Here is a 144,179-nt window from a genome sequence, read left to right as displayed (position 1 = left end):
TCATGATCTTCTGGGCTCCTCCAATGGCTTAGGTGACTTCTCCAGCTCTGCCCTTTGTAGCACATGCCTTGTCTTCTAGGCTCCAGCTGCCTGCTCTTCCCAGTGCTGCTGCTGTTCTTGGTGGTTATCTCATGGTACTGGCATCTACAAGGACTGCTTTCTTCTGCTGCAACTATACTGCTTGTTTACAAATAGCCTCTCATAGACTCTTTTTCTTGTGCTAAGCCTCAACTTCTCTGCATGACTCCTTCAGTCCTCAGCCTTCAACTGTCATAACACAATCACACCTTCTCGGAGCGTGTGCGCGCGCGCACACACACACTCACACACACACACACACACACACACACACACACACACACACCACCCTACCTTTAAATCTTCAATCCAGGTCCTTTTCTCTTCTAAAAGGACCCGTATGAATCTTTTCTAAGCAAATTTAACTTTCTTGGGTGGTGGAAGAGATGCTCGGTGCCCCTGTCCCACCCACCTATACTTGTTTTTCCCTCTCCTCTGGTTTTGGGTATCAGATGCCCTTGTGGGGCAGTGAATCAGAAAAATACCCCTTAGTCACTCAGCTTTCTGTAGATGTGATCAAAATACCCAAGAGAACAATGTAGAGGGGAAGAATTATTTGGCCAATGCATTTAGAGGTTCTATTCACAGTTATTTGGTTCTGTTGAATCTAGACATTCAGCGAGTTAGAACATAACAGAGGCGAGGGCATGTTTAATACAAGACAAATTTTCCCCTTAAATATTCTTGACCCATGGTTGGCCGAATCCACAGATGCTGATCCCAAGGATACAACAACACCAGTTTCTTGTTGACTGTGACATTTGATCCTGTTCTTCAAAGACTGTGAGAAAAAGCCCTTTGCTCATACTGTATAATGAGTGCCCTAGGAACGTGGGTGCTATGCATAAGGCATACTTATTAGTATGTCCATCTGTGTCCCCACACTAGAGCACAGGCAATGCTTTGGCCTGGCTCACAGGCTAAAACCCAGGCAGGGTTTTGCCTATTATGTTGACTTGCTTTGAGAAGTTGAGGAATGGAGGGACTACAAGGGAAAGTGAACATTAGAAATTTTGGTGAAGCTGAGCTGTGGGGATCATGTCCCTCCTCTAGGTTTGTAAATATCCAGAGCAGCCCACACACTCTCTTATGAAAACACCTCTTGAAAAATCATGCCAGCTTTGGAACTGCAGGACAGAATGGCTTTTAATATGGCTGGGCAGCAACGTAAGGTTCCTGATTGCCCGTTTTTCAAGGGCAATTGCAAAGCCCAGCAGCTGCACTGTGCCCAAGTTCACTGGGCATATTTTATTGCAAGGGAAGATGCCCGTGACCATTGTTGTAAAGATATGGCAAACCTAGTATAGAATTCTACAGGAGGTTCAGTTCATGCTCTTCTTACCAAAATGTTCAGATGGGACAGTCAGGACCTCAGTCCTTATACTTCAGGGACCATCAACCTTATCAATATGTGCTGAGGCTTCAGTGTAAGGGGAATGTACTCACTCCAGATATTTTAATTATTAGCATTATTTTTGAATAGCTTATACTTTGGGATAATTTATTTTATATTGGAATAAAAGCCTATGTAGGTATTAATGTTATATACTAGCAAATCATTTTAGAAATACCATTTATCTGTACTTTTGCGCATCTAGAATTTTATGAAATGAGACTCAAAGAACCTTAACTTGACTCAGAAAATTGGACTTTAGCATCTAACCAAGAGTTCACAAAACTTAGAGGGAGACAAATACAAATTCCAAATTAAATTGCTGATGAATCTGTAGAAATGCACGGGTTTTATTCTGGCTCTGAAATCAGGTCTTTAACCATGATATAGGGCCTGCATACATGAATACATCTCATCTCAGAAATCAGCACCAAGTTCAGAAGCTGGAAGGATCGATGCTGTTGGAAATGAGATGTCATAAATCACCTGTGATCAGATAGTTAATGCAAATCCTGGCTCAGGCTGGAAAGGTCTTGAGTGAGCAGTTTTAGCATGAAGCCACCAGCAAAAAACCGCACTCCTTCCTCTCAGGGCAAAGCAGCCCTGTGTTTATGCTTGGGAGCTGGTACTTAGGAAGCAAGTCTGCTAATGGTCATGTCCATGTTCACATTGCAGGACCACAAAGAGGTTTTCTTTCAAGCAGATAGAGCAACAACAACAATGGTGCTGTCAGGTCCTGGATGAGCAGCTGGATTCATCAATGATTTGCCTTGGGAAGCAGTTAGGGTGTCTAAAAGCCTAGAGCAAAGTTCAGGAAGATTCAATGTAGATATCACAAATTTGTTAGAAAGATTTTGTGCAATACTCCTGCCTAAGTATACAGCCCTTAAACACAGCAAGCTTTGGAACGCATGAGGTATTCTTTATTTGTGAATTCAACCATAATGTCTGTTCTGGTCAGTACCTCAAAATTATATCTTTTTACATAGCTTTTCAGGTTAAAGGCAGCCATAATTCTTGGGGTATTTCATGAAAAGTATGATGACACAGGTTTCAGCAAAAGCATGGAAACAAAATAAATAATTCCGGGAAGCATATTTCAGAACATATATTGAGAGATAATTAATCAAAAGCATGGTAACTTCTAGTACTAGTAAAGATTAAATTCCACTATAGGTAAGAGAAAAGCTGCACTTGGCTGTGGCTTTAGAAGGCTAAGTCCGCAATGTCTCATGTGTTGCCTACTAGAGGGACTTGGCATGTCCGCAGCTCAGTGAGTGTCAATAACACACGTTGCTTCTCCCTTGTGGCTCTGCTGTCCCATGAGTTTTGGTGGCTTCTTAGATTCTGATGTTTATATTCACATCCCAGAAAGCAGAAACAAGGAAATGAGAAGAAAAGAAAAGAAAAGAAAAGAAAGGGGAAAAAAAAGAGGCATCATCTCAGAGGCTCTTCATATATACTTGGTCTTAAACTCATTACCTTGAGCTTTGTCATGTGACTGCACTGAGAAGTCCGTATGGCTGGAAAAATCCAATATTTTAGATGGCTCAGCTAAAAATGGAAGATAAATAACAAAATAAAGATAAAAGAAAAGAAACCAAGCCCAAAAACCCTTTTGGGTTTGGAACCTGTGACTTTTCACCTTGGAGGCAAGTTCTCTCACTGTGTTTCATGAGTTGCCCTGCAACAGGGGACTTTCACTAAGGAGAAGGGGAGCAGAGGCTGCTCCTTTCAACTGTCTCTTCCCCTGTTCCGTGGAAAATACAGTCTGCTTCATGGGGCCACATATCTGAGGAGTATTGACAGACAGTGACAGAAAATAGGTGTTTCTGTTTTACAGTAACCAAAGGAGGCATTACTATGTTTTCTTTATAGAAACCTGAAGTTGAGAGACATGAAGCACCTGTTCTGAGATCACACAGTAAGGGCTAGAGATAGAACTGGAAGGGGGCTCTGTCTGACTCGCAGCAAAGCAATTCTTTCCCTTCCTCCTCTCCCAGCAAGCAGTTAGTGTGGGCAGGTGGGAAGGGCTGGCAGGAAAGTTCTTCACTGGCCACATAGCTGGGAGGCCATCCAGTGTCTGCATGTGTTTGCCATGTGGATTGCTTTTTATAGGGAATGATGCCTATTGTCTATGCAATGGTCTTATCTGGCTTCTGGCAGGTCAGGCCCAGATCTAGTCCATGGACCAGGTCTAGTAGTTAGGCTTTTACCTCATCCTAGGATGCCAAGGACCACAACAATAAGGGATTTTCCAAATAAAAAGACAGGGGATTTTTTTTTTTCTATTTTGTTTTGTTTTTGAAAAGTGGTTAATCTTCTAGGCTCTGGTTTTGATACCCACTGTAGCTTTGCTCTTCCCTTCAATATATTTCTGTGAGACTTATTTTTTATACTGTTTCCATAGAGAAGTGATGGCAAAAAGACTTCCTTAATTTTACCGAACTTTATTTTGCTGAAATCTAGGATGGAGTTCATTAGAAAGAATCTAGAAAAATCCCAAACACACTCCCATGAAACAGTGGTAAAACATCAGAGTTTTAGACAGAAACATATCCTTGTGCACGATTCTTGATCAAAGCACTACCACGTCTCTGCAGAACAGTAGCAAAGCCCTGAAGCAGGCTTCTGAATATGGGGAATGGTGGTTGTTTGTTTGCTTGATAGTACCTTTTGTCCAGAAGGGTCATTTAACCTGTGTTAGAAACGTATAATGTCATGAGGCTTCAGAATGTCAAAGAATAGGGTCAGAGCTAAGTGCAAGGTTCACGTGAAAGAACACGAGCTTTGGGTTATAGACTTGGGTTGTTGGACAGCTAAGTCTGTCATATCCTGCTCTGTGACCTAAGCTTGTTTTTTAAGCATCAGCTTCAAATAAAAACATCTAGTACTATTTTTGTAGAGATTTCAGATGTCTAGGTATGTGTGTGAATGTCCTAAAATATCTACTCCATTTATAGTATCAAGTACCATGGTTGTAATGGTATAGAACAGACAGAAAGCAGTGATTCTGTGAAAGACACTCATTGGTTCTGTTAGGCATTTTATACCAGTTGTCTATTGCTATGTAACAAACTACCTTAACCTTAATCCTTGATGCTAGGATTGTGGAATCTGGGTAGGGCGAAGCAAGGATGGCTTATGTGTGGTGTATGCTAGGAGCTTGGCTGGCTCAGACGTGGCATAATTCGCATGATAACATTTCTTTTGTGAGGACTGGAAAGCTAAAGGCTGGTCAGGTGCCCTTCCCTGTGCACATGGACTATCCCACAGAATGAGACCTTATATAGAAAAAACTCAAAAAAACCAAAAACAAGATCATGCCAGGCTCTCTCTCTCTCTCTTTCTCTCTACCCCCTTTCTCCTTTCTTCCCTCCCTCCCTCCCTCCCTCCCTCCCTCCCTCCCTCCCTCCCTTCCTCCCTCCCTCCATCCCTCTCTTCCTACCCTCTCTTTGTGTGTTTATCTCTATCTGTCTTTGTCTCTGTTTCTCTCCTTTTTCTTTTTGAGACAGATTTCTCTGTCTGACCTAGAACTCACTCTGTAAACCAGAGCGACTCAAAGATCAGTCTAACCTCTCTCTCCCAAGTGCACAGGCTTCTTGTAAATTGAGTGTCTAGACCTGGAATCATTTCTGCTGCCCTCTGCTGGCCAGGGAAAGTCTCATCTCGCCTAGGTTAAGAAGAAACAAGGCCTTTTGGTGGGAGAAGAGTTTGTGGCCATCGTTTATCTGTGACAACCATGAAACCAAGTTAACTACCTGTCCCGTCTGTATCTTGAACACCATCAATGAGTGCAGGAAATCATAGGAAGAGGTGATGCTGCATCCATTAGAACAGAAATAGGTTCACTGACAGTCCAGAAACAGTTCTGGGGCACAGGGATTCAATGGAACACTCTAAGGTACTATATGAAAGCATGATGAATGTTGAGGCTGTCATGGACAGAGACCTGGAGAAGCAATTTAAAAGCAAGTGCTTGAGACAGTGATAATATACTTTAGTGGTAGACCTTTCTTGTATTTCTACCCTTTTCACATAACAATGCACACTGTTCTATCCATCTCTACCTCCTGGAGAGAATGGGCTCTTCTTTAGTATCAGTACTCATTCTTCCCGAGTACCAGCCTCCCTTGATGCCTCCTATGGCCATGTTAGGCATCCATGAGTTTGCAGGGGTGGAGAATGAATTTTGATTTGTATAAGCATGCTGTGTGCAAACATGTACAAACAGGGAGTGTGCGAGTTTATGACTGTGCAGGTGTGTATCTAGAGCATTTGAATGAAGGCAAGTGTATGGTAATAGACACATAAAGGATTCAGGGGTGAGGGGGAAATCAGCGCAACATGGTGAAGATCCACCAGCACTTGGAACCTTTCTGCTTTAGCTCCTTTGCTGCTGTGCTTGGTGGCATGTTACAGTCTTTTTGAGTGATTGCCATAAAGGAGAGCATCTGACCAAGTCAAGATTGGCCAAACCAGAAGAATAAGGGATCATATTGTGGGGAATGGAGACACTGACAGTTCAACAACAGGAGTTTCATTGAATTAAGGTGGAGCCAGGAACTCAGCCTTCTCACCTCCTTACTCTTGGCAAGAAGCAGTGGGCACGTTTGAGTACATACCCTCATAGTCTGGGAACTGCCATTTCCCTTCTGGTACTTTCAAGAGTGACTCCTTCCCTGTAGAGGGAGGAGCGGATACTAAAATCTGGTTCCCAAATTGGTTCTTGATTTGGTCAATAAAGAAGGCAGAAGCTAATTGTTGGGTGAAGGGTAAAGATGGGACTTCCAGGTCATAGGAGGAAATGAGGACTCAAGAGAAGAGAAAGAAGCTTTTGTAGCATGCCCGGGAACAAGAAGAAACCAGCAGTCATGTAAGATATTTGGGAAATTTGAACAAGCAGCTTCTGCCACTGGTGGAGGCTGGCTGATATAGACTAGCTGATAGGTTAGCTGATAAGTTTAGGACAGGAGATTCTGTGCTCAGAAATTGTGCTATCTGACAAATACTAAATTAATCAAGCTGTCCAGTGTTTTCATTCTGTGACACTAAGGTGGGCAGAGAAAGAAAGAAGCCAAGAGGGGTTGGTAGAGCACACACAGAAGCTCCTGGCTCACCCCAGACCCCTGGTTGGGGGTTGGTCATGATTGACTGTGAGCTAAGCCAGGAGCTAAGCCAGAGCACGGGCTGCAGCTGGAGTAAAGGAGAAAGCATGGCTTTTAAAATTATATCCAACACTTTCCAAGTTCAGACACCAACCCAACTCTTCCATTTTCTAAGTGACTAACTTGCCCTTGCAGATCTCAGAGCTTGAGAGAGTGCAAGCATTTGAATTCATCTCTTTTCTCTTTCCCTCCTACTTTCTTGCTTCCCTTTCTATCTTTGCCAACACTTCCATAAACAGGATGGGCTTTTTTTGTCTCTGCTACCTGAAAAATTAATTTTTTCTTCCTTTTTAAGGTCTATTTATATGTATTCATTTTTAAATTGGTGCTGATTGGTTGTCCTTCACTGAAGCAAACAGTGAAAAAGAATTCACTGGACATTTTCAAATATGCACCTTGTTTAGGTAGGAAGATGAGGGTGGAGAGGTAATCTTATACATAGTTGTCTAAAAGTAAGTTTTTTTTCACATATAGTAAGCATATAATTGTGCCAACTATTTTTCTAAAGGCTACATTCAAGTCACTCACATTATACAGGTGAGAATACCAGTCTAGGACAGTGGTGGCATTGTATAAGGAACTAATGGATCCAGGCTGAAAGACCGAATTTTGTCACTGTGTGATGTAAGTATATCAGGTGTCATTACCCAGATAACAGCATTATTTGCCTTCCGTCTCTTAGCTTCTGGCTTTTTATGTGCATCAGCTCGTGTAGGGTTCAGCACCAACATTGTTAGTACTATCCAGGAGTCTCCAGGATGCTATCTGCCTGTGAGCAGTGCTGGGAGAGTGCCAATAAAGCCTCTTACGTTCTAGCCTACATCTTGATGGCTAATTTGCTACAGAAACATTTATATAGTGGAGTAAAGCCAAACTACTATTAGCAAAGTGTGCTCCTTTCTTCTGTAGATTACCACAATCACTCCATGAAATTGTAACAGTCATTACTATTAGCAATCCACCTCTCAGACCCAGATATAATAAATGAGAAAACCCAGCACTTCAGCGGGGTAATTTGCCTGGGAAACCACAGCTAGGAGAAAGAAAAAAAGTACAACTGGATTGAATAGAGCTGAAAGCACAGTTGGCTACACACACTTCTTTTATTTCTGGAAGCGCTCTTACACTTGATGCTATGGGTGTTCAGAAGCTTAGTTCTTATTTTTTTTGTCACCAAAATCACCACCATTGCCACTACTACCCATGTGATCTGTAAGATGAGGAAAACCACCCTTTTCTAAATAGCCTTTTCTTCAAAGAGAAAAGCATTAGAAAATATTTACAAATGAGTATGAAAAGGACAAACAAGAATATGCTGATTCAGCCACAGGTTTGCCAAGAGGAAAAGATATTATTTGTAGATGATTTATAAATTAACAGATGACTAGAAATGGTTAAATTTCATTGCCGAAACAAGGCATCAGCACTGAAATAAGCTCAAGGAAAATAGGAGGTGCTTAAAGTTTGTGAAGTAGGAAAAAAGGGGTTCAATTAAGCCAAAAAGTGACCCTTAAAAGAGTAAACTGAAAGTCCCCTGTCTGTTCCGTGTGTGTGTGCTAGGAAGGGTCTAAATTAAAGTCTAAAATCCAGTTCCAAATGTACAAGATTATATTACATCACTGTACCTCTCAGAGTACAGTTACATCTTACAAAGAAGTTGAATTCCCCAGTGCTGAAGTGGGAGGTCCTCTAAGAAAAGTGATTAGTTCCTTAGGCTGGGTCACTGGATTGCAGTTTTAAGTATGGACAATATTGAAATTACTTTATGCTCTTCTGTTTTATTGAGATGTTGGCTCTGGAGCTGGATATGGCCTCCGCCACTCTAAACTCAAGTATGTTTATTTAAAAATCTCTATTCTATGTCAGGTGAGTCAATTAATTTTGTTATCTTCTGTTAAAAGAATATCTCCCAACTAAAAGTTTTGTCACCAGTCAAAAATGTAGTTGGATGATACAATGTTTCCCTGGGGGTAACTCTCAAGGACTGGCTTAACACCAAGTGCCTTTAATTATTTAGTTACATCCGTCTAGATTAAATAAATGGTTGTGAATAAAATGCAAAACTGCATCTTCATGTGTTTGTGTACAATAATGTACTTCATTCTCACAGCCAAACTTTAAGTCACCTCGGTGGCACTGATTTTAAAGGTACAAAGGGGTCATGGAGAACAGCTACGTTTTAGCACGTATGGCAGGACTGGACTTCCTGAAGGGAAGCCAGGGAGAGGCTACTGATGAAAATGCCACCCACTTGCAATAAGTGATCCCAGAAGTTTTGGAGACGCCAGTGCCAAATTATGGCCATCAAGAACAGTCACAATTAGATGGAGTCAACTGGAGACTAGGGGACTCCAGTTGAAGACTGCTGGGACATGGGCTTAAGCCAAAAAGTAAGTCTTTATTAGCTGTCCAGTTACTACACTGGGTGTTTGGGATCCCAGTGTAGTCCTAAGCCTTTCTCAGGGTGAGTTTTTTTTTTTTTTTTTTTTCTTGCACAAAATCCATGTCCTGGGTTGACATACTTCAGTTAACAAGAATAGCCAGAAGCAGAACGACAGATGCCAAAAAGCCAAAAAGCAAGGTGAGTACATTTTGAGACTTCTTATTACTATGGATTTTTAATGGATCAGGCATTTGTTTTAGTTTTGTCAAGTGGTGTTGTCTACATGCTGAGTTTTACAGATTGAACAGTACATCTACCATGGACTCAGTTGTGCTATCGTTTCAGGGCCTACTAAGTTTTGAGTCCCTGTTACAAGACAAGCTATACATGTTGCAGGGGCTATACATGTCAGAAAAGTGACCAGGCTCCTTAGGGAGCACAAATAATTGTAATACTAGGAAAAGGATCCCAGATTATGATTGTGCCAAGGTCTGTTTCTTCCTTCTTGAGTGATATAACAGGGCCCCCAGACCTTCTCAGGCCCTCACACCTTAACATAACTGCTTCCATGATGGAAGTAGCATTTAGGCTATAAAACTTAGCATGTAGACAATACCACCAACCAAAATGAAACCAAAAAGCTAAAGACAGTTAGTGCCATAGCTATGAGTACTAAACACTAAAACCAGCATCTGGGCTAAACAATTAGATACCATGGCCCAAGAATGAGTGGAAACTGTGATCCAAATGTGAGTGGTTTACGCTGGTCCCTGTGTGAGTGGGTGCTATGATCCAAGCATGAGGGGCTGCCCACTACCCAGGGCCGAATCTTTGGCAGCATGGAATCTTGTTGTCAAGCAGAATTTGAACTTTGGACTTTAAGAACTGACACCATTTGTCTTGTGATTCACTCTTGAGTGTACACTTCCTTGAGTTTTCTAAGGGATCAAATGGAACTATACATTAAAAACCTGATATAAAATACCAGCTATGGAAGAAGCACTCGATAAATGCAACCTTTTGTTATTGTCGCTGACAGACTCAACAAAGGTTTTTCTTTTCTTTGTGTAGTTTACAATGAGGAGTCTCTTGAACTAGCAATTTAAGTGGGTATCAGGCAATAGATACTGTAATTATGGAAATTCATGCTTGCAAGATCCACCATGAATGGATGAATTCACTTGACTGCCTATGAAACTAAATCCAGTACAGCCGATTCAGTTCAATTGTAAAATTTCGTTTATGGTATAACATGTCACAATGTATCCACATGAGCAGTTGGGCTGCCGACACCTCCCATTTTATAGAACAGTAGGTCGAGACTGAGAAAAGCTCAGTTACTTCCCTGAGATTTTTCCGTTAATGAGAGGGGCAAGTGGCATTTATAACAAGATTTGTGTGATTTCAAAGTTCAAATACTAACCACACCTCCACCCCAACTAGTGTTTCAACATGCTGCACCAACATGTTTTCTTTGCTTCTGGCTTCAGTTTTCAAGCTTGCGATGTTGTGTGATTTCTTTCAAAAAGACTAGACTAATAGGCTCGCAAGAGAGAGTGTAAAGTGTAGACGGCTGGCATTACCTATCCCATTCTTTGTCTGGATTAGTACTGGAGTAGCTGAGTCAAACTGAGTATGTGTTTGCTGAAAGAATATGCAAATCTGTCATAAACCATGACACCTCTGGTGTAGTTGGGGTGTATTTTCATTTAATATGAGGATAATAATTTTTCATGTTAATTTGTAGTTGTGGTTAATTTGTGGGTTGATTTTTGTTGTTTCCAGTAGGAATTAGTGTTTACAATGCTTTTAACATTGGGTGAAATTAACTTCAGAGAAAGCCATTACATTCACGAAGACAGTGCTTGCCAAAGTGTCTATCTAAAGTGAGGTGATATTTCATCAACATTGCTGATGAAGTGGATTAGAACATGCTACCCCAAAATATGCTGTTAAAAGCTGATGGAAATCAACAGATGCACAACGAGGGTTTTGAGCATCCCTTGTCTACGAAGAGCTAAAATTTTGAAGACATAAATACTGCAATAAATTCCCTCTCCAGAAGTTTTATGGCTACGAAGGCTATTTTTGGTTTTGAACTTGACTAAATATGAAACGAACTAGAACTCAAGTGGTTGAACACACCTTTGAGTAAATTTCCTTAATTAAATAATTTGAAGTGGGATGACCTATCTTTAATCTGAGCTACACCTTTGGGTGGCACCCTATATAAAAGGCATGGAAGAAAAATCGTTTTGCTCTCTAATTGCTTGCCTGAACTTTTGCTGGCAAGTCCATTGCTTTTCTGGCGTTAGAGCCTACTTCTATGGGATTCCAGAGTGTGAGGAAGACCAGCTCAGACATACGGCCTCATGGCCTAAATAACTTCTAGATTCTAGGACCTTCTGCTGGTAAACAGACATTGTTGGACAAGCTGGACCACAGCTTGTAAGCCATTTTAATGAATAAATAAATCAATCAATCAAAGTAAATCAAATGAAATAAATCTAATGAATAAATATAAAATAACTCATTCTAATAAATATATTCATTATATAATTTCTGCTCTTCCAGAGAACACAGAGAAGATAGAAGTTTAGCATCAAACAGGTTTGCATAGGAAGATTACTTAATAATCTTTCTTTCCCATGACTCTTCATGCCTTTTCCGATATATGGCTCCTAGCCACACTTCCTTTGCTTCATCATTTCCCATGTTTATCACATTTGTTGAAGTGGTTTCTAACACTCTTGTCCTGCTTACTTGTTTTGGTGGTTTTACTTCATTTCTTTGAGGTTCCCCATATGTATTTGAAAGGACCCTTTCTCCTATGAGTCTGTCTCTTGGCATTCTGATTTTCAGGGGGTCCTACCCACAAGCATAAGAGGACACAGAACAGAAGAAACTTTTAAAGCAGCTATGGGTCTATTACCATAATGTCACTAAACCCGATGAGTTAAGATTAGGAAATGCAGACCATGAAAGTATGTTTAACAGAACATACTTTATTTTATGATCTCATTTAATTTATGTTACTTATAATCAATTTGGATTTGTCCTGATACCAGATTCTCATCCTGAACTTCTTTCTTTCCTTCTCTTTTCTCCCCCTTCTCTTTCTTTTTGTTTCTTTTTTTCCTGTTCTTTTTTCTTTTCTTTCCTTTCCTTTTTACTTTCCTTTGTTTTCTTCCTTCCTTCCTTCCTTTCTTTCTTCCCTTTCCTTTCTTTTCTTTTCTTTCATTCCTTCCTTTCTTCCTTCTTTCTTTGTTTCCTTTCTTTCTTTTCTTTTCTTCCTTCCTTCCTTCCTTTCCTTCTTGAGACAAAATCTTGCTGTGTAGTTCCACATAATCTCTCTGCCTTAGCTCTCTTCTTTCTCTTCCTCCTACTTGTCCATCCTCCTCCTCCTCCTCTTCTATTACTAATTGTGTGTGGAAAGAAGTAAGAGGCTCCATGAAACCACATAAGCCAGTTCTGAGATTTTTCCCAAGATAGATTTAACAGCTCCAGCTTCTTCATTGTTTATCAAAATACAAAAGAAAAAGAGTAGAGGTCGTCTTTTGATGGCAAATCAGACCCTTGCAGGTGGAGGGAGAAAGCTACTTCACACATGGAGATGGGGGCACTCCACGATGTGGATCTGTAATGGACTGAACCTCCCACTTGCATGCACTCCTGCTGGTGAGACTCAAGCCTCCAGCCAGCGCCTCCAAGTGGGTCCCAGTGTAAGCTGGGTATGCAGGGTGCCATTGGGCCTGGCCATACACCAAGTACAAGCCAGTCCCTTCAGTCCACAATGGCTCCAGCCCACCCCTAGGTGACCTTGTGAGCACAAGTACAAGCCCAGTGCTATGGAATGCAGGTGACCCAAAGACAGGCGAGTCACAGAGCCTCTACTGTGACCATGCAGCGGTTCATCACACCTTCTCTTCGGTTCCCACAGGGAAACAGGTGATCTGATAACTAGCATTCAGGCCATTAACTGCAAAACCTACACTAGGCATAGTCTCTGTTCTGTGTGTTCAAGTGTTCTTTATTTCAAGTCCTGTATTTAAAACTATTTATAAACAATGCACCCTGTTAGGTTAAAAACCAACCATCAAACTGATACCAACACCAAGTCTACAGTCAACCACCAAACTGATACCAACACCAAGTCTACAAATTCCTTCTCAGTCCTGACATTGAGTTGATTCTCTTTTTTACAGTAAAAACACTCAATAATATTGCCTAGGAGTACCAGAAACTGCCTCAGTGAAAACAAACTATTTACATTAAATAAAAACCTGGCTGCAGGCTGCTTCTGCACATGGACAGCACAGGGCGATGCACACTGACCAAGCCATGGAGACAGCTTCTGGCACTCAGGACCACAGAGTCGCACGTTCGCCACACAAGAGGAAAGCCGAGGGCAGAGGAGAGGGGGAAGTAGGGGTCTGGTTCACTTCCGGTTCCGGAGCTGATTAGACAGTCCTTCATAGACCCGGTCCCCGCTGGTGGCACAGGTAGCCTGAATGTACCAGTTCCTGTGGCGTGGAGAGTTCGGCCACATTCATGGCATTGGGGTGGTCCTGCTTGTTGGCAAACACCAAGAGAATGGCATCTCGGAGCTCATCTTCAGCTAGCATCCTCATGAGCTCTTCACAGGCCTCGTTCACACGTTTTCTGTCATTGCTGTCCACTACAAAGATCAAAGCCTTGGGTGTTCTGAAAGTAGAGGTGCCACAGTGGCTGGATCTTGTCCTTGCCGCCCACATTCCACATGAGAATGCGCATCTTTTTTTTTCTTTCCTCCCCTCCCTCTCTCTCTCTCTCTCTCTCTCTCTCTCTCTCTCTCTCTGTCTCTCTGTCTCTCTGTCTCTGTCTCTCTGTCTCTGTCTCTCTGTCTCTGTCTCTGTCTCTGTCTCTGTCTCTGTCTCTCTCTCTCTCTCTCTTTCTTTCTTTCTTTCAAAAGGCCCTTGAAGAGGTTTGCAAAGATATTCCCCATGCTTGTGGACTGGTGGAAGCGACACTAGCCAGAAACCTCCACGGTGGCTGCTCCCAGCCAGGCGTTGGTTTCGCTCCCACAAGATGGCGGCACTGACAGCTTCCTTTGCTCCCTTCTTGATGAGCATGTGGCACCATGTAGAGTTTCCCTTCTCTTTTCTGGTTTGAGTTATTCTCCCCTCCCCTTACTGTGATGACAGAGAACCTTTCGATTCTGCCTCCTTTAAGTCTTTAAACTGCCATCTTAGATAATGCTCAAAAGTATTTTTTTTCTTGTTCTGCATTCATCTTGTCCCCACTTGTTTTGTTCTGCCCATGAACAACAAGCCAAGGCTGGAGATCCTGCTTGGTATCGGTGAGTGCTTCTGTACCAAACTGTTCTTCTTACCGAAGGCTTGGCGGTGCTTTACCTCAATGCGTCAGTCACCTTTTCATAGCTTTGACAGTGTGAAAGAAATCATCTCTATCACTGCTAACGATGATTGTCAAGTTGATACTCTATAATCACCCTGAAGATAAATCTCTGGTTATGTTCGTGAGAGAGCATTCACGATTGAGTTCACTGAGATGGAAGGACTCACCCAAATTGTGGACAGCCACTTTTCATTTACTGGAGTCCTGGAAACTGAGTACCAGTGTGCATCTTCCTTTCTTCCTGACTGTAGATGTAACAAGCTGCCTCAGGCTCTTGACACCATGATTTCTTCACTATGGACTGTATTCTTACCTTGTAAGCACAACGAGCTGAGAGGGGGGAGGGGGAGAGAGAAAAAGGGGGAGAGGGGGAGAGGGGGAGAGGGGGAGAGAGAGGGAGAGAGGGAGAGAGGGAGAGAGGGAGAGGGAGAGAGGGAGGGGGAGAGGGAGAGAGGAAGGGGGTGGGGGAGAGGGAGAGAGATTGGGAACAAGACACAACTCAACCATTTACTTCTTGTGTCTAGGCTCTATCTCATAATAACCAATTCAATTATGGACTCCTGAACCTTGCAATCAAGAAAGTGGTTAGTCTATTGCTTTTATTGTATTTCATAGACCAGGAAGAAGTCACAAATTCAGCAGTTGCTGTGGTACAGAAATTATGCATGGGTATGTCAGCCACAGTTTGCTTTCTGGTCTCCAGGGATTAGCACATCTCCCAAATGCAAATGTCACAGTCTTCCTTTTGGTTGTTTTGATTTCTATGGCTTCAGTTACCTACAATAAACCACTGATATTAAATGGAAAATTTCAAGGATAAATAATTTATGTGCTTCAAAGTGCTCCGTGTCTTGTAACGAGAAGAGTGACAAAATCCTGTACCATCTTAACCCCATCTCACCAGGGATATCAATTATCCCCTTTCCAAGTGTTTCATCGTACATGTGTTCCTGCCTATTAGCCACTTAATGCACATGTCTGTTGTCATGGAACCACTGTGCTCCTAGTTTTGTGACCCTTTTTCTACTTAATAATGGCACAAACCTTACAGTAGAGACAGAGCAGTTCCATTACAGTGTATTGTTACAGTGCTTGTGATTTATTAATTGATTTGCCAACTTCCTTTTGTGTTTAATTCACAAATTAGACTTTATTGTAATTCTCTGTGTATAGAAAACACATAATATATATGAAGTCAATATTATCTAGAGTTTGAGATGACCACTAGAAATTTTCAGTGTATTCCATATGAATAAAAGGGAACTGGTATAAATTGATTCCATAGTATGATTCCTACAGTTTCATTATACATCCACTTTAAGTCTCCACCTATGTATGTCTCTACCTCGACAGAGTTGGTCCTATGCTTTAAGCCATAGGTGACAACTGTTACAAACAAATTTGTACAGAACTGGGTTTCCTTAGTTGCCCATGAAGACAGCTTTGGAACATCCTCTAAACCCACTCCTATTGAAGTGCACTGAGCAGTTTATTCCACTCTGCACACATGAAGTTGCTCTCTTCTTTTGATTGCTCAGCTCTGGTTCAGACACCATATGCTTGAAAGTGGCTGTGATAACTGGACCTTCTCCCCCATCTCTCTTCCATCACTGACATCTCTCTTCTCTCCCCAATTTCTATCCCTTTCTTAGCCACAAACATTACATTTGTGTCCACATTTGTGGACTCCTTTCCGAATCTCTCTGTTGCTATTTAAATCTCTCTTCACCTCTTCCACATTTCCTGGCCCCACTTTTAATATTCATTCAGCGCAATCAATGATCCTCCCTGGTACCCATATTCTTGGAACTCAGAGTTTGCAAGTGCCAATCAAAGACATTTTTTCCTCTTGCATTGTCCTCCTTTATGGCCATGTACTAAATTCACATATTATTGAATGAATTAATAAGTAACATAATTTTTTTTCTGGACAATTTTATCCCCTTAAGTCTACACTTTAAAATTACTTGTTTTGCCTTTGGTCCCAAACTGAAAGATTATTTTTTACATTTTGATTAGTTTATTTCATTTTATATTTATTTATTTTTATTGGATATATTTTATTTACATTTCAAATGTTAACCCCTAACGGAAATGAGGTGGAATTACAGGGTTGTTTGACTTGCATTTCCCTGATGACTAGAGATGCTGAGCATTTCTTTAGATGCTTCTGGGCCATTCAGTATTCCACAGTTGAGAATTTTTGTTTAGCTCTGTACCCTACTTTTTAAAATAGGATTGTTTGATTCTCTGGAGTCTAACTTCTTCGGTTTGTATATATTGGATATTAGCCCTCAATCAGATGTAGAATAGGTAAAGATCTTTTCCCAATCTGTTGGCTGCCATTTTGTCTTCTTATCTTTTTTTTTCTTCATATATATAGCATTTACTATTTTTTTCTTAAACAACTTTATTTTAAAAAACAGAGATAAATGTAGAGATTTTAAAAGCATTTTTGCATAAAAGTATATGAATACATTTTTTGTCAGTACTTGATATTTTTAAAGGTTTGATAGTATGCCTTGAAATCTTACTAGTTACAATGAGCATAAAGTACATGTAAAACAAGATGTAACCTGGAAATAGTCAAAGTTTTCTTGGTGTGTAATGATTAAGCATACTGATTTTTCATTTTTTTTGACCTTTGTTTTTTCTTGAACTTTATATAGTCTGTGAGTTGTTTTTCGGGTGTTCAGAGCTTTCTGGTGTTAGTATCCAATTATCAGTGACTGCATATTATGTCTGTTCTTTTGTGACTGGGTTACCTCACTCAGGATGATAGTCTACAAAAGAAAGTCAGTAAAAAAATGTTAGTTAACTGAAAAACTAAACTTTTATTGTATCATTTAAAGCTTTTACACAACAGGATTCAGTCAGAAATGGGGACTGAGAAGGATACATCATGATATCTTAACCTGATCATACCACATGCCTATCTCTGTACCACTACCATGCAGTTTTTGACATAATTACCTTGTAATATAGCTTGAGGTCAGGGATGGTGATTTCTGCAGATGTTTTCTTGTTGTTGAGGATGAATTTAGCTATTCTAGGTTTTTTGTTATTGCATATGAAATTGCACATTGCTCTTTCCAACTCTATGAAGAATTGGGTTAAAATTTTGATGGGGATTGCATTGAATCTTTAGATTACTTTTGGCAAGATGGCCATTTTTACAATGTTGATTTTTCCAATCCATGAGCGTGGGAGATATTTCTATTTTCTGAGATCTTCCTCGATTTTCTTCTTCAGAGATTTAAAGTTCTTGTCATACAGGTCCTTCACTTGCTTAGTTAGAGTCACACCAAGGTATTTCATATGGTTTGTGACTATTGTTAAGGGTATCTTTTCCCTAATTTCTTCCTCCACATGTTTGTCCTTTGAATATAGGAAGGCTACTGATTTGTTTGAGTTAATTTTATATCCAACCACTTTGCTGAACTTGTTTATCAGCTGTAGAAGTTCTCTGGTGGAATTTGTGGGGTCACTTAAGTACACTATCATGTCATCTGCAAATAGTGATGTTTTTACTTCTTCCTTTCCAATTTCTATCGCTTTGATTTCCTTTTGCTGTCTGATTGCTCCAGACAGGACTTCCGGTACTGTGTTGAATAGGTAGGGGGAGAGTGGTCAGTCTTTTCTAGTCCCCAATTTTAGTGAGATTGCTTCAAGTTTCTCACTGTTAAGTTACATGTTGGCTATTGGTTTGCTGTATATTGCTTTTATTATGTTTAGCTATAGGTCTTGGACTCCTGTTCTTTCCAAACCTTTTAACATGAAGCAGTGTTGAATTTTGTCAAATGCTCTCTCAGCTTCTAGTGAGATGATCATGTGGTTTTTTACTTTGAGTTTGTTTATATTGTGGATTACTTTGATGGATTTCCATATATTAAACCATCCCTGCATCCCAGGGATGAAGCCTACTTGGTCATGGTGAATGATCGTTTTGATGTGTTCTTGAATTCGGTTTGCAAGGATTTTGTTGAGTATTTTTGCATCAATGTTCATAAGTGAGATTAGTCTGAAGTCCTCTTTTTTTGTATGGTCTTTGTGTGGTTTAGGAATGAGGGTTATTGTGGCCTGGAAAAATGAGTTAGGTAGTGTTCCATCTGACTCTATTTCATGGAACAGTTTGTAGAGTATTGGTATTAGGTTGTCAATAAATGTCTGGTAGAATTCTGAACTGAACTCATCTGGACCTGGGCTTTTTTGGTTGGGAGGCTTTTGATGACTGCTTCTATATCTTTAGGTGTTATGGGATTAGTTAGATGGTTTACCTGGTCCTGCTTTAACTTTGGTATCTTGTATCTGTCTAGGAGTTTATCCATTTTCTCAAGATTTTCCTGCTTTTGTGAGTATAGGCTTTTGTAGCATGATCTGATGATTTCTTGAATTTCCTCAGTTTCACTTGTTATGTCTCCACTTTCCTTTCTGATTTTATTAATTTGGAGAACCTCTCTTTGCCCTCTAGTTAGTCTGGCTAAGTATTTACCAATCTTGTTAATTTTCTCAAAGAACCAGCTCTTGGTTTTGTTGATTCTTTGAAAGGTTCTTTTTGTCTCTATTTGGTCAATTTCTGCTCTGAGTTTGATTATTTCTTGCCGTCTACTCCTCTTGGGTGTATCTGCTTCATTTTGCTCTAGAGCTTTCAACTGTGCTGTCAAGTTGCTAGTGTATGCTCTCTCCAGTTTCTTTTTGGAAGCACTCAGAGCTATGAGTTTTCCTCTCAGTACTGCTTTCATTGCATCCCATAGGTTTGGGTATGTCATGTTTTTATTTTCATTAAATTCTAGAAAATCCTTAATTTTTTCCTTTATTTCTTCTTTGACCAAGCTATCATTTAATAGGGCATTGTTTAGCTTCTATGTATATATGGGGTTTTGTTGTCTTTGTTGTTATTAAAGTCCAGCCTTAGGCCATGGTGATCTGATAGAATGCATGGGAGTATTTCAATCTTCTTATATCAATTGAGGCTTGTTCTGTGACTGATTATATAGTCAATTTTGGAGAAGGTGGTGTGAGGTGCTGAAAAGAAGGTATATTCTTTTGTTTTAAGATGAATTGTTCTGTAGATGTCTATTTATTCCAATATGTACATAATCTCTGCTAGTTTCACTGCATCCTTGTTCAGTTTCTCTTCTCATGATCTGTCCATTGATGAGAGTGGGGTGTTGATATCTCTCACTATTATTGTTTGGGGCACAATGTATTTTTTGTGCTTTAGTAGGGTTTCTTTTATGAATATGGGTGCTTTTGCATTTGGAACATATATGTTAAGGATTGAAAGTGCTTCCTGATAAATTTTCTGTGTAATGAGTAAAAAGTGTCCTTCCTCACCATTTTTTGATAAGTTTTGGTTGCTTTATTTGATACTAGAATGACTACTCCAGCTTGTTTCTTGGAGCCGTTTGCTTGGAAGGTTTTCTTCCCCAACCTTCTACTCTGAGATGGTGTCTGTCTTTGTCTCTGAGATGAGTTTCCTATATGTAGCAAAATGCTGGATTCTGTTTATGTATCCAGTCTGTTAGGCTATGTCTTTTAATTGGGGAATTGAGTCCATTTATGCTAACAGATATTAAGTAATAGCGGTTGCTGTTTCCTGCTAATTTTGCTTTTAGAGGTAGAATTGTGCCTGCATGTCTTTCTTCTTTTGGTTTTCTTGCTTAGGAGTTTTCTTGTTTTTACTAGGATGTATTTTCACTTCTTGTATTGCGTTTTCCATCTATAATTCATTGTAATTCTGGATTTGTGTTCAGGTATTGTATAAATTTAATTTTTTCCTGGAATATCTTGGTCTCTCTATCTATGGTGATAGAGAGTTTTGCTGCGTATAGCAGCCTGAGCTGACACTTGTGTTCTTTTAGGGTCTGCATGATGTCTGCCCATGATCTTCTAGCCTTCATAGTCTCTGATGAGAAGTCAGCTGTACTTGTAATTGGTCTGCCTTTATATGTTACATGACCTTTTTCCCTTCCTGCTTTTAGTATTCTTTCTTTGCTTTGGACACTTGGCGTTTTGACTATTATGTGTTGGGAAGAATTTCTCTTCTCGTCCAACCTATTTGGAGTTCTGTAGGATTCTTTTATGCTCATGGTCATCTTATTCTTAAGGGTAGGAATGTTTTCTTCTATGATTTTGTTGAAAATATTTACTGTGCCTCTTAGTTGATATTCTTCACCCTTTTCTATTTCTCTTATCCTTAGGTTTGGTTTTCTCATTGTGTCCTGGATCTCCTGCCCATTTTTTGCTTTGGAGTTTTTTGGATTTTTCATCTTCTCTGACTGTTTTGTCTATGTTTTCAATGTTGTCTTCGGCCTCTGAGATTCTCTTTTCCATCTCTTGTAATCTGTTGGAGATGCTTGCATCTGTGACTCCTGATTTTTTTTTTTTAGGATTTCTACCTCCAGGGTTTTCTCTTTTAGTGTTTTCTTTATTGTTTTCATATCCATTTTCATTTCCTTCTTAAATTTCTTCATCTTTTTGTTTCTGTTTTCCTCTAGTTCTTTGATTTCTTTGAGTGTTTTTTGTGTTTCCTCTTTAAAAGCTTCTATTTCATTATGGTTTTCCTTCTGTCCTTCTTTAAGTAAGTTATTCAGGTTCTTCTCAAAGATCAGTATTACCATTTTGAGGTATGATTTCATTTCTGAGTCTTCTTTCTCTGGTGTGTTTCACATTCTGCTACTTGCTGTGATGGGAGAGCTGGGTTCTAATGTTGCCAGGTTGTCTTGTTTTCCATTTGTGTAAGTTCTTTTGCTTTCCTCTTGCCATCTTGTTGTCTGTGATTATATGTGTTCTTGTTGTTAGTGATTGCTTCTCTTCTCCCATGTTCCTGGCCTGTGTCCCTGGATCTCTGCTGTTCCATGTGGCAAATGGCTTGAGCCTTTGGTCTGCATGCAAGGGCCTTCTGCGAGGACATGGAGGGAGTTCCTATTCCAAGGTTCCACTCCTCTGAAACAATGGGGTGCTGAGCTTTCTGCTTGCTCAGCCCAGACCTCTCTGTGCCCTGGCCACTCACAGTGCAGTCTCATCTGGCCTGGGTCCCTGGATCTCCACTGTTCCAGGTGGGAAATGGTTTGAGCGTTTTGTCTGGACACCCGGACACCGAGTCCCTAAGGCAGAGTTCCTCCTTCCCTGGGTCAACAGGAGGGCCATGCCTTCTTTGTGCTAGGCCTAGCTCTCTCTGCGTCTTGTCTACTCACAGTGCATTCTTGTCAGACCTGTGTCCCTGGATCTCCACTGTGGCCCCATTTTGTTTACTTAACAGTGTTTTTAGCCTTAAAAAAACTTTGCAATTTGATGAGGTCCCATTTGTCGATTCTTGATCTTAGAGCATATGCCATTTAGGTGTTCTCCTCAGGAAATTTCCCCAGCACCTATGTGTTCTAATGTCTTGCTTTAATCTGCAGTCATTATTTGTCTTTTGTTACTAATATTTTTATTTTAATTAATTTATTTACTTTACATCTGATCACAGTTCTCCCTTTCTCCTCTCCTCCCAGATCCTCTCTTTCACCTCCCCAGCCGCCAACCCACCAGTCCTCCCTTTGTCTTCAGGTGGACATTGACCTACCTTGCCATATCAAGTTGCAGTATGTATGGGTGTATCTTCTCCTTTTGAGGGCAAAGAAGGCAGCCTGGTTAAGGGAAAAGAATCTAAAACCAGCCAATGGAGTCAGAGACAGCCCCTGCTCCCTGCTGTTAGGAGTCCCACATAAAGATGGAGCTGCCCATCTGATAAATATATGCAGAAGTCCTAGGTTCATTTTGTGCATGCTCTCTGGTTGACAGTTCAGTTTTTGTGAGCCCCTATAGGCCCAGCTTAGTTGATCCTGTAGGATTTTTTGTTGTGTCCTTGACCCCTCTGGATCCTTCAATCCTTCTTCCCAGTTGTCCGAAGAACTTCCCAAGCTCTGTCTAATGTTTGGCTGTGGGTTTCTGCATCTATGTTCATCAAGTGCTGGATGAAGTCTCCCTGATGACAGCTATGTATTCATTATTTAAATGATCTTCTGTTTCTATATGATGACTGTGTAAATGCATATATACATAAAAAACCCCCCTTGGAACTCAATTTACATGTCAGCACACATGTTATATATGTATCTAAATGTGGATGCCTAAATTTATGCCCCTTATTTTTATTTGGGTGTCCAAGAGAGCTCTCAAACCTATCCCTATCCGTTCCTACAATGCCTCCAATAACTCTGTATCTTGAATGTTCACTCTGCTCTGATGGTTTTACAATCTACCATATTGTCTCTTATTTCTAGACCTTTCAACACATCCTTCTTCCTGTTTACATGAGTGCTAATTGCTCTGTTTAAAATTCAGGTAAGGAAGCACTACCTCTGGTGTGTCTGTCTGGGTTGAGTGCTTACATTACTTTCTAGCAGAATGTTGTGCAAACATTCGTATCAAGCTCATAGTCACAGCATCTGATTTGCTTGTCTCTGGTCCCCCAGATTAAGTAAATGTCTTAATGAAGCTAAATCAGCTCATTCACTCATTATTTTCCACGTTCTTTCAAAGTACTCACTATGTAACAGGTATTTACCATACTCATTTAAATGAAGGAACGGTGCTTATAAAACATTTTAAAACCCACTTTATGAAGATGTTTCAAACCAGCTGTGGAGGTATCTGTCTGTAATCTCAGTACTGGGGAGGATGAGGCAGTAAGGTCTCAGCTTTGAGAGCAGACTGAGCTACACCATGAGATTCTGTTTCAAAATAATAATAATAACAATAACAATAATAATAAAAATAAAAATTTAAGCATTTCAATATGGTGATTCTATTTTAGTAAGCTTAATTTAACCAGGATATTCCTTTATGGGAATTAAAAAATACAGTTATTTGTTGACGTCTGCAAGTATGTGTTGTTTTTTTTTTTTGTTTGTTTTTTTTGTTTTTTTTTTAGTTTTCCCTTTCCTGTGGCAATCTTCTCTAAGCTTTAATATGATGTGGAAAGAAGAAATAAAATACCTAACAGACAGCATGGATTGTTAGTAATTTGGTTATACCTGGGTAGCAGGGAAGGGTTATTTGTAATGTCCACCCTGCCTTATTTTTTTTCAAACACTAGCAACCAGATTACCAAGTAGAATAATTGCTGTGCTTCCTCTGGCCCCTGGAGTAACTGAGAGGGGAAAGCACAGGTTTTCAGACCTTATCTTCTCATCCCCAATTCTATTAATTTCAAATGTGGGCTTTGCTGTCCTCCAGATGGCAGCTTCAGTGAGCACTGTAGATCATACATCTTCGACCATGCACCTCAGCACCAGCAGCTACCCAAGGCACTGGTGAAGGGCATTCATTTACAGGAAAACATATTTCATTTAGGACTCAAGTGCAATAGCTCCGAGCGTATTTTTAACCCACAGAGAAGGCTGGGTGATTATATAGAGGAGAACTGAGACTTTTCAGTTGAAGGAATGTTGAAGTGACAGAAACAGAAATCACATCTGTATGAAAGAGGAAGTGGAAACTGGTTCTTTCCTGTGCTCCTTCTTCAAATCTCAATCGTCCTGTGTCCAGAGACTGTATCGCCTGGGTCTCCAGAGTCACTGTTTCCTGAGAAAAGACTACATACAAAGGAAAGATTAAATTAATCCCAAACCAAGTTTATTCTTTGTAAGCTAAAGTTCTCAGGTCAGTCAGGAACATATTAAAAAATACTCTCTTCTACATATTTGTATATGCCTCAGAAGATTGGAAATATGATTCTATCAAATTACTTAGATAAGTTGAAAGGTATTCACCTTGGCAGAGCCAATTTTAGTGGTTGTATCAGTCAGATAGAGTGATAGTCCCCCAACTCAGTGCTGAATGCAAGCATGTACTTCTCACTGGATTCAGACAGCTAGTGAAGGGGAGGGAGAAGGAGTTTACATTTCTCTGGGGTGCAGACTGATACTCAATTCTCCACCCATAATTCTCGACCAGGGATAAGGAAACATAGACTATCATACCTGACTGCTCAAGCTCTTGCAGGGATGCAGGGAGTGTCAGTTCCACTTACTACTGGCTTCTCACTGGTCCATGTCTGTCAGTTTGGCAACATCCTTGGTCACCATGGAAATGCAAATCAAAACAACCCTTAGATTCCACTTCACACCAGTCAGAATGGCTAAGATAAAAAACTCTGGTGAGAGCAGATGCTGGTGAGGATGTGAAGAAATAGGAACACGCCTCCATTGTTGGTGGGATTGCAAGCTGGTACAACCACTCTGGAAATCAGTCTGAAAGTTCTTCAGGAAATTGGACATAGTACTACCTGAAGACCCAGTTATTCCACTCCTGGTCATAGTACTAGCTGAAGACCCAGCTATTCCACTTCTGGGCATATACCCGAAAGGTCTTTCTTTCTTTCTTTCTTTCTTTCTTTCTTTCTTTCTTTCTTTCTTTCTTCCTTTCTTTCTTTCTTTCTTTCTTTCTTTCTTTCTTTCTTTCTTTCTTTCTAAGATTTATTTATTATATATTAAGTACACTGTAGCTGTCTTCAGATACACTAGAAGAGGGCATCAGATCCCATTACAGATGGTTATGAGCCACCACGTGGTTGCTGGGAATTGAACTCAGGACCTCTGGAAGAGCAGTCAGTGCTCTTAACCGCTGAGCCATCTCTCCAGCCCCCAAAAGTCCTTTCAACATATAACAAAGACACATGCTCAACCATGTTCATAGCTGCCTTATTTATAAAAGCCAGAATTTTGAAAGAACCCAGATTTCCTTCAACAGAGTAATGGATACAGAGATTGTGGTACATTTACACAATAGAGTACTACTCAACTATTAGAAACAATGACTTTATGATATTCCTAGGCAAATGGATAGAACTAAAACTTATCATCCTGATTGAGGTAACCCAGTGACAAAAGAACACTCAGGGTATGCACTCACTGATAGGCAGATACTAGCCTGAAACAGCTCTGAATACCCAAGAAACAAGTCACAGGCCTTATGAAGCTCACAAAGAAGGAAGGACAGAATGTGGATGCCTCAGTCTTTCTTAGAAGGGAACAAAACACTCGTGGGAGGAAATACAAGGTTAAATAGAGGAGCAGGGATTGAAAGAAAGATCAATCAAAGACTGCCTCACCTGGGGATCCACTCCATATGTAGCCACCAAACCCGAGCAGTATTGCTGATGCCAAGAAGTGCTTGTGGGATGGAATCAGATATGGATGCATCCTCAGAAACTGCCAGACTCATGCAGATACAGCTGAAGATACTTGCAGCCAAACTTCGGACTAAACAGGGGAACCCCAATGAAGGAGCTAGAGAAAGGACTGAAGGAGCTGAAAGGGTTTGTGACCCCATGGGAAGAACAACATTATCAACCATGCAAACCCTCCACAACTCCCATGGCTCACCAACCATTGAGCACACATGGAGAAACCCATGGCTGCAGATGCATATGTAGTAGAGGACAACAATGGGTGAAGAGGCCTTTGGTCCAGTGTAGGCATGTTTTCCCAGTGTGGGCAAATCAGGTGGAGAATGTGATTGGGAGAGGGAGCACCTTCATGGAATCAAGTGGAGGCAGAGGTGGCATGGGAGCGGGGAAGGGGATAACTTTTGAAATGTAAATACAGAGAATATTCAATAAAATAGTTAGAAAAGTGTAAGTGCACAATTGAGAGACGGATTAGGACAATGTATAATAACATGTGGGCTAGGTTGATAAAAACGGGTAGATTACTCTGGAAACTGTGTGTGTGTGTGTGTGTGTGTGTGTGTGTGTGCTGTCAGAGAATATAAATAAGCTAATAGGAGGTAGAGGATGTTCTGTTTTGCTAAGGTAAAAGAAGGGGAGGCTAATGGGGTAGAGAAGTGTGGTAGGTTTACATTAGATAAGAATCTGAATTCAAATCAGTTTGAGTGTGTGATTTTCTCTAGCACTGGTTATTTGTGTGAGAGAAGGCTCAGAGTATATACAAGAACCAGATTTAATTTAGAATTGTTTGTTCCAGATGACTAGTCGATTGAGAGATTCAAAGATGGACTATGCAAGGGAGTGAGGAAAGGAAGGATATAAATTTAAGCTGAGTGAGTACGGGAAGTCATTAGGCACAGTGGAATGGATCAGGCAGGGCATGGAAAATCTTAGCAGTTTAAGGGATTCTGAGATTTGAGGTACTGTGGTTTTATGAATAGGTCACACCTCTCTTTCCCCCCCACTATTTCCAAAGTTCATGTTTGGGATCAGAGGGATGGGACTTGCCATGGCCTACTGCACTTCCTAAACCCCTTTCTGACTTTATTTTTCTCATCAGTACTTATCATACATTAACTATATGAAGTATATATTAGACCGTATCTTCTATTATATACACTAGGAGTGTGAAAATATCTTCATACACCACTTACAGGAAACATCTCAGATCCCAAGATGTTAAAGATAGGATATTAAAATAACTATAGGCTATTAACTGTAGGGAGCATATAAATAAATACCATATATACTGTTACACTTGTTAACACTGACCTTAATAAGTAGGAATATGAATAATTTTAATTTATTAACAACAAAATTCACTATTGTCAAACCCATTTTAATAATTTTTGTATGGTGAGAAATGCCTGGCATGTAACAATTGGTTTAAACAGTGAAGATTCACAAAAACTATGAAATACCTTGGTGTGACTCTAACTAAGCAAGTGAAGGACCTGTATGACAAGAATTTCACACCTCTAAAGGAGGAAATCGAGGAAGATCTCAGAAAATGAAAAGATCTCCCATGCTCATATATTGGAAGGATCAACATTGTAAAAATGGCCATTCTACCAAAAGCAATCTACAGATTCAATGCAATCCCCATCAAAATTCCAACCCAGTTCTTCATTGAGTTGGAAAGATCTATGTGCAATTTCATCTGGAATAACAAAAGACCTAGAATAGTGAAATCCATCCTCAACAACAAGAAAACATCTGCAGGAATCACTATCCCTGACCTCAAGCTATATTACAAGGCAATTGTGCTGAAAACTGCATGGTACAGGTACAGAAATAGGCACATAGATCAATGGAATAGAATAGAAGATCCAGAAATGAGCCCTCACGTATATGGTCACCTGATTTTTGACAAAGGAGCGATAAACATTCAATGGAAAAAGGACAGCCTATTCAACAAATGGTGTTGGTCCAACTGGCACTCAGCATGCAAAAGAATGAAAATAGACCCTTTCTTATCTCTTTGTACAAAGCTCAAGTGTAAGTGGATCAAAGATCTCCACATTAAACCAGATACACTGAAACTATTAGATGAGAAAGTAGGGGAAACCTTAGAACAAATAGGCACAGGAGAAAATTTTCTGAACAAAACACCAATGGCTCAAGCTCTAAGGTCAAAGATTAACAAATGGGACTTAATGAGATTGCAAAGTTTCTGTAAGGCTAAAGACATTGTCAAGAAAAAAAAAAAAAAAAAAAAAAAAAAAAAAAAACGGCAGCCAACAATGGGAAAAGATCTTTACCAACTCCACATCAGATAGAGGCCTAATATCCAAGGTATACAAAGAACTCAAAAAGCTAGACACCAGAAAGTCAAACAGCCCTATTAAAAAATGGGGTACAGAGCTAAACAAAATGTTCTCAATTGAGGAATATCGAATGGCTGAGAAACATCTAAGGAAGTGCTAGACATTCTTAGCCATCAGGGAAATGCAAATCAAAACAACCCTGAGATTCCACCTCACACCAGTCAGATTGGTCAAGATCCAAAACTCAGATGACAGCAGATACTGGTGAGGTTGCAGAGAGAGGGGAACACTTCTCCAACTGTTGGTGGGGTTGTAAACTGATACAATCACTCTGGAAATCAGTCTGGCGATTCCTCAGAAAATTGGACATAGTACTACCTGAAGATCCAGCTATTCCACTTCTGGGCTTATACCCTAGAGACACTGCAATATACAACAAAGATACATGCACCACAATGTTCATAGCAGCTCTTATAATAGCCAGAAGCTGTAAAGAACCCAGATGTCCTTCAGTAGATCAATGGATACAAAAATTGTGGTACATTTACACAATGTAGTACTACTCAGCCATCAGAAACAATGACTTAACCAAATTCTTAAGAAAATGGTTGCATCTAGAGAATATTATCCTGAGTGAGATAACCCAGTCTCAAAAGAACAGACATAATGTGCAGTCACTGATAGTGGGATGCTAACCCCAGAAGCTCGGGCTCCCCCAGAAACAACTCACAGACTGTGTGAAGTTCAAGAAAAAAACAAAACAAAACAAAACAAAAAAAAGTCATGCTCAATCCTTACACACCAAGAACACATTGACAAATTCCGGGTTACACTCTGTATTACATTGCTCATTGTAAAAAAAAAATTGTATTGATTGATATTTTCTACAACATTCTTTTCTTTCTGTTAAACTCTCTAAAATGTTTTTCTAAAGTCTTGGACAACCAGGGGACTATTTCCTGCCAATTTTTCACTGACTTATTTACCATGTGGAAAGAGTTTGGTTAAATTCTGTATATTAGAAACACTGTGCTTCTCCTTTAGATGTTTTGGTGTACTAATGTTTTTTCTAGGAAACCCCCTTGTGGTTTTTATTGTTTCTATGTGCCCTTTCACCAATAAAAGATGGTCTAAAAAAAAAGTGAAAAGAAAGAAACCTTGCCTTTACAAAAAAGAGATCTGACTAGGTTTAGTTTTAGTAAATGCTCCAATCTGGTGTCACGAGTTGTTGGATTATTTGAGTTCTGGCTTGTCTGTGATTATCTCTAGCTGCTATAGTTTAAACTTTGACACACTTTTAATTTTTAACTTCTTTTGAGCTAATAATGTATGTTCAAGTATGGGATAAAGCAGTTAATTTTGTGGTGTTTTGTATGTAGTATGTTAGAGTGAATAGTTATTTCTATAATTTACTTTCAATGGGTTCAGCAAAATATTAAACATTTGTGTACATATGTGGACACATGTACTTGCCTGAATTACAGAACATGGTAAATCAATCATTTTAGACCAGTGGTTCTCAACCTTTGTGGGAGTGTCAAATTACCCCTTTACAAGGGTCACATTTCAGATATACTACATAGCAGATATTTACATTACAAATGACAATAGTAGCAAAATTGCAGTTATGAAGTATCAATAATAATAATTTTTATGGTTGTGGGTCACCACAACATGAAGAACTGTATTAAAGGGCCATAGTATTAGGAAGGTTCAGAACCTCTGGTTTAGACTCACTGGTATTTTGTATTATTCCTCCAAATGTTCTACAAATTTGAATGTGGTTCATTATAAAGCCAGTATAATGTTTTTACTTCTGTGTTGTTTCTTTGACATTTATATTTGAAAATAAAATGTCATTATGAACCTAAAAAAAAAAAAAAAGAAAAAAAAGAAAAATAGAAAACAAAACAAAACAAAACAAAACAAAAAAGTCATGCTCAGTCCTTCCACACCAAGAAAATGTTGACTAATTCTGGGTTACATCCTGTTTTACATGTACTTTTTGCTCATTGTAACTAGTTAGACCTTAATGTAGAGTATCAAACCTTAAAAAAAAAAAAAAAAAAAAGAAAAAAAAAAGCCAAGCACTGACACAATTGTATTTGTATACATGTATGCAAAAATGTTTAAAAATTTTTTTCTTTTACCTTTGTTTTTTAAAATAAAGTTAAAAAAAAAGAGTGAAGATATAGTTCATGTAAGCTCTTAAAGGTTATCCCTGTCCCTGGTCAGATCCCTTTCTTTCTCTTTGTTTCCTGCCTGGCAGGTGACAAGCCACCCTGTTCTGTCACATGCTTCCTGCCACACCCAACTCAAACCCAGAAATAAAGCAGTCAAGTGACCAAGGGCTGAAATCTTTAAAACTGTGAGCCAGAAGAAAAATCCTTCTTCTGCAAACCATTTGTCTGGGGGTAATTCATTACAGCTACAAAAATGTGGAATGTAAGTATAGGGTTAGAGGGAGTGAACAGCAAATGCTTCAGTTGATACTGAGTAGCACATTGGGTGTGATGTGGGGTTGTCTGGTGCTGTGAGTGTTCTGGGTGCAGTACTCAGCAAGAATAAATGAGTTTGGGATCTGCACACGACATCAAGGATAATATTTACCCCATTCCAGGCTCCGTGGTAGGATGCATGGCTGTGAGAAACACCAGCCCTCAAGGGTCATAAGTAGGAGGTTGTTTTCAAAGAGTGAAAGTTTAGTAAAGCATGAAAGTAAAAGAAACTTTTAGAAAAAAAGATTATTGAAAAGAGATTTCTCTTTCCCTGACAACACCATGTAGGTGTGGCTGTATAGGCCACAAAGAACAGATTTCTAGGACAAAATTAGGGGTTGGCAGAGTTTTTTTTTTTTTTTTTTTTCAATTTTATTGGATATTCTCTGTATTTACATTTCCAATGTTATACCCTTCCCCCCTACTTCCCTCCCTACTCCCCGTCAACTTGTTTCCTTTAAGGTACTCCCTCTCCCAATCACCCTCTCCATCTCAGTGCCTTGGCTGTTGATGGTGTTGTTCTTCCCATGAGGGTGCAAACCCTTCAGCTCTTTCAGTCCTTCCTCTAGCTCTTTCATTGGGGTTCCTGTGTTCAGTCTGATGTTTAGCTGCAAGCATCCTCATCTGTATCTGTATGACTCTGGGAGAGCTTCTCAGGAGACATCCATGTCTAGTTCCTGCCAGTAAACTCTTATTGGTGTCAGCAATAGAGCAGAGTTTTGAGAAGGAGAAAACCCGGGCACAAGGAATGAGGGAACCTTGATATTCCAGAGCCTCATTCTGGAACACACACTCTCCATCATTCTTAATTTCTCTGGAAGAGAAAGAAACTGATATATAAGAGTTTTAGAAGTTTGTCCCATCACAGGGAACATCTTATAACTGATGTTAAATCACCAATCCACTGGCAGAAAGGATTGGTTCTTGGAGTATTGTGAGCTCAAGAGAGTGCTCACAAGTGAGGGTTTATAATTACAGGTTGGTGTCACCAAAATGAAATCTTATAAAAAGAGAAAAGAAAGTTTATTTACCGAGAAAGCAATAGGACCTCAAAATTTATTAATTACATACAACCGAAAATATGACTGTCATAGAGTAAGCTTGGCCTAGGGAGCGGAACTATTTAGAGGTGTGGCCTTGTTGGAGTAGGTGTGTCACTGTAGGTGTGGGCTTTAAGACTCTGTATTAACTCTCTGGAAGCCAGTATTCTAGCAGCCTTCAGATGAAGATGTAAAACTCTCAGCTCCTCCTGCACCATGCCTGCCTAGATGCTGCCATGCTCCTGCCTTGATGATAATAGACTGAACCTCTGAACCTGTAAGCCAGTTTCAATTAAATATTGTCCTTATAAGAATCGATTGGGTCATGGTGTTTGTTCCCAGTGGTAAAAACTTAACTAAGACACTCTCCCCCTGTGTATTTGTGTATATATGTGCTAATATCATCATCATCATCATCATCATCATCATCATCATCATCATCATCATCATCCTCACCACCACCATTGTCATCATCATCCTATACAGTTCAGCTACAATAAGTGATTAGCAAGACGCTGGGATCTAACTGTCTCCACTCAATCAGCACCAATGTTACCGGGCTAATGTTGATGTAGGTGGTCTTTATGTGGATGCTGGGAAATCATCCTCCCAGCCCTTTCATGGACTTAAAAACATGCTACTTGAAGAACTTTATGATGTGGGGTATTCTTAGTCCTGTTCACATAGATGAGGATGCTGGTGGTCAGAGAAGAAGGACTTGTTACTTAAAACATATAGAGTTTCTATCATACCAAGCAATGACATTTGTGGGTGCTGTTTACAGTGGGATAGCTGTGTTCAACTCTGCAGCATGTAGAGGCCATGTGAATCTTACAGGTATCTACTATGGGAAGATGACTTAGTTTCAAACAGAGTCCTTGGACAAGCCTGAGAATCCATTTATTGCTTGCAAGATGGCAATTTTGAAGGGAAGTGTGCCCCTTATTTTGCTTTATTTTTATATACTAAATGAAAACATTTTAATGCTTTATTTCACATTCTTCTATTTATATTATTGTTCACTGATCACCATGTTTGGAAAGGCCATCTCTTAAGAAGACTTCCATTTCTACAGAGAAATTAGTTCAAGGATGTCTGCAAAGGGCATAGGCCACTTACTTCGAGTAATTCTTTTCATTTAAATATTTTCTCTAAAAAAAAAAAAAACCTTCTCAGACTCTTCTTAATGACACTCAGTAAACTTTTTGCAGCTCCTTCTCACAGCATACAATTCAACTTCTTCAAAGTTGACATGTATATGGAAAGTTTTAATCATATTGGTGAATTATATGCAGACACAGTATTTGCTTTGGTTTTGCAAAGCATTCAAGGAGACAGGAAAGAGAGTGGTTATTTATTACAATCCTGATGTAGTTTCTACTTTAGCCTTCTGTCCTTGTTGGCTGCACCTTCGCCCACTTCTCAGTGCAACTCCACAGGGGGCTGTTTGGCTCCTTGAACAATCTGCCCATCAAACCAGAAACCAGGAGCCAGAGCCTGAGTCCAGAGCTGTCCAGAAGATGTCTCTATTTCAGAATTCTTTAGCAGATGATTCATTCCGCCATGAGTAGCTGCTCCACTAGAGCATATACTTCAGATAGTGAAACAGCACCGACCCTTAGCTCTGTGAACTGAAAGCTGAATCTTCCGGCTGCTTCCCTCTAGATATATAGTAATATTATATTCACACGACACTGGTTTCATTACTGCCAAGTGATACAGCTCGGCATAGGACTGAGAGGCTCTCTCTAGTCTCTGTTCCTGCTAGGACATTTTGCCTATTGTTTAAAAATGCTTAGACAAATGCCCCCAGGTATCTAGAGCACACGATGAAGGCTGTACGAGCAGGCGGGTGGCCAGAACTAACTGAAGACAAATCTTACCTCAAACGCCTCCAAAGAAGAGGGAGAAAATACAAGAGTTTGAAGGTAGAGAGTGGGGCTATGAAACAGCATCCTTTTGGGCATGGCAAGGATGTTGTGACCATGAACATCCAGCAGCTGTCATCACCAGCACTGGGCCTGGATGACTGGTACCATTTACAGTCATTCACAGACAGGAGAAGATGTCACAAGGCTTTAGTCCTTTTTGTTGAACTACTGGACACCGGGGGATTCAGGAAGAGGGAACATCATTCTTTAGTTGTGTACTTATAGGTGAGCCCACAAGACCTTCAATGCATAGTAAAAAAAACCCACAGGCACAAAAACAGGTCTGGTTAAATTAAACGAAGCATAATACAACACAAGAAGATATTACGATGGGAAGGGAATTAGTAGGGAGGTACAGGAGTACCTAGGGGTGGGAGCGGGGTAAGAGATGATAGGGATGGGTGTAATTAAAATATGTTCTGTGTGTATATTAAATCATCAAGAAACAAATTTAATTAATAGGTGATGAATTGGGGTAAAATGCACCTGTAACCAACTATTTCCACTTAGTGTGTACAGAACCATTCAGTGATGCTTTTCTTTTTGACACACAAATACACATATGACATTGCTTCAATCAGCACACAAAACAGTTATTAACCCTAAAGATATTTGCATGACACATTGCAGCCCAGCAGTTGCCTCCATCTCTAGTCCCACAAGAACTGGTCTCCTTTCTGTCTTTACAGGTTAATTAGCATTTTCTAGAAATGTATATGAGTGGGACCACCCAGTGTGCAATTTTCTGTATCTGGCTTCTTTCATGCAGGACAATGATGGGATAGCATATGTATTCTTCCTTATGTTTCTCCTCTTCTGTCTTGATGTCGTTTAAATGCATTTTTCAGAATTTTGTTTGTATCTCTCTCCTGGATTTTACACACTATATCTATATCCCTAGATATTAGATCCTTCCACATTATCAGCTTGCTGCTTCTCACTTCCAAAGCCTCATTTTGTGTAAGTGTGTGCTTGTGTGTGTGTGTGTGTGTGTGTGTTTTGTTATTCTTACTGGAGCTGGAACTAGAAAGCAATTTTTTGGCTGGCTCAGCCTCGGCCAATAGAGGTCACTAGAGGGTTGCGGTCTGTAGCAAAGGCAAGGACCTCTTTTACTGTCTCTTGGGATCTTTCCACTGTGTGGCTGCCAGCATAACAGCATGCCAAAGGTTTGGAGGCCCTCAGCCCGGAGAATGTTTCTGCCAAGAATCTTTCCCTGCTGCCTAGCACAGGCCCTCTGGTGCCCTAGTAGGCCACATCCTGTGCATCGGCTGTAGCTAGCTTGCATACCTTGGTGAGTTTCTTAGCCCTTCAGCACTGTTCTCCACAGACCACTGTACTGCACATATGTCAGCAGATTTCTTTGCTTCTGGAAGGCTGTGTGTTCCTATGGTGGTCACAGTGCCTCAAATGAGGTCTTAATCTCAGCCTCAGAGGGAAAAGGGCTTTTCTGAGTTCTTACCAACCTCTTGTGTGATCTTGCCCAGCCTTAGAGATAATCACCACTTCCTGAGATTTCTATGCCTTAAAGCCCACCTCTAGGCATTTACAAAGTTAAAACACATTTTATTAATTATTAACTTTTAAAATTACATTTCTTGGTTTAGATAACTCGTATCTACCATTTGTCTAGACCTTGATTGACATAGCTATTTACAGAAAATGTAGTATTCGCAGAGCCTGAAACCACCCATTTTTCTATTATGCTCGTCACGTGTGTTGTCTTCATCCCAAGAAGGCAACCTTGCATCTATTTAATTGAAGGGCCAATTTACATTTATTTGTACATTTCCTGGAGTCTCTCCATGCCCCAGTTTCCCCCAGCCCCACTTCCTTTAAGTCTACAGATGGTTCCTTAGCATATCTTAGCATATAGATATGTTTTTTCCAATACCCCTAGATGTTTATTTGTTATGTGTACTTGACTCAATGCTGCCTTCTTCCCTGAGGGATATTTTTATGAGGTATAGAACTCTGGGTTGCTGTGGCCTGTGGTTTTGGACAGGAGGTTTTAAGCCATATGAGGGTTGATGAGATGGCTCAGCTGGTAAAGGAGCTTTCTGTCAAGCAGGAGAATTTGAATTAAATCCATGAAATCTAAAGGATAGAAGGAGAAAACTGACCGCCACAAGTTGTCCTCACTTCCATAAAAGTGCACACACACTAATACGTGTGCACACAAAATGAACAAATGAATATTTTTAGCAGTTTTATTATTATGCACCACACAACTATATTCTTTTAGCATCTTTTTTAAAATAGAAGGGTTTTTCCTTCTAAGAAGTGTGTGTATTTATTAATAGACCTGTATTTGAGTAAGATAGGAAGAATGCTCATTGTAAGTGATGCCAGTCACCATGACTTGTATTCATGCTGTCTCCTCCTATCCTGTTTCTAAAGTAGACTTAGATTTTCTCACAAGTCCATTGACTCTGCTTATATCCTTTCTCAGTTTTTTTTATGTCAACAATACTGTTGTCATAACATTTCCAAATAGGACACTTCCTTTATCTTTATGGTCATCGACTCTTTTTATTTTTATTTATTTTGATATTAAGCTCATCTAAAAGATTAGTATTTTTCTGATACATATTAGGTTTTATTTCTATCATTTCTATTTGGTTCTTTTTGCGTTTTCTATTATTTCATTGAGAGACCATTATCTTCACTTTGTTAAATGTTATTGTTGTTATTTGATAACTTTATTAGCTCTTATTATAACCTAAACAGACCTCCAATAATTGAGTAAGAGTGAATCCTATAGGTAAGCTCTCCAAATTACTTGCTGTTTGAGTCTTGCTTGGGTTATTTCTGATTGACCAGTGTGTCCTCGTCCACCCTGTTTAATGGAGACCTCCTGCTTTCTCTATTTCTTCTTCTTCTCTCTTTTTCTTCATCCCTAACCATGACCCCATCCTGGTAACTGAAGCCCTACCTACCTCTCTTCTCCCAGCAATTGGCTGTCAGCCTTGCTTATTTAACAAGCCAGAGAAGATTGTTGAGCAAAGGTTTTACATCATTTGTTGTATGTGAGAATGTGCTTTTCTGGGTTGCAACCAGATCTTGGGGGCCAGTATTTAGCATTTGAATACATAGTAGCACCAGACCAACCCCAACAATTGGGTGTAGTTATAATAGCTGGGCTCAAGTTCCAAATTCTGTCCTGTCTCTTTAAAGTGAAATATTCACAGTTGGTTCTGCTATTTGTGGCCCCAAAGCATTAGTAAGTGGGCAGAGCTCTACAGTAACGTGGGGTGTTTTTTTTTTTTTTTTTAGTGCTCCTTCAATCTACCTTCAATCTACAGTGGATATGAAGGCATTATCTCCTCCTTTTCCTCTTTGAAAAGGGAAATGACAGTTTTTTTTTTTTTTTTTTTAAACTAGACACTGGATACCATGGACAGAGCCACAAAGGTAGAGAACTCCCCCGGTACCAATCCCATCTTGCAAATTTCACCTTCCTCGTGAATTCTGGCACTTTCTGTTCTCTCGGCAGAGACTTCAGTTAGAATTTTAATAGGGACAAAGTTTATATTAGTCATTTTACAGAGGTTCAGTCTGAGAAGAAATTATGCCCCCTTTCAAAGTCAGGTTCTCTTATCCACTATTTTTCATTATTTGGGTGAAGGGTATGAATCTCAGTCCATAAAAACAGTTGGCTGGGAACCTGAGTCTATCTGCTATAATTCAATTTTATTTGAACAGGGTGCTTCCAACCTTGGGCTTGTTTTGCAGTCCAGGGTTACGTGACACACCATAAACTTTGATCCAAAATGAACCACTATGGAGTCATCTTTTGTTCCTGCATATGTGGCCCTATAAAATCATTTGGCTTTCTGCTGGTTATAAATGCATTAATATGGCTATCTAACTCCCAGATGCTGAGACAGAAAGCTGAAAGCCATTTCATTTCTAGGGTCTCAAGAGACTGGTGATACTATGGAGAGGAAGACATCTCCCCCTTCTTTTTTAAAACCTCAGATCTCTTTCTTTCCATGTATTTCTCTAAGTGGAGCTTCCTTGGTTTAGGCTTGAACAAAATTTTCCTTCAAGTTTCTTAGTGAGTCATTATTGTTTTCCTGCAATGTCCAAGGTTTTTTGAAGAAATTAGGCTTCTGGACCATCATAACCAGAAAGATATATAAGTTACTTTTGTTTCTACCAGTTCAAATGTTTCCCTTGAGGCTATGAGTTCAGAGCTGGCCAATAGGAGGAGAGAGGGCAGGCAAAGAGAAAATATGAGAAGGGAAACAAATCCCATAGCTTGATATTGTACACTGTGATTCAGAGAAGAAAATATTTTATTCATCTCCAGGTCCCTAGTATGTATCTTCATTTCTGGCACCTGGATATTTTTTAATAAATGATTATTAAATGAATGAGTGAATACATGTTTCCAGTTGACTGGATCTGCAGGAATCGCAGAGGTTGGCTGGCTCTAGCTCAGCTCAGCAAACATTCATAACAATAACACAGGAAAATCTCATGACTTACAATGTTTGTCCTTTGAGCTAGAAAATAGGGATAATGATTCTGATGTCATGGTGTTGTCCAGTGACTAAATGGCAGTATGCCCACTCTGTGAAGACATTTCTAATTGGAATGTTTTACTGCTAGTGTTATGAATGTTTGCTGAGCTGAGCTAGAGCCTGCCAACCTCTGTGATTCCTGCAGATCAAGTCAACTGAAAACATGTATTCATCTCCCCTTTTTCCCATAGAAAGTGTACACTTTCAATATATTTTTGATGCTCTCCAAATTATTTATCATGCTGATGACAGACTTTATATTAGTTTTCTTGATGGTCATTGGATGCTGAGAATCAATTTTGGATTAGATTCTTTGCAGTATGAAATGACTAGCCAGCCCTGGGAAAGTGATAATATTGTTCCTCATCTTTAAGGCAAACATTGGGTATTTGAATACTTTACATAGAATTGAAACTGAGTACTAGTCACAGAATGCATTAATATACACATGGCAAGTACTTTTTGAGTGTGTATAGTAAACTATTTTTGTATTGAAGGACTCTAGGGGCTTTCAACAGCCTCACACCCACCCACCTCAGGTCAAGGCTAGGCCAAGTTTTATTTTCCATCCACAGTTCTTGGGAGGAGCAGGAACAATCTTGAAAAGTCATACCTGACCATCTTGTCTCAGATAGAGTTTGAATGCCTGTCATAATCTGCCCATGCTTGATAGCCAATAGGTTCAAAGATCAATATGCTTAATCAATAAGTTTAAACTGTAACCTTGCTGATGTAACCTGTACCCATAAAAAGTATGAAAACTGCTTGTTATAGCCATTTAGAGTCACTTTCTAGTCACTTGCCATAAGGGGCTTATTGAAGGTTGACCTCAATGTGCTGGAAAATAAACCTCTTGCATTTGCATCAAACTCCATTCTCACGTGTCACTTGGGGGGGGGGTCTCCCAATAGTTAAGACTCATTTTGAGTCTTACATTATAATAATTTGTATAAAGTGAATAAACCTCTGTTGAACCTTTTGTAAATTGGGTGTCTTAGTCAATCTTTAATTTTAGAAGAGACATTATGACCATGACAACTCTTATGTAAGAAAACGTAATTGATGTTCTTTGCATATGGAAAGACTATCACTCACTTTTTAGCAAATTTGGCTACAGGAAGGACTAGCTGTTACCTAAGCCTTGATATCAAGTCACCTTGCCAGGTAAGTTGATGGACCTAGAAAAAACTATATTGAAGCAACTTAGACCCTGGAAGACAAACACTGAATGTCTTCTTTTATTTGAGGTTCATAGGTCCAAATCTTCAGATATAAATGTAGCTATAGACCCTCATCAAAAAAGCTTTCTTTGTAAGAAATGAAGACCATCACTAAGAATCACAGCTGGAAGCAATGCAGAGATCAAGGGATCATAATATGTACTCACTGGTTTTGTGTCAACTTGACACAAGCTGGAGTTATCACAGAGAAAGGAGCCTCAGTTGAGGAAATGCCTCCATGAGATCCAGCTGTAAGACATTTTCTCAACTAGTGATCAAAGGGGGGGAGGGCCTGGCCATTGTGTGTGGTGCCATCCCTGGGCTGGTAGCCTTGGGTTCTATAAGAAAGCAAGGTGAGCAAGCCAGGGGAAGCAAGCCAGTAAGCCACATCCCTCCATGGCCTCTGCGTCAGCTCCTGCTTCCTCACCTGCTTGAGTTCCAGTCCTGACTTCCTTTGGCGATGTACAGCAATGTGGAAGTGTAAGCTGAATAAACCCTTTCCTCCCTAACTTGCTTCCTGGTCATGATGTTTGTGCAAGAATAGAAACCCTGACTGACTAAGACATGATGCATCTACACCACAGGTCCTGTATCTATGGCTCAGGGAACATCTGGGAAGAAGATGTGGAAATGTCATAAGAGCCAGACTACCATGAAGTCTGCTGTGAAACAGTTTCTTATAGAAATGGTTATTGAAAATACTAGAACAGGGACAATACCAATAGTCATGCTAACACAAAGGAGGAAAACATCACAGGGCCTCACAGCCGGACAAACAACTATGGGCAACTAATGACTTCTGAGACAGGCAGAATTTACCTATCTCAAGAATGGGCCTCTAGCCGGTTTTTCAACACACGGTGGTCATTCTGAAACCATATACATAGAACAACAAAACAGGTTCAGAGATTGCATTTATATGTGTGTATACTTATACATACACATGTATTTAACAACAATAATAAGAGGCTATCCATTTGAAAATGAAGGACATGGAAGGAGTTGGAAGGAAGCAATTTGAGAGGAGATGGAGGGAGGAAAGGGAAGGGGGTATAATACATTTGGACAGTGGTACTTACTTTGAGACTTTCCTAAATGAGACACTGAGACTCAGATCAATGCAAAAGCAAGAAGTTTATTTTCCAGTGTGTTGGGATCGACCCTCAATCAGTCCCTCAAAGCAAGTGACTAGAAGTCAACCTCAAGTGGCTATTATAAGAAGTTTTTATAGTTTTTAGGGTCACTGGTTCCATCAGAAAGGTTACAATTCAAACTTATTGGCTAAGCATATTGACCTTTAAATCTATTGGCTAGCAAACATCAGTCAGTACATTCTGAGAATTTTCTACTCAAGAATGTTTCTGAGCAGAGAATAAAACTCAGCCTAGCATTGACCTGAGACAGGTGGGTGTAAGGCTGGAAAAAGCCCCCAGAGTCCTTCAGGGGAGTGTGATGTAATCATGTTTTAATTAAAATGCATAGTAAACTTGTACTTCAGTACACATACTCTGTCTCAGGTTCAACTAGGGAAGCAAAGCTAAGAGGAGAAATTCAGAGATGGGTGGACAACTTGTGAATTCTATATGAAGTCTATAAAAGGGTTGACATCAGATATGAGTGTTATCAGGAAAGTTTCAGAGGAAGCCCTAGGTCACAATGGTTTCTCCATGGAGTGATGGGGCAGGGGAGGGTGGTAGACAGTAGAGTATGAGGGAAAGTTGTATTGGGAGTTTCCATATTCACACCATAAACATCAAGATCCGTAAAAGAAAGCTGCTGAAAAGTAGAACCTTGGCTTCATGAAGATGCCTAACCTTTGGGCAAAGGTTTTGGTCAATAAAGAACTTTATTTGATTAATTTGTGTAAAACCTATGTCGATTGCTGTGGTAAACAGGAAGTTTGTATTTTTTTAGTTAATTTTTTGTTAGATATGCTCTGTATTTATATTTGAAATGTAATCTCCTTTCCCCCACCTCTATCCCATCTTCCATCCTCCGTAAACTTGTCATCACAAAAGTGCACTCCCTCCTAGTCACCCTGTCCACCCCAATGTCCTGGAATTCCCCTACATTGGGAAAACATGCCCTCCCTGGACCAAAGGCCTCTTCTCACATTGTTGCCAGATGGTGCTATCTTCAGCTACATATGCAACTGTATCAACAGGCCTCTCAGTGTATGCTCAATGGTTGGTGTTTTAATCCATGAGAGTTGTAGAGGGTTTAGTTGGTTGATAATGTTGTTCTTCCCATGAGGTTATAACCCTTTCAGCTCCTTCAGTAATTTCTTTAGCATCTTCATTGGGGTCCCCGTGTTCAGTCTGATGCTCTGCTGTATCAGCATGACTCTGGTAGAGACCCTGAAGAGGCATCTCTCTCTCTGGTTCCTGTCAGTAGGTACTTCTTGGCATTAGCAATAGTGCTTGGGTTTGGTGGCTACATATCCCCAGGTAAGTTTCTGATTGATCTTTCCTTCAATCCCTGCTCCTCTATTTGACTTTGTTTTTTCTCCCTTGAGTGTTTTGTTCTCCCTTCTAAGAAGGACTGAGGCCTCCACAGTCTGGCATTTCTTTTTTTTGAACTTCATAATGTCTGTTAATTGTTTCTTAGGTATCGGGTATTCAGAGCTTTCTGGGTCTAGTATCTGCTTCTCAGTGAGTGCATACCATGTGTGTTATTTTGTGACTGGGTTACCTCACTCAGGATAATATTCTCTAGTTCTATCTATTTGCCTGGGAATTTTATAAAGTCATTGTTTCTAATAGTTGAGTAGTACTCCATTGTATAAATGTACCACACTTTCTGTATCCATTCATCTGTTGATGGACATCTGTGTTCTTTCCAGCTTCTGGCTAGTATAAATAAGGCTGCTATGAACTTGGTGGAGCATGTGTCCTTCTTATATGTTGGAGCATCTTTGGGGTATATGTCTAGAAGGGGAATAGTTGGGCCTTCAGGTAATACTATGTCCAATTTTCTGAAGAACTGCCAGACTGATTTCCAGAGTGTTTGTACCAGATTACAACCCTGAAAGCAATGGAGAAGTGTTTATCTTTCTCTGCATCCTTGCCAGCTTCTGCTGTCATCTGAGTTTTAAATCTTAGACATTCTGACTGATCTGAGATGGAATCTCAGGGTTGTTTGGATTTGCATTTCCCTGATGGCTAAGGATGTTTAGTATTTCTTTAGGTGCTTCTCGGCCATTTGGTATTTCTCAGTTGAGAATTTTTGTTCAGCTATGTACCTTATTTTTTAAAATTAGGATTGTTTAATTCTCTGGAGTCTAATTTCTTGAGTTCTTTGTATTGGATATAAGCCATCTGTCAGATGTGGAATTGGTAGAATTTCTTTCCCAGTCTGTTGGTGCTGTTTTGTCTTCTTGACAGTGTCCTTAGCCTTCCAGAAAATTTGCAATTTCATGAGGTCCCATTTGTCAATTCTTAATCTTAGAGCATAGGCCATTGATGTTCTGTTTAGGAAAAATTTCCCTCTGCCTATGTGTTCTAAGGTATTCCCCACTTTCTCTTCTAATAGTTTCAGTATACCTGGTTTTATGTGGAGGTCTTTGATCCACTTGGACTTGAGCTTTATACAGGAGATAAGAAAAGATTGATTTGCATTCTTTTGCATGCTGACTGCCTTTTGAACCAACACCATTTGATGAAGAGGCTGTCTTTTTTCATTAAATGCTTTTATCTTCTTTGTCAAAGATCAAGTGACTATAGGTGTGAGGGTTCATTTCTGGGTCTTCAATTCTGTTCCATTGATCTTCCTGCCTATCTCTGTACCAATACCATGAAGTTTTAAACACAATTGCTTTGTATTATAGTTTGGCATCAGAGATGATGATTCCTGAAGACATTTTGTTGTTTTTGTTGAGAATAGATTTTGCTATTCTAGGTTTTTTGTTATTCCAGATAAATTTGTAAATTACTCTTTCCAACTCTAGGAAGAATTTACATGGAATTTTAATGGGGATTGCACTAAATCTGTAGATTGCTTTTGGTAAGATGGCCATTTTTAAAATGTTGATCCTTCCAGTCCATTAGCATGGGAGATCTTTCCATCTTTTGAAATCTTCAATTTTTTTCTTCAGAGATTTGAAGTTCTTGTCATACAGATTTTTCACTTGCTTAGTTAGGGTCACACCAAGGTATTTCATATTGTTTGTGATTATTGTGAAGGGTATATTCTTCCAGATTTCTTTCTGAGCATGTTTATCATTTGACTAGAGGAAGGCTACTGATTTGTTTGAGTTAATTTTATAACCAGCCACTTTGCTGAACTTGTTTATCAGTTGTAAAAGTTCTCTGGTAGAGTTTTTGGGGTCACTTACATACACTATCATGTCATCTGCAAACAGTGATGTTTTTACTTCTTACTTTCCAATTTGTATCCCTTTGATTTCCTTTTGCTGTCTGTTTGTGCAGGCCAGGTGTTTCAGTACTATGTTGAATAGGGGGAGAGTGGGCATTTTATGCATTCTAGTCCCAGACCTCTCTGTGCCTTGGCTACTGGCTACTGGCAGTGCGGTCTCCCCAGGCCTGTGTCCCTGGATCTCTGCTGTTCCCAGTAGCTTGGTGTTTGTTGAATGATTATTTTCTTCCTCTTCCTAGGGTGTAGTTTTCCTCCTTGTGTTGGATTTTCCTATCTATTTTCCTTTGTTTGGCTGGATATGTGTACAGATATTCTATAAATTTGGATTTGTCCTGGAATATCTTGTTCTCTCCATGTTTGGTAAGTAAGGGTTTTGCTGGATATAATAACCTGGACTGGCATTTGTATTATCTTAGTGTCCATGTTACATCTGTCCAGGATATTTTAGCTTTTATAGTCTCTGCTGAGAAATCTGGTGTATTTCAGATTGGTCTGCCTTTATATGTTACCTCTCCTTTTTCTCTTATTGCTTTTAGAATTTTTTCTTTGTTTTGGAATTCAGTTTTTTAACTATTATGTGCCAAGAAACATTTCTTTTCTTGTCCAATCTATTTGGAGTTCTGTAGGCTTGTTGTACTTTCATGGCCATCTTATTCTTAAGGGTAGGTAAGTTTTCTTCTTTGTTGAAGATATTTACTGGGCCTTTTAGTTGAGAGTCTTTGCCCTCTTTTCTACCTGTTATCCATAGGTTTGGTCTTCTCATTGTTTTCTGAATATCCTGGTTGTTTTGGGTTTTTGATTTTTGCATTTTCTCTGACTGTTGTGTCAATGATTTCTATGTTTTCTTCTGCCCCCGAGATTCTCTCTTTCATCTCTTGTAGTCTGTTGGTTTTGCTTGCATCTATGACTCCTGATTTCTTTCTTAGCTTCTCTATCTCCAGGGTTGTTTTTTTTTTTTTTTTTTTTTTGGTGGTTTCTTAATAGTTTCTATTTCTGTTTCCAATTCCTTCACCTCCTTAGTTGTGTTTTCTTGTAGTTTTTTGAGTGATTTTTGTGTTTCCACTTTAAGGGCTTCTGTTTGTTTACCTGTGTTCTCCTAGGTCTCCTATAATTTTTAAGGGAGTTATTCATGTGCTTCTTGAAGATCTCCATTATGATCATGAAGTATGATTTTTAAGTGTAAATCTTGTTTTTCTGGTATGTTGGTTACTTCCACTATTTGCTGTGGTGGGAGAGCTGGGTTCTGATGTTGCCAGGTTGTCTTGGTTTTTATTGCTTGGGTTCTTGTGCTTTCCTCTTGCCATCTTGTTTTTTGTGATTATAGGTGATCTTGCTGTCTCCGACTGGAGCTTGTTTCTTCTGTGTTTTTGAGGGCCCATGGGCTCCAGAAGGAGATTGCTCCTGGGTGTTCTGCTCTCTGTGTGCAGGCAGTGAGTTCTGATGGCAGTGACTCAGGTCTGTTTGTGTGAGCTCAGTTGGAAGATCACTTGTGAGGCTGTTCTGGGTGTTCAGCCTTCTGCGGGCAGATCCTGAATCATGACTGTGTTGACCCAGTTCTCTCTTGTGCACTACAGTGGGAGAGCTCTTATGAGGTTGTAGTGGGAGTTCAGAAGTCTGTGTCCAGGTCCTGAGTCTTGATGGGAGTCACAAAGCCCTCTCTCTGGGCCAGAAAGGACCCAAACCCAGAGATCACCACTATATTTGTGCTCCAAGAGTTCCCAACATTCTCTGCCTGGATAGTCGGTGGGTGTGTATGGCAGACTCACTGTGGCCTCAGGTAGGAGAGCGCTTGTGAGGCTATTCTGGGAGCTCAGCAGTCTGTGCAGGTCTTGAGTCCTCATGGTGGTCCCCCGGCCCTTTCTCTGGGGTGGAAAAAGTAAAGTTTATATTTCAAATGTAGCTTTCCAAAGTATTTTTAAATGTTTTTCCTCCCTTCCTCCTCCCTCCCCTTCACACATGTGCTTTTACATACCCCAATACAGACTTTTTCAAGCAAGAATTCCCTGTAAATTATATAAAATTGATTTTGAAGGTACAGTTTGATGTCCAAAGTTGGGTTTTCTTCAGAAAATTATTTGACTTTTCTGAGCTCTAGTCACGTTATCGGCAAAAGTAAAATGATATTACTGTGATTGTGAGCATGAAAAATGAGAGCCGTTGTGTTCAGGTTTAGAATAGTAGTTGTGATTTCAGTAGCTGTTATCTATTTATTGTTATCTTATGAAATTGGAAATATTGGTAGCTGGCTCTTTGTAAGGTCAGTAATGGGTGCTCATGAGTAAATTTGCTGAGATAAGTACACTTAAATTCAATGATAAGAGATTGAGGGAGGGGGAGTGGAAATCTGAGTTTGGCTTTATGGGGAGACTCAGAGAACCTAATGAGAAGGCAAAGTTCTCAGTGTGAACAAGAAGCACAGCCTGGCTTTCTTGTGCAGAAAGCCCAGCATCTTGTCTCCAATATGGGCTCAGAGTGCACCATGGAGGCTCACACCTGAAGATGAGTGTCTGAGGCCTTAGCAGGAGGTGTGGGGGTTCTGAAGAGACTTGCCACAAAACTTGGTGTTGAGTCCTTGGGACAGCAGTGGATGTTCTCTTGCCTATCATCAAGTCTAGGTATGGCTTGTGGTTTCACTGTGCTAAAACTAGCCAGCAAAACCCAACTCTAACCAGTACCAGCATTCTTAATAAGAATGGTATCTACTGAGTTTAAAAGTTTACTATACACTTCTTTCACAAACATCTCATGAGGAAACCACATTATTTCCATCTCTTCAGATGAGAACATTAAGTACCAAGAAATTGCTTTGAAAGGTAATATGTTAATATGAGAGATGGTTAAATCTTTGCCTTCCATGGAGCTTCTAAAAGTTGGAAGAACACATGCGAGATAAATAGATAGATAGCTAGATAGAGCAGAACAGTGGGATTCTACAAAACAACTTCTGTCTGGCAGAGGGCAGGAGAATGCAGATGGAAAGAAAGAAAACTATGAACAGAGCTGTGTATGGAAGCAGGTGTTCTTCTCTGCACACATTGAACATAGGGACTAGTCGATGGAGTAGCAGAGCCAGGGTAACTGCTGCAGACTCAGTTGCTGACACTTATTTGCTGGAAGCCATTCTGGCCTTTAAACAACAGACTTTTCACTGTCTACCCTCTATGTGGCCCTTCTGTGCAGTCATGCCAGCTCACCTTCACATTCTAGGGATGAGCCCATTACCTCCAGGGCTGAAGAATTTAGTTTGGTTGGAATTACCAAGAGGAGCCTGAATAAGTTTGCACACTCAAAGTTCAAAATAAGTCTTATGAACTATTGTGGCTTCTCCTTTGTTTATAGGTTAGCCCTTGATATCTTAGGTTCCTACGTCTTCAGATTCAAGCAAACATAGTCCACAGATATTTAAATGTGCTAAAGACATACATATATGCTCTAATTATTGTTCCTCAAACAATATAGCTTAACAATTTGTTATGTCATTGAAAAATGTAAATATATGCATCATAAATAATTTAGAGGGTGTTTAAAATAGGCCAAGGCTGTGTAGAGATTATTTGCAAATTCTATGCCATGTTACACGAGCAACTGTGCATCCCTGGGTTTTAATATCCCAGGGGGCTCTGGAGCCAACCCACCATGGATATTGAGGGACAGTTTAATTTAGAGAGGAATTGAGCATATTGCTGCTCAGTCCATTTTTATTTGGATTGTAGATTTTCTGCTTGTATTTTGCTATGCCTGTCACAAGCCTTATTTAGCTTCAATGTGTGTGTGTGTATGTGTGTGTGTGTGTGTGTGTGTGTGTGTGTGTGTTTAATATGAGCTTTCCTTGCACAAAAGAGAGATAGAAGGTAGAAAGAAACCTCAGAACTCTCACAGAACTTTTCAATGATTAGATAAGAGGAAAGGTCCCTGAGATTTCCATTTCAATCAAGTTTCCCATTAACTAAGAGATTGAGTTATTCCCTAGTTTAAGCTCTTGAAGACAGCAGCAGGTTGATGTGTTATGAGTAACAATAAGCAATTAGTCCTATGACAATAGAGAATATTCACCCATTCTTAATGTCAATATCTTGTAGGGTTCGAGAGACAAGAAGGTAAAAACAACCTTAAGCTATAACTGAGTTTCCACAGAAAGAGTCTAGAGTCATGAAAGTTTTATTATGACCAGTTAAGACAATGTCCAACAGGAATGAGACAGCTTTTCCTTTGGGCACTGAAATGTTTTTGCTGAAACTGCCTTGAGTCTTTCAGAGGATGGTAGTTGAACCCAAACCCAATGTTTGACTGGTGGCATAGGGACTCAGCTTTTCCTGGGTTTTGTCAAAATTATTGCTAATTTTCTGGGGGGGGGGGGAGGCCTGAATTAGGCTAAAATGGCCAGTCTAAATTATAGTGGAATGTTCTAATTGTCAGTGGAGTTGAGAGAAGCAAGTCTGAATTGCAAGATTATGTAAGCTATTTGGAGCCAGGCACAGATTAGGCATGGGGTGTTACATTGTGAATCTTCAGCAAGGTAGTGTGGCTTTTGAGACATTCAGCTCTTTTAGGTTTTTTTGTTTGGAAGAATAGGGGTTCTAGAGATCTTTCCTGATGTTGGGCATAGAAATATCAACATACATATATACATACACATACACATATTAAGATATTTTTTTGTTTAGAGTTATGTACCATCTCCCAAATTTCTCATTTTATGTATCCCAATATTCTGAAATTCCCAATGTGTCTCAGATGGGAAATAATTCTGATTCTAGGTACTTCACATAAAAGGTAACCATCCATTGGAGACTGATGGGCCTACATAAGGAAGGGAAAGAGATTTGTCGGGAGGTGGATGTTGGCCCAGGTGGGAGGTTTAGAAGCAATTTAACTGCTTTGTGTGAAGGGTAAGAGCCAACAGAATACATTGTATGTATGTATAAATTATCCAAAGAAGAAATTTAATGAACAAACCAGCTTGCCTATTTGTTTTTTGGTCTATTAGATAGACCAAAGTCAGAATCAAAAGGCACCTGACCTATGGTGTTTGGCCATTAACTATCCTGGGCAGATGCAATGTGTTAGCAGTTCAAAGATGAATGGAATGTTAACAATCATGGTGACTTTGATTTGTTTATTTCTTACCATCTGCTGTGCTCTGGACACACACTGTGGTCTTTCATCTCCCCTAAACCTTTGTGTTACTATTATGAATATTTTCCTATCTTAAAGAAACTCAGACTCAAAAATGTTTCTTTGCCAAGGCTAAGATGCTTGTACATGGAAGAAGGCCTTGTGCTGAACATTGTGACACTGAAGGCTGACTGGACAGCTATGGTGCAACTGAAGATTGCTTATGGACTGCAATCCCATGACTCTATAAGCTATAGATTCTAGGATGCATGACTTAAATAGAATCTTCAGACAGAAGAATTTATCACCTTTATTTGTTGCCAAAATGCTGACTCACAGCTAAGTTTTTGGGTCATCTTCCTGGGCAGAAATGATCATCCTCATGTGAGGTCGCCTACTTTCTCAGAGGCAGCATGAATTCTCCAACAGGTCAGGCCAAATAGTAGGCTCCTGTCTTAGTCTTGGTCAACCAATGAGATATTCTAGCCCACGGTGGGCGAAGGTCTCCATTACTTCTCACTGTAGCCTTGCTTTTTCCTATAGTTTGCTTTACCCTCTCTTCATGAAGGGTGCTATCTAGACCCAAAAGGTCTCTCCTAGATCTCCAGAGTGAAGATGTGACCCAAACTTTTTCTTGGGGAGGAGAAAATTGAACTAAAAAATATATTTTGATAAGAGGCATGGCATTGGTAACCCAAGAGAGGACAAGGACTAGAAGGAAGGATAGACAAATGAAAGCTACTTGTGTTCATTAGATATAATTGTACGTGACCCACTGCCTTTTCAAATGTGCTTGTTTAAATGTGCATATCTCACTAAAACATGGAGCTCCCTAACTAGGCTAGACCTCTTTCTGTCCCCTAGTGTGGTGATTACAATAGCGTATGAACTTGCCTAGAATTCTTACCTAGGTACTGGGGAGCAGAGTCAGTTTTTTCTGTTTATGCAACAAGCACTTTCCTAGAAGAGCTACTTTGTCAGCCTCAGCCTTCTAAAATTAAAAACAAAGTAATCAATTCAATTAAAAGATAAGTATTATACATATTTACTGGCAGAAGGGAGAGGGAAAAGAGAGGATGTTGAAGAGAACTGTTGCTGCTGTGGACCATTTGTCTCTTGATTTTTTTTTTTTCTTTTTTAGTCCCCATGATTCAGAAATCTCAAGTATATGTGCCTCCTTCTGCTTGGAATCAGAAGTGTTCTGAAACCTAAAGTCCTTGTTCTACAAGCTATAGCTGGTTAGTCTCTCATTTTCCTTAGGTAGGAAAATTTCTTGGCTAGTTGCCCTTCAAGAGATAGATGGAGGATGCAGGAATCCAGTGAAATATGGGACTCTCAGGAAATGAATAACCATGCCACCTTTCAGAGATTTATTGCATGCATGTCCCAGAGTCACTGCTCCTCCTAAAGGAAGAAAGCTCTGGGCAATAGTCATAAAGTGAGATTTTTTTCCCCTCCCTGTATCCTTCCAGTTTCTGGAGAGTCATCGACAATTAAGGTCAGCAGTATCCATGGGGATTTATTCATGTGATCTCTGTGCTGGGTAGCCTTGAGGATATAGAAACCCAGGGATGCTTTTTGGATGGCTTCTATGAGAATGTTACCTTCTCTAGTAGGGAGGTGCATGGACAAATCTGCTGTGTTTTTTTTCCCCAGATTAAACTAAAATCTCATTGGAACAAATCACCCCTGCTTTTGCCCCTATTCACATCAGTGCTGCACTAACAGATTGTCTACGTATCTCCCTCTGTCCAATTACAGCAGCATCCTATAGTTCTCTCTGCCTTCTTCGTTGTCCTCCTCTGCATGTAGGTCTCCATCTGCTTCCACAGCATCTTCCTCAACCATGGATATATTACATACATGCTCTTGCTTTAAGCCTTTTAGTCATTTCCTATCTGTTCAGAACCAAATTGTTTAATCAGGGCATAGAGGAACCTTTGGGATCTCTGGCTACATCTTTTAAGCACTGTCACTAGTTACTTTTTTCTATGCTGTTACTATGTCAATCACATCCCCCCTCCCTGAACACCGCCTGCTCTTATGCTTCTGGGCCTTTGTGAAGGTTAGAAAGTCCTAAGAGCATTCAGTTTAAATTACTGCCTCTGAGGAACTTAAAACTTTCCCCCATGTAACCTAGAGGAGTCTTTGCACGTTAGGGTTATTTACACATATCACTCTTTACATATACGAGTTATTGGAGGGTATGGGGAAAAGAGACTCTAAATTCAGCTATTCCCAGGACCACACTATGGTCTATTCAGGCCAAAAAGCTACTATTTTTGTCCTAGAACCATGCCATCACTGCTGTCATCCATCTCTACTGAATGGGCACCAGTGCCCTCCTCCTACATGTAACTCAAACTTTAATCTAGGTTGTGTATGGATGCATTTGATTGGTAGAAACAAAGCCACAGGCCTATATTCCAAATACAAGGAGAGCGAAACCATTTATCATTTTGATTCTGTGTTGAGACAGCAGCATTCAAAGTGTGGGCATCTATCAAAATGTTGTGAAGGTTTTTAAAACATGAGGAATCATGATTGACAGCTCCAGTAACTCTCTCTGTTCAAAATTATTGCATCTTTCTTTGTTATCTTTCTACAGTTATGAAGGTATTCATCCAGAAAAACTTAGGTACTAGATAAAAAATGGTGCTCATGTCCCTTAGCAGCACACACAGTGGAATGGTTGTTCAGCTACCTCATTGCCTGGCTGACTGTTGGCTGCCACTGTCTAGCCTTATAATATTACAATTCATACCAACCATATAAAAATGATTGGAAGCATGTTTTTTTTTTTTTTTTGCAGCATTTTTATCATTTCTGTACCAATATAACTCAGGACATTTTAAATCAAAGGTTCTAGGGTTGGAACAGTCTGAACATTTACAATTTCCCTCTCTCTCTCTCTCTCTCTCTCTCTCTCTCTCTCTTTCTTATCTTATCTTCCTTCCTTTCTCTCTCTTCTTTCTCTTCCTCTTCCCCTCTCCTCCTCCTCCTTCCTCTCCTCCTCCTTCCTCTCCTCCTCCTCCTCTTCCTCCTCCTCCTCTCCCTTCTCCTCCTCTTCCTACTCTTCCTCCTTCTCCTTTTCTTTATTGAATAGTCTATGTATTTACATTTCAAATGTTATCTGCTTTCCCTCCACTCCCATCCTTGCTCCCCCTCCCATTGCTTCCATGAAGGTGATCGCTCTCCCAATCACCCACTACCCCCTTAGTGCCTTGGAATTCCCCTACACTGGGAAAACAAGCCTTCACTGGATCAAAGCCCTCTTCTCCCATTAATGCCAGACAATGCCATCCTCTGCCACATATGCAACTGGAGCCATGGGTCTCTCCATGTGTACTCATTGTTTGGTGTTTTAGACCCTGGGAGCTGTGGAGGGATTGGTTGGTTAATAAAGTTGTTCTGTGCACTTTCTTCTTAGGTAATGAATTCCTGTTAAAATTATATTGTTCTCATTCTATATGCATGGAGTTCTCGCCCAGTGCCTTGCAGGTCAATCTTCCTTTGATGATCTCGCTGTGAGAGTTTTCTTTTTAAATGTTGGCCTTGTCAACTGGGTAAGGTGGTAATTGAGTCTAAAAAATTGCATCCAGTCTGTTTGCTCTGGAAAGCATTAAACCAAAGTTTTAAAACTTAAGTTACAAGGTATTAGATATTAAATACCATTTCAAGGTGAGCTTCTGTGGGAAATATAGATTATTCGCTTGTGTTCAATGGTTCTTTATATACCATGGGCTACCATAAGCAAAAGTGGGGCTTTAGCAAATGATGGGATTGGGGCAAGGCTTACCTTTAGTGCTCTGTGCCCTCTTGTCATTCCTGCCTTTTTGTTTGTAGTGCCTTTTTTTCCCTTAAAGTATCACCATACCTTTATTCATTTAATGTCCAGAGCTATCATGGGTGGTTTATTATCTCTCAGTAGTACTGAGGGTTGATGGTTGGCAACTACTGCCTCAGGGCCCAAACTGCTGTAGCCTGTGTTTGTAGATAAAGTTTTATTTGCAGTGTAGCTATATCCATTCATTATATATTGCCTATGGTGTCTTCTGTATGTTGTCTTATGGCTATGAGGGCATAGGTTTGCAGGGCATGACCTGCAAAGTCTAAGGTATTTATTATATGCCCTTTCAAGAAAAATTTATTTGGTCCTTTTCTAAACCTCTATGGCATAGGTATTCTGTGAAATTTTTTATGTGTGTCAGGACTTTAAATCAGGTTGTCTGATACAGGCTGTATTCTATTAAACATATGAAACTCATAAAAAGTAGGTGTCTCTAATTACAGTGTTCCTTTGTTTCTCTTAAATCCATTCTGCTGACCAAGAGGATCATATGTAGAGTTTCTAGAACACAGGGACTTTAGCTTTGTGGTCTTGGAGTGTAGAACATAGAGTATTAAATGGAAAGGTAGTGGGTAATTTGTGTTTTTAACATATACTTTCTGGGCCTTGGTGCCAGGCATGGCTTTTCAGCTACTAATAGCCTAGTGTTCCATTTACCAACTTTCAGAGTAAAAAGGTATTATGGTTATTTCCTATAGCAAACTAAGCTGCTTAAAACAAAAGTTTCTCAAGTATATATTGCTTTTTAATGTTTAAAGTTTTATTATATTGTGTGCATGAATGTTTTGCTCAACTGGACGTCAGTGCAACACACATGTGCTTGGTACTTATGGAGGTCAGAAGATGATGTCAAATCTCCTAGAATCTGAGTAATGGACACTGGTGCATTGCCATGTAGGTACTGAGAATCAAACCCAGACCCTCTGCAAAAACAACAAGTGCTCTTAATCACCAAGTCATCTCTCCAGCTCATTTGTTTTGGTTTTAAAGTTAATAATTTTGGTTAAAACAATTCTTCTATTTTATGTAGTGTTCTGAAAGTAACATCTTGGTCACTGTTTTGTGAATGATCTAGATGGTAAAAGGTGGTTTCATATAAATAGTTGTTGCCTTGGCAGGTATGGCTAGAAAGCTGGGTTTACTGGAGGCTTCCAGACAGAGCATCTACACAGTTTTTGCTTTAGGGAAACCTCAGAGTAGTCAGGAATTTTATATGGCTCTTTAAGATTCTCAGAATCCCAAGAGAAAAGAAAGTGAAATCCAAGAAGATTTGGTGCTGCCCTGTAGATATGCATTTGGAGTTGGGCAGCCCATGGTCACTCACTTTACCATTTGACGAGTTGTAGATCTCTGTAATAGTCTCTGTTGCAAGAAGAAGCTTCATTGATGATAGGTGAGAGCTACACTTATCTGTGGACATAAGGATATATATTTAAATACAGTTAGAAATTATATTGACATAGTGAAATGGCACTAGTAGATTGCCCTCTAGGATCTATTAGTAGCCAGGCATGAAAAGTTGGCTAGATTTATAGTACTAGTCATTAATATTTTCCCACTGAGTGGTTCCTATGTATAATTAGACATCTTTTGGTTACCCATAACATAAATATAAGTAACCAAAAAGCAAACCAAAACAAACCAACCAACAACAACAACAACAACAAAACCAACACAAAACAAAACCCACTGTGCTATTAAAGAAAAAAAGAACTAACAACTTTTTAAATATTGAACATTTTATTCTGTACTTTTTGATTGATGTGTTCATAAACCTACTTAGGTTCAAGGGAAGGGATAAAGAATCTACTTCTCAATGGGAGACATCATAATGAATTCATGAACATTCTTAATTTACCACAAGATAGATTTTAAAATGTATAAAATTTCCACAAACAATTATAAGTAGAGTGTGTTACTGAAGCTGGGGAAGGAAAGAACCAACTCTACTTAGAGGGAAGAGTTTGTCAGACATTTAAGAAGGAAGAATGTAAAGTCTAGGTGGGTCAAAAGAGTTGGTCATGTTTAGTGGATCAGAAGTGGGTTATATTAGAGGGGGAAATATGAGAGGACAGTAGGAGAGGAAAATTACAGTGATATTGCTGTAGTGAAGATTTGCTGAAGGTGAAGGAGATGCTGGCAGAACCACTCACAAGTTCTGAAGCTTTGGCCTCCCTTTATTTCAACATGAAGACCACATGAGGGAAGGTAAACACCATTCTGTAGGCAGGGGTAAGATAAATGAGGTATCTAAGGACAAAAGAGAAAATTCAGAAAAATTATTTCCAATTAATTAATTATTTTTGTACATGTGTGTAATGTGTATGGGAGTGTGCATGCCACAGTGTGCTTATGGAGTTCAGAGGACATTATAGAGTTGATTTTCTCTCATGTTTATGTGGGTTCTATGAATCAAACGCTGGTTGTTGGGTTTATGTGGCAAAACCTTTTATACACTGTGCCTCTTCAAAACCACAGATTTTTAAAACTAAAAAGATTAATCATGTACGTGTTGAGAATGTGTGTGTGTGGGGGTGGAGGAGAGAGAGAGAGAAGGAGAGAGAGAGAGAGAGAGAGAGAGAGAGAGAGAGAGAGAGAGAGAGAGAGAGAGAGAACAACTTGATAGAGTTGGTCTTCTTTACTTTGTGGGTTCTGGGTATTAAATTTAGATGGTCAGATCTGGTGCCAGAGCAATCTGTACCCAGATCCCACCGGGAGGGAGCAAGTCTCACAGGAGCACTGACACATCTGAGGACACAGTGGAGACCACCAAGTCTGCTCAAATTCCTGGTCCAAGAGGAACATGCCTGGAGCACTCAGGACACAGGAGACGAGGAACAGTCTGGGTCAGGAGCCTTCTGGGTTCTGTCTGTGCCCTGTGTTAACTCTGTGATACAATTATCTCTACCTAGACTCTGCTGGGAAAGAACCGGCTCCCCAGTAGTGCTGACACACATGCTAATAGGAGGGTCAAACTGATGTCAGAATCAGCAAGACCAGCTAACACCAGAGATAAGAAGTGGGCAAGATATAAGTCCAAGAACCTGAGCAACAGAAACCAAAGCCACGAGCATCATCTGAACCCAGTTCCCCACCACAGCAAGTCTTGGATACCGAACACACCAGAAAAACAAGATTCTGATTTAAGATCACAACTCATGACAATGCTAGGGGACTTTAGGAAAGTCATAAATAACTCCCTTAAAGAATATAAGACACCCAGCTCTCATCAATGTACAGATCATGGAAGCAGAAACTGAACAGAGACACAATGAAACTAACAAAAGTTATCAACCAATGGGTTTAACAAATATTGATAGAATATTTCATCCTAAAACAAAAGAATATACCCTCTTCTCAGCACCTCACGGTACCTTTTTCAAAATTGACTATATAAGTGGCCACAAAACAGGCCTCAACAGATACAAGAAAATGGAAGTAATTCATGTATCAGATCATCATGAACTAAGGCTGGTCTTCAATAACAACAATAACAACAACAACAAAAATCAAAAAGCAAAAGGCTCACATACACATGGAAGCTGAACATTGCTCTACTCAATGATAGCTTGGTTAAGAAAAAAATAAAGAAATAAATAGAAGACTTTTTAGAATTTAACTAAAATGAAGGCACAGCATACCCAAACTTATGGGATGCGATGAAAGCAGTACTAAGAGGAAAGCTCATAGCTCTGAGTGCCTTCAAAAAGAAACTGGAGAGTGCATGCACTAACAGCTTGACAGCACACCTGAAAGCTCAAGAACAAAAAGAAGCAGATACACTGAAAAGGAGTAGAAGGCAGGAAATAATAAAACTCAGAGCTTTAATCAATCAAATAGAAACCAAAAGAACTATACAAAGAATCAGATACACCAGGAGCTGGTCCTTTGAGAAAAGAAACAAGATTGATAAACCCTTAGACAGACAAACTAGAGGGCTCAGAGAGAGTATCCAAATTAGCAAAATCAAAAATAAAGAAGGGGTGACATAACAACAGAAACTGACAAAATTTAAGAAGTCATCATATCCTACTACAAAAGCCTATACCCAACAAAACTGGAAAATCTAGAGGAAATGAACAATTTTCTAGATAGTTACCAGGTGCCAAAGTTAAATTAGGATCAGATAAACCATCTAAGCAGCACCATAACCCCTAAAGAAATAGAAGCAGTCATCAAAAGCCTCCCAACCAAAAATCCCAGGACCAGATGGGTTTAATACAGAATTCTATCAGACCTTTATAGAAGACCTAATACCAATACTCTCCAAACTATTCCACAAAATAGAAACAGAGGGAACACTGCCCAACGTATTCTTCAAAGCCACAGTTATGTTTATACATAAACCACTAAGACCCAGCAAAAAACAAAAAAACAAACAAACTGCAGACTAATTGTCTTTATGAATATCAAAGCAAAAAGACTCCATAAAATTCTTGCAAATGGAATCCAAGAACACATCAAAATGATCATCCATTATAATCAAGTAGGCTTCATACCAGGGCTGCAGGGATGGTTCAATATACATCAAATACAGAAATAAATCAAAGTAATCTATAGAAACAAACTCAAAGAAAATGAAAAACCACATGATCATCTCATAAGATGCTGAGAAACATTTCACAAAATTCAACACCCCTTCATGTTAAAAATCTTGGAAAGATCAGAAATTCAAAGCCCATACCTAAACATTTTACAAGCCATATAAAACAAACCAGTAGCCAACATCAATCTAAAAAGAAAGAAACTTGAAGCAATCCCACTAAAATCAGGGCCTAGAAAAGAATGACCACTCTCTTTTCTACTTATTCAATATAGTAATCAAAGTCCTAGCTAGAGCTATTAGATAACAAAAGAAGGTAAAAAGGATACATATTGTAAATAAGTCAGAGATCACTATTTGCAGATGATATGATAATATACTTAAGTGACCCCAAAATTTCAACAGAGAACTCCTACACCTGATAAACAACTTCAGCAAAGTAGCTAGATATAAAACTAACACAAATCCATAGCCTTCCTCTACTCAAAGGATAAACAGGCTGAGAAAAAAATTAGAGAATCAACACCCTTCACAATAGTCACAAAGAATATAAATGCCTTGGTGTGACCCTAACCAAGCAAGCGAAGGATCTGTATGACAAGAACTTCAAATCTCTGAAGAAGAAAATTGAAAAAGACCTCAGAAGGTGGAAAGATCTCCCATGCTCATATATTGGAAGGATCAACACAGTAAAAATAGCTGTCTTGCCTAAGGCAATATACAGATTCAACACAATCTCTATCAAAATTTTCACTCAATTCTTCATAGAGTTAGAATGAACAGTTTTCAAATTTATTTGAAATAATAAAAAACCCAGGATAGAAAAATTATTCTCAACAATAAAAAATAAATCTGGGAAAATCACCATCCATGACCTCAAGCTGTATTACAGAGCAATTGTATAAAAACTGGATGGTACTGGTACAGAGACAGGCATGTAGATCAATGGAATAGATTCTAAGATCCAGGAATGAACTCACATATCTATGGTCACTTGATCTTTGATAAAGAAGCTAAAACCATCCAGTAGAAAAAGATAATATCTTCCACAAATGATACTGGTTCAGTTGATAATCAGCATATAGAAGAATATGACTATCCATTCTTGTCACCCTTTCCAAAGCTTAAGCCAAAGTGGACCAAACACCTACACATAGACCCAGATATACTTAAACTAATAGAAGAGAAATTTGGGAAGAGCCTTGAACAAATGGGCACTGGGGAAATTTTCCTAAACAAAATATTAATGGCTCATGCTCTATGAACAAGAATTGAAAATGGAACCTCATATAATTGCAAAGCTTTTTTTAAAGCAAAGGGCACTGTCATTGGGATAAAATGATGACCAATGGGGTGGGAAAAGATCTTTGCCAATTATACATCTCATAGACAGCTAATATCTAATATATAGAAAGAACTCAAGAAGTTAGACTCTAGAGAATTAAATAACCCTATTAAAAATGGGGTACAGAGCTAGAGAAAGGATTCTCAACTGAGGGAGTACAGAATAGCTGAGAAGTACCTAAAGAAATCTTCAACATAGTTCAAGGAAATGCAATCAAAACAATCCTGTGACTCCACCCCACAGCAGTCAGACTTGCTAAGATAAAAAATTCAAGTGACAGTAGATGCTGGTGAAGATGTGGAGAAAGAGGAACACTCCTTCATTGTTGGTGGTATTGCAACCTGGTACAACTGCTCTAGAAATCAGTCTGGTGGTTCCTCAGAAAACTGGACATAGTACTACCCGAGAACTCATCTGTATCACTCCTGGGCATATACCCATAAGATGTTCTAGCATACAACAAGGACACAGCTTCTCTATATTTATAGCAGCCTTATTTATATCAGGCAAAAGCTGGAAAGAACCGAGACGTCATTCTGCAGAGGAATGGATACAGAAAATGTGGTACATTTACACAATGGAGTACTACTCAGCTATTAAAAACAATGAGTTCATGAAATTCTTAGGCACATGGATGGATCTAGAAAATATCATCCTGAGTGGGGTAACCCAGTCACAAAAAGCACCCATAGTATGAACTCACTGAGAAGTTGATATTAGCCCCAAAGCTCAGAATACCTCTTATACAATTCACAGACCACACGAAGCTCAAGAAGAAGGATGACCAAATTGGAGAAGCTTCAGTCCTTCTTAGAGGGGGAGCAAAAATATTATCAGGAGGAAATGTGAAGACAAAATTTGGAGCAGAGACTGAAGGAAAAGCCATGCAGAGACTGAGCCATCAGAGGATCCAGTCCATATACAGCCACCAAACTCAGAAAATATTGCTGATGCCAAGAAGTACATTCTGACAGGAGCCAGATATAGCTATCTCCTGAGATGCTCTGCCAGAGCATGACAGAGGCAGATGCTTGAAGCCAACCACTGAACTAAAAATTGGGTCCTTGATGGAAGAGTTAGAGAAAGAACTGAAGGAGTTGAAGTGGTTTGCATCCCCATAAGAACAACAAAACCAAATGACCAGAGCTTCCAGGGATTAAACCATCGTCCAAAATGGACACATGTATGGACCTATGACTCTAGGTGCACAGAGGATGGCCTTGCTTGGCATCAATGGGAATAGAAGCCCTTGGTTCTGCCAAGGCTTGATGTCCCAGTATAGTGCTATATCAGGGTGGGGAGGAGGGAGGGATGGGTAGTTGAACATCCTCATAGAACCCCAGGGGAGATGGGATGGCATATGGAATATGAAGGGAAAGCTGGGAAAGGGAGATAACATTTGAAATGTAAATAAAATACATCTCATAAAAAACCTTTAGATTATTATGCTGGGCATTGAGCACTGTATACTTATTGAAACAACTGTGTTAGCAATGTAGAGAGGATGGAAGGGAGATGAATGTCTAAAGGCCCAGCTATAAAACTCAAAAACATTCTCTCTGGAAGAAAGCAAATTAGTCTTGAACAAGTAGCAATTGATGACAGAAAATACAGTGCTTAATAATAATCAGAACTGATTTAACTTGGTCACCATGTGGTAAAATTAGGCATTAAGCATAAGGGTATGAGAAAATAAGTTTGAATGATCTAGTGTGAAGAATTTATGCATTCCTTAGTGTGTTTGTTTTTCATCATGACTCTCTGTTCCTGATTTGTCTTCTCATAGTTCCTCAGGAACACAGGTCTACTTTGATATTTATCAGAAATTTATTTTCACCATTATGAACTATAGACATTTTCTAGATTTAAAAACTAAATTTCTTCCAAATCAAAAAAAAAAAAAAAATCAAGTTATTCTGTTGGTTTAAGCTATGCTGAGTATCATCTGCTGGATACTCATCTCCTACAATTTATTGACTATGAATTTATGAATATTGGATTGTGGCCCTATTTTGAGTAGTAAACCATGATTAGGAATTGGGAGGAAAGGGTAAGTTAGTGACTGCATTTTCAGAAATAACAATGAGATGTCTCTCTCTCTCTCTCTCTCTCTCTCTCTCTCTCTCTCTCTCTCTCTCTCTGTGTGTGTGTGTGTGTGTGTGTGTTGTGTTGTATTGTATGAGTGTACATGAACAAGTTTGTATGTGTGAAGAGGAAACTGCTCATAGGTGACAATAAGAGGAGGATGCTAGGTGTCTTCCTCTATTGTATTCTTCATTAGTTCCTTGAGAAAAGGACTAGAGTATGTCATCTTACCTAGACTGACTGATCACTAGTGTCTAGTATCTACCTGTTCTTCAGTGCTGGGGTGTTGGTCTTCCAGCCACATATGCCCATGCCTAGATTTTTAAAAATATGGGTGCTGGAGATCTGAATGGAGGTTTTCATGATTGTGCAGCATCTTTATACTCTGACCTGACTTTCTAGCTCTGTAGACATTGTAAATGTGGCTATTTCTTTAGAAGAGAGTAAGATTTTGACTTCTGACAATGAATATGTACTGAAATTGATACAAGTAGAATTTATCCACTTTCTTCTCTCATTCTGCACTCCAACTTATGTTAAAATTTCTCAAAATATAGCATTTGGCTTTCAGAATGCAGTGGAAGAACAGCAGAAGCCAAGAATGAAAATATGGAATGAGTCTATTGAGATAATTTTCCTATGATTCATGTTCTTTAATAACAAGATATGAAGGAACACAAAGAAGTGATCTTTATAGAAACAGAAAGTGATGGTAGAAAGAAAGTGTTGGAAAGAATAAAGACACTTATTGGAGGACAATGATAAAGTTAGCAAGAAGAATACAGCATTAGAATTTAGGCATCAAAATCAGATGAAGAGAATCCATGATGTTGCTATGGACAAGAGTCTTACAGTAATACAAAAGAATAAAATCTTTTCTTAGAGAAGTCAGGAACTCCTGTGGTTATGTTCTTCCTGTAGATAGTATGATAAAACTCAGCCACCTTTGTAGACAGTCTACTTGTCGAGAACACTGGTAACATTAGATTGGTTAAGAGGACACACAGGAAACCAAGCCTCATAAGTCAACTAAAATGCAGCAGGATAATAAAGCTACATTATCCATGAGATAGAGAAAGGACCCAGAGAAGATTGAATTAGGGACCCAGAGGAAGCAAAGAGCCATTGACTTGAAAGTAGGTGAAGCAGTATGTAGACATTAACATGGCCCTTTACCCTCTGTCATAAAAATGTACCATACAGTTTACTCTAAAATATGAAGTAGAACTGAACAAAGAACATGCTTCCCTGAAGATATATCTGGATCATATGGAAATCACCCAGGAATTTTATCTAAGAAAGCATAGGAACCATTTAGAGAAAGAATGAGGATGTGTGATGGTTTGTATATGCTCGGCCCAGGGAGTGAAACTATTAGAAGTTGTTGCCCTGTTGAAGTAGGTGTGTCACTGTGGGTGTGGGCTATAAGACACTCATGCTAGCTTCCTGGAAGTCAGTATTCTGCTAGCAGCCTTCATATGAAGATGTAGAATTCTCAGGGCTTCCTGTACCATGCCTGCCTGGATGCTGTCATTTTCCTGCCTTATGGATAATAGACTGAACTCCTGAACCTTTAAGACAGCTCCAATTAAATGTTGTCATTTATAAGACTTGCATTGGTTATGGTGTCTGTTCACAGTAGTAAAATTGTAACTAAGACAGGGTGGATGGGTGGGGTTCTGAGACAAGGAAAGAGAGAAGGGGGGAACACAGGATATGTGATGGAATATATGTCATTATGGTCTTCATGTCTTTATGGGTGATTGATACAGGACAAAATAAAGGAGGGGATTCCTAATCACTTGAAGCCAGACTCCCTTTCTAGAATTTAGATCTGTATTTAGTATAGATATAAAGGAGAGAGTGGTAGAGGGTGGTTCACAAGGGTTTTAGGGAGAGGCTGGTGCAGAAAAATTTTTCTCAAGTCAGATGGGAACAAGAATGCAAATTAAGTTCCCTCTCCTGCCCCTCAAAGTCATCTTAAGTTATTCTGAGGACAATGTTGGGAAAAGGACATCTTTGAAGAAAACCCTGAACAACACTTTTTTAAAAAGATAGATAAAGCAAATTCAATTTGTTGAGATGTTTCTGCTGTGCTCAGAGATAAATCACATCATTGTACTTTATCAGCAGATTGTTGGGCAGTTTAACAGCTAAAATCTGAAAGCAAACTGGAAGGGGTCTCTGGTGTCTGAAGAATACATTGTTTACTGTGGGATGCTGAAGAGTGTAAGCAGGTCTGGGCAGAGATAAACAAAGTGATGATGTAATTTTCAGCAGCTTGATAGTGAATTTTCAGAAGGCTGGAAGGAGAGTAGGTGGGCAGACAGCAGTTGGTATGGGGGGGTGTCTCTTTTTGAGTGGAAGCAGTGTAGAATGTAAGTGCCTACATACAAAGGAACTCAAAACTACTGTAGTATTTAGGGTTTCTTTTGCAGAAATAAAATATCCAAACCAAGAGGCAAGCTGGGGAGTGTCTTAGTTAGGGTTTCGTGAACAGACACCAAGATCAAGGCAACTCTTATAAGGACAACATTTAGTTAGGGCTGGCTTACAGGTTCAGCAGTTCACTCCATTATCATCAAGGCAGCATGCAGAGAGGCATGGCATGGAGGAGCTGAGAATTCCACATCCTCACCTGAAGGCTGCTAGGAGAAGACTAGCTTCCAGACAGCTAGAAAGGAAGATTTAAAGCTCACACCCACAATGACACACTTCCTCCAACAAAGCCACACCCACTCCAACAAGATCACAACTCTTTTTTTTTTCAGTCTCAGCATGCTTTTTAAATTTTTAAATTTGATACTCTGTATTTACATTGAGATGTCATTTCTTAACCCCTCCCTACTCCCATGCCCTCTCCCCTTCCATATTCCTTCACAAAGGTGCACTCTCTCCTAATGACCCTCTCTACTCCATTGCTTTGGCATTCCCTATATTGGAAAAACATGCCCTCCCTGGAACAAAAGCCACTTCTTACATTGATGTCAGACAGTGCTATCTTCAGCTACATATGCAACTAGATGAATAGGTCTCTCAAAGTGTGCATAGAGGTTTGTGTTTTACTCCATGGGAGTTTTGGAGGGTTTGGTTGGTTGATAATGTTGTTCTTCCCATGAGATTGCAACCCTTTCAGGTCCTTGGGTTTTTTTTTTTTTTTTTAGCAACCTCACTGGGGTCCTCGAGTTCAGTCTGATGGTTAGCTGCAAGCATGCTCAGCTGTATCTATATGACTCTAAAATAGTCCCTGAGAAGGCATCTCTATCTGGTTTCTGCCAGTAAGTACTTCTTGGGATCAGCTATAGTGCTTAGATTTGGTGACAGCATATGTGGTGGATGCTAGGGTGAGGTGGATTCTGAGTGATCTTTTCTTCAATCCCTGTTGCTCTATTTGACCTTGCATTTCTTCCCATGAGAGTTTTGTTCTCCCTTCTAAGAAGGACTGAGGAATCTCCAGTTTGGCCTTCCTTCTTTCTGAGTTTCATAATGTCTGTGAATTGTTTCTTAGGCATTGGGTATTCAGAGCTTTCTATGGCTAGTATCTGCTATCAGTGAGTGCATAACATGTGTGTTCTTTTGTGACTGGGTTACCTCACTCAGGATGATAGTCTCTAGTTCCATCCATTTGTCTATGAATTTCATGAAGTCATTGTTTCTAATAACTGAACAGTACTCCATTGTGTACATGTACCACACTTTCTGTATCCATTCATCTGTTGATGGACATCTAGTTTATTTCCAGATTTTGGCTATTATAAATAAGGCTGATATAAACATGGTGAAGCACGTGTCCTTGTTATATATTGGATCATCTTTGGGGTATATGCCCAGAAGTGGAATAGCTGGTTTTTCAAGGAGAACTATGTCCAGTTTTCTGAGGAATTGCCAGACTGATTTCCAGAGTGGTTGTACCAGCTTACAACCCCACCAACAGTGAAGTGTTCCTCTTTCTGCACATCCTCACCAGCATCTGCTGTCACCTGAGTTTTTTATCTTAGCCATTCTAACTGGTATGAGGTAGAATCTCAGGGTTGTTTTGCTTTGCATTTCCCTGATGACTAGGGATATTGAACATTTCTTTAGGTGCTTCTCAGCCATTCTATATTCCTCAGATCAGAATTTGTTGTTTAGCTCTGTACTCCATTTTTAATAGGATTATTTGATTTTTTATAGTCTAGCTTCCTGAGTTATTTGTGTATATTGGATTTGAGCACTCTATCAGATGTAGAATTGATAAAGATCCTTTCCCAATCTGTTGGATGCCATTTTGTCTTCTTAACAGTGTCTTAGTCTTTGCAATTTCATGAGGTCCCATTTGTCGATTCTTAATCGTAGAGCATAAGCCATTGGTGTTCTGTTCATGAAACTTTCCCCAGTACCTAAGTGTTCTAAGATCTTCCCCACTTTCTCTAACAGTTTCAGAGTACCTGGTTTTATGTGGAGGTCCTTGATCTACTTGGACTTGAGCTTTGTACAAGGAGATAGGAAAAGATCGATTTGCATTTTTCTGCATGTTGACTGCCAGTTGAACCAAGGCCAATTGTTGAAGAGGCTGTCTTTTTTGTTGAATGTTTTAGATCCTTTGTCAAAGATCAAGTAACCATAGGTGTGTGAGTTCATTTCTGGGAAGGTCACAACTCTTAATAGTGCTACTCCTTGGGTCAAGTATATTCAAACCACCACAGGGAGTAAAGTGTTTATTCAGCTTACACTTCTATATCACTGTTAATCTTTGAAAGAAATCAGGGCAGGAACTCAAACAGGGCATGAACCATAGATTTATCTACCATTAAGTTTCAGCCATAAATATATTATCATACATTGTAAAAAACATACTGAATTTCTTAACAGAAAACTTTGCCATTGCAATAACCATGGGGCTGCCTAGGTCTTCACTATTCCTGCAAATAGTGAAGGCCATGTGGAGCAGTCACTGATGCACCAACACCTTCATGATGCAGCTACTGCATTAACTCTGCCACAGAACTAGTTGTTCTTGATCTAATTATAGTATAACAGGGCTAGTGGTCCCTTGGTGCGGGGACATACAAATTTTTTTGATGAACCCATTTTAATGTCCTCTATACTCTTCAAACCTACCTTTCCAAAGTCTTTCATTATATTTTTCTTTGTTTAATGTCCTGTATTAGGTAGTTAGTATTGCCTAGTATTGCTCAAATATTAATCAAAATATTACAAATGGTATTTAATCAGCATTTATTCTTTTCTAATTATGGCATTAATGTTGGTACCTTTTAGCTTTCACAGAATTCAGCACATGGTCAGACTAAAAAATGCACTCAGCAAGAATAGATAAATCCTGTTTGATTTAGATATGCACTCATCTTGGGGAATTAGAACCATTTTCCTAGACTCTCCAAGTCTTATCTTGTCTACTCTTTTTGGCATATATCTTTTTGCCATATTCACCAGTTTGAGAAACAAAATATTATGAGACAAGATTATTATATTCTGATTTCTCCCTGACCTGCGTGCTGGATTCCATGCAGCTATATGGATTCCAGCAGAATCATTTCTGACTTGATATGCAGTGGGCATATCAATGTTCAGACCTGACAGTTGCTTCTTCTCTTATTGTCTTCCTTCCTTCTACATCTCAGCAAATGGCACTGCCACTCACCCAGTTGCTTAAAACCAAAATGTAGGCGCTGTCATTCCATTTTTATTTTGGTCAATATGCAGTCCAGCAGCAAATGCTCTTAACAGTGCATCTGGCTGCTTCTCACTGCTTTTTCATGCTTAACTCATTTGCTCGTGTGATCTCCATTTTCTCTATGAACATTAAATTTATTCCTAAATAAATTTTGTTCCTTTATTCTCTTCACATATATAAAGTTTTATTTTATTTTATGCCTAGGTGTTTCTGCCTGCACGTGTGTATGCACATACCATGCACATGACTGGTACCTAACTAGGCAAGAAGTGGGAATAATATTCCCTGGAACCGAGTTATAGATGTTGTGAGACCACTGATGTTCATGCTGACAAGCAACTGCTCTTAAAGGTTTTCACTCCATCAGCTGCATATTGTTTTGGTTTTTAGGGTTGCAACTACTCTCAGATCCTTCCAGAGCAATGGAAGTTGCACTGGAGTGGTAATTCATGCAGCCTGGAGGAAAGGCAATGCATTATATGAGGAGTTTGTTTATGTATGTGTGATATTTAATCTCAGGTGTCAACTTGAGATCGAGAATCGCACTGGGAAACTATTATCTAGGTATCCTTCTGGAGGATGATTGTGACTAGATTTGTAGAGGTGGGAAAATCTGCCCACTGTGAGTGGGGCATCATTCTTTGGATTGGGAACCTGGACTATATAAGAAGCAAGTGACCATTCATCACTTCCAGATTGCATATACAAAGTGATCAGCTGCCTCTTCAAGCTCCTCTTGCCTTGCTGGACTCCACCCTTGAACTGTGTGCCAGACTGAACTTTTCTCTCCTCAACTGGTTTTGTCAGCTATTTTTTGCAGCAACAGAAAGAAAATAACAAAGACAATAGCTGTGTGCTTGTGTCTCTCTTAGGAACTCCATGCTGGGGAAGCAAGGAAGTTTAACAGAGAGCACAAAGGTCTTACAACATGGGAGAGGAGAAGAAATCACTTTGTAAAAGAAGCAACTGCTTAGTTGGTGAGGAGTTTATCCTGGAGGTGTGTACAGTGTGGCAGTCATACCTGCCTGCCAGGAATTATCTTGAAAGGCTTTTGGAACAGCTTTCAGTGGTGTTGAAGATATGCTAGTAGGTAAAAATGTTGGACCACAGAAAGGGATAAGTTTAGGTATTTTACCTATTCTCTTAGTTAGTCCACCACTCCAACCTCTTCCAGTAAACCCTGAATTTCTGGACGTGGAGACTGGTTGGTGTTTGTTAAGTGGAAATCACGTTCTTGACTCTTATAAAGACTGATTACAGAACATCCAAAGGAAGGACTCTAGTGAATATTTACAGAGGCTAAAAAGTATCAGAGATGACTGACTTTTCTTATATCCACCGTGGGTCTGCTTTGAGATTCCAAGAAGCATCAAATTGTCTCTTTATTTGCAACACGGTAGTTGCACAGATATCTACAGCTGTTCATTGTACCTCTGTGCAGACAGATCCCCAAACTCTTCCAATTGGTGATAATGTGACAGACTGATCCTCTTATAGTGAAGATAAAATATAATGACAGCCTTGGATTTCCTGGCTGTAGACCTTAGTGTAATGTGGATAAACCCCAGGCCAAACATGAACTTCCTGTTTTCACAGTATATTTAATTGAGAGCTGTGGCCTATTTTGTTCCCTGAGCTAAATTGGCATCAGTACAAATAAAAATTGTGCAAAACCATAGCTGCAGGCTTAGGTGAGTGCTGAAAGGAGAAAGTGAAATTGTGTTATAAAACCCATAGGATTGAGCTATGTTTTTTTCTTATGATTGCTCTCCCATTTCTCTGTCTTTCCTGACTGCAGAGCCTGCAGCCAATGCATTTTTTACATCATCTTCATGGACCATGAGACCAGGAACCCATGCTCTCTTGCCCTCCTTTCTAGGAACCATTACATTATTAGCTTTAAGTTAATGTACATAATGTTTCCTGAGCTACAAGGAAGGAAGATTACTCATTGTTTCTCCTCTGGGTGACCGTTATCACTGCTCTGTTTTCTCTGTAGAAATCTGCTAGAGCCTGGAGCTAAATGTATAATGTCTCTTTAATACATGTATATGTAACACAGAGCATGTCAAGCAATTTGGGTGAAAGACTTAAAGACCCACGAAATAATTGTAGGCATTAAATAAAAATATCTTCTAGAATTTTGTACCTGTAATTACATCTCTATCTAAAGACTATTCTTTTTCATTTCTGGAAAACCAGATTATTGAAAAATTTGAGTCTCAGAAATGGGAGAGACTTAGAGGTCATCTCAGTCAGGTAAACAGGTATCATTTTCTCTAATATTTGTTTCTGTATTCTTGTATTTGTTCGTTGGTTTATTATACAATACTAAGGTTCACATCCAGGGCTTAGTACATGCTAGGTAACAACTCTGTTTTTGAGCTGAACCCCAGATCTTTTTACCAGCTTTTTGGCTCAAAAGACCAAAGCCTCAACAAGGAATTTTTCTCTGATGAAAAATCTTAGCAGCATAATAGAAGTAGTAAAGGAGAGCTGCAAATCTTTTACCCAGGGTGCTTAAAGATGCCCGGGAAACCTGCTGCATCCATCCCAGCTGCACTGTCTTCCATGTTTCCTGCTCATCAGTGTCTGCCGCACTCAACCTCAAGGACAATTTGAAGTCCACGAGGTGAGACCACATTGTCACAGTCCTACCACAGAGGGAGGACTCTTTTACAGTCTTATGCTGTGACCATCCCTCTCAGCAGAGACCACTGACAGCCCTTCCTAGAAGGGCTCTGTGGTGTTTAGAGGTGCTGTACACTTGTGTTTTGCAATCAGGTCAGAGTCTTGAGCAAACTGCTTACCTGCATCTGAATAAAGCCTCGGCTTCCAACAGTGTACAATGCTCCATGATTTCACTGTGCCTTTCCTGTCCAGCATCAGAGAAAGCCAAGTCAGTGCATAGAGAGGAAGCCTGTGGGTCTTGGTAAATGAGCCAGCCCTGTTCTCCTTTCTTTCCTTCTTCCCCCTCATTCTTCTTCCTAAACCAGAGCACTTGGAAAAAGTGGTGCAGAGAGAAACAGCCAAGCTAGACATCTTTAAAGCTTGCCCTTTGTAAATTATCACCATCTGTAGTCACAATGCAGGGAGGACACAGGGCTCATGCTTCTGCCTGCTCTCTGCACACAGTCCCAGGAGGCTACAGGAGAAGGAGAAAAGACACTCTCTTGAGTGCTGGCAAGGGCAGACAAATGGCTGTTGAATTTGCTGAGATGTGGGTTGATTCCAGCAGCTGTTCAGGCCTTCAGAGGGCTATTCAAAATGTGCTGGACTTTCTGATCAAGCTGTTCTGTGGCGGCTGCTGGCATTCTAAAAGCTGCTTGTCGGACTTGTGGTCCTGTGACATTTAAACAGCTATGAAGGCCTTCTGTACCAATGCCTGTGGCTTATTCTTATCATAGCCCCTGGAAGGCATGGGCTGTCATTAATCGGTGCTTTGTATGCTGGAGAAATAAAAGCCATAAGGAGGATAAATAATATGTCCCAAAGCAAACATAGTAAGGGGGGAAAGCTCTCATTGACCCATGAGCTGACCCAGATTTTCTATTCATTTGTGAAGCTCTCTGTCTTTCGTGACTTTCTAGTGCACGAGTCAGTAGTTCTCAAATTTGAGCATGTATCAGAGTCACTGGGAACTCTTGGTGACAGGAAACTCTTTACCACTGCAGGCTTTTGGAAGTATTAGGTGAGCTTGAGGGATTTCATTTATAACATGAACTTCCAAGACTGATGCTGGCCAGCATCACACTAGAATCTGGGCACATACACAAAATTTATCTTTTTTCTTAGTCTCTGTAAGATGTTGAAAGGCAACATGTTTCATGTTCAGCTTAAAAGATGAAAGGAAAACATCTGAAACCCCATAAATACATGGGTGAAGTGTGAGGGTGTGGAGAGCAAGGCCACAATGGGATTTAGAGAAGGCACAGATGGCCTGGATTTATAAAAACAGAAGGATTCATGGTTGGGAGAACATGCCAGAGGCAAAATAAACAACTACTTTCCAAGCATCTCATCATTTAGAAGACCAGGTAAGGAGCACTGTGGATTGGAAAGAGAAGGAGAGAGGGAGGGAGGTGGGGGAGAGAGAAAGACACACACAGAGAGAGAGAGAGAGAGAGAGAGAGAGAGAGAGAGAGAGAGAGAGAGAGAGAGAGAGAGAGAGAGACAGAGATGTACAAGTTGATATTAAGTAGCAGTTTAATACTAGTGCAAACCATAGAGAATAGCAGAAAGCTTGTGTGAGATATAGCTTTGGAATGCTGGACAGACTCTAGAGAAGAAATGGCAGACATTTCTTCTAATGTCTAGCTGCAGATTATTAGAGCTGGCAAGTAGAAGAAATAATCCTTGAGCCTGACTGAAGACCATGGAACAAGGATGACCCAAGGCCCATTCACATGAACCAGTCAGGGTACTGGGCGAGAACCTTTGATTACCCCTCTGTTGTTGCTTTGGTACAACAGATGTCCCTTGAAGATCATGCTCTTTATATTAAACTAGACTCAGTCATAAAAACTTTAAAGCTTTCAGCTTAAGTACTGAGTTCTGCACACAGGATCATGGAGTCTCCCAACTGGTAGTACTGCTTTTGAAATGTGTGGAACTTTTGTGATGTAGACCTATATGATAAAAGTAAGTTTTCAGAGGGAGGTATTTGATGGTCACACCTGCTTATGACTTTGACTATACACTGACTCCTGGTTTCGTCATGTGAACAAGTATTGCCAAGTACTCCAGCCACAATGTGGCCCTGCTCCAGCAGAAGTCACTTTGCCATTCCATCTCTATAATGATGGACTGTGACCTCCAAAACCATGAAGTCAATCCTTTCTCCTATAAGCCGTTTTTGACAAATATATTTAGTAATAAAAACACAACTAATACAGATAGTTGTATTCATTTGACACCAAAGTTTTGGATTGAGACTCAAGCTTGGGACACTGATAAAGTTCATGTGAGGGCCATAGAGGAATAACAACAGAGCAGGCACTAACCAATTCTCAGTTAAGTTTAACTTCTAGAGGTTTCAGACTTGAGCTAGAAGATAAATGTATGTTTAATATGTTATAGATAAAGACATATGATTAATGATATTTTCACTCTATCACATGGTCTTGCAAATCCTTTTTGTCCAGTTACAGGATTTTCCAGGGCTATTAGCTGATGCTTATTGAAAAATTACAAGAAATTCATTTTATATGTAATGCCATTCTCCTCTTTCAAACAACTTTACTCATTGTAAGTGCCAAGATCAAGTGCTCCTTCTTGAACACTTGGCTGGCAGGTACAGCCCAGCTAATCTTTCCTCTCCCTTTACACTGCTCAGAAAGATTGTCAGTCTTGCACATTTTCAATCACACATCATGTGGGCTTCTTCTCTGGTTGATGTGTTTCAGTTAGGCATATCCTCCTAGATTGAGGGTCACTCTGAACGGTTCACTGAGTAAAATACTTTCCCAGTTCAGGAGCAGGCTAGGTTCCATGACTTTAAAAACATTTATGTACATGGGTGTTTGACTGCATGTGTGTCTGTGTGCTAAATGTGTGCAGTGCCACATAGGACAGAAGAAGGCATGTTATCTCCTGGAACTAGTCATCGGTGGTTGTGAGCTGCCATGTGACTAAGTTCTTGCTTTATATTCACAAAGTGCTTTTAAAGAACTCGTGCATAATGAAACTGCTCTAAGTCTTCTGCAGATATTGTAAGCATGTACAATAGATATTAACATTATTCTCATTCTACGTATGAATACACTTAGCATTCATGAGTTAAAAGCCTATTGAGGAGCTGGGGGAAGTGGTAGGAGAAAAAAGGCATATAACAATTGGAGTGAAGTCAGCAGTCCTGGTGTCATTGGGCTGAACTCCCTTTTGCTTGTTTGTTTATTTATTTTAAATGGCTTTGCATGTGTGTATGGGTGTAGGTACACATGTGCTGCAGCATGAATGCAGAGGTCAGAAGACATCTTGCTAGAGTCCCCACAGTTCCTCCTTTCTAACACACAGAAATGGCACTCAGTTTCTCAGGCTTGATGGCAAGCCTACTACCCACTGAACCATCTTACCTGCCCCAAACTTTCTTTCTTTCTCTTATATGTATATGTGCGTGTTTGTATGTGTATGTATGTGTATTTATGTACATGTATATGATGTAAATATATATGGTGTGTTTGTAGCTGTACATCTGGAGACATAAAGGATGCAGATGTAAGTATGGATGTATATGATGTCTATTCATAAAACAAGATATTGTGTAGTCCAGTGTAATGGCTAGCTTTATGTCAACTAGATACAGGCTACAATAATTTGAAAAGAGAACATCTCAATTTATAAAATATCTCCAAAAGATCCAGCTATAGAGTATGTTCTCAATTAGGAATCGATGGGGGAGGACTGAGCCCACTGTGGCATCCCTGTGTTTTATAAACAAGCAGGCTGAAGACACCTGCTTATAAACAACCCCAATGACACCAAGACTGAGTCCACATTCACTGTATAGTCAAGGGTGATTTCGAACTTCTTACCTTCTAGCTTCTGTCTCCTATGCAGTGAAATTATAGATCTTGTCACTAGACTCAGCCTTGAAGAATTGTTTCAAATAAAGAATGAAAGTTAACAGAATCTCAGTGTGGGTTGGTTTTTTCCTTTCTTCTACGTGGCTTATTCTGAAGTTAATGGTCTATAAACCATTTGCTGGTTAGACCTTGTCATTCTCAGTGAATTATTTTAAATAAAGTCCCAGCAGGAGGTGTAAAAACTAGAAAGCAGGTTCAGCAATGCCTTGTTGCTCTTGAAATGAAATTTTACTTGGCCCCACGGGGGCCTGGAGGGAGCACTCCCTTACTGAGAAGGCTTTTAGGGGGTTCTGTTCACATCTGCACAGGTACAGCACTAGTGAGCACAGTCCCTGCTGGCATATTTCTTTACACCATCTTTGAACTGCTTTATGTTTACTGCAGGGGAGCTAAGGGAATGGGTGATCACATGACATCAAGCACTAGAGATTTGATGCAAAGCCATTTATTATTAATTTTACATTCTGAGAGTCCGAGGGAGGAGGACGCAGTGGCAAGTAGGGGTAAAACAGGTTTGAACATGGGATCAGAAGTAACATCTAGGGATGGTGGGATGATTTTAGGTTTTATATTGCAAACCAGGCTTTACTGTATTAAGAGAATAGAATAGTTCCTGGTTTCCTTTGAGAGACTCGTTTGAGTTATTTAAAAGCATCCAATGCAGAGTACAGACCTGAGTGCTTGACTGGGTATAAAGAGAGATTTGACTTGGGATACTTGGTAAAGAAGGTTGTTTGGCCATAATTCCTAACCCATGAGGAGAGGGAGAGAAGCCGGTGTTTAGGTCTTCGAAGTTTTCCCAGTTTCCTGGGAAGTGTTTATTATTAAATTTTACTATTAGGTCTTAATCCACATGGAGGGATGTCCACACATGAAGGTCCTTGCTGTGTTAGGCTACCTTTAATCATCTCATCAAAAAGATGTTTTCCAACCTCTTGATGGCTGGCAGCTCCAGGGCAAGAATGTTCTTCAGCCTGGAGCACTGAATGGCAACACTGCCAGTCAGACCTTTTGTCTCTGGACAATGAAGTGAGAAAGACCAATGGACGGTAGGAATGAATTATTTTCAGCCAGTGGATTTGGATGCTTTGATCCACAGTCCTTTGTGACACTGATGCTGGACCTATGAAGTGGAACACCCTGGTGGTAGAAGTACGTGGCAGAAGCTACACACCTTATCAGGGACTGGAAATGGGGGAATGGATCCAAGACTAGATATAATACTCACAAGGCATGTCACTAATAGCTGCTTTTTCTATATAGACCTGCCCCCCCCAAAGTTTTCAGCACCTTTAAAAACAGCATCTGAGGTGGGGAATCACATGTTTAGTACATGAGCAGGAAACATATGATCAAACTAGCCTTCATAGTCTTGCCGAAGACAGTTTACAATAGTATCCTAGATTCTTTCAGACTGATTACAGCTACTGCTGTTGCTGGGGACGTGACACCTAAGGGGACACCTGGATAATGAGACACCTGTGCCTCAGTTTCAGTCTTCTGTGTTCCCAGGTTCCTGTGCTACTCTCACACTAGACCTCTAGGAGGCTCTGCTTGCTTTATCAGAATCCTGTGAATAGTTAGGGTTATCTTGGTTTCACTGCGAAGGTATAGGCGAAATTCTCCAAACCATAAGAAAGGATTTCAGAAAGGTACACAGATCTATTTCAGAGATCACAAGACAGAGAGATATGCAGCTTCTAGGAGCAGATAGGGAGGCAAAAGCTATAGCCATGAGCTTCCCCACCCTACTTACTCTCTTCCAGGGCACCTTATTTCACTGCATGAGTAGACAGGCTTTATCTGTTCCAGGCTGCCTGCTGAAAATTACAGTAAGCCCACAGCCCACATCTAAATATTACTCTATATTTTTCTGTAGAATAGGCTATAAGGAGCTTCATTTAATCTTAGCTTGAAAGTTCCTGAGCAGGAATGCGTGATTTGTTGATTGTGGGTCACTCATGGACCAACAGCCTGGAAGCAGGGAGTATTCGCCTTCTCCAGAGAAACAGAACAAATGGGCACAGATGATTGTGGAAGCTGGAAAGTTCAGTTAGGAGTTCCAGGCAAGCTGGCAGCATAACCGCAGGCGCTATTGCTATGAAGACCGGTTCACTGGTAGGAGACAAATATTCCAAATTAGGCAATGGGAAGGTGGCAGGGAGAGAGGTTCCCCCCCCCATGCCATGCTGTGTCTTCAAGTCTTTCATTGATTGGGAAAGTTCATTAGGGAAGGTTACTGTTTTAAACTCTGTCTACTAACTGAGATGACAACTCTAAAGACAACTTTACTGACATACCTACAAGTTATGTTTAATCAGGTCTTAATCATCGGGCATCCACGACCCAGCTACCCTGACAAATAAGATGGGGCATCTGCATCACCATAGACAAAACAGTTAGGACCTTGACTGTGAGTTGAGGGTGTCATACAGGATTAGGTCTCATAAGAAGTTTCTATAGATGAATTCTCTTATGTATTACATTGCTTTTTTTTTTTTTTTAATTTAAAACGCTTCAACTTTATTCTTCTGGTCTATTTATTTTATGTGTATGGGTGCTTTAGCTGCATGTATGCCTGTGAACCATATACATATCTGATGCCTTCAGAAGCCATTTGAGATTGTGCAGTACTGAGAATCGAACTCAGGTCCTCTGTAAGAATAGCCAATGCTCTTAACCATTGAGTCATCTTTCTAGTCCCTGCCGTTGCTTAAAAAAAAAAAAAACCACATTTTCCGTAATTCTTCAAGAATCCCATACAGTATATTTTGATACTATTCTTTCTCCTCCTCCAGTTCTCGAGAATCAGTTTTATAAAATAAGGGCTCATTGCCAGAGTATTGGAGGAATGGCCTTTATTGCTGTACTGTGTGTCGATCTGGGTGATGGTCTTGGTTCTCCCGAGGAAACAATTTGTCATGTTCTACAGTTTACGTGGAATGAGATTTGTGTAGCTTTGAATTTTGTCTGGCAACTAGCTTGATTAAGGAAGAAATTGAGCTTCTTTCAACTTTGTTCTCATTAATACAACAGAGATCAGATACAAAATTATTCTGAGTATTAAATAACATACTGTATGCAAAGTCCTTGCAGTTAGGAGGTGAACTCTTATTATCACCAGTAATTTACCACTAATCATTCCATCATCTTGGCATGTTCTCAGACCAGCACTGACAAAGGCCATTCAAAGAAATTAAAGTGTTCCTTTTGATGAATGGTGCCAACAAAGATTGCAAGCCGATAGGTGTTCGGAAAGGTACAATCTCTGCTTCCTCAAAGCATACAACACATAATTATATTTTCATGCTAACAAGGAGCTAGTAGCAATAATGTTTAATTGTTTTTCCTTTGTTTGCTATGACATCAACTAACCCTGAAGAGTGTTCCACCTTGAGATCACATTAATGACACCCCAGTTTTATATTAGCTGTAAACCTGTGGGCCAACCAAAGCCTGCCATTTCTGTCACATAAATATAATGGGCAAAAATCCTAATTTGAATCCCTGTGGGCTTCTGTTTTCAAAATGCAATTAAGGAGGATGTTGGGTTAGAATGAAGAAAAGATGGAGTTAGAGTTTATGATTCAATAAAGGTAACAAGGTGAGTAAAGGGAGGTGTTTTATAATATGCTAAGATGTAGGTCTGAGTGTACTATTTTCCCTTTAATTATAAGAACAGTTATTCAGGAAGCCAGCAAGATGACTTGCTGGGTAAAGGCACTTGCCTGATGGTGGAAACCGAGGATCCAAGTTCCTTCCCTAGAGCCATGAGAGAGAGGAAGGTGAGACTGAACTTCAGAGAGTAGTCCCCTGCCCTCCACCCTGTAGCACCACAAGCTGGTACAGAATGCTTTAGCAGGCCTTCAGAGGTATTTACTCAGGCCCCTGGTTAAATTTAACAGCATGTTTTACTTACATATTTTTGAATATTTTTGCATTCTGGTGATGATCAGTTTCCTGAATGTTTGTCTCAGAAAGATTTTAAGATTTCATGCTGTTCTGAAGGGCAGAGTTACCTGGGATAGGGTTTTTTTTTGGGGGGGGGGTACTATTTTTGCTCTCCATGCATTGAGTCTATCATTTTGCTCTTTACTGGCTCCCAGAGTTTCTGCTGGGAACTGAGGTTGCTGGGGATCCCTTTGCACAGGAACTGTTACCCTTTACCTTGATGCTTTTGCAATCTCCTGTTTGTGACTTCTGACAATTCCATTGTCTTGGTGACCACTTCACTAGGGTCTTTTTTGGAGTAATATTTTAGGTTTATGGATCTGGATTTTTATGGATCATTCTGCAGGATCACTTTACTCTTTCCTTCTTTCTCCTTTTGATCTTCCAACTGGACAGAAGGCTGACCTTTCATTTGCTGCCTTCTGTCCACTTGAATTGAGACCTCCCCTGAAGCCCTCTATTCAGTTTCTCAGTCCAGACACTATTTTATTCAGACCTGGATTAGTTTGATTTAGTTCCTTGGTGTCTGATTTTGCTGAACATCTCATTTTATCTTTGCATCTTTTGGCTCATTTCGTTTTGTCCAGGGCTCCATGAAGTACTCTCATATGCCAGTGGCCATCAGAATTAGGCTGAGAGCTAGAACCTTCTATTTTCTGCCCCCTTGTTGGTCTCTTATTCAGACCAAATTGGACATTTAGGTGAAATATGAGAGTTGTGAAGGGGAAGAGGAGAGCCTGGGAAAAAAATGAACGAGGAAAGGAATTATTTCGTGGGGATTTAAGATGTGTTCTCTTTAGTATTTGATTTCATGCGTATAAATCTCCAAAAACCTTAAGTGAAAATCAATGCTTCCTAGTGTGGCTGTGCAGGTGTATCTATTAGGCCAGAAGCATAGGTTCTTACTTAGTATAGCCCTAAAAAGAATAGCAGTGACTCTCCGTGGAAGGTTCCTGATCTCTGAATGACAGCAGGAATCATCTTCTCCAGGAGTCACCAGGTCTATCTTCCATCTTAAACTCTTTTGGAAAGTTTCCTGAGAATCTCAGAGAACTAAAATTCCTTTATTTTATTTTATTTTATTTAGACACATTCTCACAATGGTAGGCCTGGCTGGCCCAGAACTCACAAGGTAGACCAGGTTGGCCTCAAATTCATAGAGGTCTGCCTGCCTCTGCTTCCCAAGTCCTGGAATAAAAGTCATATGCCACCATACCGAGCTCAGTGACCCTTTATTTGAGCATTTAGCTCATTAGATTACAGTAAACTAAGCTTGTATATGGGTTTATTGTGGCATACATCAGTTAGACCATGAGTTTGTTGAACGGAAGGTCTTAAGCTTTTTTTTTTTTTTGTTCCTAAGATTCAGTATTGATAAATGCTAGGCTTAGAACGGGTGCCTGTTAAAACAGGATTTGTTAAGTCGAGTTGCCCATGCATCGTCTTTGGGTGCATTTGCTGCGGGTACTGGTATGATGAATAAACACTTAGAGTGTGGGTATTTAATGGAACCACACTATGCAGCTGTCAAGTCTCCTTGCCTAAGCCATCTAATGCCAGGATGCGGTTGCTAAGGCTTTCCATGGCTTCAAGTTTGCTTATTATTCTAATAAGAATGTTTACTTCTCTTGGTAGCAGCTGGGAAGCTGTATTCTTCTTGGCTGTGGCTGACCTTTTCACCTCATTTGGGAATTAGGCCTGAGGATGTGCACACCAAGAAGTAGGGTTATAACCAGGTCAGTCTTTCTCTTGAAATAGTCATAAAAAAGAACTCCTAAGTAAGCTAACCATGAAGAATGTTTGAGGGCCCAGTGGAGTAAACAAAGGAGAGAAATTAATCCCTAACCAGAAGCAGAGGAAAAGGAAGGGCAAGGCTGTGTACTCAGTGGAATGACACTTGTAAATTGATTGAAAAGCAGAAGGTTCAGAATGTGTCAGTGTGCAATCACTGTTAGCCTTTCTGATGTCCTTCTTAGCAAAATTGGGGTCAGTGTATCTCTGACTATGGTGAGGCTTTTGAGGGTCCCATAGTTGTTTCATGCTCCAGTATTCTAGGGACTTTCTTCAATGGACTATTTGAAGGCTCCCCGAGTCTGTTAATTTTCTACCATTTTTTTGGTAAATGAAACAACCACTAAGAGGTAAAAGTATCCCACAGTGGTTAGAACCCAGGACAGTGGAGCCAGAGAAGGGATTAGTGAGCCAAGTCTGAGTAAAAAGTCACTTTCAAGTTCAATGGAAATTAACATGCCACATGAGACTTTATTTTTTTGTCAGAAATATAAAGAGTTTGGTGACACAACATATGTTATTCATAAACTCTCTAATGGTTCACATCTCAGTTTGTGAAGTTTCATAAGTGGCTTATACTTTGTGTGTCCTTATTTCCCAAGCCATAAAATAAATAAACGGACACCCTTCCTTGGGTTATTGTGGGATCTACTGAATAAAACAGTATTTCATTCTAAGACCCAAGTACAGAGTGGCTACATGCTGAAATGAAGGTGCTGAGTAGACAGTCTAAAAATGCTTTTTGTATAATTATAAAAATTTGTATGATACAGATCTATCTCACATGTCCTTCTTTGTCTTTGTCTTCCTGTGGCCTGGCTCTCAGGGTTCATGATAAACATATCGGAAGCCATTTGATCCATCATGTGACTTTGCAAATGGAAGACACAATTTCAGGAATAACAGAGCAGAAGGATGGCTGACCATGGTGGTTTACATCTTTAGAGCCAACACTCAGGAGGTTTAGGCAGATAGACCTCTGTGAATTTGAGGCCAGTTTAGTCTACTAACAAGTTTCATGACAGTGAGGGCTATAGAAGGAAACCTTCTCTCAAGAAAAACAAATAACAATAACAACTCCCCCAAACAGCAACAAGCAACCAACCAACCAATCAATAAAAAAAAAAAAAAAGAAAAAAGAAAATAAACAAAAAGAAGGGAAAGATAGAATAGGTGGTGCCATTACATAGAATAGGAGAGCATATAGCCAGATAATTAGGAGAAACTCAAATTATTATGCTACAGTACTTTATCAGTATTTTGCCTAGGTTGGTAGTAAACTGACCCAGCCTCTGGGATAGTTGGGACTACGAACATGTGTTACTTCATCTGTCTATAGGATTAAAAAATTAGTTTTAAATAAACTATTAGTTAATTATATATGTATGTATATATATTTATATATTCATGTTCATGTATATGTGACCATGTGTACGCATGTCCATGTGAAGGTTAGAGTTTGATGTGTTTCCTTCAATTCCTTCTTGATGTATGTCATGAGGTAGGGTCTCTCCCTCAATCTAGTGCTTTCAAATTTGGCTTGTCTATCTAGTGAGCTTGTCTTGGGCATACCCTGTCTCTTCCTCAGTGTTAAGATGACAGGCAGGCTGCTATTTTCTCTCAGCTTTTAAAATCATGGGTGGTAGGTCTCTCAAGTTCATTCCTTGTGCTTGTTCAGCAAACATTTTATCCACTGAGGGTCTCCCCAGCCTCTGGCCTTTTCAATTTACACACAGAACAATGTTTTAAAATGAGAAAGGATGTGAGGTATTTTGCAAGAAGCCTATATTAATTTGCAAAAATTTTTAAAAAGTTATTTTGTAGTTGATGGATCCCCACTTGGGCCAATCAGCTAGAGCAGTGTGCAGAGGGAACAGGCTATAATGCAAAGACCCAAGGGCTGTGCTTGTGAGGATGATGTCTGTGAACTGGGTCCAGAAACACATCTCCAGCTCAATATTTATCAGCTGGGTCAACTTGAACATGTCTAATAGCAGGCAGTTTTGAGTTCAGGCTTTGACATCCCCAAAAAGGGAACTAAATGAGATAATTATTACATGATCTGGTTCATTATAATTATCTAACTGGTATTTATTTCCACTGATTTATGAAAACAGGTTTTTAGTAATGTAAATTTGCATGTGTCTGTCTTTCCTTGTGTAGCTTAGCCTGGTTGGACAAGCACGGGATTCAACATTTTTTAATTACGATTGTTCCCAGACTCACACTCTGATGTTGTTTGTGGTTTCTGATAGGCCCTGACTTGCCTGAGTTTGGGAAGGAGAAAGGAAGAGAGGGTGGACACCAGATCTCAGCCCTTTTTGCTGAGCCCCTGGCCTGTCTTGGTCCATTGCAGACTGGTTGATTTTTCTTTTTCCCTGGGGATGTTTTGCTGAACACAATTACATGCAGCATTTGACAACAGAGCTGGTAATTTATGTGCTGCTGGAATGTGGAAGGAAGGGAATTGGTATGAATATCAATGTACTCTGAGAGGATAGTGCATCTTTTCCTCCTTTTTAGGAACTGGGGAGGCCTACAGAAGGGAGGATGCTAATTGGTCACTTGGTGAATTGACCAAAAACCTGTCTCCCTTTAGAATGATGTTTAAGGGAGATGCCTTACTCCTCCACAACCTTCTGATGCTTTGAGGGAGAGGAGGGAAGTAGGTTTCCAGTGGCTACATTGTTAAGTGTTTGATGAAATTTTTGACTTGCTACTAGAGAACATTTTTACACCTTTCTAAAGATATATATTGTTATCAGTGAGTGAGAGATAAAACTATCTGGTTGGGCTGTTCCTAGTGTTGAGTAAGATAAATTATATACAGCACTAGCTAGGTGGTAAAAAGAAAATGTTCCTTTTGTGGGTCATAGAGATGGCTCAGTGGGAAATATACCTGCTGCCAAGCCTGAAGAGTTTGACTCTGAAATGAATGTGTTTGAGAGAGAACTGATTTCTTCAAGTTGCCCTTTGCTCTCCACATGCACATAAGGGTACACACACACACACACACACACACACACACACACACACACACACACACAGAGAGAGAGAGAGAGAGAGAGAGAGAGAGAGAGAGAGAGAGAGAGAAAGAGAGAGACTAAAGGAATGTGAAAATATTTACAAAAGAACCTTCTATGTTCTTTTTGTCTATCAGCCAAAGACAATATTATATTATCTTTGTGAAAAACATTTTCTTTGCAAAGTTTTAGTATGGGAAGGTGGATCCTTTGATTACATTGCAGAATGTCATTTAGATTCATCACAAAACTTGACTTGGAGGAACATATGTTTGTGTGTATAAATTTAAACTGTTTTTACAGTGCCTTTCTTCCTTTTATTTTTTTTCAATGAGGTTCCTGTCCATTTAAAGCCAGTTTTTTCCTCACTGCACTGCCTCTCTGTGTTACCTTAATGGCAATTGAGGGGCGTAGATCAGTATTTGAGTACGTATAAGGCCCTGGGTTCAATCTCTAACACTGAGGAAAACCCTTAAATCATAGCTTTTAGATGATGGAGAAATAGAGAGATCTTAAATTTTCTTCTCAGTAGAAGAAAAAGCATGTTGTCACAAGAATTTGTATAATGTGATCCAGGTTGTTGTTCAAGTTTGGGCCTGTGAATACCTTCTTCATGTGTTTAGATAAGCACTCCTTGGGCAGACCTGAAACTATTCATAGTCTTCTGTGAATGGGAGACAGTTTTGATATCACCAGGATAAACTAGGAGATACCTAGGAAAAGATAACCTTCCCTGTTTTGAACAAAATCTCCCCTGATGCTCAGTATTATCAGACAGACGTGACTTTTGCACAAGCAGGGGCTTCTGGGATTGCCTGCTAGGGACAGTTTTGATTAAGTGTACTGGTGTGGAAGGACTCATCTCAAGAGTAGGTAGGCTGTTCATTCGACAGGGCATCCTGTATGTATAAGATGGAGAGAGTGAAGTGAAGAGGATTTTGTCACTCTTTCGTGTGTGTGTGTGTGTGTGTGTGTGTGTGTGTGTGATGAGGTGGGTAGAAACAGCTGCTCAAGAGAGGTGGTATAGAAACACAATACCAGTTTGATTTTGGGTTGGAAGAGGTCAGGTGTGAGTTCCAGCTCCCCAGACACCAGCTGTGTGACTGTAAATTATAAATCGCTAGCAGGACTCATTTGTTGAGAATCTTCTGGAATTGTAGGGGAAGGCAAGGCTAGCTATTTATTCTCAAGATGTAGTCTAAATAGAAGTGAAAAAAATTCTAACATCAGATGATATCTCCCTTATGTGTCAGCCATGGATGGGCAAAGGAGTATTGATGACTGAGCAGCACATGACATCACTTTAATGTGTTTGGCCTTCAACAGGTGAAGGGGCATCTATGACTATGAACATAGACCCTGCCAAATAGATACAGAAATAGGAATTATGGTATTTTCTGTACAATTTGAATAAAAAACCTCTCCCCTGCTGTATTTCAGAAACCAGGCCAGTGCCTGTTCTGGACTGTCTACCCCATGTTACCACCTCATACTTTTAACCCCTGAGTGGTTTTCTTCACAATCATCCATGAGTATGCATTGCTTTTTCCAGATAAGAAACATCAATATTTGAATAGGGGAAGTAAATTGCTAAAAAAAAAAAAACCCAAAAAACAAAAACAAACAAACAAAAAAAAACCAACCAACCAACCAAACAAACAAACAAACAAACAAACAAAAAACCAAAACAAAACCCAACAACAACAACAACAAACCCAGAAAACCTCTAGTGAGTTAGTGAAGCTTAGACACCAGCTCATACCGCTTAGGCATTATCGGGCACATTGCATAGTTTGTCTCTTTATCTTCTACCCATTTGCAGAATAGACAGATGAGACCAGACAAAGCTATTTAAGTATCTCCGACTAATGCTGGAACTCAAATATGATATTTTAATTCTGAAATCTTAGGCTCATTTCTGTCCAGTCTTTAGGGGTGAATGCTGAATGTAAAACAAACGAACAAAAACAGTTGCTGTGAAGAATCCATTTTCAGTTATGATTGGTTGTAAACTCCCCTCATATAATGAAGCCTTCGAAGAATCTGAACTGCTACTTTTTAAATGTGTTTAATGATTATCTTGGAAACTTGTGACGATGAAGATTTGGATCCAGTGGTTCTGGGGGCAGACCCCATGTTGAACAGACTGATGCTCTGGATAGCAACTACCTAAGTCAAGCTTCCTTACTTGTTCAACACAGTTTTAGCCAGTTAGTTCTTTGTTGTAGGGATGCTTTGGAGCTTTCCTAGCTTCTTCCCACTAGATGTCAGTAGCACCATCCCTCTTCTAAGAACAAAAATATCCTGTGATATTGCCAAATGTTTCCTAGGAGGACAAAAATCAACCCCTGCTAAGAATCATGGCTTGAAAATGGGGATTTTCAAATTTGCTTGCACATGATAATCAAGGAAAAAGTTTTCAAACCCCAGGTACATATACCCCTACTGGGCAGACTGTGGCTTCTTTGACCCAAAAGACAGCTGGGGGTTGGGATGCTTAAAAGCTTCCCTAGGAGATTCTACTGGGCAAGTAACTTTGGCAATGAGCAGGCCAAGTCCAAACTCTGGAGAGAGCTTGTGTCTCTCCCTCAGCATTCTAGAAGCTGCCAAATCTAATATTAAGAGCTGTCCATGACTGACTGGACACCTGGTTCTGAGAAAGGACAGAAGGCTCCAGCCTTCACTCATCATGCAGAAAGATCAACTCTGAGCTGGCTCAGATCCTCCAACGAGAAAGAGCAGAGAGAATTTCAAGGCTGGAATATATTCAGCCCCCATCCATCATGCTGTCCAGGGCTACTTTGCATGCAGAAGCACTGTTTGTTTTAATCTTTCAGAATCCCACTTTGAGCTGTTGATCTCTGATGGGAAGCTTCTACCTTGTTTTGGCTCCCTTCCCTCCTCCAAACTCTTGCTAAGAGCATCTTTTATTCCTTTCACACTTAAGCGGTGCAATGGTTGTCCTTAGTTCAGACTCAATGGTACTTGGAGATAGAGAATCCTCAATAGGGTGCATCTTACCCAGCGAAGCTTGCAGAGGGTGTCTGTTCTTACCCTTCATCTTAGCTGAGCAAGAGTGAGAGCGAGAGAGAGTAAGTGTAATGGAGTGACAGAAAAGGAGAGAGAGGGAGAGAGAGAGAGAGAGAGAGAGAGAGAGAGAGAGAGAGAGAGAGAGAGAGAGAGAGAGAGAGAGAGAGAGAGAGAACAAAGCTATTCCTATGCTTCTATGTGTAACAAAATATATTTTCTATTTGCTGGGCCATGTTGTCAATGTGGAACAGAACTTGGGGCTTTAGGTAAGAACTTCCTAAAGTGATTTGTATTTGTCAAATAGCCTCTGGAATTTGGAAAATGAAGAGTCCAGAATAGTTAACAACTCTTAAAGGCTCATCTATTTTTGCTACTTATTGCCTGTCACCCCTTTTGTTTTATTTATCCAGCTTTATAGGAAAGCAGGAATTAAGCCAGAAAGGTTGGAACCATGGAATAAACACAGAATGGAACAATATCCATGGGCTGGATAGATGGTTCAGATCTTTAAGAATTCTAGCTACTCTTGCAGAGGATCTGGGTTCAATTCCAAGCACCTACTTGGAGGCTTATTTGTAACTCCAGTTCTATGGGGTTTTAATATTTTCTAACTTCCATGAGCGTCAGGCATGCATGTGGTGAACATATAGACATGCAGACAAAACACTTATACACATAAAAGGATAAATCTTAAAAAATAAAGAGCCAACACATTTTCCAGAAAGCATACCCTTTGTGTAGCCCACTGGTGCTACCAAGCTGAGTCTCTGTGGAATACGGTCCTAGTCCTATTTTGCTTCACAGTGATTCCAGGTTATACAAACATCCAGAGACTCAGGTTGTTTTTTGTTTTGTTTGTCAGAAAAATAATAAACACAGGCAGGGTTTTGCATTAGGTGTAAGAAATTGTTTATGAATATGGTGAAGTGTCAGGAATTTGCATCAGCTCACTTAGTAGTCCAGCATATCTCCAGAAGTAGACCTTACTACATCCTTCTCATTTTAAAGATGAAAAAACAAAAGTTAAGAGAGACCAGGTAGTTTCTGAGATGGGGAAAGAGTTTATGAATTTGAGCACAGACTCTGGAGATGACTCAGTGGCCCACTCACTTGCTGTATAAGTGTAGGGTTGTACTTAGTATCCCCAGAATACCTGTAACATGCCAGATTGGTATGGAAGCCTACCTGTAATTCTAAACTCCAAAGGAAGATAGGGATCCCTAGAGTAAAATAAGATATTGGGACATTGTAAATATTGGGAAGAGCCACAGTGGTAAGCTCTAGGTTTGACTGAGAGGCTCTGCCTGCATGAATAAAGGGAAGGGTAGTTGAAGATGAGGCCTGACACTAGTCACAGACCACACACAGGAACATACACATCTACTTAACATATGTGCTTGCATACATGCAAACATGTACTCCCACATGTGCACAATATATACAACATAATGAGAAATGAACAAAACAGTACTTGAACTTTACTGATTGTTAATAAATGTAGCAGCTTTGGATAGTTGAAATACCCTGAAAATTAGTTTGTTCCCATTTCTTACCCTAGGCAATATGTTCTATTTCTAATATTTTCAGTGACTTGCATAAGGATAAGAGAGATTTAGTGAAAGATGCAATTTTTTTAAGGAGAATTGAACACCTATAGGTCTAGGGGGTTGAAGAGAAGGGTTGACTCTAAGGTAATTGAAGGAGAGACCAAGGGTCAGCTATTAAAACAACAAGATAGGGTTTTGTCCTGCTTCTATCTTATATAAGAAGAAATAGAGTCTAGACAGTTTGCATAATTTAATGGAGGTTGCCTGCTTAGAAGAGTGATTCTGGATCTGAAACCAATTCAATCCAGGAGGTGGTCCATTAAGAAGTGGTTCACTGAGGAACATCAATATCTCTTGCAGAGTTGTTGATGGGCTGCTTGCTATGAATGACCAAGATCCTGGGGACTGCCTTACAAAGTGGTTCTGACTGGGTCACAGTATATCTTGGGATGCCCATAACTACCTGATGATAGATTTTTTTTTGCTGTTCAAAATATGACAGCTTTTCCCAAGTGTAACTGTCACTGGCTCCATGATGAAAAGTACAGTTTTCATAATTTTCCCAGCATGTAGAAGATGAACTGGTGTCACAAGTAATAAAGCTCAGAGAGATCATAATACCCCAAGGTTCTGCCTCATCAGTCTTCAGCTCATCTAAGCAAGTCTGGATCTGCTTCCATTTTGCATCCATTACAAGATGATGTGGAGGTGAAAATTCAGTGGTTGTCATTCAGCAGGTGGTTTTACATCTTGTCAACAGCATTTAAGGGTACTGGAGAATCTCAGCATCCCTGGGCTTTCCCTGTATACTCAAATATTGAAGTAATTTTTTCTCAATCAGACCACAAAAATAGTACATTCTTCATTCATCTAGAAGACACATGCTTATGATCACACTACTGGGGGGGGGGTGTAAGGGAGCAGGGTCACAAGTTCAAGGTTAGCCTGAACTGCATAATGAGATGCTAACATTCCCTACTGCCCAACATTCTCATTGTTTTGAGACCTGAAAAGTATGTATAGTTTTCTTCTAGTGTGAGTTTTAGGTAGCAGGAACCCTTATTCCCCATGTTCTGTGAAATCTGGGCTTATATTCTGTTTCTGCCTGTGTTTCTTTATGAACAGGCATGTAGGAATTTGCTCACACCAACCCTTGATTACACAAGAGCCTGCTTTACCAAGACTAAGTGAAGGGCTGTTTGGAGAACTCTGTTGAAAGCAGAGAAAGGAAAAGGTCTCAGATATAGAAGGGGTCTGGATGTCAAGTAGGAAAAAATTTCCATCAGTTGCAACAAACATTTCAAGGTTAATTAGTTTCCTAGAGTGCAGGCTTTATTGCCTTCCACCATTTACCATTCTACCTTCATGTGCAAACTCCCAGTTTAGGAGAAAAATGTTAAAAACCCAGAATGACTCTGCATAGAAAAGGAATGAGTTGTGTTCTGACTCTACAGATTCTAGAACTGTAACTTCTCAGGCCACAAGGCTTTTTTGCTGTCCTCCCAGTTGTTAGCAGACATGGCCTAGCATTTGCTTCATTTAATTGTGGACTCCAGGTTCTTACTGCCCATGACAGCCCATTAAAGGAAGCTGCACCTGCACTTATTGAAAGAGACAGAAGGAAAATTCCAGGACTCAGTGCCTTAGCATTCAGGTGGATGGGCTGGACTCTTAGCCAAAGTTGAAGAAGACAGGTTGACAGGTAAGAGAAGAACACACAGTCTCATGAGAAGTGGGCTATGTGCAGGGAAGAATTTGCCTCTACAAAATTCACAAGTTGCAGAATTTCCATACTATCCAATTTTGGTTGTTTTCATAATTCCAGTCTTAGCTAAATATAGAAATATCCAGTACAGTTTTCAGCTCTTAAACCAAAATCAAACATATAGAGCAAGCTGCCTTTGGAAACGTCATTTCAGAGTCTGCCCTCTAAGGCCATCATGGAAGTTAGACTTTATATCACTATGACAACATATCACATATAAACCTAGAGGGAAAGATTTGTTTTAGTTAAGGATTTCAGAGGTTTAAATCCATAGTGCTTGGCTATGTTGAATTTGGTGCTATGGTAAGATAGAACATCTTTGAAGTAGAAACATGTAGTAGAGGAAGAGGAGGAGAAGAAAGAGGAGAAGCAGAAAGAGGAAAAGGAGGAGGAAGAAGCTCATGGTGGATAAGAAGCAGTGAATAAAAAAAAAGATTTGAAGACAAGGCTTGTATTAATTAACGTTCTCTAGAGTACCAGAAATTATAGAGTGATTCTCTGTCTGTCTGTCTGTCTGTCTATCTATCTATCTATCTATCTATCTATCTATCTACCTACCTACCTATCTATCTCATTTATTAGAATGACTTACAAGCTGCAGTCCAGATAATCCAACAATGATGGTTGGCTGTGAATGGAAAGTTCAAAAATATAAAAATTTCTCATTTCATAAGGCTGAAACTACTTTGTAAAAAGAATCCAGGATTAGAAGTCTTCGGTATACACTGGAGTCCTGAAGAAGTAGGCTCTAATGTAGTCAAAGAAATAATAACAAGACTAGGATCAGCAGGCTTGGACTTTTGTCAAATCCAGATGTAGTCAAGTTCACAACCACAAATACCATCACAAATCCTAAACTTCAAATGCTTGTCTTTTGGGACTCACTTACTCCAGCTAGACCACACCACCTAAAGTTTCTAAAGCCTAATCAAATGTGTGAGCTCAGTGCCAAAATTTAAACCCATGATCCTATTGGGGACATTTTATATTCAATTTACTTCAGCTGGCTTATATAATTTTAATTTCAGTGTTCAAATCTCTCATTGTAGATTGTCCTAGTCTGAATATAAAAAATGACTCATTCCTGGTGTCAATTTCTAGACTAGAGAAAAATAGTCACAAAATTCAGAGGGACATTATGTTGTGGGGTTTGTGTTTGTAGAAAGCTGAAAATTTAAAGATTCATGGATGTCTGCCAGTTAAACATGATGATCACCAGAAAATACTGGATGTTTCAGAGAAAAATTTATATGTTAAAAAGGGATGGAACTAGACCTTAAGTATGGGTTTGGTGGGGATGGAATTCACAATTCATGAAGAATCATAAGAGCTAATAGACACTCAGTACTTCTAATCCCAGATTCTCTTCACAGACTGGTTCTTGAAGCCTCACGGGAACTATTTCTTCTTTGTATTCACAATGACACACAGGTAGGGAGAGGATATCTTATTATGTTAGGTAACTCTGTTAGGAAGAGGGGAAGCCATATATGAAGCTCAGAAGTATGCTGGCTGCTAAGTATACTTCACTCTGTGCAGAATGGAGGAAGAGACCCAGGTAAGTGCAGCACACACTGGTGTAGGAGGCTGGTCTGAACTGGCTATTGGAGTTACTCCTGCTCTCAGACACCCATTATTAACCCACTGATCATTGTCCAATCACATGGGCAGAGTATGTACAAAGGAAAACAAATTAAAAGCAGTAGAGAAGAAAATATTTTCTTGAGCAGTGATGACATGAAGAAAAATATAATTTGTAGTCTAAGAGGCTTGGAGAAAGCACTTCCTCAGCCCTTGAAACACATTAGAGTTCTATGTTTGCCTTTCAGTAGGGAACAGGGGTGAAAAAGCAGGGTCTCACTCAGTATTGCAGACTCGCAATCCTCTTGCCTCAGTTTCCTGAATGATGGATCCTCACTAGTTTTCTTTAAACCCTCACTCATGCTATGCTGCACTTATAACTCCTTGTCTCCTCAGCAGAATTCTGTATTTTTTCAATACTTGATATAATCCCTTATGCCAGGAACATTTCTTAATAAATACACTTCATGGACATTCTTCATGGATGTTTATAACTTTCTTCATGAAAGTTAGTATCTTTTATAAAACTTGCCAGATAGGAAATCTACTTTAGCATGACCCCTGCCCTAACTGCAGAGCTAAACACAATATTCAACTACCTTTTACTTGGCATGGCTTCAGAAATCTAAGAAACACATCCTGTCTGGCCACTCTAGAGCTTAAAGACCTTCCTTCTCTAGCAGTGTGATTTGAAGCCATCTGTGGAGCCCAGTCCTCTATCCAGCTTCTTCTCTTCTTCGGCCATGCCATCTGGTCTCTTCTGGCTTGCTTGCCATTCTGGTCAGTCACAGAATGACAGATTTCAACAAGATAGGGTGTGATGCCACTTCTGATACTTATTCTATTCTTGTTTTCTGGAGGATTTTATTCATGTCTGTGGTTCTACTGATAGTTTTGAATATGCAGCATTCACATTTATGCCTCTAGCTGGAACCTTTCCATTTGTGTGTGTTGTGTGCACTACACACGCAGAAGTGCATTCAACACACTCTTTTAAAAATGTATTTTAACTCTTATTTATTTTCTTGTGTGTGCAAATATGTATATGTATACCCACAAGTACACAGAACATGTGTAAAAATCAGAGGAAACTTGTGAAAATCAGTTCCCTCCTTCTATCATGGGGATATTGGATTCAGGTCATCAGAATCAGTGGCAAGTGTGTTTACTTGCTGAGCTGTCTTGCAAACTTTATATGCACATTTGGATAGTTGATATGAAAGTGAGGGCAGGCATACAGTAAGGCAAGTTCTGTGATTGGACAGTGAAAGAGTAAAGTAGAGAGAGATTTGTGAAAAGACTGGAGAGATAGGAAAAAAGAGAGAAGAAGGCAAAATGGAGAAGGAAGAGGATGATCCACTTCTGTGTGGCTTTAAATAGCCACAGGTAGCTATGAATATCATATAAGAGATGGATTATTCCAGGACAATTTGTCTTATTTAGGTGGCCAGTTTATACCAATATCAATTGGATCTGAGTTTGTTGTGTGGTATTTTCCTTCATGTAGCGACTCAGCTGAGTTCAAGAGAAAGGTATGGTGGCAGGAAGCACCAATCCTGTCACAGAATTGGGATGTATGGAGATGCTAAGCCAGCAACTGGCCATGGGAATTTAGTGAGTTAGGTGGAGATGTGTAGAGAACTCTGGGCCAGAGTCTGACAAGATGAAAATATCCCATAGATGTCATGTGACTCTATGATGTCAATGATAGCAAGGGTTTATATTTCCTTTTTCAAATATTTACCACTGCATATTTGTTAGAACTCCCTTTTTCCGGTTTTGCCTTTCTGAACATTTATCAATCAATCAATCAATCAATCAATCAAGCATCCAGCCAGCTAACCAACCAACCAACCAACCAACCAACCAACCAACCAAAACTCATCATAGATTTCCCACTAGCACCTTTGATCTTCCCAGATTTTGACTAGGTTTATACCAGGCCTGTGCTTTTTTTTTTTTTTTTTTTTTTTTTTTTTCTCCTTGTTGAGTTGTTCTCAAATCCAATCAGAATGTGCTTGATTAACCACAATATGGTCATGCCACAATTGCACTATTAGGTCGATAATTCCTAAAAATATTTTATTGTAGTATGCATGGTTCACAGCTTGTTAGGATCAATGATGACTTCTTTTTTTTTTTTTTTTTTTTTTTTTTAGCAGACTGCATAGCATCTTCTAGCTCTGTGAAAATGAGCTAGTGTGAAAGGAACCTTCAGATGAGTTATAGGTTGTTTTCCCAGTGTTCTGTATCCAAAGTGTATGATGTTATCCATCTGGTAGAACAATTTTTATTTATGAAAAATTTTAAACACTGAAAGCTAAGAGCATAATTTAATGAAACACCAATACTTATTTTCCAGTTTTAGTAACCAATAACTTTGCCATGTTTGTGTCACATATCTCCCCGTTCCATGCCCACCCAGGATTCACCTTTTTATAGCAAATTCATGACTTTATAGTTCTTCATGTATAAATCTTTTATAATAGAAATGCCTTTTTGGGTTCATAAGAGTATATCAAGGTCCATTTATTTAAAACAAATGGAAGACTTTTAAAATTTAAACAAATGTAGAATTCACCCTCTTCTAGAATCTCTGGTTCAGTAAATGTTACTATTATATCAACAGCCATCCCCAGACAATCCCTTCCAGGCCATCTCCCCATTTATTAGTAATTTTCCCTTCTCTAAAATATGGCTTTCCTCTTTCTGTAGACATATCACACCTCAAGTTTTTCTCTCCTGAAGCATCCTTCTAACCACATTTCCCCTTTACCCTATTGCTTTTGCTACAATCATTTTTCCTTCTATATTATACTCAAACAATGTTCCCTGTGTTACTCAACAGAAATCTGTAGAATATCTGTTTTGTCACAGGTATTAAAAACAAGATACAGGGCACCAAGAATTTCCACTGAGCAAAAAATGCACAGAGATGTATATAGATACAAAATATATTCTGAAGTGTGAGATGTAGAAAATTAAGCCAGGCAAAATAGTGACATGGGGCTGTCTTATATAGATGAATGCTAAAGGTATTCCTAATAAGTTAGTATTTGAGCCAAAACTGATAGATACAAGGACCTAAGGAACAAAGGTGTCCAAAAATAAATGAACACAGCTATGGACATAGCAAGGACCAATGGCATTCTCTGTAGATTTCACCTATCAACTTAATTTTTATTTTGAGGCAGATATTATTAATTGTTTAAGGTATTTATCTGATGAATTTTGGTTCATAGAAACATGTACAGAAGGTATAGATTGCCTATGTACATTTTTACTCATGAGCAATTTCTTTAATGATCAGTATATTTACCAAAATTGTGCACTTGTTACAGCTAGTAAACCTTCACACATACATCAGTATCACCAGAGCCAATAGCTCCTGTGAGGGTGCATTCATAGTTCTGTATGTTATATGGTGTGGATAAATGTGTAATGAGAAGTTTTTACTATCAGTGTATTACACACAGTATTTTTACAGCTGACCAGTTCCATATATTTTAGAATATATTTATTTTTTGAAAAACCATCATGCATAAGGTATACAGTGACAAGCTTGATTTTTTTAGAATTATAGTTTACTATATTTTCTCCCAAAGATGACTACATATTATTTCACACATGAAAGATAGTATATGACACTCACATAAAATTATAAGTGCACATCTAAAATATTTTGTTTTAGATTTCTATTGCTGTGACAAACTGTATGACCAAAACAACTTGGAGAAAGAAGGTTTTTTTTTTTTTTTTCAGCTCACATTTATCTATGAAGGAAAGACAGGGCAGGAACCTTGAGGCAGGGACTCTGAGGTGAAAGTTGAAGCAGAAGCCATAGCAGAATACTACTTTATTAGCTGGCTCTCATGACTTGTTGAGTTCACTTTCCTATACAACATAGGACCATTTGTCCACTCAGGGGATGCACAGCTCACAATGAACTGGGCCCTCCTACATCAATCCTCAACCAAGCCAGTCTAATAGGGACATTTCCTCAGTTGGTGTTTTATCTTCCCAAATGACCCTTAACCTGTATCAATTTGACAAAAACTAACTACCACATACTTCTACTTATTATTTAATTTTTCAATGTTATGGGCTGAATCTAAACTCCTTGGCATGCTGGATAAGTGCTCTGCTACTGATCTATATTTTTATTTTTAAAAATACTTCTCATGTAAGAATACTTACTGACTGGAGATACAACTCATTAGAAGAACTTGCCTAGTATATGGAAAGTTTTGGGTTCACAAACAACCAGAAAAACAGTATCAACTAACAAAGTACTTTTCCTTTTGACATGTAAAATGATGCTCTATGTCTCTGTTTTGTCTTAGACTTCAGTGCCCGTTGTATATTGTGTCTTACACACATGACTCCCCACTCCCTTTTAAGCTGTTAGTATACTTTCTTTGGTTGCAGTAACCTTAGTCTTCTTTCTAGAATCTTCTATTGTTGAACATAAAAGACTCTACTCTAGATAATTTAGAATGTTCTAGTCTAGAATTCTTCTTTCCTTGTCCCATCTTTTGTTACATGGTTTAGGCAGAGAAGACTTGGCTTCCATTGTCTAAATATGACTTACAACAAAACTCTATAGGCTACATGACTTTAAAGCAAAGAAGTTATTTCTCATAGCTTTGAGACTGGAAGTCTGAAATCAATGTGGTAACACAGTCAGTGTGATTTTTAATCTTGTCTGCAGATATGATTAGATTGAGAAATATCTAGGTGCTTAGCAAATCTCAGCATAGGGTATTTCTGAGGGGACATTTGCAGAAATAGATGATAAGGGATCTGACCTAGCCAGCCATTTATCCCAGTGATGAATCCAAATCTCAAATACCTTTTAGACAGTGGTGAAGCCTTGGTCTTGGTATAGCATGTGGCTCACAAGTGGTATGTATCTCTTTGAAGGGCATATCTTGCTCTGGCTTCTTTATGACTCTTCTCTATTCTCTGTTCAGCATGATGTGAGCTTCTCTTCTTGACAGTGCATTTCCCAAGTGCACTTGACAAATGAAAACTTTTGACACTACAAGCAAAACAAACCATTTGCCCTTCAAAATTGTCCTGTCTGTCATGGGAAAGCTGGTCTCATCTGTTCTGCTGGATGCCCTTTCCCATGGTGCAGATTGCCACCTTCTTGTCCTGTCCGGTGCAGAATGAGAGCCAGAGAGATCGATGGGAGTTTAAAAATTTTTTTTTCTTGAGTACTAATATCATTCATGAAGACTTTACCTTTATGTCTTATTTAATCACCTCAAAGACCACCTCTGTAGAGCACCACCTTGAGGGTAAAGATTTCAATATGGAAACCTTGGGAAGAGGTACTCACTCAAACCTTAGAACTTCCTTCATAAAGGCATTCCCAGGGAAGCTTCATCTCTCCTCCCATTCCTTGATCCTGGATGACTTTCTCATGCGTTAGTCACCATGGTGCCTTTTGTCTCCTAAAACATACCTGCTATTTTACTGTTATTGGCTTTTGTTGGCTGATTCATCTGACATGGGAACTTTAGCTTATGTACTCCTGCCTGGTGTCACTCAGACTTCAATTGAGCTTTCTCATAGAGGTCTTCCAGTGCCATTTCATCCAAAGTGGACAAGAAATCTCTTTTCTTATACTCTCTGCTAACATTTACTCTGATTGATCTGATTGATCGCTTTAGCTCTACTCCAGAGATAAGAGCTGAGCAGGAGGAAAATCATCTCCTTCATCCAACAGGCCTTGTGCTCCTGAGATGTGTGTGGCGATGTCGGTAAGTGAGTGAAAGACATTATGTATTTGTAAGCAGGGATGTATGAGATGAAGAAGAGGTGCTTAAGAAGGACTCTCAGGTCAATCACATTCAAGGATCAAGGGCAGCCCAGATGAAGAAAAGATAGCAAAAGGAAGCAGAGAGCAGAAATCTGTGTTGCTTCTGCTTGCTGAATCAGACCCCATATTCATGTACTGTAAAGGTATCTCAGGAGCTTTTTGAGGCTCAGGGTTGAGAACATTAGAATTAAACTCTAAGTCTCCATCAACTCAACTGAAATACCAACTACAATGAAATTTTACTTTCTGATGTTTTCAATGAAAATATAAAAACATCAAGAGAAATTAGTTTTCTTGTCTATTTTCTATAACCTGTTATTGAGGAATACTGCTCCAGTTACAAATACAAAAGTTTAAAAACCACAAGTCTTGTTGTTTGTTTAAGGTACTACTCTATATCCTAGATAAGCCTCAAGATCCTATATCTGCATCCCAAGTGCTAGGATTATAGACATGTGGCACAATGCCAAGCATCAAATCAATGATTTTTTAAATCACCGTGTAGCTTACATTTACAAACCCTGGAATCTGGGTTGGCTCCATTATAGGAGTTCAGAATCCATGTGTAACTAGGGACCTACACCACATGGTGCAAACCATAGCCCCCTTCTGGTCCTGTCTTCAGACAGCTGCTAACTGAGAGTAGACCAGTGCCATTCTGAAACCCAGGCCAACATGTTCTGGGGATTGTGTTTATTTCCTGTCTGATTAACATCTGTGTCCTGCCTTTTCTTGGCTCTGGATTCCTTTCTTCCAGCTGTTTGTTAGAGACTGAGAATCCCTTGCCTGGATCAAATCAATCTTGCGAACTTTCTTTTCTTTAGTAATACTGGCACAGTGTCTGAGTTTTAACCAGTGGATGTCACTGTTTGCTCAAGGAGGGTCCTTGGAAGAGGCAGTGGAGTTTGAAGTTGAATGCAAAGACAGCAGTCAACAGTGTCCCTCCCTGTGCTAGTATTCCTCATATAATTTGGACAAATGACAGGGTTTTTAAGCCAGCAGTCAGTGAGATGACAGCTAGTGCCATCTACAGGGTCTCCTGGTCCTGGAGAGCTGTCACTACTATAAGTCATTATCCAAAGTTATCAAAAACAGTCAACATGACATTTGACTGTGGCAAAACCATTTCTGAATTTCTGTTTTCTGGCTCAGTGTTGCTGGGAAGTACAGTGCTTTCGTAGCATGCCCAAGGCCCTGAGTACAATTTCAAACAACACACACAGGGCAGTAAGGTACAGGCCACAGGCAGTGTACACCTGAGTCTGTCCCACTGCTGTGCTTAAAAAGCAACTGAAGTAACTCTTGCTTCACAGGGGATTTTAGGTCAACATCTGGACTTCTGGTTTCATCTGTAATATGAGAACATGCCGAACTTACATCCACCGCAACCACATCTGGGGTAATGCATGTGACTCTTCTTATGAGCTTTCTTCTTACCATTTTTTGTGCTTCTCCTCAAACCAGTTCATGTCACCCACTCCTGGTGGCAGGCTAATTAAACTCTCTTGGCAGTTATACTTTTGAACTCTGTTCCTTGGAAGCAAAGTATTCACTGAAGCACAAACCATTTGTGTGTGTGTGTATGTGTGTGTGTGTGTGTGTGTGTGTGTGTGTGTGAAAGAGAGAGAGAGAGAGAGAGATAGAGATAGAGAGAGAGAGAGAGAGAGAGAGAGAGAGAGAGAGAGAGAGAGAGAGAGAGAGAGAGAGAGAGAGACTGTGTGTGTGTGTGAGCATTCAGAGGCTAGGGGACTTGGAAAGACACCCAGCAGAAAGCTGCTTCTGTCCAGGAGGTCTCCAGCTTCTACAGCCTGGAGTACTTTTAGCTCAAGGAAAGAACCTGGTAGCTCTTCAAGGTAGCTATACTTGGGACTATGTAGAGAGAATATTAGGGACATAGAATCTTTGACTCTGTTGTTAGGGGATGGGATGGAGACTGACCCCAGTGACCCTTTCTGACTGTCACCCCAATGAACCAATCATAAACTGAGGCTCCTCTTCCATCTTTGCTCAAGGATATGGATATTAAATGCTTGAATATTAAATGTCCTCAAGGAATCATGTATTGGAGGCTTGGTCTTTGTTGGTGGTGCTAATGGCAATTGGATCAGCATATGTGGATGGCTTTATACATTAAAGAGTCCTTATGGGGTAGAGACTGACTGAAGGGACTAGATTACTGGCGGCAATGTCTTGGAGGGTACACCTTGTCTGTAGTCCCTTCCTGTCCTCTTTTCTTTCCAACTTTCCTGAGGCAAGCAGCTTTTTTCTTCATCCTCTCATAGTGATATTTCTGTACATTATGACCCAGAAACAATGGAGCCAGATGACTTTTGATGAGTCACAATACATGTCTCTTCTTTGATTATTTGAGAATTCATTTTGTTCCAAGAAAAATCTCATGTTCCCTGATACAGTTGATTCTGTGACCATGTCCTGAGATCCTCTCCTAAGGTTTCAAGGCCAAAATGAAAGCAGCATTTCAAAAGAATTGAGTGTGCATAATAACACACTGAAAATAAGCTCATAAATTCTGTTCCAGAGAAAGTGCATGGCAGAAGAGTCAACACAATTTCACACATTGTGGAGAAGGTCTTGGCTTTTTCCTTATCTTCATGTAAGACACTTCTCAAGGAAAAGGACAAAATACCATGGGATGACCTGTAACTCTGGAGATGCTTATTTGTTAGTGGAGAAGTAACCTTTTCCTTCACTCTCTCTGACATGACTGTGTGGAGAGGTAGGAGAGGGACTTGGCAGGCAGTGGGAGTTGACATTTACTGAGCTCCTGTTATCTACAAGTATCTGAGTTGCACTGCTACGTCTACCTATAACACCCCCAATCCATTCTAAGGCCACTGTAGGAGGCTTTGCTATATATGTTTGTATTTTATAGTTAAGGGAATTACATTCCCAAATAGCTTCCCTCAAACCACACAAGTTTTACATGGTGGCCAGGATTTCATTTGGGTTCATCTGAGTCTACATTTACAACTCTTAGCTATTACTTCTCATACTAAGAGGAGGGTGACATATGGGAGTGTCACCAAGAAGTCATGGGACAAAAGAAGTTATCTTGCTTGTATCTGGAGTCTCTTCTGCAAAATATCACTTCCTGGATTGTAAGAATTAATACAATAATGGTATTAAGGCATGAACCAGTAGATAATCAGTTCTATACATTTTTAATAACTTCCTCCTTGCTATCCAGAACCTTTTAGACGGCTTCTCATATGTCCTAATGCATTAATTTATGGGATACTTGTAGGACACTTATTATGTGAACAAAAATGTGGTCCTTATTGTGGGATGGTAGGAAGGGGCTATAGATAACTAATAAGTCAAATACCAACTCTGTACCTCCAAATGCAACCCAAATCCAGCAGGCTGTGACTCTTCTTGGATGCTTCTATTCTATGCTACTTATCATCTTCATGTGCTTTGAAGTAAAAAGTCTCGGTGATTTCCTCCACATACTTCTTCTAGACACCAAAATCTTTATTTAAGCATGCTCTAGGTTGTAGAGATTCTACATGCAAAGTCTCTTGTGTCCCCATGATGCTTGTTTTATTTAGTTTGGTGTCACCATTATCTTTGACTCCGTTTCACAAAGGGGTTCCTTTTCTGCCAGTCTTTGTAGCATAGTCTGTGGTAGCTCTTTCCTGCCTTCAGGCCCATGCCTTGCCTGCAGGATGTTCAGCCTTTAGGGCACTCAGAATGCTGCTCTCTCTGAAATTGTCATACCAGCTTCATTTCCCAGAAACCTTAGCTTTTCAGCCACAATCTATTTATTCTGATGGCTCACACCTCTAGCAAAGTCCTCAGGACACCACCACTGCCACCACTACTCCCTACTCAGCCTCCTCTTGTTCCCCCTCCGGATCCTTCCTTCTTCTTTGATCAGAAACCCTTATCAGCTTTCAATTCAATGGCTTCTACTCATCTTTCCCAACTAAGCTGAGGAAAAAGATTAGGCAGAAAGTTTTTTCTGCTCCCCAGTGTGACCCAAGGCCATTGTCTGTGATCTGCCTCTTTTAGTCACTTCAAAAGATTTGAGAGCAAGCAGTTGTAAACTAAGCCCCCTAAAACAAAGAGTATGAGATGGGATAGGGAGCGGATTGCTGGGTGGAGGCCTCTGGACTCTGAGAAAGTCCATGGATTTCAGAGATGATGTCTCATGTGCGAACAAAGCCCAGTAGGCAATGCCTCTTGGCTGAATGTTTGAGCCTTAGAGTTCAGGCCCTTCAATGGCTAGAACAAGTCAGCATCTTTATTTCAAGATATTTCTCTCTGATCTTTTTACGTTTCTCCCCTGAAATTCTACTTCTACGAAGTCACAAGGAGACTCTGTCCAAGGGGCCTTGACTTATTCAAAGGCTATGTAATTAATCAGAAAGAGTTGAGTTTCTTGTGACTTCCAGATGAGGGCTTTTGAAAAGACAAGTGCAAATGTCACCACTTGTCACAGTCTGATCCACCCTGCCTCTTCTTGTTTGCTTGCTGGTCGTTCCCTTGTCTCAGAATTCTCTGCTGTGCAGATAGATACAAGCTGTAAATCAAACCAGGCTTCAAATGTGAGACCCTTGATTCAAATCCCAGAAGGAGAGAACAGAAAAAGTAGATGAAGAAGGAGGAGGAGGAGGAGGAGGAGGAGGAGGAGGAGGAGGAGGAGGAGGAGGAGGAGGAGGAGGAGGAGGAAGAGGAGGAGGAGGTGGAGGTGGAGGTGGAGGAGGAGGAGGAGGAGGAGAAGGAGGAGGAGGAGGAGGAGGAGGAGGAGGAGGAGGTGGAAGGAGGAGGAGGAGAAGGAGAAGGAGAAGGAGAAGGAGAAGGAGAAGAAGAAGAAGAAGAAGAAGAAGAAGAAGAAGAAGAAGAAGAAGAAGAAGAAGAAGAAGAAGAAGAAGAAGAAGAAGAAGAAGAAGAAGAAGAAGACGACGACGACAGAGGCCCTAAGTTTCCTGGGTCCTTCTTTTTCACACCTTTTCTATCAGGCACATGAGCCATTCCTAGAGCTTCAGGAGGGCTTTCATGGGGGCACCAGGCAGACATGATTCAAAGGATGAGTGTGGTGCATCCTCAGCAGGAACTTTAAAATCCTTCTGTTGTGGATTCCAGGGGCCTAGAGAGTGGATGTGTATAAACTGAGGGCTTTTTTATTTGTTGATACCTGGGAACTATTGGTAAATTTGTTGATGAGGATTTTATACCCTATAGTTTGGTACAAATTATTAGGAAGAAGCCAAGGAGAACCATGAAAATTACTGCCTTGAAAGTCTGTAAAGAAAAGTCCTTCCCTCAAAGCAGTTCCCTGCTGGTTTTTATCCTGTTAACAGAAATAAAAATGATGTCTCTGATGGACTGAAGCAGCATCCAATCAGTTTCCTATCCTTTCCTTAATTTGATTCTGTCCCAATCCTAGAAAGATAAGCAATAGATTCCATTTATAAATGAGGAACCAGTCATAGGAACCTCCATTTGCATGTAAATGATTACATTTGTTTGCTTTTTGTTCTTTTGCTTTTATCAGTGTAGGGACTGAACTGCCACCCAAGGCTCTACCTCAAAGCTATGTCTCTAGGCTCTAGGTTAGCAAGCTCTTATTTGTCCATGTCCATCTGCATCATCTGGGTCATCTCCAGAGTCACATTGTATTTCTGTGTCAGTTCCCAAGTACTGAGGTTCAGTTCTGTGCCACTGTACTAGAGCTGATTCTTATAACACAAATAAATTAAAATGAGGATATGCAAATAAAAACTTTTTTTTAAACATGAAAACCTCTGTTTTGTGTGTTTGTATATTTCACTACTGTGACAACACAATTATCTTGGGCAGTGACATATGGTAAGTAGCATTCTCCCAGATTGTTCTAGACTTGAGTCTTAAATAAGAAAAAGAAAGTATTTCTCTATTGGTGACACAGGGTTGATGTCAGAAGAGGGACAGAGTGCTCTTCAGCATAGAACCCTGTACTGGTGTAACCAGGCTGTTGCCTAGGCCTTTGTTTACATTTTTTTCTAGCGTGTTAGTGGCCCCTGAACATGAACTTGGTCATTGGTTATTCAAACCAAAGGATCCCAATACCTTCTGGACAAGGAAGGCAGGTTGGTGGCTTAAGCTAGACTCTGTGTCAACTCCTGCATGGGAAAATTTCATTCTTAGGCAGTACCTGATCATTTTCTGCAAACCAGTTTGCTCTGAGAAAGACTTTATTTTTTGCCCAGAACTTTTCTTACTTCTGGATCAGGATTAATTCTAGGAATTAATAATCTGCTAAGCACCTAAGCTCATTGTGTTTAGAGAGGCAATTTCACTTTTAACTCATTTCATAATTTTCCACTAAGACCTATAATATTATCCAAAATTTATGAATGAGAACTCTTGTAGCAGAGATGCTGAAAAATTTGCTCCAGGCACACAATAATTTAACTCTGTAAGTGACATAGCAGGGATTTGAACCTCAACCTGATTAACCTGAAACCTCTCCACGTTGTTACTTTAGAGTCTCATGGAGAAGTTGAAAAATCCAGTACAGTGTCTTTGAGCATACTGAGTGGGTTTGTGGGTGGGGCTGGGGTTGCTATCCTTGGGCAAGAAAGTAGAAAAAGGTGTAAATTCCAAACCCAGTCCCAGGACCTAAGTAGGCATCAATGAATCAAGCTTGGTAAAAGCAGCATAGCCTTGCTCAGTCACAGAGGATAGACAGTCACTGATGCTTGAGCCTTTGTTCATTGAGTAGCCTGTGGGCTCGGGCTCCACGTGAAGCCTTAGCAGATGATCACTGAGCAGTCCACACACACTAGTGACTAGGCTTTCGGCCATGCAGAGGAAAGCATGAGTTATGTCACTAGATTACTTAGGTTTGAACCCTGTTTTTTCTCCCCTAAAGACTTGTAATAGTCAGTTTTACGTTGCTGTAGCAAAAGACCTGAAGCAATTCACTTGGAAAGATAAACGCGTTGACTATAAGTTTTGGAAGTTTCAGTACAAGGTAAAGAAGTTCCATTGGTTTGGACCTCTAGAGATCAGGAGTGAGGGCCAGAGAAATACATTTACATTTCAGTGGGTCTCAACCTTCCCTACTGCTGCTGCAAACCTTTAGTGCAGTTTCTTATATTGTGGCAACCCCAACCATCAAATTATTTCATTGCTACTTCATAAACATAGTTTGCTACTGTTCTGAATTGTAATGTAAATATCCCATATACAGGATATCAGATATGTAATCCTTGTGAAAGGGCCAACAGGCTCCCAGCGGGGTCTCAGTCCATGGGTTAAGAACTGTGCTGCTTTTCATCACAACCCAGGAAGCAGGGTGAAAGAGGGAGACAGCAGCTTCCTATAGCTTAAACTTTCAGTGGCATTCCCTCAATGGCCCAAAGAGATTCCATTAGTCACTACCTCCAAAAGGTTTACAGTGCCTCCTGATGATGGCTCCCCTGAAACAAACTTTGAGCCCACAGCTCTTGGGAGATCAGATGCGCAAACATGAAAACCTGGCTCTCCATGCCCATTTCTTTCCAAAATTGTTATAAGGACTCAGTAAGAAAAGCCTTGTCATGTGAGCACAGTGTTGGGGATGGAGGAGGGGGAGTCAGTTCTTGGAATTGGGTATAGTGGTTACTGCCCATAGTCACCTATGCTGGAAAGCTTGTTTTCCAGACTCTCCTCAGCTGCTTTCTCATGGCAATTAGAGGACCATGTGGATCCAATCAGAGGTAGGGAAACAGCAGGAAAAGAACAAGATATTTCTTAGTGCTGAGTAGACTTGAAGTAAAGTCATGACAAATTTCAGTTCTCTATAAGTACAACTAAAAAGAAGAAGTAGAGACAGTGTGAATTCTGCTGCCCGTTATGACCATAGGAAGCTCCTATTCATCTTTTGAAGCCCTAACATAGATGCTTTATCCTCTTACATTTCTTAGACTGGTTGCATTTCTACTTTGTCTGGTCATCTGTTTGCTTCTTACTTCATTGTATTCTTCATGAAAACAGTACTAAATGAGCACCTATTACATCCAAATCATGGTGACAAAGCATGAGAGACATTGGTGGTAGAGGGCTTTGGTCTCCTTTAGTTTCTTTCCAGTTTTGGTCCTTGTCAGTCTTAGCTTAATGGACCATTTAATTTCTACAACGTCTCAAATCTGAGTACTGATACTGTGTTTATCCCTGCAATGAAGGTGACCGTGCACTAGCTAAATTCATGCCTAGGAGGCAGAAGAAGCCTCAAGGTAAAAGAGTGGGAAGGCAGCCTCTTCATGCTGTGACGCAAAGCTAGCAGAGCCGGGAACGGTCCTCTGAACTGAGCCTTTCTGGACTGGTATGTATAAGCAGGAAGCATGTGGTTTACACCCCATCCCCAACTCCACCTCATCATTCATGCCTTGGCTAGCTGAGGAGGCTTTAGTGGCCTGCTCTTCCATTCTGAATGTACTTATTTATATGTGGAGAAGAGGACAACGTCCCTTAGTTCCTTCCAAAGCCAGAAGCAGCCAGCTCAGCAATAAGGGAATCTTGGAAGAAACCAAGAAATAGTTTGACCCCCAGGTAGCAGTAAGTCTCAACAGTGACTATTTTGTACCCTAAAATACAGAGGGACCCTGGAGAGAAGGCAACTGCAGAAGAATCCTTGAGCTAGATCAGAGGTTTTCTACCTGTGAGTTGTGACTCCTTTGAGGGGTTGTATATCAGGAATCCTGGATGTCAGACACTTCCATTACAACTCATAACTAGCAAATTTAAAATAATGAAGTACCAACAAAAAATAATTTTGTGGTTCCACACATCATGGGAAACTAAGGTTCACAGCATTAGGAACATTTAGAATCACTGGGATAGATGGAAAATGTATGCAAACTGTCAGGGTTTTTGAACTCAAGTACCAAGGAGAGGTAGGGGGAGAAAAGACTTAACACAGCAGTAGGGTTTGGGAATATGCATCCCTCCTTTTTGTGCATACAATGCTTCTTCGACGTTTTTCTTATTCATAGCAGAGCACAGCTACACTTACTGGGGCTGTGATTCTGAGTTTATGGTAAGGGAAGAGAGACTGCTTTTAGGACCTTGGTGGATACCCAATATACGGATGCTTCAGTCTGACAAATGGCATCATATTAGCACATAATTTCTCCACATCCTTCCACAGACTTTAAATAATCTCATGATTATTTAAAATCCCCAGGGCAATTTGAAGGCTATTCCAGAGGCTGTTACAGTGCAGTGTTGAAAGAATAATGAAAAGAAGTCTATATGCATTCCGTACAGATACAACTTTTGAAATATTTACATCTGTCACTGGTTAAATCTGTGGTGTTCCAAATCTGAGGATTTGGCCATTACTGCTATGGATGGCTGAATACATTTAATCTTCCTGGGGTTTTAGTTTCTACATCTGCATAATGAGGGTCTTGATAGCCGTGGGAGTTTAGAAACAATGCATACAAAATAGTTTTCACGGTGCCCGGCAAGGAGTAGTTGTGTCTAACGAAAATGTAGTTATTATAATTTTAGAGACGCCATAGTGCTTGGGCTGGAATTGAGTACTGTAATCGATTGAAGGTATCAGAGCAGTGAAATCCAAGAGCTCCAGTTGCAGAGAACAATGGGAGTCTGTTCTTGCACTTGTAATCATCTAATGCAGGGTGGGAGGTCTCAGGGTGATTTTCTCCCATATGCTGCTTCCAAAACCCACGCTCTTTCCATCTGCTCTACCATCCACTGGGATCTCAGAGTCTGCAGCCAGCAGAGGGAAGAGGGAAGATACCCTGCCCCTAAAAGTCCTTGTCTGGATATGTGCCAACATAGACGAGGACCAGTTGCTTGGCCACTCTGGGAGATGAATGTGGGGCAGGGTAAAGATCTTTCATGAGGACTGAATGGGAATGTTCTCCTTGAAACAGCGGCAGAGGGTTGAAGAGCACTTTTTTTTTTTTTTGGCAGGCCGTTTGCCCGCTCTGCTCCAGGGTTCTCAGGAACTGAACTCATTCTAGCCAGGTTGGTGCTCCAAAGAGGCAGGTGGGGGTGCTAACCTGGGAAGTGGAGCCTTGCTGCTAAAAGTGTACTCTATGGCCCAACTGCACCAACCGCAACTCGGGAGCTTGTTGAAAATGCAACGGTCCAGCTCCAATCCTGACTTGAAGAATCGCTGTGCAGATTCTGATTGTGAAAGGCTGAGAGGGACTTGAAAAATTTCCTAAGTTTCCAGCAACTTCTAAAGTGATATGAACGGTGCTAGTCCACAGATCACACTTTAAGTAGCATGCATGGAGAAGATGCAGAAAACAGAAAACAAACGAAAAACAAAAATAATAAAAAAAACCCCAAATCCCTGCAAGTTTCTCCTTCATGAAATTAGATTCTGCAGTGTGTGTGAGGGGGCGAGGTGGAGTCCTTATATTTGCTTCCCAAACTAAGGTGGGTGGCATTTTAGTTAGAAGAGAATTAAACAAGTTGCCAAGCCCTAGTTTAGTCAGAAGAAGGATGGACTCTGGTGATCACCCACCATGATCATCTTCCATGACAGTAGGTGGCTAAGTGGAAACACTTTACACACCTTTGGTAAGAATCCATCTCCAGACTCTGTCCAGATGAGATTTCTGTGCTGTTGTCCGAAGTAGCCAACACTAATGAAGCCTGTGCTAGAGTCTTGTAGGACCTCACCATGGCTCATCTCCTTCCCACTGTACTTCTTCCTTTTTTAGGGATTCATTAACCTACAGCAACGCTCTTCAAAATATGACAACTCTAAGCAAAAGTGAACTGGGGCTTCTAACTTTCACAGAGAATCCTCTCAGTTTCCGTGAACTACACACATTTTTAGGAAAACAACAAATCAAAACAAAACAAACTTTGACTTAGGAACAGTGCCCCCATGTGAAAGCTACTGAAAAGTGATCTACTGCATACAAGTTAACAGGCTGACTGCTAGAATTCATAGAAGTAGAATTAGAGTGGAGACTAGGAAGGGGTATACTGTGCATTCACAGGATGCTGTGCCCTATTCTGTAGTTGGTGCCTTCTACTCCTTAATTTTTGACGCCATTTTGTTATGAGGAAGACTGGACCTAATACGGCTAGAATCTCCTGGTTGCCTAACTTTGAGATACTCTCTTTAACACCCTGTCCTTGAACCTGTTTGAAACTTTGAGGACTGGTCATCTTTCCATGTGTCAATGAATGTTTTATAGTTGAATGAAGTGAGGGTTGTTTCATGTATAAGCCAATTGTGCAGGAATAGTTTAACCCCAAATCTGCATTCACTGATGCTTACAATTTCCCCAGATTCATTACAATATTACCATCAATGAGAACTGAGTCGTTGACCTTTCATAGTTTGAAGGTTTATGAGATGGGGTCAAGGAGAAATCCTTGATATGCAGCTGGTGTACAGACTCTGGGTAACCCACTTGTGCATTACTGGTTTCTTAACAGGGAGTTCAGAGCCTTAGTTTCTTTGACAGAAAAGTAGAACTTTGGGAATAATCCAAAAAATAAAGAGATCTCAATGTGAGAGTTCAAAAAAAAAAAAAAAAAAAAAAAAAAAAAAGCCAGATCTAAACTAATGTTGGTCAGTGTAAATCATTCCTGGTAATGTTAATATGATTGACTCAGAACCATTTTGGCTGGATGGGCAGACACAAGTCAATTTAGATCATCTGCATAAGTCAGGTTATTGCAAAGTTTTGAGGAGCAGCCTGAATGTACAGCCAAGCGATGACTTTCCTCTTTGTGTCTCCCAGGTACCCCATGCCACCCTCCTCACCTGCTTCTTTTGTTGGATATTGGACATACTGCTCCTGGTAAGTGTCCTGAGTTTACTTTCCAATGTAAGGCCCAGAGGGACCACATCCTGTGTGAGTCTCACACCATATTATCACAAAGGATTACTTTGAAATTAATGAATGGGTATCTGATTACTTAAAAGTTAATCAACAAATACACCCTTTTGGTTAGGGGCTTTTGACTGACTGTTCTGAATGGTGGTTATTCTGGGCTGTAGGACTCAGCCATGGATGGAAGAAGTAAGAGTAAGAGAGACCATAGAATTTGTTATAAGGATATAGGTTCCTTTTTCAGTGTGTTTCTAAATCTCCTGTTTCTCTTACTGTCTTCAATTCATTCTTCAGTTAGGTGTGAGTAATTAATCATGTCATTGAGGGATAAGTATTTGAGATAGTGTCTGAGCTGATGAAAACTATTTCCCAGAAACAGTGGAACCGTGAAAACAAGATGTATTTGGCCCCTTGCTAGAGTAACTGCACCTTAAGCCTTAATCAACCTCTTAGGGACTCTGTGCTGCTGTCTAGGTAGACCTAAACAGGCATTTCTCTGTATCTGTCTGCTTCTTCTGCTTTAGACATAATTGCTGCAATTTTTCATTAAGGAAGAATTTTCTTAGAGAAAATTACTTTCTCAACCTTTTGCCTTTTCATGGCCTGAAAGTTACCGGCAAGTTCTGGGGCAAGGACTTTAGAGTTTTGTTTTTGGATCTAATTCTGTGATTGAGTTTAGATGGCAGAACATCAGAGAACACACCAGAGAAGTTAGCTGACATCTCTAACCAAGGGTGGCTGATTGAGAAATTCCAGTTCTGATTTAAGGAGAGGAGCCAATCACTCATTTATTCTGGAACTTAAAATAGAATTTTTTAGTTCTTTCTACAGTAGGACACTAGTGTATAGTAAAATGATTATAGAAATCTAGATCTTTAGAATTCTGCTCTTTTAGGACATTTAGATCTCTCAGTCATCACTCTTTGTTTAGCTCATTCTGCATGATGATTAAGGAACTGTGTTTTGCAGACTGCAGTGTTACTCTGTAATTACCAGTTCTGCAAATTGAGGGTAGCACCTTCTATATGTCTTGTTTTCCTTTTTTTGTAGCACCAGAGTGGCCTTTGTAATTGATATCATATATATGGTGAACACTCAATGCATAACTTCTGCTCGACATGAAGGGTGGAGTCAGAACCTTTAACTACTATACGCTATTCTAAGTATTGCTGACTACCAGTCTGGGGAGTTTTCACTTCTGCTGAAAATTGTCTTATTATTTTATTTACTCTTACATCTGTGGCTTTGGGTAAGAGAAGGTGCCATTCTCCTTTCCCCATAAAAGGCACAAACTTCTTTCAAGCACCAGGGCTCAGAGTATTGTGGCCTCTCAGGAACTTTCTTCAGAGTTGAAGAAAACATATTGTAATGCCCCTTTCCAGTGTTTGGGGGCCAGTGAAAATAAGAGGATAAAAATTTTTTCTCACTCATGAGGCTTTGATTGCTGATTTCAAACTCTGTTACAGCAACCTAATTAGTACACATAGCCAATTTGCCTCGTTCTTTTTCTTTTGTCTTGGTGTTCCCAGTTTATTTTTCATTAAGTTTTGTTTAAGAAAAACAGGTATAAGAGTAGCTAACATTTACTGAATATTTGCTATGAATCAGCCACTGGGGTAAGTTTGTGTGGGGTCTTATCTCATTTAATTATCACCAGGACACTGAACCAGGAATTAGGAACTGTCTGCTTCAGAAGTGCAGAAACTGAAGCTTGGAATGATTAAGTAACAGTTGATTTAGATCTTGGCAAAAGTAAACAACTCACATTTTAGCTCCAGTCCATATTCCATCTTAATGGTATACGGGTCCCTTCCATAGATTTGCCCTTTCGGGAAAATGGTAACTTTAAACACTTTCACCATAATTGCTGAAAATGTTCATTTGACTTTACTCTCTTCTGCTCTGAGCTTCTCAGTTCTTTCTTTCTCATTTTTATGAATCTACTTTCCTCTCCTCTTCATACTTTCTCTTGCCTTATGTGACTTGAAAGGAAGTTTCCAGTAACAAAACTATGGGAGACAAAACACACACCATTTCTATCCTTCCCTCCTCCTTTCTCCCACTGCTCCAGTTGTTGGGCACCTTATCGAGCTGTGTTTTTCTATCCCAGCCTTCTCAGAAAACTGCTCAACCAGTGTGCCCCCGAATGCCACAGTTGCCTGGAGAAATGGCCCCCACAGTATCCAGACAATGCTAGGAGGGAAAGTGTGGAAAGAATTCAACATTAAGGAGAGATGAGAGGCCAGAATTAAAGTTTGCCACGTTTGGATGATGAACCACATCAACCAGAGTTTAACCCAGTGATTTCCTTGTTTTCTTGCCTTGGAAGATTCTTCCTTTGAGCAACTGGGGTGGTAATGAAGCCTGCCTGAAGTCTTGGCATGTTACAATGATATGAGGGTTTGCAGAGCCCTGAACAGGGCCTGATTGTCAGTATCTATACGGATGCTGAGTCACATGCTTCCTATGTAGCAAGATGCATTTCTCTTTGTTGTAGGAAGTCGGATATTAAAAGAAAGGTACTTGGTCAAACACAGCACCACCATTGGCAGCTGCAAGAACCTGGTCAAATTGCTTTGTGTATTGAGCTTTTGTTTCTTCATCTATTGTGTCTGGGATAAAATATTGTATACCTTTCTTGGACAAGGAGGATTGAAAAAAGTCTTTTAACTTAGTCAAAATGTAGTTTTTCTCTTTGGTGTTACAAAGCATGTTTTCTATCACTTCTTCTCATCATTCATTCTGTCTTTTGTATGTGTGTTTCTGGGAGGGAGTTGGAAAGTATAGGTATTAGCCTATGGAGTCCAGCGCAGGAACACAGAAAAAAAAAATACCCATGCTGTTGGACTTAGGCTCCTGGCACATATGTAGCAGATGTGCAGCTCATTCTTCATGTTGGCCTCCTACCAACTGGAGCAGGACCTGCCCCTGAAGCTGTAGCCTGACTGTGGAATATGTTCCTCAACAGGGCTGCCTAGTCTGGCCTCAGTGGGAGAGAATATGCCCAACCCTGTAGATATTTACTGTTGTAGGGTAGGGGCATATGGGGGCCACCCTCTCAGAGGAGAAGCAGAGGGAATCTTTGAGTTAAGGGACCATGGTACAGGGACAGCATTTGGGATATAAATAAATAGATAAATGACAAAAGTGAAAATACTTGTGTTTGCACAGTTGACACAATTTGATAAACAAAATTTTGCAGCAAAGTTTCACTTCAATTTCATGTGGTCCTACTCACCTGGTTTTCTGATTTAACTTCCCATCTTTGTACTTTTGGCATCAAAGCCAAGACATCACTGCCAAGGCCAATGCAAGTAAGTCTTCAAAAGAGTGAAAAGGAAGTTAGAGGATATGTAACATATTGACACACCATATAACTAATAAAGGTCTAGGGTTTAAAAAAACAGAAAGAGAAAACTCCTACACCTCAATGCCAGATTTCCAAATACCTCAACTTAAAAATTGGCATTAGCTTGTTATTAGTTTAATCCAACAGATACACAAGTGGCCAGTGTGTATATGAGAATGCACACTAGTTATCAGAGAAATGAAAAAGGGAGGAACAGTGAAGTATCCATCACTTCAGATCTATTAGGGTGGATATTATGAACAAAAAATAAGTGTTGAAGAGAAAAGGGGACTGGGAAAACCCATATGAAATTAGTAATAATACTCTTCACAACCTTCAACTACCACATGTTTTAGTTATTCTACTTCTGAATATTGCAAAGAAAATAAAGCCAGGATGTCAAAGAGGCAATTATCCTTCTGTTACTGCAGCATGTTTATAATAACCCAAGTGCCCACTGGCACATGTATGTATGCATAGTGAGATAGTACAAAACCTTAAGAATGTGGAAAGGTTGTCATTTGTGTCAGCATGGGTATATCTGAAGAGTATTATATTAGGTGATATGCATTATAAGTATGAGGGTAAATACTGTATGTTCTCACTTATACCAAGAATCAACAATAAATAGGGTTAGAGAAAATAAAATAAAATAAATGATGTAAAATAAAACAAAAGGAAGAGCATGAAAATAGCAACTATCTTGCGGTTGTTTCTTATAACACATAATTTCATGTACAGATTAATATATCTCATGAATGCATTTTCAATCTGCACATAAATAAAAGAAACTCATATCCCAGAGTCATATGCTTAAATTCCATAAGGTGAAGTCTGTTCTCATTTTCCCTTAAGTATGTGTTTGATAGTGTCCAAAGTTGTTATTCTAACAGAACTTGCCTGAGGGTTAGATGAAGCAATCAGTAAAGAATGGGTATTGGTCTTAGAGCATTGGGTTCTCAGCATCTCATCCAGGTACTCACAATTGCCTATAACTCCAGCCACTTGTCTACTGCTGACCTACACACGCCTCCACTCTAAGCTCTCCTCTTCCCTTCTCTTTCCCTCCCTCCTACTCTCCCTCCCTTCGTCCCTCCCTCCACCATCTCAAAAATATCATTGAAAAGAATTTAACTTACAGGAACAGAGTAGAATGATGGTTCATAGGGACTGGAAAAAAGTTGAGTATGTAAATTTTCAATTGAGAAGTTTTACATATGCAAGATGACTAAGTCCTAGAGATGTCCTGTACGATACACTGCCCATGTCTAACAATAGAATATTGTGGACTTAGAAGTATGTGAGCGAGTAGTTCCCATGTTAAACACTTTTACCAAAATAAAAAAATAATGAGAACATCTGGATTCTACTAATCTATGTCTAAAACATTTAAACACATTTACCCATTGAAACAGAATCATTGAAGTTGCTGCAATTTGGCTTAATAATATATGTTATAGCCACACAGTCACCTTATAGCGTTATATGATGATAAGGATGAAGGACAATTCGTAAAGGATGCTGCTGAGTGTGTGCTGAGTGATTCTGATAGAAGAATATGCCCTGTGAGGCTTCTGTACAAAATTCCAACCTTTCTAACTTGACCTTCAGATTGATTCTGTAAAGAGAGGGTGAAAGATATAAAGTTATTAGCAAGGGCTGAGTAGACATTCCTTTGAGGATGGTTTTGGCCAGGTCCCCAGTTAGTAATCTATATGCACTTGCAGAGCTAAGCATGCAAAATACGCAGTGAGTTGGAGGTAGAACCTGGTAGCTGGTGGCAGAGGTCAGGCATCATCAAATCCATGGACTCTTCTGGTTTGACAGTGACTCCTCTTGCTTTTTATGTGAGAATATGAATGAATTCTATTAGTTCAGCTATGCAAAGAGCCCTTCCTGAACAATCAATTCAATGCTGTCAGCAGGCAACTGAGATGTCTGAAGCATTCGTGCAGCCAGCTTCACTTCCTTTCCCGCCCCAGCCTTCCTAGTCAAGAATGGAAGGAGACTCAGTTCCATAAATCACTGGCCTGGCCACACCCACTTGGGAAGAAGGCAGCTTTTCTCCTTTCATCATTTTTTTAAGCTACTCACACTATCACGCTTTGCAAGCACCCTTAGATTTCAGTAAGTCATTAATATCCAATTTGAGAAAGTCAGTGATTTGTAACTGCAGCACTGGCGAAGTAAATGGAAAGTAGCGGGCTTATGAACATGGTATTAATTATCCTGTGCTGCAGACAGAGTGTGCAGGCAGGTGTTTATGGGTTCCATTTAGCTGGCTGCCCTGGCTGTGAGCAGGGAGTCATACCTCTTGGCATATCTTCCTGTTCCATGCTGATCAGTCCTCTGGCCCAAGCAATATTCTTGCTTTAAATTCAAAATATAATATCTGTCAATGATGTTCTATGAGGTAGTACTATCATGTTATTTGAGGTGGATAGATTCATCTCCCCTTGACCCCAGGCAAGTTCTGTTAGAATAACAGTTTTGTATACTATCAAACAAACAAGGGAAATGAGAACAGACCCCACCTTATGGAATTTAATCATCTGACTCCAGAATATGAATCTCCCTCATTTATGTATGAATTGAAAAATACAACCTTGAGATAAGTATTAATCTGTACATGAAACTATGTGAATTAAAAAAAATTTAACCACAAAGGAGTTGGTGTTCTCATACTCTTTCTTGTTTTAATTTTGTTATTTACTTAACACATCTTTTATCTAGTTGCAGCCACATGGCCCTCTATGTGTTTTCCATTTGGTTTTCAACTATCACTTCAAACAGATGCAATTGTTATAAGGGTTCTGATTATAACATTACAATACTATGCAGAAAGACCTCTTTCCCTATGACAAGTGAGGGCAGATTGGACTCAAGGCAGCTGAGATGAACTTGCCATTCTGCATTTGCATCTTGGGCTCAGGAAGTAGAAACTATGAAGCCTTCCCAGGGCCGATTCTGAGGCTTCTTTTGGGTAAACGGAGGCCCAGCAGCTTCAGTATAAGATATCCCATGTCTCATTGTCTTAAATCTTGCCTTACCTGTTGCCTTAGGAAAAGGACATATGGGTTTAAGGTATGGTGGCCAGCTCTCTTTAGGTGTGGCAGTCTGATCTAATTTGGGATAAGTGATCTAGAATTACAAGGTCAATTCCTCTTTGCTGTGTAGGTGGGCATCCATATAGATGTGCATGTCCATAGGCTGCTTTATTGCAACACTTCATGGTGGACCCATGTCTTTAGAAAAACAATCAAACAGAAAAGAATTTCTTGGGTTAATAGAATGCACACAGCACTGTCATTTGAATCTAAAATACCCTCACAGGTTTCTGGTACCAAACTCTGGGTCTTCAGGTGGTGGTGCTCTTGAGCCCGGTTCTAAGAACTTTAAGAAGGTAGAGCTAGCTGGAATAAGGAGATCACTAAGGGTGGATAGCTGGGGTTATCTTGTCAACCTTTTCTCCTGCTCCTGGTTAGTAGTAAGACTTGAGGTAAAGAAGCTCCGTTGCCACATGCTTTCACTACTGTGATGAACTGCCCAACTCATGAAGCCAAGCAACCATGGACTGGGACTTTTAAAAACATGAGTCAAAATAATTCTTTCTTTAGGATTTTATCAGATAAGTTTTGCATCAAGCAAAGCCTAACTAGTACACACTTCTAGAATGAGGACCACAGCTGTACTGGCTGGTTTTGTGTCAACTTGTCATAAGCTGGAGTTATCACAGAGAAAGGAGCCTTAGTTGTGAAAATGCCTCCATGAGATCCAGCTGTAAGACATTTTCTCAACTAGTGATCAAGGGGGGAGGGCCCAGCCCATTGTGGGTGGTGCCATCCCTGGGCTGGTAGACCTGGGTTCTATGAGAAAGCAAGCTGATCAAACTAGGAAAAGCAAGCCAGTAAGTAACATCCTTTCATGGCCTCTGCATTAGCTCCTGCTTCCTGACCTGTTTGAATTCCAATCCTGACTTCCTTTAGTGATGAACAGCAATATGGAAGTGTAAGCTAAATAAACCCTTTCCTTACAACTTGCTTCTTGGTCATGATGTTTTGTGCAAGAATAGAAACCCTGACTAAGACAATAGCCTTAAAGGAAACAAGATATATGTAGTGCGCACATGGCATAGTGGTTGCTATAAATCTGACAGAATACCCAAGTAGTCTGAACCTACAATAATAAGGGTCCCAGATGGCAAGGTATCGAGCTAGAGGAGCAAGGATGAGAAATAGAAAAAAACAAAATAGCTAGAACCAGGGGTTCTTCCATAAGCTGATGGCATAGGCCAAGCACATTTATTAAGAAGTACAGAAGAATCATATATATACTTTCAGGGAGAAAAGTGGTCAAAGTCAGCAGAAAGCACATCAGACAATGTTGGTAACTAAAACACAGGATATCTCAGACAGAGCTGCCTGAGACCTGATAACCACAACCCAGGGAAGGAAGCCACAGCTTTGACTTCTATAAGACCCTAGATCTAAAGCTGGACTATTTTTGCCAACTCTGCTCCTGGATAAAGATACAGAACAAAAGTTTTGTTTGTTATTTCCTCAAAGAGCCTGAGCTAAAAGTGGAGCTGGTGTACAATATCCCATGACCCTAGCTGGAGACCTAGTGATCAGACATAGGACCCTGTGAAGAGTCTTTCATAGTCCAATCATATCTACGCAAATGCTGCATCTATTGTTAACTTCAAGAATAAAGTGGTATTTTTCTTAATCTTATATAGGTTAAAATTTTAATTCAATTTTAAAATTTTCTTTCTGTATTTTGCATTCCTTCCTTTTATTGTGCACCATATTTCCTTAAATTTGTTTCATGGGAGGTTTTAGTGACAATGCCCTCTCATCAGCTCATGTTTGACTGTTTGGGAACTATGTGGAACTCTTTGGGAACGAGGTGTGGCCTTGTTGGATGAAGTGTATCACTGGTGGCAACTTCTGAAGTTTCAAGAGACTCTACCATTCACAGTTAGATCTTCCAGCCTCCTGCTTGTAGATCAGTATGTAAGCTCTCAGCTACGGTTCCAGCCTGTTTCATACTCCCTGCCTTGCTAGTCATATACTCAGAACTCCATAAGTCCCAGATTAAGCACTTTAATTTATAAATTGCTTTGGTCATAGTGTTTTATCACAGCAATCAAAAGGTAAATAAGACTCATGGTTTGGAACTTTATATTCAGTTTCTTAATGCCTTTGTTTGTGTGAACATTCTATATACAAACATTAGTATGATGATTAGTGTTAATTTTGCATAATTTTCATAATAATGGTGACAAAAATTCTTTGAGAAATGTGTTTTACTAATTTTAATTTTCCCGTATTCTATGATTTCCTAATTCTGTTTTTTTCTCTATCTTTTGCAATGTGGAATGTAGATGCTTTGAAGAAGCACCATGCACGTGGCAAGCAGAGTTGTAGCAGTCCTGAGATTCTCATATAAGGGCGGAAGTTTATCAGGAGTAGAGTTCTAAGGTCACAAAATTTACTCAAAAAACGCTGTAGAACTCATTACTTGATATGAGATATTAAGAAATCATCCCTTCTGGTTTTGTTAACTTGAGGTAGTATATTTACTTTTGTGGGGTGGCCACAATTTCTTTTCATTGACATTGAATTAAAAAAAAATAAAACCATCAGGGTAAGTGGGTATGGGCATTGTTTGATTATTCTGTCTTCACTTGGGGATCCTTTTTGATTTTCTGACTCAAGTTGTCCTGAATCTGGAAGGCAGTGGAGATTTCTTATAGAAATTTAAGAAGAGAGAGAAATAAATGTGTTCTCTGATGAGGAGTAACTATAACGACTAAATATAGAATCTAAATGGACTCAGCAGAATGATTTAGTATAGGAGGAGTCATGGGTAATGGGTATTGTTCAGTGCATGTGATATATCATTTATTTAGACAGTGTTTGCTGTGTAGTCAAGACTGACCTAGAACTGATGATCTTTCCTCTTCTTTCTTTTTAAAAATGTCACTTGCTAATTTTAATGTAGCTGTACAGATTCCATCCCCTTCAGAGCTGCTTTACTTCAGTTACAAATAATTTGTCATTACACGAAGTAGAAAGATTATAATTGCCTCAAATACTAAGAATAGAAAATGTCAACTTCATTTTTATCCTCAAACCAAAGATTTGTTTCAATCCCTAAGAGATGATGCATTCTATCAATGCTACAATCAATAGCCAAAAGCCAACCCAATTATTGGCTTCTCCTCTGTCTGATCATTTGATTTATAACAATAAATTCCTAGGGTGTCTGTAGAATTGTATGTAATGTGGTCATTATCAGAGTAGACCCAGCTAGGTACAGATAAAACATGACCACTTACCAACAAGCACCATTAAGTATGGCAGGACAATGTGACCATTACCATGCAGGCTAGGATTTTAACCTATTCCACACTAGAATACCACTCCCTCTGTATTCTGAGTTCTAAGATTATAGGCATGTGCCTGGATAGATCAGAAGTCTTGATGAGAAAGATGACTACAATATCCCAAACTGAAAGTCAGTATTGCTCCTGTTTTATGCAAGGAATACCTAGGAGACTGTGTGGTGAGAAGGAAGGGAACAGGGAATGATTGGAGGTTCAGAAACCCATGGGTAAGGCCAGTTTATGAGTAAGTTATCTATCTAAACATTAGGTTTTTCAATGTGATTGTGAGGCTAGAAATGGAAAGTAGATCATGATTCTCACAGCATAGAGGGACTTCAGGTTATAGGTACATTAATAGACCTCAAATTTGAGAAGGAAAGATAACTAGAATGTCCTTTTAGTGGGATGTGGGAGAGACTGTTGCAAAGCACACTGGGTAGATCAAAGAGGACTCTTACTCTAGGCCCACCTCAGGGGAAAGTTCTTTGAAACAGCCATCACTTGGGAAGGTTTCATGGCAGTTAGTGTCTAAGAGAAGAGCCAGGTTAAAAAAGAAAAGGTTAAGAAAGTTCAGGAGACAGGGAAGTTTCCTGCCTATGGACCATGTTCTTCACAGAGTACAATTCAAGGTAGAAAGAAATAGAAAGTAAATACATATTTGAATGTGAGGGTTCTTTTAGTTTGCTTTTATGTTACTGTAATAAACACCATGACCAAAGGAAATCCAGGGAGGAAGTACTTATTTGGTTTCTACTTCCAGGTCGGAGTTCATCACTGAAGTAAGTTAGGGCAGGAACTGAAGCAGAAACCATGATGGAACACTGATTACTGGCTTGCCCACTGGCTCATGTTCAGCTACACTCCTCTACACATCCCAACTACTTAAGGATGGTGTCCATGATGTCAATCATCCATCAGGACAATCTCTTATAGATGTGTCCCACAGGCCAATCTGATTTCACAGTTCAACTAAAGTTCTCCTTTTCCTGGTGATTAAAGATTTTGACAAGTTGTGTAGGATCCCCTTCCGGGGACCCCTACTTGAGTCTCAGGACACGGGGTTACCCAATGAAACACGAGAGACCTTCTTGTTGCAAAAGCATGAGGTAGTTTAATGATGGAGCTCTGGGCTGATACACATCTCACGCAGGAGAAAGAGGTACCGGCCACGAGGCTCGAAAGCTGGGGTTGGGAGAGAGGGTTGGGGTCTGGGAAGTACAAAGTTTACAAAGTTTACCCAACACCCATAGCCTAAGTGAAGTTAGTTAGGAAGTCAGGAGACTGGTGGGGCAGATGCTTATATAAATCAGGATACATGTGGTTAACATCCAATTTACATTTGAGTAGACTCAAGAGGGGCTCATTTGACTGAGGACTCAGTTGTAAAAGACAGCCAGGACAGGAATGTTTTAACAATGGGATTAGCAGGACATGCCTGGACTTGTTTTACAAAGTTCTCAGTCCTAGGCCTTTAAGCTCACAAACTAACCTTTTTTGCCCCAACTTACATGAGTTTTATTTTCTTTTATAGACCTTGAATTTAATTTCCTTTCATTTGAAAATAAAACCCAAGATACAATTCACAGAACATATAAACTCAGTAAGAAGGAAGACCAAAATGTGGGTGCTTCAGTTCTTCTTAGAAAGGAGAACAAAATACTCATGGAAAGTAGAGGGTGGGAAGGATTTGAGATGAAGAGAGAAGTGGGAGGGAGAAAAGGGGGCAGGATCAGGTATTGGAGGAGATGGGGATGATATACAGAGGGTCAGACATTTGAACAGCGGTATATAGCAAGAGGGGATGGGGAACTGGGGTAGCCACCAACAAGTCCCAGATGCCAGGAAAACAAGAATCTCTCAAGACCCAATGGAGGAGTTAGAGAAGGACTGAAGGAGCTGAAGAGGTTTGCAACCCCATAGGATGGATGATAATATCAACCAGCCAGACCCCACCCCCCAGAGCTCCCAGGAACTAAACCATTAACCAAAGAATACACATGGAGGGACCCATGGCTCCAGCCCATATATAGCAGACAATTTCATTATCTGGCATCAATAGGAGGAGAGGTCTTTGGTCCTGTGAAGGCTCCATTTTCCAGTATAAGGAAATTCCAGGGTAGTGAGGGGGTAGTGGGTGGATGGAGGGAGAACATCCTCATAGATGCAGGGGGAGGGGGGATGGGGTAGGGATTTTCTGGAGGGGAAACAGGGAAAGAGGATAGTATTTGAAATGTAAATACATAAAGTATCCAATAAAACAAAACAAAACAAACCACTATCACCAACAAAGAAAAAAACCAAACCAGTATATCCATTTTTATCCCTGTTTGATTTGTGCAATTATATAGGACTTCGGGTTCAAGGGGGCTGTAACATTGCTTTAATGCTCTTCTGTTGCAATCTCAAAATGCTTAGTATAATTTAAATTAGAATATTTCTATTTTTTTTCATCCCAGATTTCATGTAGTTGTAGGGGGTCAGGTATGAGGATGTCTAGAAGGGCAACTCTGTCCCCATGCTGGCCAGTGCTTAGGCTTTACCACATGCCTGTTTGTTTCCCCACAGCACCCATGCACATTTCATGGGCCAACTGTATTTTTTTTTTTTTTTTTTTTTTTTTTTTTTTGAGACTCAGCCTTATTTCCCTCCCACACATAGTCCAGCTATGATATTGGGAGATTTTGCTCAGGCCTCTTTTCACAACTTTTTCAGTAGTCAATAGAAAGGAACAAGCCATAGCAGTATTGAAAAAAAAAGGTATTAAATAGGATGTCCTTTAAAAGTTGCTGGGGAAGTCTATGAGTAATCCATGAAGGAACAATAATACAGGTCTGGGGGGATGGTAGAGATATGGAATGGGGAACACGGGGAAATTAAGTATGAAATGTTTTGAAACTCATTACTTTGTATACTAACTTTAAAAAAACAAATAAAACTTTCCTATATTCTTGCCATGAGAATACTATTACATCTTTATTTCACCACTGATAATAGGATTTTCTCCAATTTTATAGGCTCTTGGACAGTTAGTGATAATTGGGGTGCAACATAGAAGGATAAATTTAATCATATATGTTCAAATTGCTATTATAAGATAACAATGCTTTTTCTTATCTTAACCTATTTTCTCTGGACCCTTTAAGGGATTGGGACACAAACTTTTGTTTTCTAACCCCTTAGTGCTCTAAGAGAGGTTTGTATAATTAGTCAAGGCTGATGGTTAGGTATATAATGCAATTGTAGTAAGTTGCCAGTACTTCTTGCTACCAATGATTAATGTAAAGGAAACAAACAATTGGTTACAGGAAAATCAATTCAGGGTTGACCATATAGAAACTGATCTAGTGATACCGAGTCACTTTCTTCTGAAAAGAAATTAGTTTTTCTTTCTTTCATTTCTTTGTGACCTGTTCACTCTATTGACCATGAATACTTTTGGGTAACAGGATAAACTTAATACTGTATTTCACATTAAGCATGTGAGCGGAAAAAAACCCCCTCAACATAACAAAGATTAGTTTCCATGCATTCAAAATGAATTCTTAATAAGCAAAACCTGCCAGGGAAATGACCCATTTGTCTTGTTCATTTTTCACATTTTATCTCACTTAAGGAGGATGAAAATCAAATTCTTTTTGCCTTCTGACACAGAGTATAGCCTGCCTTGCCCATGACAGTTGTATATGTGTAGAGGAGGACATGTGGAGGCTTTTGAATGTCATCAGATCAGCCAAATACCAGAGCTTTCTGTTCATTTAATCGAAGGGTAGATATGCTTAGTAATGAAGCCACGGAAATATTAAACAGATGAGCCTACTAACATAAGAGAGTGTGTGTCGGGGTCACTGCAATTTATTACCCAATTACTGGGCTTGAGCTGTCAGCTTGCTGCTTTCATTTGTCATCTGAGCAGATGGAAGGACAACCTCATGTGTGTCATGTCCCATTTCTTATACAACGAAACCGAGACAGAAAGATTAAAGATATTGGTCTGGTGTTATAAGTCACGGACACAGCAGAAGCATCCCAAGAAATAAAGCACACACTAGTTTTTTTTTCAGCTCCATCAATTGTGTTCTGGATCCTGATATGTAGGGCTATAAAAATCCAACTGCACAGCAAAATTGGACATGGAAACCAACAGTAGAAAGACGTCTGGCTGTCTGAGATGAGGGTCACACTCAGACACCAATATGGGGAATACTTGGTGTATAAAAAGAAATGCTGTTGTATAGCTCCCTCTTATAGTCTTTTCTCGTGACTCCCAAGTTAGTTCCTATATGTAGCCTGGTGCTTTAAGCTGTGCCTTCACTTTTGGACTGATCTACATGTAAATGTATACATGTGTGTATTTATGTATGTGAATGTTGAGAAAACTCCAAACTTGCATGATGACTCACACCTTTAGTTCTAGCACTTGGAAGGCAGTAGCAGGCAGTTTTTTATGTTAGAGGACAGCCTGGTTTATGGAAAGGGTTCCAGGATATCCAAAGCTCCACAGAGATACTCTGTCTCAAAAAAAAAAAAAAAAAAAAAAAAAAAAAAAAAAAAAAAAAAAACCCAAAAACCAAAAACCAAAACTAAACAAACAAACAAAACACACACACACACACACACACACACACACACACACACACACACACCAAACCAACTGAACCAAGTAACAAACCAACCAACCAAAATCAACAAAGGAATATATAATCTGTACTCTTTGAATGGATCTAATGTTCAACTCCTGTGCTTTTTTATATGCCCCATCTTTCTAAGGTATACTCTGATAAACTCTTTCCTTTTTCCTCTTCTTCCTAAATATTAGTGAGATAAGAGTGTATTAATGGACTACAAATGTTGACTGGGAGAACCCAATGGGACCTTATGTAGCTGGAACATGTAACACTGACTATAAAAATATTGTATATAAAAGATATTTTTAGGAGTCTCACAAATGGTCTTTGGGTAAAAATGCAACAACTGAGAATGAATTGTCTATTCTGAGAAGGATAAACTGTGTGTCATGTGAGAGACTGAACTTTTTGGGTCCTGACTATATCTTAGAGACTCTGACTTAAGGTTGAACTCAAGTTAACTAATAGGATGACAGTATCTAGCACCAGTTTTCAGGTTACCTCCCAACAAGATCTGCATCTGATACTAGTTTCTAGGCTCCTTCCGAAACAAAACCTTCATCTTGCACCAGTTTCCAGGTTACTCCCCAACAAATCTATACCCCCAGGTTACAAGCCTGCCCTTGACCCTTCACTTCCTAACAAACTGTAATCAGGGAGAGAACAGAAGTTGTTTGCGGTTTGGATCCCAACACCAGTTAATTATGTTAAAGGCCATAATGGCCTCCCAATCAGATGCTTACCAGGCTAGATACCCCTTCTTGCCTGTATAAATGCTTGCTTAAAACTAGGCTCAGGGCCTCACCTTCCTGCTATGTTTTGGTTGGTGGGGAGCCCAAGCTAAAGCTTTAATAAAGAGACCCTAATGTGAGTGCATTGAAATCGGCTCCTTGGTGGTTTTCTTGGGGTTCATGAATGTGTCATGGCATAACACAGGTAGAGTAGAGCAGGAGAGGACTTGGTGTGGTTCTCAAATATTACCCAATGGAGTAGAACAGCAGAGAATGGAAGCACAAGATTGAGATGTGTTACTAAGTCCACAAACCCCAGATGGCATGGGAGAGAGCTGAAAGTTTTGTTGTAGGGATGGGAGCCAATGAAAGACTAGAGCACTAACATGATAGATTTATGATCTAGGATGAACCTAGTCTAATGTGTTGTCTTAATTTATACTAATAGAGAAATACCCAAATCTGAGAACTTTGAAAAAATAAAAGATGATTATACCTCATGGTTCTAGTCAAGATTAGGGGGCTGCTTCTGGTTAGCTCCCAGTGAGAGCCTGTAATAAAAGAGAAGGACAAACATACTAGTCTTTTGATAGAAGCACATGGATAAGAAAACTAAGGCGCAGGGGTCAGGTTCACTTAATAAAAATCACAAGTATGGCACGTTGTGTCCTAAAACATGTTTTAAATGTTTCATACTTTGGTATTTATAGAGCTTAAGCTTCAACATGTATTTTAGTTGGAACAGAGAACACATATCTAAACCACAGCATTGTGATGGGCACACTTGGCTGGATTGACTGGGTGTCTGGGCAGGAAATGAGGTCAGAAGACTGCAGCTTGGGATATTTTATTTGGTTTAGCTAAGTGGCTTAGCAGGCAAGGTATTTAGTTTAGCTAAGTAGTTAGATAACTGGGTGAGAATCAGTCAGGTGTCACTGTGAGATTCAATTTTTAGAGTAGGGTTTGGGATCATGAGAGAAAAGAAAGATATAAGAACAAACAGCTCTTCTTGCACAGCAGAATGGGTGGTGAGATCCCTCACTACAGCATAGAGGGAAAGAAGTGTGGGTTCTGAGGATTTGATAGGAAGAGATCATTTTGATTCGAGACATTCACTTTGTAAATCTCTGGTAATGTTTAATGAAGAACCAAGTCATCACAGGGTGATTCTCACAGAATTTTTGGGTAAATTTTGCTGATCTTGAGGGCTCATCTGTTTACTGACATGTGGAAAATAACAGTGTACGTTATTCTTTGTCTCAGCAGAAGTAGTCTCATAGATCTCTGCAAAGCAGCAAGGAGATGTGTGAAGTTCAGGCTGAATGGCCAAAGCAAGACAGAGAGTTTTTTAACACAGAATCTGGTCGAAGCCCACCAATAATAAATTTCAGTATCATTCCTAAGTCACAATCACTTGGTATTCAAAAACAGCTACTAACAGCAGCAATAGATGTTCATGCCAAATGCTCAGGACCATTATGGAGACTTGCTGATACCAGTCTGCATTTCTTCAGTCTGGGAGTGCCACTGGTGATTGCAACACTGACAATGTTTGGGCCACAGTGTTCTCTTAGACAGTCTCTCTGTACCTGCATGTGAGAATAGATGGTTGAGTGTGGCAGATAGATACATACTGCCAAACCAAGTACTGGCCAATAGAAGAGAAATGCTAAGGCTTTGTTGAACTAGAAACATAGTGAGAAGAGAAAGCTATTTCCTGCTAACAACTAACTTCCGTTTTCTGGAACTGATCCGAACCTGATATATGCTTGCTGGGCAATAACTTTAAGTTTGTTTATGGCATACTCAGAAGGTAAAGTCCTAGGGTTGGTGAAATACCCTGATTGTCTCTCTAGCCACTTGTTCAGGTTCAGGGCATATAATAGGAAGTAATTATCTTTTACCCTCATCAGAAATCATTAAACGAACTTGCAGAGCAGCATTCTCTAATTGTAGGGCCCTGCAGTTCCTGTCAACAAGACCTATGAAAAAAGCTAAAAAGAAGGCATAAATGATAAATTAAGCAAGTGTCATTAGACCTTTTCAGAACATAGAGCCTCATGAGTTCCCCTGGCTTTTGACAACCTCTGTACTCATAGTCATCAAGCAGAGGGCTTTGCAATTGTCCAGCCCAGGGTCAACATGGACCATCAAATTTTATCTGTATTCTCTTTGTAAGGAGAAAATTACCAAGCACAAATCCAATTGAATGCAGAAGCAATTAATGTGGAACATGCACAGCTAAATAAGCTATTTAAATGTATGGCTACAAATTCCCAGGTCTGCCCAATTGGATGGGGCCCAGCAGCAAAGCCTTTAACAAAAATTTCAGTAGTAGCTTCTAAGCAGATATCTAAGTACAAATCCCCAGAATGGCTGTCAGGAGGTGGTTATGGAATATCTTTATGAAGACAGTGGTAGTGTTCCCCCATAGATACTTTTTGGAGAGACAGAATTCTGGAATGTAGGAAAAATCATTTATCATGCACTTAAGATGCAGTTAAGTTTGGCCAGAAAAAACACTACAGTCAAATTGCATATCACCAAGCCTGGAGTCTAGCTACCTTAATTGTGTGGGTCGTTTCTGAATGATTCCATCGTCCATCTTGAAAGTCATGAAAAGGTAGGACAGAGTGTGCTCAAAACTGCGACACCACTCCTTTCTAAAAGTCTTTAAGAAGGCCATTTTCCTCCACATCCTTAGCCATCAGGGATATGCAAATCAAAACAACCCTGAGATTCCACCTCACACCAGTCAGATTGGCCAAGATCCAAAACTCAGATGACAGCAGATGCTGGCGAGGCTGCGGAGAAAGAGGAACACTTCTCCACTGTTGGTGGGGTTGCAAGCTAATACAACCACTCTGGAAATCTGTCTGGCGATACCTTAGAAAATTGGATATAGTATTACCTGAAGACCCAGCTATTCCACTTCTGGGCATATACCCCAGAGACACTTTAATACACAACAAAGATATATGCACCACAATGTTCATAGCGGCTCTATTTATAATAGCCAGAAGCTGGAAGGAACCCAGATGTCCTTCAGAAGATCAATGGATACAAAAATTGTGGTACATATACACAATGGAATACTACTCTGCCACCAGAAACAATGACTTAACCAAATTCTTAAGAAAATGGCTGCATCTAGAGAATATCATCCTGAGTGAGATAACCCAGTCACAAAAGAACAGACATAATATGCAGTCGCTGATAGTGGGATGCTAACCCCAGAGGCTTGCACTCCCCCAGAAACAACTCACAGACTGTATGAAGTCCAAGAAATAAAGAAAACAAAACAAAACAAAAAAAATATTTACAAAACAAGAAAACTTTAACTATTTCCATGTTACATTTTGTTTTACATGTACTTTAGCTCATTGTAACTATTAAGTTTTCAAGGCATACAATCAAACCTTGAAAAAAGTCAAGTACTGACTAAAAAATATATTCATATAGTTTTATGTAAAAATTATGTTAAAATCTGAAAAAAGTACTGACAAAAATGTATAATTTTAAGCAAAAATGTTTAAAATCTGTACATCTATCTTTGTTTTGTAAAATAAAGTTGTTTTATAAAAAAAAGAATTAATACTAGAAAGAAAATCATCAAGTAAGTATCATATATTATTCTAACAGACTAGCAAGGAAAGTGTTAACTTTACACAATTTTATACAGAATTCAAAACAACAACCTTGTCATCAGTTACAGTTGCAATAATACTTAAAATAAAACTTTAAGTATTCTATTTTGTTCAATATTCAATAAGAAAAAAAAAAAAAGAAAGCCGTTTTCTGGCACAGGACTCACATGCGTGTAGGTGAATATAACTTTTATTCACCTGATGTAATAGTCATCTCGAAGGCTTATAGCCTTAATCTCCCAAACTAGGCTTTGTCCTGGAAGGTTCTAGCCTCCATGCAATCTTATCTGGGCCTAGAATGTTTTCAGCCTCTAAGACTTACTGCTGAATAAGCTCACTCCTTCCTAATTTGTTCTACTCTCTGGCTGGCTGACCCAACTTAGCTCTTCTGGTTCAAACTTCTCTCCAAGCTGACTGATTCAATCTGGCTTCCCTCTCAGCCTCTCCTGAGTTGATATGCCTGGCCTCATACTACCTTTGGTAAAGTGATGTAAAATTCTGGCTCTTTCTCATTATCTGGGTACTTCTGCCTGAACTTGTCTTCAGTTTGTTCTCTCTTTGCAACCTTTTTTCTGTACAACTATCCTGGTAAAACTGCCTTCTTTCTCTCTAGTTACTATTCCTTAAGTAGCTTCCTTTTCCTCTCTATTTTCATGAGAGTTGAGTATATCCTATTCTGCCAAATATCTCTCTGATTCATCATTTTGTCTATTATCAATTAGACATCACTTTTAAACATGTGCACTTCCTTCTAAACTAACTTTAGCATCAGTGGGATTTAAGGTCTGTATTATGGGTGTGTCTGTATTCCAGCCAGAGGTATTAATGGTGTGTGCTAAGGGCTGCCTCTTGCTACAACTAGAAACACCCCCCCCCCCAGTAAATAATGCAATCTCAGGGAATCACAGTGTGATCAAATATCCTGAAACATCTAAAGGGATGTTCAACTCCAAACTAAATCTGGAAGTAGATTAGGCCATCAGATTGACTCAACTAGCTGAGATCACAGTTAGAACAGTGGACTTGGAGATATACCTAGATACAGAGACATGAAGTAAATCAGACTATTGGTTTCTTTAAGGGAACACTGTGAAGTCCATACATTTTGATTATTTTTTTTCAGACTAAGAATCTTCATTTGTTTGACCAACATGGTCCTGTAGGTGTGGTATTTGGAATCATTCAATGTCAAGGAATCTCTGTCTTCAAAATTGTTGAAAATATAAGAAATTCAATAACCTGCTGGTTCACCACTATAGCTTCTTGGCAAAGGCCTAGATCTATAAGGGAAGTATTTTGGGAGTACTATGAAATTATAACTAATATAAAATAGAGGACTTTGGGGTGGGAATTTAACCTCACTTTTGGAATACATGACAAAGCTTCTGTCTCTGCCACTCCCTAGATTCTCCCAAATGAAAACTAAACAAAGAAATGTCCCTCTCAAACTATTAAGGTTTTTAAATAAGATTTTTTAATAGAGAGATAAAATACACTGAAAAGAGAGTCAGGAGGCTTTATCACTAACACACCTTGCAAACATCTTCCTGCCTTCCATTGTCTCTTCTGTGGCCTGGCAGAGCTGGAGGGAATTCTGAGTTCAGGCTGGTTTCTATGCTGAACCCATCACCATTCAATTGTAATGACTAAGGACACATAGCCTTTGTATTCAGATGCTCAGAGGTGACCATTAGCAAGCATCTCTGCTCCTTGGATACATGTGGGAAGTTTAATATTTCAACCTCCTTCCCAGGTTCCTGAATTAGAATCTTGTCAACAAGGTCCCAGGTGGTACACATGTGTCTTAGTTAGGGTTTTACAGCTGTAAACAGACACCATGACCAAGGCAACTCTAATAAGGATAACATTTAATTGAGGCTGGCTTATGGATTCAGAGGTTCATTCCAGTATCAGAAAGGCAGGAACATGGCAGCATCCAGGCAAACATAGTTCAGTCTTACTTTCTGGTTTCCGTGGCAGTGAGTGATTTGTGCCTACATTTCTTTTTGGATTCCACTGAAGTTACTATACTATACTGAGTTCCACCTGGGCCATATTTATGCTGTAACTACTGCGCTTTTCACCGAAGCTAGAGGGGAGCGTTTTACCCAAAGTGTGTGGCTCCCTGACACCAGCGAAAATTCCTGTGGGACTAAAAGCAATCATTATTCCGGCGTCTTCTGTGTAACACCACCTGCAAGGTGGTGATATCACCCACAATTTAAAGGCCTGTGTCACACAAGCTGATGGCAGAAATGCCATCTGGGGCTTTGAGTCCCTGTCCAAGTGACCTAAAACCCAGAACTCTTATCTGTAATACAAAATGGCAAGTGAGTATATGTGTAAGCTGAATAAACCCTTTCTTCCCCAACTTGCTTCTTGGCCATGATGTTTTGTGCAAGAATAAAAGCCCCAACTAAAACAAATTGGTACCTGTGACACCCTAACCATGTTTTGGGGATGACTGTGGAAGGACTTTGGAACTTTGAGCTAGAAGAGCCATTGACATATTAAGATCTCTGTGGGATGGTCTGTAGGAGCTTGAAAGATAATGTTAAGAGTGCAGAAGATGGCGGCCTGGCTTGTGAAATTTCAGAGGGAAGATTAAAGACTCTTATCAGAGCTGTTGCTGTTTTGATTATGTTGATTCTGTAGTTTTAGTTAGCTGGGACTGAAGAATCGGCTGTGATTAACAAGAAACCAGAACTACTAAAGCAAAACCTTTGCATTACTGGGACTATTGATGTTGGTCAGCTGAAGCTAAGAAATTAGTGGTGACTAAAAAGAGACCAGCATCACTGAGGTGAACTCTTCTGGGAAGTGTTTTCTGAGAGCTCAAAGAAGCTTTGTTTCAGAGATAGCCAACTTTGTACCTCATGCTGTGGGTGGACTTGTTAAAGTGTAAGAGTCACACAGGTGGTACTTGTTTTTAAGAAATGAAGGGGTGATGGAGACCAGCTGAGGCTTGGCATTGTGTGAGGCCATTGAAGGCCATTGGTGAAGTTGGGTGGAACTTAGACATTGGATGATTAGAGTTTGATTTTGCTTTTGATTGTGACGGTGCTCTGATATTTTTCTCTCTTGAAAGGAGAAGTGGTGTCCACAGTTAAGAGACTTTTAAAGTGTAAAAAGACTTTGATTTTTAAGAGACTGGATATTTTAAAAAGACTGCAATTTTAATATGTGAGAATTTATAAAGACTGTGGAACTCTAAAAGTTATTTAGATCTTGGGGATGAATAAGAAAGTAAGGGTTAAGGCTTAATAGTGTTGTGTTTGTGTGTCCAGATGACAAGGGGTCAATTGTACTGACTGGTGTTGTGTCAACTTGACATAAGCTGGAGTTATCACAGAGAAAGGAGCCTCAGTTGATCCTCCATGAGATCCAGATGTAAGGCATTTTCTCAACTAGTGATCAAGGGGGAGGGCCCAGCCCATTGTGGGTGGTGCCATCCCTGGGCTGGTAAATCTGGGTTCTATAAGGAAGCAGGCTGAGCAAGCTACGAGGAGCAAGCCAGTAAGTAACATCCCTCTATGTCCTCTGCATCAGCTCCTACTTTTTGACCTGCTTGAGTTCCAGTCCTGACTTCCAAGGGTGATGAACATTGGTATGGAAGTGTAAACTGAATAAACCCTTTCCTCCCAAACTTGCTTCGTGGTCATGATATTTTGTGTAGGAATAGAAACCCTGACTAAGACACTAAGGATGTTGAACATTTCTTTAATTTCTTGGCTATTTGAGATTCCTCTTTTGAGAATTCTCTGTTTAGTTCTGTACCCCATTTTAAAATTGGATTATTTTCTTGATATCTCTTTGTTGAGTTCTTTATGTTTTCAATATTAGCTCTCTATCAGGTGTGTAGTTGACAAAATTCTTTTCCCATTCTGTAGGCTGCTGCTTTGCTCAAATGATGGTATCCTTTGCAGTGCAGAAACTTTACATTTTCCTGAGGTCCCATGTATAATGGTTGATCTCTGTGCCCATGCTTACAGTGTCTGTTCAGAAAGTCTTTTCCTGCGAATATGAGATGAAGACTAGTCCTCATTTTCTCTTCTATCAGGTTTTTCATATTTGGTTTTATTGCTTAAGTCTTTGATGTACTTGGAGTTGCATTTTGTACATAAGTAGTATGGATTCACTGGGGTTTTTCTACAAGCAGACATCCAGTTTGACCATTTGTTGAAGATCCATAAAAAAAAAAAAAAAAAAAAGACTATTTTTGACTTCTTTATCAAAAATCAGTGATCATTGGCATGTAGATTTGTGTCTGGATCTTTAATTCAGTTCCATTGATCAGTATGTCTGTTTTTGTGCTAATAAAATGCTTTATTAAAAAGCTATGTAGTAGGACTGGAGAGATGGCTCAGTGGTTAAGAGCACTGACTGATTTCCCTGAGGTCCTGAGTTCAATTCCCAGAAACCACATGGTGGTTCACAACCATCTGTAATGGACTGGGGTGCCCTCCTCTGGTCTGTCTGAAAACAGCTATAGTGTACTCACATAATAAAAAGCTTTGTAGTACAACTTGAAATTGAAACAGGTGATGCCTTCAGCAGTTCTTTTATTATTCATAATTGTTTAAGCTAGTGTGTGTATCTATGTGTCCTTATGAAGCTAAAAATTGTCCTTTGAAGATATGGGAAGAATTGTGTTGGAATTTTGATGGGGATTGTATTGATTCTGTAGATTTCTTTTGGTGGGAAGCCATTTTTATTATATTAGTTCTACTGAGCCCATGAGTATAGGAAGTCTGTCCATCATCTGATACTTTCTTCAATTTCCTTTTCTTTCCCCCAGTCTCTTTCTGTCATCTCCTTTTGGGTTTGCTTACTCCTCTTTGTTCTCTTCCTCCTTCTTCTCTTTCATTTTTTTCTTCTCCTCTTTTTTTCTCCTTTTTTTTCTCCTCATCTTCCTCTTCCTTCTTTAGATATTTCAGGTGTACTATTATGCTACTAGTATGAGATCACTACTTTTTCTTTTATTCTGTGTAAACATTCAGTGCAAAAAACTTGCATTCATTGTGTCCCATAAGTTTGAGTGTGTTATGTATTCATTGTCATTCAATTATAGAAAATATTTAATTTTTGCCTTGACCCATTTTTATTCAGTAATGAGTTATTCAGTTTCCATGAGTTTGTCAGTTTTCTATTGTTTCTGATATTCATCTTTAATCTGTGGTTATAAGAAGAGCTAAGTGTGTGAAGTTTCCCCATGTGTGAGTTCCTCTGTGTGTATGGGTTCCCACTAAATGTGAGGTCCCATCTGAGAGTCAGGTCCCCTGTGTGTAAGGCCTTCTCTTTTTCTGCACTTTCTTTTCTGCAGTTTCTCTGTGGCATTGACTAAAACTGAGATAATTTTTAAAATGTATTCAATGAAATGTGAGTGCAAAGGTGATCATTATGTAATAATATTCATATATTAATTTAAATAAAGTGCTCTCTGCTCTCATAATTAAAAAAAATCTGTGGTAGTTAGGATTCAGGCTGTTAATTCTGCTCTCTAATATCTGTTGAGATTTGCCTTGTGTCCAGGGGTGTGGTCAGTTTTGGAGAAAATTCATGAAATTCTAATTTTTTTTGGGTGAAATCTTCTATAAATATCTTTTAGGTTCATTTTATTTATAACATTTATTAGCTTGAGCATTTCTCTGTTTAGTTTTTTTGTCTTGGTGACTTGTCTATTGGTGAGAGTCTATTATTGAAGTCTTTCATTATCAGTGTGTGAGGGTCAATATGCAATTTAAGATATAATAGTGTTTCTTTTACAAGCTTGGATGCCCTTGTGTTTGGTACATAGATGTTATGAATTTTAAGTCCTCTTGGTGGTTTTTTCTTTGATGAGTATGTAGTGTCCTTCCCTATTTTCTTCTGATTAGTTTTGGTTTGAAGCCTGTTAAAATGTCTACACCAGCTTGCTTCTTAGATTTATTTGCTTGGAATATCTTCTTCTATCCTTTAACCCGGAGTTGAAGTATATTCTTGATATTAAGGTGTTTGAGGTCAAACCTCAAAATTCACCACTTAGTGACACAATTCTTTCAACAAGGCCCCACCTCCCAATAGTGCCACTCCCTGTGGGCCAAACTATCAAACACCATAGCCCCACAAGTCTATGAGGGGGCATTTCTATTCAAACCAGCATATTTCACTTCCTAGCGCTATAGGCTTGTAGCTATACCATAATGCAGAAATGCATTCAGACCATCTTCAAAAGTCCTCATAGTCTGTAACAGTTTCAACCTTGTTAACAATTCAAAGCTTATTCTGAGACTTATGCAATCTCTTAATGGTCATCCCCTATCAAAGTGAAAAAGCAGATCACATACTTCCAACATACAAGGGCACAGGATACCCCCCCCCCCACCCACACACTCTACTGTTCCAGGTGGGAGGAAAGGGAGACTGGTGAGGAAATACTGAACCAAAGCAAAGCTTCTACTTGTTTCTGTGTGTTCTCCTGATTCTCCTGCTTTTCTTTAAGATAGTTATTCATGTACCTCTACAGGCCCTCTATCATCAACATGGAAGAATGATTTTATGTCAAAATCTGTTTTTCTGTTTTGGCATATCCACTACTCTTTGTGGTAGGAGAACTGTTTTCTTATGTTGCAACATTGTCTTGGTTTTCATTGCTTAGGATTTTGCCCTTGCCTCTTGCTATCCTGTTATCTATGATGCTAGATGATCTCATTGTCTCTATTTGGAACTTGTCTCTTCTCTGGGTCTGTGGGCCAATGGTTTTAGGAGGTAGATTGCTCCTACATGCTCAGCAATCTGTGGGCAGGCAGTGATTCTCAACGGCGGTGTTCCAGCTCTGGATATGGGCTGGAATATCCCTTTCCCAAGCAGCACTGAGCTACTTGCGACTGATGGTTCCTTGTTGTCTCTTCCTGAATAGTCAGTGAAGAGAACATGGTGATTCACCCATGGTTTCTGGAAGGAGAGTGCTCCTGAGGCTTCTCTGGATGCTCAGTAATCTCTAATCCAGTTACTTGATTGAGTAAAAGAAGACACACCTTTATTCCAGATCTAATCTGTGCTATGCCTTCTGCTGGAACACTATATAAGGACATGGGAGAATGAAACTTTGGCTGGTTGCCTGCTTGCTTTTACCTTGATAGCAAGTTATTACCTCACTGGTATTAGAACCTACACACTTTATATTTTAGTGTCTACTGAGGACCAGCTGAAATATTAAGTAACAAAGGAATACTGGATTTGTGGACTTTGCATTCATAGGCAATCATTTTTGGATTGACTGGACCACAGCCTATGTAGTCATTGTAATATATCTTCTTTACAATTACATATATTCATTCATTCATTCTATAAGCTCTGTTACTCTAGAGAAGTCTGAATAATACATCAGGCATATCTATATTGGGTTATCAAAAGAGTAATTAAGGATTGCTAGTAAGTTCAGGGATGGAGTATCAGAAAAGACAGGGCTTCTATGGGACATTGGCTACCTAGAAAGACAGTCTTAGGTTTTACTGCTGTTAACAGACACCATGACCAAGGCAACTCTTATAAGGAAAACACTTAATTGGGGCTGTCTTACGGGTTTGGAGGTTAAGTCCATTATAAATGCAAGAGCATAGCAGCACACAGGCAGGCATGATGCATGCTAGGGTACATCAACCCTGTCTTTAAAGGAAGAAGAAAAGAAAGCAATGTACTTATGCTTTGAATTCATGTCTTTAAGGTGACTATCTCTTCTCCATATGCAAATCTCACATTGACCTTCATCTCTGCTGCACTCATTACATGAGCCACTGGTTGTCCCTCCACGATGAAATGACCTGTCTGTGTAGACTCCTGGCAGTAATCCCAGCAGCTGGGAAGTCAGGGGAGGAGGGGCAGAAGCTCATGGTCATTCTTGTCTTCATAGTGAGTTGCAGGGTAGCCTGGGATACATGAGATATTGTCTCAAGGCACTCAAACTAACAAAACGCAACAAAAAGCAAAATGGGGGATTTTCCTACTCTTGAAATGAATTACATGGGTTCTTAATCTCAGTAGGCATCCACATTTGTCTCTCAGTTTCCTTTGCATTAAAGTGAACAAAGTAGGAACAAAGTAGGAAGATCACCCATCACATCTGCTAGACTGAGGTTCTCAAACCATTCGAATGCTTCAGCCCTTTATTATATAGTTTCTCACATTGTTGTGACCCCAACATTATTATTTTTTTTGTTACTTTATTCTTGTAATTTTGCTACTGGAGTAAGTCCTAATGTAAATGTCTGTGTTTTCACATGGTCCCAGGTGACCCCTGTTAAAGAACCATTTAACCTCTAAATGGCTAATGACCCACAGGTTGAGAACTTCTGTAATAGACCAAGCAACTTCAACCTTCTGTAGAACAGAGAAGCATCCAGAACACAGGTATTCTGACTGTAAAACCTGTCCTGAGATGAGATGAAGAGAGCAGGACTTGTGGTTGGGTCCAGAATTTTGATGTCACAGAAGGCTCCCATGCCTCCACACTTCTTCATTCTCCACAGGCCATGCTTTCCTGCTTCTCTCATATCTCCTCCCTGCTCCCCTTTTCTCTTTCTGTACATTGGGGAAGCTGTTTTCTGGATCAACTACCTCAATTATTATGGGTCAACTACAGTCTTAGAGGTGATTCTTACTTACAAAGTAAAAAAAAAAAAAATTCTGTATGTCTCAGGTTTTCTTTTTTTAAACATTATTTTAAAAAACAAAGATAAAAACAAATTTTAAGCATTTTTGCATAAATGTATAGGAATACATTTTTGTCAGTGCTTGAATTTTTTTTTTTTTTGAAGTTTTGATAGTGTGCATTAAGGTCTTACTAGTTACAATGAACAAAAAGTACATGTAAAACAAGATGTAACCCGGAATTATTCAAAGTTTGCTTGGTGTGTAAGGATTGAGCATAATGTTTTTTTGTTTTTTTGTTTTTTTTTTTCTTTCTTGAACTTTGCACAGTCTGTGAGTTGTTTCTGGGGTAGTCGGAGCTTTCTGGGGTTAGTATTCCATTATCAGTGACTGCACATTATGTCTGTTTTTTGTGACTGGGTTATCTCACTCAGGATGATATTCTCTAAATGCAACCATTTTCTTAAGAATTTGGTTAAGTCATTGTTTCTGATAGCTGATTATGTCATCAATAAATGTCTGATAAAATTCTGCACTGAACCCATCTGGACCTGGACTTTTTTTGGTTGGGAGGCTTTTGATGACTGCTTCTATTTCTTTAGGTGTTATAGGGTTATTTAGATGGTTTACCTGGTCCTGCTTTAACTTTAGTATCTTGTATCTGTCTAGGAATTCATCCATTTCCTCCAAATTTTCCAACATTGTGGAGTATAGGCTTTTGTATTAGGATCTGATGATTTCTTGAATTTCCTCAGTTTCAGTCATTATTTCTCCACTTTCCTTTCTGATTTTGTTAGTTTGTATACTCTCTCTTTGCCCTCTAGTTAGTCTGGCTAAGGGTTTATCAATCTTGTTAATTTTCTCAAAGAACCAGCTCTTGGTTTTGTTGATTCTTTCAATTTTTTTTTGTTTCTATTTGGTCTATTTCTGCCCTAAGTTTGATTATTTCTTGCCGTCTACTCCTCTTGGGTGTATCTGCTTCCTATTCTAGAGCTTTCAATTGTGCTGTCGGTTGCTAGTGTATGCTCTCTCCAGTTTCTTTTTGGAAGCACTCAGAGCTATGAGTTTTCCTCTCAGTACTGCTTTCATTGCACCCCATAGTTTTGGGTATGTCATCTTTTTGTTTTCATTGAATTCTAGAAAATCCTTAATTTCTTTATTTATTTCTTCTTTGACTCTGCTATCGTTTAATAGAGCATTGTTTAGTTTTCATATGTATATGGGCTTTTTGTTGTCTTTGTTGTTGTTAAAGACCAGCCTTAGACCATGGTCATCTGAAAGGATACATGGGAGTATTTCAATCTTCTCATATCGATTAAGGCTTGTCCTGTGTCCAGTTATGTGGTCAATTTTTGAGAAGGTGCCATGGGGTACTGAGAAGAAGTTGTATTCTTTTGTTTTAGGATGATATGTTCTGTAGATATTTATTAATTCCAGTTGGTTCATAGTCTCTGATAGTTTTACAGTGTCCTTGTTCAGTTTCTGTATCCATAATCTGTCCATTGGTGAGAGTGGGGTTTTATGGTCTCCCACTATTATTGTGTAGGGTGAAATGTATTTTTTGAGCTTTAGTAGGGTTTCTTTTAAGAATGTGGGTGCTTTAGTATTTGGAGCATATATGCTAAGGATTGAGAATTCCTCCTGACAGATTTCCCTGGTAATGAGTAAAAAGTGTCCTTGCTTATCTTTTTTGATAACTTGAGGTTGGAAATTTACTTTATTCGATATTAGAATAGCCACTCCAGCTTGCTTCTTCAGGCCGTTTGCTTGGAAGTTTTTTTCCCAAACTTTTACTCTGAGATAGTGTCTGTCTTTGTCTCTGAGATGAGTTTTTTGTATGCTGCAAAATGCTGGATTTTGTTTATGTATCCATTCTGATAGCCTATGTCTTTTTATTGGGGAATTGAGTCCATTTATGTTAATAGATATCAAGGAATAGTGGTTGCTGTTTCCTGCTATTATTTCTTTTGTAGGTTGAATTGTGTCTGTGTCTTTTTCTTCTTTTGGTTTTCTTGTTTAGGAGTTTTCTTGTTTTAACTAGGATGTAGTTCCCCTCATTGTATTGGGATTTCCACCCATAGTTCGTTGTAGTGCTGGGTTTGTGGTCAGATATTGTGTAAATTTAGATTTGTCTTGAAATATTCATCTCTCCATCTATGGTGATTGATAGTTTTGCTGGGTATAGCAGCTTGGCTGGCACTTGTGCTCTCTTGATGTCTGCATGATGTCTGTCCAGGCTCTTCTAGCTTTCATAGTCTCTGTTGAGAAGTCAGGTGTGATTCTGATTGGTCTGACTTTATATGTTACTTGACCTTTATCCCTTACTGCTTTTAGTATTCTTTCTTTTCTTTCGGCACTTGGTGTTTTGACTGTTATGTGTCAGGAGGAATTTCTTTTTTGGTCCAACCTATTTGGAGTAATGACGGCTTCTTTTATGCTCATGATCATCTCATTTTTAAGGGTAGGGAAGTTTTCGTCTACAATTTTGTTGAAGATATTTACTGTGTCTCTTAGTTGATATTCTTCTCTGTCTTCTATTTCTATTATCCTTAGGTTTGGTCTTCTTATTGTGTGTTGGATCTCCTGGACATTTTGGGTTAGGAGCTTTTTGGTTTTTGCATCTTCTCTGACTGTCTTGTTCATGTTTTCAATGTTGTCTTTGGCTCCTGAGATTCTCTCTTCCATCTCTTGTAGTCTGTTGGAAATGCTTGCATCTGTGACTACTATTTCTTTTTTAGGATTTCTACTTCTAGGGTTTTCTCTTTTAGTGTTTTCTTTATTGTGTCCATTTCTGTTTTAAATTCCTTCTTCCATTCCTTCATTTCTTTGGCTCTGTTTTCTTCTAGTTCTTTGAGTTCTTTGTTTTTCTTGTTTCTTCTTTACAAGCTTCTAATTCTTTATTCTTTTCCTACTGTTCTTGTTTAAGGATCTCTATCATCATCTTTAGTTAAGACTTCGTGTCTGAGTCTTCTTTTTCTGGAGTGTTTTGCATTCCGCTGTTTGCTGTGATGGGAGAGCTGGATTCTAGTGTTGCCAGGTTTTTTTGGTTTTCCTGGGGTATGCTCTTTCACTTTCCTCTTGCCATCTTGTTGTCAGTGATATGTTCCTGCCTTTCCCTTGCACCTTGCCTCTGTCCCTGGATCTCTGCTGGTCCAGGTGGCAGATGGTCTGAGCCCTGTTCTGAGTACCAAAGCCGCAGGGTGAGAACAGAGGTCCCAATGCTTGGTTCTTGGTCCCTGGATCAGGCTGGGCGGGGCGTACTTTCCGTGCATGCTCGGCAGAGATCTCTCTGCCCCCTGGCTAGTTGGATCCCCTTCTCACCAGGCCTTTCCCTCTGGGGCTCTGCTGCTCCACTCAGGTTTTCAACTGAAATTTACTAGAAGTGAAGATATTTAGCAAATGTGTTAATTGGTAGCTCACCTTTTTAATCTTAGCCCTGAGGAGGGGGATCCAGAGGCAGAAAGGTTTGTGTGGAGTTCTGGACATTTTGGTTTAAATTTCAGTGAATTCCAGGATGACCAGGATTAAGTAAAGTAACTCTGTCTTAGAAATAAAACTTAAGTTAGTTCCACATTCCTGATTATCAGGACTTAGTGGACCCTACTTGGCTCATTGTGTTAGAAAATAAAGTTTAAAGCTGAATGCATGTAAGAAGGGGGAAATCCATGCTCCTGCTTTCTGTAGCCTGGCTGGGTCATTTGTCCTTTAGTTCATCTCAGATGTTTTATAGCAGTCAAGTAGGTTTCTGGCATTACTCCCTTCCATGTTAATAGGAAACCAACTGGTACTCATCGCAAGAAAGCCTCATAGAAGGTATTGCTACTGCCTTCATAGTACAACCGAGGAAATATTGTAAAAATGGTTAACTACCTTGAATGTGAACCCGTATCTGCAATCTGCAGAGGTGCAGGAATCAGAACTCTTTGTTCTTAGGCTTTCATTCTTTTAGTTTGTTAAGGCAGCATATGATTTGTCCCAGACTAGCTCATAACCAACTATGTAGCCAAGAATAACTCTGAACTAAGCATTCCTACATCACTTAGAAGTGAACTGGGGGCTGGAGAGATGGCTTAGTGGTTAAGAGCACCGACTGCTCTTTCAGAGCTCCTGAGTTCAATTACCAGCAACTACATGATGGCTCACAACCATCTATAATGAGCTATAATGAGACCTGGACCCATTTCTGGTGTGTCTGAAGATAGCAATACTATTCATATAAATGAAACAACTAAAAATCTTTTAAAAAGTGAATTGGGACTATGGCTACCAGACAATAATCCATTTTTTTGTGATATGGATGCAAAAGTATTGTTTCACACAGTTTGTCTGATACCATAATATGTTTGAAGCAAATCTGGAGTTTATTAGGAGATTTTGAAAGAAAAATTTCTCCATGGAGATAATGGGGAGAAAGTGAGCTCAAGAGAGTGGCTTAGGTCTTCTCAAAAAGGAAGTGTTTCAGTTCCTTACCTTCCACTTGATCAAGGGAATGCACCCTGTTTACTCTAAACTTTCCTTGATTTAACTTCATAGCCAGCCAAGCTTTCCCTTTAGGTGGGAATAGACCAGCACCTGTGGATGAGGAAGTAAGAGTCCATTGCTTAGCTAAAGCAACAGGTGGCTGGTTTCTGAGTCCAATCACTGTTAGTAGACAGTTATTCCTGTAGCATGAGCCACATGTTTTCTATATATAAGGAAACAGGTTTCTATGGATACCCCAAACTTGGGATAATATATTGAATAATTCTTGTTCTAGAAAACAGACTTAAAGGATACAATTGAAAGTGATGAGGTATTAAAAGCTGCATATATATGTATATATATGTATATATATATATGTATATATACATATATACATATATATATATACATACATACATACATACATACATACATACATACATACATATATATATATATATATATATATATATATATATATATATATATATACATACTTGCAGCCACTTTGTGGCGTGAAAGTAGGAAACTTAGGAGAGCCTTACAGCCTGGCTTACCACTTCAGCTCCCATTCCAAAAATTATCATAGATTTAAAGGACTGTTTTTATACTATCCTTTTGCATCCTCATGGTTGTAAAGGGGTTGTTTTTGGCTTGTCTGCTTGAGGTTTTAAAGAGCCCTTGAAGCAATGGGTATCATTGAAAAGTTTTGCCTCAGAGAATGGCTGATGGTCTTTGTTGTTTTGCTGCTGCCTTGATGGATGGAAGTTGGAACTTAAAATCCTCAATGTTTACTGTTGTAGATGCGTTGTTAACTAACCAGTCCCTAGTCAGATCATGGCATAGAAGATTCATAAAGTTAATTTACTGGTTTAATGTAATTTTCAAAAATCATCAAATATTAGCTGGCAAAAACCTTGCCTGAAGCTTGCCACAGAAGGTCTCAAACCTCTGTCTGCTGTTCTCCGGAGATTCAAATCCTAGTCCCTCCGCAGTTAACTAAGAGGTGAAAGGCACTGCAGTGAATATAAAGGAAGCAATTAGTTAACAGCAGATATTATATTTGATCAGTTGTTGGCTGTATGTATTTTTGCCTTATACTCACAGCAGTTATTTTGGCAAAAGGAACCATTGATGTGAATTCATCCTTTTTCCTCTTTAAATAAAGTGTTAAAATTCTTTGCTGTGTTAAGACAGAACTGTATGATAGAAAGCATTTTTTAAGGGGGATGTATTAACCTGATGAAATATTTGTTCCTTATTCTGAGCAGCAATTAAATTGGTAATTGCTAGATACTGATGTTTGGCTTTTTCAGGCAAAATTGAAAATTGATAAATCATTGTCTAAAAAGACAAGTTGTTAAAGTTCTTTCCTCTATGCATGATTATATATATATTTCCTGTATATTTACACATGCAGCCCATAGATAATGCAATTGCTGTATTTATAGGTGGTTCATCTATGGCAAAGCAGTATATGCAATTGGATAACATGTCCTTTCTCTTGAGATTTTTAGATTATGTGCCACTGTTTTTAGATATTAAAAAAATCAGCTTAACTATAAATTTATATACTGATAGCCTATATATATATATATATATATATATATATATATATATATATAGCTAAAGGTCTGTACCTATATATATATATGTATATATATATATATATAGGTAATGGCTTATAATTGCTTAAAATTGTTTCATTTTTACATATTACTAATTATTGAGTTTTGATATTGTTTATACAAATATGACTTAACTTGAGAATTTATTGTCCCATATTTTATAAGGTATTTAAGAGATACTGGGTTGCCTAGCTCCCTTAGAAAAGGCAATGCCACAGCTGATTTGTATACCAGGCAGATTATAATCTCATTTTTTGGCCATAAAAATAGTAATGGCCTGAGATAACAATTTGAAATTTCTAGAGAATATGTATGTCAAGTTGTAAAGATTTGTCCTGAATGCCCTCAGTTTCTTACACAAGATGATGGTGTTAACCCTTGAGGACTTGTACCTAACCCATTATGGCAAATATATATTCCTCATATTTCTGGTTTTAGAGAATTAAAATATTTATTTGAATATTAACACCTTTTCAGGTTGACTAGTTGCAACTGCTTTAACTTGAGAAGCAACTGGAAGTGTATAGCCTCTGAATAATTGTGTTCTTAAGAGTAACGCTGCAGCTGAAGCCAGAGATTGTTTATGAAAGGTTCAAGAAGCTTTGGAAAGTGCTGTTAAGCTCATTTAAATTTTATAGATTGTTCAATGCATTTACAATTATTAGTATTCCATCTGATTATATTCCAACAAGTGTATTCTGACAGCAAGGAGCTGTTCTATGGGTACATTTACTAGCCTCATTTTTGAATTGTTTCTTATCCCAAGCTGTTATTAATTTAATAATTTTAAGCACAAAAGTAGCAGTGCAGACCTTTGGAAAAAAGCCAGAAGTTATTGTTACACCTTATACTAAATAGTAAGTATGTTTTTTAGCACAAACCCACACAGATTGGGATATATTTTTTATGAAGTACTAATAGTGAACTTGATAACCACTATCCTGCTAATAAATTGGTTCATTTTTAAGGAGCATCCCATTGTGTGTCCTAAGGTGGTTGCCTCTATCCTTCTTCCCCATGCTAGGTTAGTGTTTACAGATGGATCTTCTAATGGCTTTGCTCTTGTAGTATCTGAAGAGATCCATGAAACCTCCCAAGTAGCAGTTAAATCTGCTCACATGGCTTAAACCATATGGCCAAGTCACAAGCTACTCCACACCTGGGTTTCCTGTTTCCAGCTGCCTCAGGTTGCAGACTTCTTCCCTAGGGGGTGACTCTTCCACCCAGTCAGATAATGATCCTGCCTTCATTGCCAAGATAAGCCAAGGTGTGGCCAGGTATTTAGAGGTCGATTGGAAATTATATTAAATTTATAGACCTTAAAGTTCAGAACAGGTAGAGAGAATGAATAGAGCTCTAAAAGAGACTGACTAAATTGACCATAGAGACTTGCAAAGACTGGGTGGTGCTCCTTCCTTTAGCTCTTTTCTGAGTTAGGAATACTCCTTCCCATTTTAGTCTGACTACTTTTGAAATATTGTTCAGAACACCCGCAACACTGATGGTGTTGGGGGACATACTCGAACCCACTTGTCATAGTAACAGTGACTTACATGCTAGGTTGAAAGAACTACAACTGGAACAAAAAGAAGTGTGATCACAGCTGGTAACTGCCTACGAAATAGGGACCCCTGAGACATCCCATCCATTCCAAGTTTCAAACTCAGTCTACATACGACGGAACCAGGCCCAGATGCTGGAACCCCGTTGGAAAGGACTATATCTAGTGCTGCTGACCACTATAACAGCCATCAAGGTAGACAAGATAGCTGTCTAGATTCACCCATCCCATGTGAAGGCAGCCCTGTTGGCAGGAACAGAGAAAGGCACTCAAGATTGGACAATCCAGACCACTAAGACCTTCTAAAGTTAAAAATCATTAAGAGAGTTAAAAATGGGGCTGCTCCTGACAGTGATAATATATCTTATTTTTCTCCTCTTATAACCATCTAATGCCAGTCCTCACCAGCCACAAAACTTGACTCAGATGGTGATTAATCAAGCCAGAGATATGTTATGGAGTGTTTCTAAAGTTGCTGTCCCCAACCTACCAGACTTGTGTGTTGCCATGGGATCAGTCCACCACCAGGGGATTCCACAGAGGTTGCTGTGACAAACACTGAAGAAAATTGCTTAGGAAACAGAAGTTCTATATTTGCCCTGGGTCCCACCAAAAGAGGTCCCTCAATCCTAAGTGTGAAGGCCTTGATAAATTTCATTGCAAAAGTTGGGGTTGAGACTTTGGGGCAGGCACACTGGAATTCTATGTAAAGTTGAGACTATATCACAGTGGCTGCTAATTATACTCTTTCAAATTATCATAAGGTACCAGAAGGAGAGTGTGAATGATATTAATTTCATTCACTCTGTATTTCTTTCACTGACCAAGGGGAAAAGGCTACTAATTGGGTGAGACAATATTACTGGGGTCTCAGACTTTATGTTGCTGGGTATGATGATAGACTAATATTCACCATCAAGCTTAATATAGAAACTCCCTATATTCTAATAGGCCCTAACTCAGTCCTAAGCCCTTCCAATCAACTGACAGATCCTCTGTGGCCTCCTCCTCCACCTCACATTAAACCTGAGACTGTTACAAAAACTACTACACCAGCTGTAAATCATTTAACTTCCTAGGGGAGCCTTGAAGGCTTGCCCATGCCTCCCTTACCCACACAGCTTCCTCCATCAGATCTAAAAGTCAACTTTCTTCTTGATATGGTAACCAATGCCTTTAGAGTGTTAAATGTTACAAACCCCAAAATGACTAAACGATGTTGGCTATGCTATGATGTAACATGCCCTTACTATGAAGGCATTGCTTACATTAGTATTCCTAACACTTCTTAAGAAGCTTCCCATTGTAGCTGGAATCGGCAACATGACCGTCTAACACTCTCAGCAGTCACTAGAGCAGGCCTCTGTGGGTCAAGTCCCTCCCATAAACTCATAGACATCTGTGTAGTGCTTCCTACACTTTGACAGGAAATCTGACTGGATACCTCCTCCCACCCCTAAATGGCTGGTGGGTCTGTGCATTTGGGATCACAACCTGTATAAGTTTAGAAGTTCTTAATAACAATCACAACTTTTGTATGTTAGTGCAGATGGTGGCCAGATTGTGATACCATCCTTATGAAGCCATACCAAACTATTGGGTTACCCAGGTCAGAGATTTAATAAGACACAAAAAAAGTGTTGGGAATTACCTTGAAAATTATTTTAGGAATGTGCTTGAGGGTGGCAGAGGCAGCTCCAGGGATATCTGTGATTATTCTACCACACAGGGTTTATGGAGAGTTGAAAGCTGCCATTAAGTTAGATATAGAAAGGTTAGAAAAATCCATAACTGATCTCAAGGTATTGCTGATTCTCTATCAGAAGTGGTCCTCAAAAATAAGAGAATATTAGACTTGTTGTTCCTTAAAGAAGGGTGCCTGTGTACTGAATTAAAAGAAAAATGATGTTTTTACATAGAAGACTAAGGAAGAGTTAAAGATAATTTAGCTAAAAATTGAGAAGGCTTAGAACAGAGAAGAGGAGAAAGAACCCAAAACAGAAGCTGGGTTGAGACCTGGTTTAATTATTCCCCTTGGTTAACAACCTTGATCTCTGCTCCATTAGGACCTCTGATTGTGCTCTTACTATTGCTTACCTTCAGTCCCTACATTTTGAATGGCTTACTAG

At 39.6% G+C, this 144,179-nt stretch overlaps 1 pseudogene across 1 annotated transcript; it reads right to left on the bottom strand.

The window, feature by feature from the left end:
- Positions 1 to 13,460: 13,460 nt before the first annotated feature.
- Positions 13,461 to 14,006, bottom strand: LOC308428455 (ADP-ribosylation factor 1-like; annotated as a pseudogene). Its single transcript has one exon. The product of its transcript is annotated as an ADP-ribosylation factor 1-like (transcript).
- Between the last annotated feature and the right edge of the window lie 130,173 nt (positions 14,007 to 144,179).

Source organism: Micromys minutus (genome assembly GCF_963924665.1).
Source record: "Micromys minutus genome assembly, chromosome: 12".
NCBI lineage: Eukaryota > Metazoa > Chordata > Mammalia > Rodentia > Muridae > Micromys > Micromys minutus.
Note: the sequence above shows the minus strand (reverse complement) of the source record. Positions and strands in the feature narration are given on the sequence as shown.